We start from the raw sequence: 144,179 nt of genomic DNA, 5'->3' as shown, positions 1-144,179 counted from the left end.
GATTAATTTTATAGTAGACGCTGTCATAATAACAGTTCCTGAGAAGTACGTGAAGCACAGAGTAAATGTTAAGATAGCAACACAGGTGTTTTTAGTGGAATAATATCTTCTTCACTGAATGATAAAAATTGTGTTGAGGCCAGAGAGCCTAGTTCGGATGAACAGGAAAGAGCATGTGCAGTTGATTTTTGTGTCGTGCATTGTGGAATGGCAGATGATATAGTTTTAGGTTGTAGCAGGAATGCACAAGGAGTTGTTGATAGTTGTGTTTCTGATGTTGTGGGAGAAACAGTACCTGGACCTATATTTTCACAGAAGCGGAGTGACCGGAGGAAAAGGAGGAGGGGACGACTTCGTAGAGAGATTGATCAAGTCGAAAGAGCTGAATCTGTTGAAAAGTGTACGCCAGAGACTCAGATTGTAGTGCGAGCACAAATGCTCTGTCACAGCCCGGCAGGGCAACCAGCAGGTGTGCACATTGAGTTGCTGACGGCAAAGCCGGTCTCATATGCGCGAAGAGTAGTGGTCGAAGGAGGCAATGCGAAACTGAAAGTAAACGTTCTGATTGAACATTATGCCAAAGATAACATTAGGTGTCAGAATGTTGTTGCCAGTGTAGAGCTGTCACAAGGAACGGCTGTTGTACAAGAGAAACGTGTTAAGGCGTGGGTAACTACACCAAGGCACAACTCGCACGATATAGAGCCCCCAGATCACTGGAAGTTGTTCGGGTGAGTAGGACCACCAGAAAACAAAGCATTTCGAGAGGAATTCAATCTGCGATGAGTGCTACAGTGGAAGGAATAAGTGGGACTATTTGTCGAAGTACAAATGTTCCAAATGGCCATAAGTACTATGGGACTTAACATTTGAGGTTATCAGTCCCCTAGAACTTAAAACTACTTAAACCTAACCAACCTAAGGTCATTACACATATTCATGCCCGAGGCCGGATTCGAACCTACGACCGTAGCAGCAGCGCGTTTCCGGACCGAAGCGACTGGAACCGCTCGGTCACAGCGGCAGGCTTTGTCGAAGTGTTGTAAATGGCAATGCTGCATGTAGTTTTGTCGTGTGGCTAGTTGTAGGAGTATGTTCATTCGTAAATCATTGGGAAAACTGCTGCTGCAGGATCAAAATTTCGAAAGTTGTTCCTAAGCAAAAGGATACAAAAACCACAGGATCGACGGCCGGGTGTCAATAGCAATAGTTAAATGGAGTCAGACCACGTTTTGTTCAAGCTAATAAGCTGAGGATACTTCATGAGGAAGGAAAGAGTGTTATTTTCAGTTTGTAAGTGTGGTATGGCGAGTCAAAACGTACGTGTGGGTAAGGATAGCAACAGACCCAGCAGAGAAATAGGTTTCGTATTATTTGAGATCATGAGCAGGGCAAGACTTCCTTGGGAAATATTGATAGATTAATCTACACAAGGAGAGGTACAAAGGAGGCGATACCTGCAGTAAGTCTATGAGATATTTTGTAGTATAAATCTCAGAGAAAAATGAATTGGTAGAGCTTAAGGAAGATGGAAAAAGGCCATAAAATTTAACGTACTAAATGTACAGTATGTATGATCATAGCAGTATGTCAGTTATTTTATAAACCAACACCGGATGTAATGACGGTGGGGAAATGGTCCCGAGCAAGAACGGAGGGGGCGGGGGGCGGGGATAGTGTTGTGAAACTACACAGTTTTTGGTGAAATTTGTGAGAAATCCATAGTAAAATGGAGCAGTACCAACCGTGGGTCAGTGAGTACAGTGTGATGATATGTGGGTCAGAAAAATACATATGCCATATTGCGGTACTGTGTAAGCTAAGTGATCAGGGGCTGGATGATACTGCAATAAATGCGCCTCAGAGAAACATAAATAGCTGTGAATTTCGTGGCAGATGCTTTTATGGCTTCCAGCACCATTGCTACGTTGGGTCCACGCTACAAGATGAGACGACAGGGCACCGTCAGCTCCAGCCATGGGTTCGAGACCGGCTCGGATCGGCGCCCTCCGGCACTGATTCTCTTCCTGGGACTTGGTGCCACAGTGCCACTAACCTGTCGTCTGTGTCTGCTATCGTCTGTGTCTGCTGAGGCAGACTCTTTTCAGGGGGCAGCGAGTCATATCCCATGCACGATAGTCTCCAACCATCACCACTGGGGATGCGAGCAGGTCTGTTCGCTAGATGTTGCCATTCCATATGTTAACACTGCTGTAGCAGCAGCAGCAGAACGCTGCTAACGTTGAGGCCGTGTGCCACTGCCAAGGCCGATGACCATTGCTCGCCTTCGAGAAAGCGTCGCAGGGAGCCTTCGCTCGAATCTCTTCGCCAGGACGGAAGCCAACCAGCTGCTAGCCGATGCTCGCCGAGATCAGTGAAGTGGGGTGTGTCTGCTTCACATTTCTAACAACGTGATGTGTGTTTAAAGTTGAATAAAACATATCTCTACCACAAGTGTGTCACTAGGCCTACCAGCCCATCACTTCATCAATCTGCAGTCTACAAAATGTCTCCAATTCCACCACATTAGTACATTTTTCGGCTTCATTAACCGCGATCCTTTCTTTAAAAAAGCAATGCATAGGCTTTTTTAGTTCATTACAATGCGGTTGATATTTAAGAGCACAATAATCATAAATAATTAAGTTATTATAATTTTAAAAGTAAGTTTTGTTTGTCCACCTACAGTTACATTTCTCTCAGGATTATTTAGTTTCGGAAGTATTTCCGTCCAATTTTCCAACAAAATTCTTTTAGCTCTTTGCCTCTAACTTGTAACACACATGAGTTACAAAAGAATCGTTTCTCTGATATTACGCATTCAATATGGTCCTACTTGTTTCGGATTCCACACTTTCATTGTTGATTTATATGCACCAGCCAGTAACAACAAATCAGTAGAGATTTAAAATGCAATTTCATCTAATGCTTCCCAGCTATCACCTTTCTGGCCCTCAATATTAGACACTCAATCACAATACTCTGGAAATGATCATTCACAAGAAATAGAAAATCGGATCTTGTATCTCTCACTTTGTATATGGCATGTCTAGTTGGACCAAGAGTCAACTGTGTAACGTTTGCACTGGACGCTCTTCCAGATTTTGGAAAAGATTCCTAGTTCTCTGGATATTATTGCCTTTTGAGTACACTACTTATACTGATTGTATGTGCCCATCTGAGATGTCACTCTCTGATGTTCGTCTTATTAAGATGTAGAATTTCCACGTTCTCCTCGCTGTCAGACGCATTTACATATTGTTTCGTCTTGATAATCTACCAGAGATTAGTGCACCAAATACATGAAGTAATGAAACCATATTGGCAGCGAAAACAATTTGATAATTTAAATATAATAAGCATCTTCATTGTTGTGAAACTTACCTTTTAACAATAAGGATACAATAACCACCTTTGTTACCAACGTACTTTATCTTTTCCTATCCTGAAGTGAAACATAGTCTTTCAGCCCAGTATTGGACCACGCCCATAGCTCCTTTCTTGTCTAGTTTCGTCTTGATAGCCTACCAGAGATTAGTACGCCAGATATTCACAAATTGGTGAGGTTGCATCTATAGGGGCAGTTTGTAAAGGCCAGAAGGTGTTCCTTTTCACAGCACCATAATCGAACTGCATCTACGTTATCATGACTCCATATAGTCATATTTGGTTTCACCTTAGTCTCAGACCTTCATATGCGTTTCAGGGCCTTCCATGTTTTGTTGTGGAGCCGCCAGACAATACCATTGCTGATGGATAATCAGGTTTCCATTGTTCAGTGGTCGTGTTTAAGAACCTTTTACGTGATCTCAGTCTTCCAGACTAGCCACTCACTGCAAAAGACCGGATGACGACCATTGATGCTGTGGCTGAGCCTCTCTGTGTATTGGTAAGATTTTCTCCAGGAGCTCGAACTAGCAAGATCAGTAGCTCTGTTGAGCTTTGGTAGGCCGTTGGTTTCATAAGCCCCATTGTTCAAATGGTTCAAATGGCTCTGAGCATTATAGGACTTAACTTCTCCGGTCATCAGTCCCCTGGAATTTAGAAATACTTAAACCTAACTAACCTAAGGACATCACACACATCCATGCCCGAGGCAGGATTCAAACCTGCGACGGGTGGTAGGGACAGAACATCGAGGGATATTATACTGAGTGCACTATCCGAAAATTACCTCGAGCAATTAAACAGAGAACCGACTCGTAGAGATAACATCTTGGACCTACTGATAACAAACAGATCCGAACTTTTCGACTCTGTATGTACAGAACAGGGAATCAGTGATTATAAGACCGTTGCAGCATCCCTGAATATGGAAGTTAATAGGAATAAAAAAAAAAGAGGAAAGTTTATCTGTTTAGCAAGAGTAATAGAAGGCAGATTTCAGACTACCTACCTGATCAAAACGAAAATTTCTGTTCCGACACTGACAATGTTGAGTGTTTATGGAAAATTTTAAGGCAATCGTAAAATGCGTTTTAGACAGTTACGTGCCGAGTAAAACTCCGAGGGACGAGAAAACCCCACCGTGGTTCAACAACAAAGTTGGGAAACTACTGCGAAAGCAAAGAGAGCTTCACTCCAAGTTTAAACGCAGCCAAAACCTCTCAGACGAACAGATGCTAAACGATGTCAAGTTAGCGTAAGGAGGGCTATGCGTGAAGCGTTCAGTGATTTCGAAAGTAAAATTCAATGTACCGACTTGACAGAAAATCCTAGGAAGTTCTGGTCTTACGATAAGTCAGTAAGTGGCTCGAAACAGCGTATCCAGACACTCGGGGTTGATGTTGGCATTGAAACAGAGGATGACACGCGTAAAGCTGAAGTACTAAACACCTTTTTCCAAAGCTGTTTCACAGAGGAAGACCGCACTACAGTTCCTTCTCTAAATCCTCGCACAAACGAAAAAATTGCTGACATCGAAATAAGTGTCCAAGGAATAGAAAAGCAACTGGAATCACTCAACAGAGGAATGTCCACTGGACCTGACAGGATACCAGTTCGATTCTGCACAGAGTACGCGAAAGAACTTGCCCCTTCCTAAGAGCCGTGTACCGCAAGTCTCTAGAAGAACGGAAGGTTCCAAATGATTGGAAAAGAGCACAGGTAGTCCCAGTCTTGAAGAAGGGTCGTCGAGCACATGCGCTAAACTATAGACCTATATCTCTAACGTCGATCTGTTGTAGAATTTTAGAACATGTTTTTTGCTCAAGTATCATGTCGTTTTTGGAAATCCAGAATCTACTCTGCAGGAATCAACATGGATTCCGGAAACAGCGATCGTGTGAGACCCAACTCGCTTTATTTGTTCATGAGACCCAGAAAATAATAGATACAGGCTCCCAGATAGATGCTATTTTCCTTGACTTCCGGAAGGCGTTCGATACAGTTCCGCACTGTCGCCTGATAAATAAAGTAAGAGCCTACGGAATATCAGACCAGCTGTGTGGCTGGATTGAAGAGTTTTAACAAACAGATCACAGCATGTTGTTATCAATGGAGAGACCATTGCTTTTCACAAAATATATAAATGACCTAGTAGATAGTGTAGGAAGTTCCATGCGGCTTTTCGCGGATGATGCTGTAGTATACAGAGAAGTTGCAGCATTAGAAAACTGTAGCGAAATGCAGGAATATCTGCAGCGGATAGGCACTTGGTGTAATGTATTGCGAATACATAGAAAGATGGATCCCTTATTCTATGATTATATGATAGCGGACCAACACTGGTCGCAGTTACTTCTGTAAAATATCTGGGAGTATGCTTGCGGAACGATTTTAAGTGGAATGATAATATAAAATTAATTGTTGGTAAGGCGGGTACCAGGTTGAGATTCATTGGGAGAGTCCTTAGAAAATGTAGTCCATCAACAAAGGATGTGGCTTACAAAACACTCGTTCGACCGATACTTGAGTATTGATCATCAGTGTGGGATCCGTACCAGATCGGGTTGACGGAGGAGATAGAGAAGATCCAAAGAAGAGCGGCGCGTTTCGTCACAGGGTTATTTGGCAATCGTGATAGCGTTACGGAAATGTTTAGCAAATTCAAGTGGCAGACTCTGCATGAGAGGCGCTCTGCATCGCAGTATAGCTTACTCGCCAGGTTTCGAGAGGGTGCGTTTCTGGATGAGGTATCGAATATATTGCTTCCCCCAACTTATACCTCCCGAGGAGATCACGATGGTAAAATTAGAGAGATTCGAGCGTGCACGGAGGCTTTCAGACAGTCGTTCTTCCCGCGAACCATATGCGACTGGAACAGAAAAGGGAGGTAATGACAGTGGCACGTAAAGTGCTCTCCGCCACACATCGTTTTATGGGTTGCGGAGTATAAATGTAGATGTAGATGTAGACCTGCGACCGTAGCGGTCACGCGGTTGCAGACTGTAGCGCCTAGAACCGCTCGGCCACCCCGTCCGCAAGCCCTATTGTTATTCGTCGTCTTACATTAAGAACAACGTCGCCTTTCTTCACATGCATTGAACTGGCCCTTGCGAATCTGGCGTATTTAGTAATAGAAAAGACAGTGCTAGTGCCGTGGTTCTCTTGAGAGTAGGTATTGGTCCCCACTTACTGTTTTAAGTTCCCGAAAAGTATTATATGTGAAGGCCACGTTTTGATTTATCTTTTCACAGTTGTGTATGTGTCCGAGATCTATCTGTCACACTCAAATAGTTTGGTTTATGTGTGTGTTCCTATATGGTACCCTTCTTCTATACGTTAGGTATAGAAATGGGATGGTAACTGAAAGAGACTTGTAGATGTAATATTAGATAGACAAAGTCTGCCACGCGGTTCAAAATAAGTCTCTCATACAATTCGCACAACTGACAAAGAAGTGAAACGGATAGGTTGTCCTGTGGCGAGTCTGGTTCCTTCCCAGACATCAGCAGCTCCACTATCTTTGCCCCTCTCCAAGTCTTGGAAATCTTATGATTCAAGCAGAATTTGTTGAAAAGTCGCAGTATCCACATTACAGCGCCCAGGCCACAATGTTTGATCTGATCTGAGCACACAGCATCCACCCAGCCGCATTATCATTTTTCATAAAAAGACTTTGGTTGAGTTCTTTCAGTGTCAAAGGCGCATTTTGTAGTTTTACATTCTACCTTCCACTCAAGAGGAGCTGAATGGCCACGTGGTTGGGTGTTACATCAGCACGCTGTCTGGACCCTGTTGGAACACCATCAAGCTTTTTGATAAGATTCAACACTATTTTCCTTCAGTGTGTCATGTCCCTCCTCTGCAACTTCGGAATTCATTTATTTTGCCTCTCTTCACTTCTATCAGCGTTGTACCGTATGTTAGTCCTTTAAAAATGTCTTCCTGATACAGTTTCTCATATTCGACAAGGAGTTGCTTAGATCTGTGTGAGAGGCCTAAGTTGTATTGCTGTCTGCAGACACGTCGTAGGCAGTGTTTCGAGAGCATTTGTAGTATTTTTACAGACACCTGGAAATTTTCAGATGTAGGGGCTAGGTCCACAATGACTTTGCCAAGTATCTGCTGGAAATATATCCACTTCACCTTACTGAAGTCAAATCTTCTGTGGGTCGACACAGTTTTGGTTTTAACTGCGGCCTACACCTGTGCCCCAGTTCGTGTGTGCTGGGTTCAAGGAATAGCTGATACACCATTTTCATACAGCAGTGGTGTGTGATACAGTAATCGGGGCTGCAGCTGCTTCCATTTTTCACTTGGGATGAAGGAGGATAGTTCTGTGTCGCGATGGATAGGGAGACCACATGTGTCTGCCCACTCCTCCAACAGGTGTCTGTTCACATCCGTTTCGTTGTAGCCTCAGTTGATGCTGTGGCAATGGAAATCTCCTACTATGAATTTGGTATTTTGCTTATCAAAATTTTTAAGAGGTGAAAAAGCGAAATTTTAGGGTTGCATACTTCATTCGGTAAAAGCGAAACCCTTATATGATCACTTTGTTGTCCGTCTGTCTGTCTGTCCCCTTGTTGATAACAATTTTCCTCAGGGACGAGTTGACGTATGAGTTGGATTGTACGAGTCACATATAACAGTGCACGGTCTCTTGACAGAGTAAAAAACTTAAGCTTCCAAGACAATGGTATGAAAAGATGTGGTCATTTATGTCATACATAATATGATAATCACAAAGCCACTATCAAAACCTGTAGTGTACTTCCCGTTGACCTATTTGGCAAGAAGCAAAGGTTCACAGTAAAAGTCAAACAAAAAAATCAGAAAATTATTAATTTGCAAATATATCAGGCGACGAATATACTTTTTTGTAACTAGTTACCCGATTAAAACATTCTAGGAGTCTTGGAATTCCCAGAACCGGTATTATTAATTTGCAAATAGATCAGGCGACGAATATACTTTTTTGTGATTTGTTTCCAGATTGAAACATTCTCGGAGTCTTGGAATTCCCAGAACCGGTATTATTAATTTGCAAATACATCAGGCGACGAATATACTTTTTTGTCATTTGTTACCCGATTAAAACATTCTCGGAGTCTTGGAATTCCCAGAACCGGTATTATTAATTTACAAATACATCAAGCGACGAATACACTTTTTTGTCACTTGTTATCCGATTAAAACATTCTAGGAGTCTTGGAATTCCCAGAACCGGTATTATTAATTTGCAAATAGATCAGGCGACGGATATACTTCTTTGTGATTTGTTACCCGATTGAAACATTCTCGGAGTCTTGGATGTCCATAAAAGAGAAGAATCATCGAGATTCTTGATTTCCAGGCTCCGAAAAGTTTCTGTATACATAGTTAAGTTTGTATATAATTCCTGCTTGCACTTGACCAAATTTTCTGCTAGAAGTTTGTGCACGGATGTGTCTGTGAAGTTTCCCCTTTCGACTGTTAGTATTTCAATGGCATTATTTGTCGTTTTATCGACAGGCATCACGATCATGTCGGGTCTAGTGAATATGGCATTGCCGTGTTTGTGGTGTCGTAGTTTTGAACCTAGTGGCACTCCTTGTAATTAGAGTGTTTTTCCTTATGTGGCTCTGTGAGTGTGTTGAATGCATAATACATCTCATTAATGTGTTTGGCAGAGTGTCGATATGATGTCTTGCTTATTCCTAGTTCCTTTTAATTCCCTCGTCGTTTAAGCTTACAGTCTTAGGATATGGCTCTAAAAATGCATGTTTTGGTCCGAATTTGTGTTGAACATTGGTTTCTGGTAGTGAAAGGATTTGCTGTTATCTGTGTGGAGAACGTTTACAGGTGACGCCGGCTTTCTTTTATCTATTGTCGCCTTTCCCACTTCCAGTATACTACCTTTGAGGCTCCTTCCTTGTTATGAAGAATCATATGTGTACATCGCATACAAATAAAAATGAAATATTATTGCCGATATTTATGCACTTCAGAGTTTTGAGAGAGTCGAGACTCATACACCAGATGGTCACACGTGCTACAAAGTAAGCTATAAAAAGTACTGGAAAACCTATTTTGTTATTTGTTTCTTAGGTACTTAGGATGTACAGAAGAACAATTGCAAGATTTCGAGCGCTATCATAAAATATAATATCTATATGGAGGAACAGCCAAGTATGGAAGTGAAACATGGACGATAAATAGTTTAGACAAGAAGAGAATAGAAGCTTTCGAAATGTGGTGCTACAGATGAATTCTGAAGATTAGATGGGTGGATCGCATAACTAATGAGCAGGTATTGAATAGAATTGGGGAGAAGAGTAGCATGTGGCACAACTTGACTAGAAGAAGGGATCGGTTGGTAGGACATGTTCTGAGGCATCAAGGGATCACCAATTTAGTATTGGAGGGCAGCGTGGAGGGTAAAGATCGTAGAGGGAGGCCAAGAGATGAATACACTAAGCAGATTCAGAAGGATGTAGGCTGCAGTAAGTACTGGGAGATGAAGAAGCTTGCACAGGATTGGGGAGCATGGAGAGCTGCATCAAATCAGTCTTAGGACCGATGACCACAACAACAACACGGAAGAACAAACTCCTTTCCAGGTCAAATTTACCAACAGATAACAAGTAGGTTAAAGTCATATACACAGCACATAAAGTGGAGTTAACTATACAAATCTCGCTACTTTGAAATTCACACTTCTGCTCGCCCTGCGGAGTGCGCGCGTTGAGTGTTCAGCTCGGGTACCCTGTAACCTCCGGTGGTCGTCCGCCGTGATCCTCCTCTTCTATATGTACACACGCGCACACAAACACACACACACACACACACACACACACACACACACACACACACACACACACTGCTCCCCGCCATCCACTTGCTGCCCTCAACCTGCAGAAGCCGGTTGTCGCCTCGCCTCTTCTGGCAGACTAGGGCAGGTCGCTCGCAAACTTGGCTCACCAACCTGCGCTCCAGAGCGAGCGCACGTACACATTGGCAAGAAGAGCAGCCCCACTCCCCTACCTCCCACGAATTCCCCCCCCCCCCATGCCCCGCCCCTTGCCATCCACCATCGTGCTCGGCCCGCCGCCGCAAATCTTCCCTGGGGCCGGGTGGCGCGCCAACTTTCTCTTTGTGGGCACGCGGCGCCGCGCCGCTACTGTCTCTGCGGCCTGACGCAGACGGGAAGCGGCGGGCGCCCTTCAGGGACGCCGGAGGGAGAGAGACGGATACATAGAGGCAGGCGGGCAGGCAGGCAGGCAGCCGGTGGGGAGACAACGAGCGCTGGCAGAGATTCCGCCGCGCAGCCGCCCAGTCGCAGCAGCCGAGCAGATTCGAGCAGCGGCAGCCTGCAATTCGCATGAGCGGACGCGCACCTCGCTTTTTATTCTACTGAGGGCTGCAGTAGCGACGCTTTCCGCTTTTTCAATGAATACATTTTTTACTTCTCCTCGAGTTTCGCTTTTGCACTCCCTTCTAAACCTAACCCTATTCTGCGGCGTTGTTGATGCGTTCAGGGGCGCCGTAAACAATAAACTTTTTTTAAAAAAAAAAAAGCTAAATCTGTTCTCTTTCACAATAAAAAAAGGTATATGGAGACCAAAATAGCATACAAGAACACCTTCAGCCCAAATCAACAGACCTTGAATAGATTAAGGGCGTCGAATTTAATAAATACTTGTGAAGGCATTTCTGTGCTTTTTAAGTGACCAGTGTGGTATGATTGTGAGGTAAAGGGCGAGTTCCGGCACCCTGCAAATATTCTAAGTTCAGTGCGGCCGCACTGGCCGGTCGACGGGCGCTGGCCTCTCGGCAGCGACCACGTAGTCCCGGACGTTAGCTTAGCAATCAAAAATGGTTCAAATGGCTCTGAGCAGTATGGGACTCAACTGCTGAGGTCATTAGTCCCCTAGAACTTAGAACTAGTTAAACCTAACTAACCTAAGGACATCAAAAACATCCATGCCCGAGGCAGGATTCGAACCTGCGACCGTAGCGGTCTTGCGGTTTCAGACTGCAGCGCCTTTAACCGCACGGCCACTTCGGCCGGCGCTTAGCAATCGCTCGATGCCGCATAACGGCCGGTCCAGCCGTGTTGCTGGGAATTCCTTGGTGACGCTCTATGCCGAGAGCGCCAAAGATGGCGGACTTCGTGAAACCATAATGGCAGACATTTCGCAGTTCATAAAGAAATTAATAATAGCCAGAGGAATCATGATACCTCAAAAAGAAGCATGTGCATTACCATTATTTGGACGACGATTCTGATCGTGTAATCAAATGTTCAATTTATTAATTAGTTTAAAGTTTAGTATCTGTTAAATTATGCAAGTAACACCCAGCAACGAATCTCCAAAATCTGAACGTTTCATCGCATTGCGTCGATCGACGTGTCTTTAGAAAGCTATTAGTGTAAACTTAAATTCGTTTAAATTACGGGCATGTAACTTGAATAGTACATGAGTTATTGAAGGTCAAAGTGGCCGATTACTATCGAACGCGTCAGGCCATAAGTACTACACAGTGACAAGAAAAAACGGTAGCAGCAAGCTTATAAGTGTATGTGTTCGTCTACGTCATTGTTTATATCCCATTTATATACTATTCATCAAGAAATTGATTAAATATTTACCGTGTTGACAATATTCATCTCGGGTATGCAGCCGGATCATAACGTCTTCATGACACAATATTTCCGCGGTCCATCTGGCCGCCATCTTCAGGTGAGAGTGCTGGTGCACGAACTCGCCGGAACTGACTTCCTAGCGCAAGCTACGGCCCCTATATAGGCCAGCAGAAGACCCACAACGCGTGCGCGAGAAGGTGCCGTAACTGCCCTGTAGCGCAGTAAACATACTGCGCCGCCAGTGGTGGAAATAGGCGAAATCGAGATATCGCTGTCAAAAATTAAAAAAATTTTTATTCCGACGATCGAAACACACACCGTTGTTTTTTGATGTCAGATAACACCGGGTCCCAAGTCTTACTTAAGAGATAGCCCTTATCTCTATTAAGAAGATTGTCAGATAAACGAATCTCTATGGTTTCTTTTAAAACACCGTCCCAATAGCGAGATGCAGGGGCAACCATTTGTGTCTTGTCATAGAGCATTCTGTGTCCTTCGGTGAGACAGTGCTCCGCCACTGCAGATTTCTCAGGTTGAAGCAGCCGTGTGTGCCGCTGATGCTCAACACATCGGTCCTGAATGGTCCGGATTGTCTGCCCAATATAAGCCTTCCCACAGTGGCAAGGGATCATGTACACACCGGGCTTCCTCGAACCCAAGTCATCCTTTACTGAGCCAAGGAGCGCTCTAATCTTGGCTGGCGGACGAAAGATACTTTTGATATGGTATCTTTTCAGAATTCTTCGTATCTTCGAGGAAATGCTCCCAGCAAAAGGCAGAAAGGCCACCGATTTGCAGGTATCTTCTGGTGGTTCAGGTGAAGGTCCATACTGGAAAGCACGACGGATCTGTTTATCTGTATAGCCATTCTGCTTGAACACAACCTTAAGATGGTCCAATTCTTGTGTCAAGCTTTCTCCATCTGAAATGGCATAAGCTCTTCTCGCCAACGTCCGCAGGACCCCCGTACGCTGGAACGATGGATGACAGCTAGAAGCATGCAGGTAACGGTCCGTGTGCGTAGGCTTTAGATAAACACTGTGTCCCAGTGTCCCATCACCCTTTCTGTACACCAGAACATCCAGAAACGGAAGCTTCCCATCACTTGCCACCTCCATGGTAAACTTGATGCTAGGATGCAGGGAATTAAAACGATCTAGGAGACGGTCAAGAGCTTTTCTCCCATGAGGCCACACCATAAACGTGTCGTCAACGTACCTCCAAAAACAAGTTGGTTTTAAGGACGCCGTCTTCAGCGCCATGTCCTCAAAATCTTCCATAAAAAGATTGGCGACTATTGGGGACAATGGGTTCCCCATAGCCACTCCGTCAGTCTGTTCAAAATATTTGTCATTAAATAAAAAGTACGTCGACGTCAGCACGTGGCGACAAAGCCTGGCTGTTTCCTCATCCAGTTTCTCACCAATTAATTGCAAGGATTCTTCCTGAGGAACCCGGGTAAAAAGCGACACTACATCAAAGCTCGGTTCTTCTGTCACGTGATGACTATCTGGGAAAGATGGATCTCTTACTTAAAGACTCAGCATACAGAACATTCCAGGACGACCCAACTGAACGGATAAAACGGAAGACGCTTTCACTGCTGAAGAAGAGTTCTTTACCTGATGACGTTCTTAAAAAACTTCGTCCTGGTGCTGCCGTGCCACCGAGATTATACGGTCTAACCAAGATTCATAAGAAAGGGGTCCCGCTTCGTCCGATCGTGAGTAATTTGGGTGCTCCTACCTACAATCTAGCCGAGTATTTAGCATCTGTTCTTGGCCCTCACGTCGGTAAACGCGAACATCACATTTCCAATTCTATGGTGTTTATTCAGAGATTGAAGTCCTTGTCTCTTAGTCCCTCGGATTTACTTGTGAGCTTTGATGTCGTGTCGCTTTTTACCCGGGTTCCTCAGGAAGAATCCTTGCAATTAATTGGTGAGAAACTGGATGAGGAAACAACCAGGCTTTGTCGCCACGTGCTGACGTCGACGTCGACGTATATTTTGAACAGACTGACGGAGTGGCTATGGGGAGCCCATTGTCCCCAATAGTCGCCAATATTTTTTGAAGATTTTGAGGACATGGCGCTGAAGACGGCGTCCTTAAAACCAACTTGTATTTGGAGGTACGTTGACGACACGTTTATGGTGTGGCCTCATCGGAGAGAAGCTCTTGACCGCCTCCTAGGTCGTTTTAATTCCCTGCATTCTAGCATCAAGTTTACCATGGAGGTGGAAAGTGATGGGAAGCTTCCGTTTCTGGATGTTCTGGTGTACAGAAAGGATGATGGGACACTGGGACACAGTGTTTATCGAAAGCCTACGCACACGGACCGTTACCTGTATGCTTCTAGCTGTCATCCATCGTTCCAGCGTACGGGAGTCCTGCGGGCGTTGGCGAGAAGAGCTTATGCCATTTCAGATGGAGAAAGCTTGATACAAGAATTGGACCATCTTAAGGTTGTGTTCAAGCCGAATGTCTATACAGATAAACAGATCCGTCGTGCTTTCCAGTATGGACCCTCATCTGAACCACCAGAAGATACCTGCAAATCGGTGGCCTTTCTGCCTTTTGCTGGGAGCATTTCCTCGAAGATACGAAGAATTCTGAAAAGATTCCATATCAAAAGTATCTTTCGTCCGCCAGCCAAGATTAGAGCGCTCCTTGGCTCAGTAAAGGATGACTTGGGTTTGAGGAAGCCCGGTGTGTACAAGGTCCCTTGCCACTGTGGGAAGGCTTATATTGGGCAGACAATCCGGACGATTCAGGACCGATGTGTTGAGCATCAGCGGCACACACGGCTGCTTCAACCTGAGAAATCTGCAGTGGCGGAGCACTGTCTCACCGAAGGACACAGAATGTTCTGTGACAAGACACAAATGGTTGCCCCTGCATCTCGCTATTGGGACGGTGTTTTAAAAGAAACCATAGAGATTCGTTTATCTGACAATCTTCTTAATAGAGATAAGGGTTATCTCTTAAGTAAGACTTGGGACCCGTTGTTATCTGACATAAAAAACCAACGGTCTGTGTTTCGATCGTCGGAATAAAAAATTTTTCAAATTTGGCAGCGATATCTCGATTTCGTCTATTTCCACCACTGGCGGCTCGGTATGTTTACTGCGCTACAGGGCAGTTACGGCACCCTCTCGCGCACGCGTTGTGGGTCTTCTGCTGACCCATGTAGGGGCCGCAGCTTGCGCTAGGAAGTCAGTTCATCTACATCTATACTCCGCGAGCCACCTTACGGTGTGTGGCGGAGGGTAATTATTGTACCACTATCTGATCCCCCCTTCCCTGTTCCATTCACGAATTGTGCGTGGAAAGAACGACTGCTTGTAAGTCTCCGTATTTGCTCTAATTTCTCGGATCTTTTCGTTGTGATCATTACGCGAGATATATGTGGGCGGTAGTTATATGTTGCCCATCTCTTCCCGGAATGTGCTCTCTCGTAATTTCGATAATAAACCTCTCCGTATTGCGTAACGCCTTTCTTGAAGTGTCCGCCACTGGAGCTTGTTCAGCATCTCCGTAACGCTCTCGCGCTGACTAAATGTCCCCATGACGAATCGCGCTGCTTTTCGCTGGATCATGTCTATCTCTTCTATTAATCCAACCTGGTAAGGGTCCCATACTGATGAGCAATACTCAAGAATCGGACGAACAAGCGTTTTGTAAGCTACTTCTTTCGTCGATGAGTCACATTTTCTTAGAATTCTTCCTATGAATCTCAACCTGGCGCCTGCTTTTCCCACTATTTGTTTTATGTGATCATTCCACTTCAGATCGCTCCGGATAGTAACTCCTAAGTATTTTACGGTCGTTACCGCTTCCAATGATTTACCACCTATGGCATAATCGTACTGGAATGGATTTCTGCCCCTATGTATGCGCATTATATTACATTTATCTACGTTTAGGGAAAGCTGCCAGCTGTCGCACCATGCATTAATCCTCTGCAGGTCCTCCTGGAGTACGTACGAGTCTTCTGATGTTGCTACTTTCTTGTAGACAACCGTGTCATCTGCAAATAGCCTCACGGAGCTACCGATGTTGTCAACTAAGTCATTTATGTATATTGTAAACAATAAAGGTCCTATCACGCTTCCCTGCGGTACTCCCGAAATTACCTCTACATCTGCAGATTTTGAACCGTTAAGAATGACATGTTGTGTTCTTTCTTCTAGGAAATCCTGAATCCAATCACAAACCTGGTCCGATATTCCGTAAGCTCGTATTTTTTTCACTAAACGTAAGTGCGGAACCGTATCAAATGCCTTCCTGAAGTCCAGGAATACGGCATCAATCTGCTCGCCAGTGTCTACGGCACTGTGAATTTCTTGGGCAAATAGGGCGAGTTGAGTTTCACATGATCTCTGTTTGCGGAATCCATGTTGGTTATGATGAAGGAGATTTGTATTATCTAAGAACGTCATAATACGAGAACACAAAACATGTTCCATTATTCTACAACAGATTGACGTAAGCGAAATAGGCCTATAATTATTCGCATCTGATTTATGACCCTTCTTGAAAATGGGAACGACCTGCGCTTTCTTCCAGTCGCTAGGTACTTTACGTTCTTCCAGCGATCTACGATAAATTGCTGATAGAAAGGGGGCAAGTTCTTTAGCATAATCACTGTAGAATCTTAAGGGTATCTCGTCTGGTCCGGATGCTTTTCCGCTACTAAGTGATAGCAGTTGTTTTTCAATTCCGATATCGTTTATTTCAATATTTTCCATTTTGGCGTCCGTGCGACGGCTGAAGTCAGGGACCGTGTTACGATTTTCCGCAGTGAAACAGTTTCGGAACACTGAATTCAGTATTTCTGCCTTTCTTCGGTCGTCCTCTGTTTCGGTTCCATCGTGGTCAACGAGTGACTGAATAGGGGATTTAGATCCGCTTACCGATTTTACATATGACCAAAACTTTTTAGGGTTCTTGTTTAGATTGTTTGCCAATGTTTTATGTTCGAATTCGTTGAATGCTTCTCTCATTGCTCTCTTTACGCTCTTTTTCGCTTCGTTCAGCTTTTCCTTATCAGCTATGATTCGACTACTCTTAAACCTATGATGAAGCTTTCTTTGTTTCCGTAGTACCTTTCGTACATGATTGTTATACCACGGTGGATCTTTCCCCTCGCTTTGGACCTTAGTCGGTACGAACTTATCTAAGGCGTACTGGACGATGTTTCTGAATTTTTTCCATTTTTGTTCCACATCCTCTTCCTCAGAAATGAACGTTTGATGGTGGTCACTCAGATATTCTGCGATTTGTGCCCTATCACTCTTGTTAAGCAAATATATTTTCCTTCCTTTCTTGGCATTTCTTATTACACTTGTAGTCATTGATGCAACCACTGACTTATGATCGCTGATACCCTCTTCTACATTCACGGAGTCGAAAAGTTCCGGTCTATTTGTTGCTATGAGGTCTAAAACGTTAGCTTCACGAGTTGGTTCTCTAACTATCTGCTCGAAGTAATTCTCGGACAAGGCAGTCAGGATAATGTCACAAGAGTCTCTGTCCATGGCTCCAGTTCTGATTGTGTGACTATCCCATTCTATACCTGGTAGATTGAAGTCTCCCCCTATTACAATAGTATGATCACGAAACTTCTTCACGACGTTCTGCAGGTTCTCTCTGAGGCGCTCAACTACTACGGTTGCTGATGCAGGTGGTCTATAGAAGCATCCGACTATCATATCTGACCCACCTTTGATACTTAACTTAACCCAGATTATTTCACATTCGCATTCGCTAATAACTTCACTGGATATTATTGAATTCTTTACTGCTATAAATACTCCTCCACCATTGGCGTTTATCCTATCCTTGCGGTATATATTCCATTCTGTGTCTAGGATTTCGTTACTGTTCACTTCCGGTTTTAACCAACTTTCCGTTCCTAATACTATATGCGCACTATTTCCTTCAATAAGAGATACTAATTCAGGAACCTTGCCCTGGATACTCCTGCAGTTTACCAATATTACGTTAACTTTTCCTGTTTTTGGTCTCTGAGGACGGACATTCTTTATCAACGATGATAATGTCCTCTCTGGTAAGCCGTCAGGTATTTTATCGTTACGCCCAAGGGGGGGTCCCTCTAACCTAAAAAACCCCCATGTGCACGCCACACGTACTCTGCTACCCTAGTAGCTGCTTCCGGTGTGTAGTGCACGCCTGACCTGTCTAGGGGGGCCCTACAGTTCTCCACCCAATAACGGAGGTCGATGAATTTGCAACCATTATAGTCGCAGAGTCGTCTGAGCCTCTGGTTTAGACCCTCCACACGGCTCCAAACCAGAGGACCGCGATCGACTCTGGGCACTATGCTGCAGATATTAAGCTCAGCTTGCACTCCGCGTGCGATGCTGGTTGTCTTCACCAAATCAGCCAGCCGCCGGAAGGAACCAAGGATGGCCTCAGAACCCAAGCGGCAGGCGTCATTCGTTCCGACATGTGCTACTATCTGCAGCCGGTCACACCCAGTGCGTTCAATAGCTGCCGGAAGGGCCTCCTCCACATTACGGACGAGACCCCCCGGCAAGCACACCGAGTGCACACTGGCATTCTTCCCCGACCTACCCGCTATTTTCCTGAGGGGCTCCATAACCCGCCTAACGTTGGAGCTCCCTATAACTAATAGGCCCGCCCTCTGTGACTGTCGGGACCTTGCCGGAGAATCGGCCACTGGCCCAACAGGCGAGGCACCCTGTGGTGGCTCGGAAACGATGTCATCACCACTAGGAAGCACCCCGTACCTGTTGGAAAGGGGTAAGGCAGCTGCCACGCGGCCAGATCCCACCTTCGCCTTTCGGCCAGGCACGCGCGAGCCCACCACTGTCCGCCATTCACCCTGGAGTGATGGCTGACCGGTAAGATGCTCACTGCCGGAAGACGCAGCGACATCAGGGGTTCCATGTGATTCCAAGGCCACCGAAGTAGGCATAGGTCTCACCACAGTTGCCCCAACGCCACTACGAGCCGACGCCTGCGCCTCGAGCTCGATGAGCCTAACAGACAAAGCCTCCACCTGCCCCCGAAGAGTGGCCAATTCTCCTTGCGTCCGCTCACAACAACCACAGCCCCTACACATGACTATGTTTACCCTACTCTATACGGTGACAAATTCCCAAGATAATCTTCTGATGAGCTACTCTGATAATCAAGAAACACTCACTGAAATACGAGACGCGAAAACTACGCTAGGTTTTCCCAGAAAAACTATTTAAAAGCTAAGCGCAGCAAATAAGTACAAAAACGCTTTATACAAACAGTACTCGCTGCTGCTGGTGCTGTCGCTCTGGCTGTCACAAGACAACTGCTGATTCAAGTGACTAGTGGCTAACGGCCGCGAAACAAACAAAAGACGGTTTTAGGGCGCTTTCTGTTCTAAACGATCAAGAAAACACTAAGAAATCTAACACGAAAACTACGTCAAGTTTTATCAAGAACTGTTAGTTACTATGCAGAGCAGATAAACACAAATAGAACCCCTTCCTTAGTGGAAGGTCGTAAACAAAATGCAAAATAAACGCTTTATACAAACACTACTCGCTGCTGCTGTCGCTCTGGCTGTCACAAGTTCCGGCGAGTTCGTGCACCAGCACTCACACCTGAAGACGGCGGCCAGATGGACCGCGGATATATTGTGTCATGACGACGTTATGATCCGGCTGCATACCCGAGAAGAATATTATCAATTATTACGCCGGGAAAGCCTTCGTAGCCATATTTACCCTGTGTTAGAATGCACAGAGACATTAGGCTCCTGGCCAACCTTTTGCTTCTTTGCGTTTGATATATGTTTGTTTGTTTATGTATTTAATAATGTGTGTTAGAGAGTGTTTATGGACCAGCAGTATGAATATTTATTTAATTTCAAGTATTTAAATGTAAATCCAGTATTTCGAATATGTTTCATTAGGATTGTGACTGTGCGTTTGCATGAAGACATGGCGCGAGCGCTATAGCCAATCACAGCGCTGGTGAATGAGGAGACTGTATGGAAGCGAGTTCCTGGAGATTACACAGCGGTGGTTCGGAGATGGGGAATTCGGGACAGTACGGCACTGGACACGGGGAGTGCTGGACAGGACGGGACAGGACACGGAATCTCCTGGACGGCGCGGCGGACGCACAGTCGCGGGAAAGACTTGGAGTGGAGCAGTTTGCGCGTGATCGCGAGAGACAGAAATACTTCGGAGTGCCGATTTGTACTCTTGTGTAATTTCCGTGGCTTCTCCAATGAATACGTAGCGTGCGTTTAGAAGTGAATTTCTCGCAAGCTATGTTGTTGTTCGTAACTAATTACTTGCTATAGGAATCTATTGTTTCCCTGTTATTCAACTTACGTTTTATTTAATTGCTTGACCATCGGCACCAATAAGTGTTTTGCTGAAATATACCACATTCTCAAAAATACTTCTCCTATCGTACTCATCATTTAAAGTCGTTAAGATAGTACCTACAGATTTTATTTAATTGCAAACTTTCATTTACAAACTTATATGTTACATTCATAATTCGCAATTGCCGGGTGGTAGAAACCTTCGGCCATTCGATACATGTTTGTATTCTTATCGTATACCGTAGACTCAGCAGTATTTGGCCTGTAATGCGGCAACTACGATACCTGCAAAAACTTTTACTATTGCAACGTTGAGTCGGAGGGTGCGTAGTTTATTCGAAAGCCCGCACACTCATCTACATACATTGGCGCAGTACTTTTTATACAAGTCGATATTCGGTCACTCTACTCGGATCTTCTTCACTATTCTTTAGATGGCTTTAGGTATTGCTGTTATCCTCCAAAATCAACTTTACGTGGAGATAATTCTCCTGAGAGCACCAGAAATCTCTTCAATAACGCGGGAGGGAAGTCGAAATTTGGTCGTTGCTGTCTTTAATCCTATGACTTCATCGCCGAATAAGTACTGCTACCCATAACCAATTGGACATGCTTGCTGTACTCATCTTCAGGTCTGGAATTTTAGCCACCCCGTCCCCCAACATCCACACCAACCTCCGTTAAATATTACTAAATGGTCGATTCCTTCACACTCTTGATGTATCTTGTCAACCGAATCCTTCATAATCAAGTTGTTACACAATTTTTTTTTTCCTACTTCTTTTCACTGCTACCTCATTAGTTAGTGGTTCACTTGATCCACTCATCTATCATTTAGCTTTCTGTGTCACCATGTTTCAGAAGTTTATGTTCTTCCTTCTCTGAACGGCTTATCGCACACGTTTCAATTCCATTCATAACTACACTGTACAAGAATTTTATTACATATTAAAAATTCCTCTTTTCCAGAAATTCTTTTAGTGCAATAGTCTCTATTCTAGATCCTCTCAACTTCAGCCAGTCACTTGGCTGGGCAAATGGAGAAACGCGTCTACTACTACTTTTTTAATCTTATTAATACTTACTACACAATGGGGGTAGGGGAGCCAGCGGTGTAGATACTCACGGAGACATCCAGTTAGGTTACAGCCGTTTCCCTGAATCGCCTAAGCTGAATGTTGTATAATTTTTGGAACTCACAGTTATGGCTACATTATTTTCATTCAAAGCATTTTTCATGTTGAACGCTGGCCACTGTTTTACCTATGAATTCATAAGAAACTGTGACGACGGTTTTCAGTGCTCTGAGACATTCACTGCTGTGTCCATGGACTACGAAGAGAAAGAGTTCCAAGTCACTTGTAAGGATTTTATTAATCATATCAACAAACATAATGTCTCTTTTAACATACAAAGCATCCGATCTACTGGGCGATTCTGAGGATCATAATAAGGAATGAAAAGAAACAAAACTAGCGTTCCCGTTACACAAGTAAATATTATCTCTAGACAAAGACGGAAGTCCGGTGTTGGTGGAAAATTTAAACTACAAAACAGATACTTTGGTACTCCTTGGTGGGCGGCGTTGGAGACCACTAACGCTAATCGATGGTCGAGGACGCGAAGAGGTCCTGGTTCGTCGTCTCGGTGGTAAGCGGACGTTGGTACGGTAGCACCGGACTGAGCACCTGATTGATGAAGAGTGTAAGCTCTCGACATCTGGCCCAGGTAGCTTACTCGGTGTGAACGCATTTAGAACCTCGGCGAGGGGATACGTAGGACGCCCGCTCCGGGAAACAGCGTGGACTATTTCCACTCACGTGTCGCGCGGAAGAATGTAGGACCGTGTTCACCGTGACCTCTTGTGGTGTCCGCGAGTCTGCGTGGTGGCCGCTGAAGAGAGTCTCCACGTACAGGAGACTGATGAAAAGCTGGCTCCTACACTGCTGGGGGATCGAGTTACAATCATTTTTAGCGCTTGGCCGGTATCTCATATGCTCAGCCTACAGACATTATTTTCCTTTATAAGAAATCTGACCCTTGAGTGAAGGAACGCAGTGTGACTAACCTCATTTTAGATTTCTTTGTGTCAAGGAAAACTTTCTGAGCCCAACAGAATTGTTAAATTTGGTTTAGCATAAGCGAAGCTAAGATAGGAATGAAACAATAATCCGTAGAACAGAAAATCTCATATAGTTGTCTGCTGTCCAAGTCTACGAATATCAACTTATAGGTGTAAGTCGCAATAGGCAATACCAGACAAATTGAAAACATTTGAGTTAGTGTGATACCTAAATTTCGAAATCATCGTCGCTGCAACAACGTGCCTTGAAGTTGCACGGCAACGCAAACTTACCTGGCCACAAGAAAATTTAATTTCAAAATAAGAAAATGCTTTCACTGCTGGAAGTTCATTCACTCTTTGCTTGAAATGTAGTAACAAGGAACAGTAGAGCGTACGTCTTAAATAAACACAATTAAAGATGAGAATAAAGATCAGGGAGGGAAATTAGTATGAATTCTAAATTATTTCACTACTGAATATATACTGGTAGGAATATAAAGACTAATAAAGACTAAATCTGATTTTTCACATAAAAGTCCCTTCAACTGACCTTGGGACTTTGCATGAGGTTACAAAAGGACAAGGAATATTACTTATATTCGTATTGATGCCCACGGTATTATTTAATGACTGGAACGGCAATAACGTATCAGCTTGCAGGCCTTGATGGCTCAACAGAAACTGGATATTGATTCCCATGTGTTCCAACGAAACAGTAAACTACAACAAAGAACTAATATTGCTTTTGTCGGATATGGTTGCAAAGTATACCATGTAAATACATGTATGTTTCAAAAAGCACAGTAACCCAAATGCAGCCCAAGCAAGCAATCGTCTCAGCATAATCCAGACCGATGGCATTTCAACGTCCCATTTCTTTAACATAAGACACAGCATCTGTGCTGGACAGATCAGCACGTCTCGACAGCATCAAGCGAACCGATTAGGCTCGCCACGCATTTCTATTGGTAGGCTCACCTCAGAGATTAGGCGACTTGCATAAGAAATACGTTGCTTTTCCCATCCAAAGATAAGCTACTCTAGCAGACGGATAAGTGCGCCAGGCTGTCTGAGGCAGACAAGTGGTAATCGATGAGTGCATGGTATGAAAATCGCTTAACAGCAGACGACTTTCGATATTGTAGCAGGCAGTTAACATCACAAAGAAGTAGCCGTGTCGTCTTCTTGTGTGAGTATTGAACGCTGCCACATGTCAATTTGAACTCCTTCATTTAGCTGAAATGAAACCGGCAGGACAATCCTACGTCCCGAATGGCTACTGCGGTATGGCATGTGTGTCAAAACTTGTACCTTCAATAGTTATTATTAGTTAACAAAGACGTCAATTTACCCATTATGAAAATTATCGGAGTATAACATTTGAGCGCAAGGAAAATAATGTACTACCCGAATCGCTTCCTTCATTGTACACGTATCAAGACAAGTTTCGCATCACCGGGTTTCCGAAAGTTCGGAAAATGTAGGAAAATTGGACTATAGATCAACATAAATATCATTTCCGCCCTTTTCATTGCTCATGAAAACCATACATTGCACGTTGTACCACCATACAGCGAGACCCTCAGAGGTAGTGGTCCAGATTGCTGGACACACAGGTACCTCTAATACATTAATGTCTGGAGAACAAGCTAGCCAGTCTAGTCGAGCGATATCGTTATCCTTAAGGAAGTATTTCACAAATTGTGCACGATGAGGGTGCGAATTGTCGTCCATGAAGATGAATGCCTTGTCAATATGCTGCCGATATGGTTGCTCTATCGGTCGGAGGATGGCATTCACGTATTGAACAGCCGTTACGGCTCTTTCCATGGCCAGCAGCGGCGTACGTCGGCCCCACAAAAAGCCACCCCAAAACAGCAGGGAACCTCCACCTTCCTGCACTCACTGGACAGTGTGTCCAAGGCGTTCAGCCTGACCGGCTTGCCTCCAAACATGTCTCCGACGATTGCGTGGTTGAAGGCATACACGACGTCGTCGGTTAAGAGAACGTGATGCCAATCCTAAGCGTGCTTTCGGCATGTTGTTGGGCCCATCTGTATTGCGCTGCATGGTGTGGTGGTTGCAAAGATGAACCTCGCCATGGACGTCGGGACGGAGGTTTCGCATCATGCAGCGTATTGCGCACAGTTTGAGTCGTAACACAACGTCCCGTGGCTGCTCGAAAAGAATTATTCAACGAGATGGCGTTGCTCACAGGGTTCCTCCAAGCCGCAATACGTAGTAGCTCTTGGGCTGCCTGAGCGAGGCATATGACTGTCCTCGTCTCTTTCTCTCACACTCTCTCTCTCTTCAATGTCCTAACAACATCGCTTTGGTTCACGCCGAGACGCCTGGACACTTTCCTTGTTGGAAGCACTTCCTGTCACAAAATATCAATGCTGACGCGATCGAATTGCGGTATTGGCCGCTCAGGCATGGTTAAACTACAGACAACACGAGATACAAATCCTCCTTCCTGGTGGAAGGACTGGAGAAATGCCCCACGGTAGTCATCCGCGTTGGCGTCAGAAGCGAAACGCAAGCCTTCCTAGCAGCTTGTGAGGTTGTGTTCAAGGTCTGAGCGGTTAAGTGTCCAACACATTCGGGCAGACAGTAAAAACGTATTTTATGCCACAGGTTAGCGAGCAAAGCTGATCATACTAGTTACGTTATTTATTATTCAATTGTGCAATAAAAGTATGCTTGTAGAAAACTGTAACGTTCGCTTACGTTTGGGATATTTAAATCGATACCTATAAAGCACTTAGCGCTATTGCTCAAATAAATTTTCTTTTCCTATAGGCAGCAACAGCTATCAGGTTACGGGACTTCAGTTTAGTTGTATTATATAGTCAGATTCAATATAATGGCCTCTTCATATTCAAACTAAAATGTATTGACCACAAAACGAGTAAAGAGATCTACGTAGACATCATTAGTGGCAAAAGTTTTGGTTCGGCGACGAATATATTAAGGCATGATCCAAGGAGAGACACTAAGATGAGTTACCTCCGAAACACATATTTTGCACTAGTGAAACCCGTTCAGAGAAGTACAGATAGCCGCCCAACCTGAGGGGAGAGAATATAGAGCATTCGACAACGGAATGATAACGAAAGTCCAGAAAGACCTCATGGAGTAAGGGAGTCTAGATATGTAACCGTTAAGAGGGATACCAGAGCCTCCAATAGATGGTCAAGGACGACGATAGGACCGTGTGTACAAACCAGTTCAACGCTGCTGAGAAATGGAAACAATACTTCAGGGAGTTCCTCAACTGTGCTGAACATAAAGATCTGTTCGGATTACATCCTCCTGAAAGTGTAGATTACCGCGACCTACACTGGCGGAAGTGAAGAGATAAAGAAGCTGAAAAACAAATACCCAGGAGAATGTGGAATTCAGGCAGAAGTCGCTTAAGCTGGACAAGTTAGACTCCACAAAGGAATTCACAAACTAATCGAGAGGTCCAGGACCCCAGATGCCATAAGACTGAAAGAGGACAGTCTTCCGCCCTATACGAAACGAAGGTGACAGAATGGATTGCGCTAGCTGCAGAAGAATCGACCTCCTGACCTCCTGTTTTAATACGTTGTCCAAATGTGTACTAGAAAGAATCCAGCCTTTGGCAGAAGACGTTATTGGTGAATATCAGGGCAGTTTCAGAAAAGACCATTCGACTGGACAGCTTCCATGTATTTCATCATACCACCGAGAATACCTGGGAAAATAGCGGAGAGCCTGTGGCGGTAATTTTTAAGGCGATTAAATGACACTCTCTCTGACCGCTAGATATGTATACCATCGGTGACGACAAAGAAGGATAGTAAGGCCAGAGATGATTATTAATGAACTATCCAACACTCACTAATTAGTTATTAGCTGTCTGTCTGTCTCTCTGCCTGAGTTGAGGTTTCAAAGAGACTAGAGGCTTGTGAACGCCCGCTAAGTATGAGTAACATTGTGAATGTGTGACATAAAAGTTGTGAGTGCCAATATATTCAGGACAGTTATAAAAAGATTCACTGTAACAATATTGGACGATCGTGAGTGCGTGCAGGGACACCAGTAGTAATGGAGGGAAACACCAACGTGTCACCACAGCGTTGAGGACGTATAAAAAGAAAATGATATTAACGAAGTATTACTGCTCAGCCTTTTCTTCATTAGTTGTGGCGACTATTTGGATAGCCTAAAACCCTCCTTTGCCCGATTAATGTATTCCAGAATGATGTTAAAAAATCATTTACCACTTTCAAATAATATTTATGTGATTCTTTCCAAATCCTTTTTCTACAAATAATTACCCTACAGTGTTAATCTACTTTTCACAAATTTTGAGGAAGTATACGACCGCATTCGCCGGGATAACGTGATAAAGTCCAAAGTGAAACTGAAGACCTAAGAAACCCGTCAGTGTACTCTCTGTCTAACTGATTCAAAAGGCAAAGATGCGCTCAGGAACAAAGATGCGGAGCGCTTAAACTTAAACACAGGGTGAAGACATGGATATGGTGCGTCACCGAAATTGTTCAATCTTGTATTCAACAAGATAGGAAGGGAAGCTTTCAAGAAACAGAATGAGATTTTCACTCCGCAGTGGAGTATGCGCTGATATTAAACTTCCTAGTAGATTAAAACTGTGTGTCTGACCGAGACTAAAACTCGGGACATTTGCCTTTCGCGGGCAAGTGCTCTACGAATTTATGTGAAGTTTGGAAGAAAGGAGATGAAGTACTAGCGGAATTGAAGCTGTGAGGACGGGTCATGAGTCGTGCTTGAGTAGCTCAGACGGTAGAGCACTTGCCCGCGAAAGGCAAATATCCCGACTTCGAGTCTCGGCCCGGCACACAGTTTCAATCTGGCAGGAAATTACAAAATTTCAATACGAATTTGAGAGGGATCGAGGTAGATGGTGAATGAATCGAAGACCGACTATCTAGTGATGAGAAGAACTCATACTTATTCAACAGACGACTCCCGTTGCTGGTATTCTGAGCCCGATGCAGCAAAAGGGTTAATTATTTTAAATATGTGGTGGTAATCTTTATAGACGACGTATTATAAGAGGCAGAAGGCTCCAATCAGCAAACTGACAGCAGTTCAGTGTGAGTTAGCTTTTAAATCTCGCAGTCTCTCGAGGAATTTTAAACTCATGCTCTACAAAACGTTGACCCAGCCCTTAGGGCTCTAGGCTTGCGAAACTGGGAGTATAAAAAGTAAAAAAAGAGAAAAAAAAAACAAATCACAGTTAAATAATTTTCTCGTTTTCGAGCGGAATGTCTCAATGAAGATCTATAATTTGGTTCAAGATGAGATGCCCAGGGAAGGAAGGATCCGACATAATTCTGATTTGGTTGAGATCTGTAAGAGAGCAAAAATTGTAGATCTGACAAGAACCAAATGGTCTGTATGTGCAAGGACGTCACTCGGACGGATAGACCCGATGGCCTTTGAAATCCACGGTTTTTATTCTCCACAGCTGAACACTACTAGCTGGAGAGAAAGAATGTATGAGAAAATGCTGCAGTCGGCAGACAGGAAGTAGGGAATATAACCCCGTGGTAGAGGAAGCCTATAGCTGTACGTAGCCCTTGGAGCCTGATCGCATGAAGCAAAGTACGTAAGCATGCAGCCACCTGGCACACTCTATTTCCACTGCACTGCGATTGTAAAAGCCATACGAAATATCTCTTCCCCACTTAACACGCCAGACTGCAGCCTCATCATCTCTCCAGTCTTCCCACGTCTTCCTCACAGATGGTCACAATGGACTCGTCGCTACATTCATAGCGCTATTCCACATCAAGTTCAACTCTGAACCAGGACATTGGTCTACAAGGTTGAAAGGCGGCTCTCGACTTCGTGGGAGAGCCCGGGTCAACATATACGGAAAAGAGATGAAAAATGAAACATTCTTATCCAATTTACTATTGAAATACTACTTGTGTTTCAGCACCAAGTGACGATAGTGAAAGAATAAAGTGAAAATGGAGAACGATATCTACGGCAGACGGAAATTTGCTTATAAAATGACGAAGCACTAGAATAAAAATGTAAAAGAAGATGCAAGAATAGAAGTGACAAGAAAGATACAACGGATGAACTACTATAAGAAAATTTGGACAACATGTGAAAATGTAAAGAAATGTTAGTACGAAAATGATAGGCGCGAAGAAGAGAATGAGACTACCGTAGATAAAATGTAAATGAATGCTGTGCGTAAAATGAATAGCAGAAAAACATCGAGCAGTGATAGTATTAATACAGACATGAATTAATAAGCGTCCTCCATACACGGAAATGATAGGCTCGAAGACCGAGTTGAAACGACTGTTGACAGAATATAAATAGAGGAACCAGGAGATGCTATGTATATAGTGAGTAAAAGAAAAACACCAGGCAGTGATAGAATTACCACAGAGGTAATTAAATACACATCCTCCACACTAAATCCACATTTCCAAACGGTGGACAAATAAGGACACACCAGAGGACTGGAAAAAAAAGAAAGATAGACTGGTTTAAACGTCCCGTCGACATTGAGATCATTAGGGGCGGAGCAGAGGCTCGGACTGTGTCACGTATCAGAAAGGAAATCGATTGTGCCCTTTCAAAGGAACCATCTCGGCGTTTGTCGAGAGCGATTTAGGGAAACTGCGGAAAGCCTGAATCTGGACAAATGAGCATGGGTTTGAGCCGTTGTCCTCCCGTATGTGAGTCCAGTGTGCTAACCACTGCCCCAACCCGCTCTGTCTACATTTTTTAGAAGAGAGGAGACAGAAAACTATAGGGTCATCTCTTTTCTAAGGATAAGGTGTAAATTACATTCTAAAATTGTAACACAGGTGCTAGCAGTAATAGTTGAAAATATTCTTTTATAAGCGCAAACGGGCATTAGGAAAAGTAGTTCAGGCGCAGACAATGCGTTCGCTATTAGAGATATCATTGAAAAACACAGAGTTCACACAGAGATACCATTACCATTTCTATACGATATGATAGCAACGAAACAGAGAAAATCTATGGGATGTAATTAACAAAAGAGGAATATCTCTACACCCAATGAAGACAGTATTAAGAATGTACCAAAGATGAGAAATCACCAATGCAGAAAATGGAAAATTTAAAACCAAGACAATTTGGGAGTGAGACATGCAAGTAGTTTGTCTCCGGTTCGTTTTAATGTAGTAGATGTTCATAAAATATTGAGGTACTGGATAAGTAAACTATGATTTCATACGAAATAAATTATGCTATGACATTGCTCTTTACTGTTTATCAAGGTGGATTATTAATTGCAACGGTCATTCAAGCAGCTGCTCATATTTTTTTCCAGGCAAGCTAAAATATACCGCCTGTTAGTATTTTCAAGGAAGCAAAAGTTATGAATTTCAGGAGCCAGTCCGAGCAAAATAAAACTAATTACCATAAAGAAGAAAGAATAAACTCGTTCAACTTCTTATGATATACTATCGCATTAATGACAGGAATGGACATGCAAAAGAAAGTATATTGAATTACTTTAAAGGAATAATCCATAGAGACCTCAGAAGTAAAATAAGACGGAAACTCCACTTTAGTTCCACAGAAGCGATCTCAGTACCAACCATGACATGTGGAAGTCAGTCTTGGACTGGAGCAAAAGTAAATGAGCGAAGTTTACAAGCAATGCAGATGAGCGTAGCTAGGTACACAGTATCCGACAGGAGAAGGAATGCTGACGTCAGAGAAGGACTGGGAGTGAGAAGCTTAAAGAAGCCGACTATGGAACACAGCACTCATTGGTAAGATTATGTGGCAAGAATGGAAGACTGCATAATACCACATTAATGAACAATTGTTGGCCAGTGGGCCCAACTTGTTCAAGAAGACCGAGGAGAAAGTGGGAAGATGAATAACAGGCAAATGCCTTATAGATACAGAAAGTGGAAGAACAAAAGGAATAAGAAGTATAAGTAGAAGAGAAACAGTTAAGTCTACTGTTTTTCAGTTGCGTTGGTCACAGTTATAATTTACAGTTGAGTCGGGTTATCTCGAGTGTTCATTGACCTTGCAGAAAGTTGCTTAACAGGGGGCAGGAACTTAGAAGTATGTGGTCGACCATCGCAGAGTCATACAGGCATTATGAGAATGATAACAAGTGCACGTATCACTAGCGAGCCCTGCAATGCTTCGACATTGCTAAATATGTAAGAGAAATGGATATACGCCCTTATCTCTTTTTGCCCTCCTCTGTCAATTCATGTCCTCCCAGAACTCTCGTTGTCCATCCCTCGTCCTCCTCCGCCCCTCTCTCTCCATCACCTTCTCATCCATACCACTGTCCACTATCTCCTCCTCCCTCTCTCACCATCCCCTACTCCCCCCTCTCAGTTCTTCTCCTCCTCCCCCTTTCCGCTCAACTTCCTCCCCTCTTCTCAGTCCATCTAGTCCTCCCCATCTGTCTGACCTTAAGCCTTGTTTATTGTCATTGCTTATCGAAATTCTGTAGTACTATTCTTATTATAAGAAGATAAGCCACAACTAAAACTTTCCTGTATTCTGTGAAAACCGATTTCGAGGAATAAAACTAAACAACATAGTGTTCTATATAAGATTTTTTTAAAAAAAATACATACAACGAGAAAGAATATGTGTGGGAGAAACAATTTTTCTAATCGTTTAAATGTCCTATCGTCGTAGGAATGGCACATATTCACAGCAGAGAAAATCGCAGCATTTTCTTCCACGCAGTCGGTTTTAAAAGAAAACCTATCCATTGTTGTTCAAAATATATAGTCTACGTCCACATAAATGTTTATTAGAGTCTCTTCTATAAATTTGAAATGACACCGACTCGTGTCCATGTGTATGTGCAGGCTATTCTCAGGAACTGCCGTAGGGATTCGGATCCAGTTTTGACTAACATATGCAATGAATCACAAGGAACGTTTCTGAGAATAATTTAGAAATATTTCGTTGAGATTGTCTGAATTCTGATGAATGAAAATTAGGTTGGGGAAACGACGTTACTGCCACCTAACTAACAGAGATCGTAACTCGAGAGAGCAGCACTGTCTTGAAAGAGCGGAAAGCGTGACTGAATTTGCATGTAGTATGGTGGTCTGAAAATTAAGCATCTGGCTAGGAACCGAAACGTATAAGCATCCATCTCTCAACGATGTGGAGATTCGCTAGAATCGAAACGTGCCTCGGATTTCACGTTACACTGTAGCTCCACTTTTCCCATTTGTATAAGTTGTTAAAGACTTGAAACTCACCTAAGTTACACCCAGTTTATTACAGTCGTTTTAGAACAACTATATTGCGAGAAAACACGCGATTCCAAAACTTGTAGTTTTAAATTTTTCATGTGTAAAGTTAAACACAGCATGGGATGCTGCCTTGTTTCGTTTGTATAAAGAAAGCTTCCTGCTTTCCTTGTGTCAAACATAGACGTGAGCACGATTCTTTGCTTGTTGGAGCAAAAGATAGTATTTGTTTGGACACTTTCAAATTATACAGAAGACCAGTAAACGAATTTTCTTGGGCGAAAAAGTATTTAGGCATTTTTGAAGATCATAAACAGATAGCCACGATGTTCTTGAATGCGATTCAGAAATTTCTTGCGGAAGAATATACAGGCTATCGAAATACTTCTAAAGATGCACAAACACAATTTCAGACAGCCAATTTCTGTTTCTCTCACATTAGCAATCGCAATTCACACTCTTAATTCTGTTGTTAAGCAACAGCTTCCGTGCAACGTTTGAGAACACCTACACAATGAAGAAAGATACCAACAAAAAATATGTGGTGATTTATTTTTTATGGTTCACGTAAAATATTTTCCGAAAAACTGCTTCAGCAACTTTGCTTCGTTTAAATACACGAAGTCCTTTCACCAACGCAGTATATGACTCAGCTTTCAGTTTTTTACTTTTCATGAACCAAACCTAGAGGTGGACGTAATTTTTTGCGTACCAAGGCTTTGTCTGCCATGCAGAGTCCACGACAAAGAACTGCGGTAGTGAGTGTTAACAATGAATTACAGGGCGCACGAAGTTTCGGAAGAGATGTTGAAAGACGTGGACTTCATTCACCATTCAGTGCTCGTAATTCATATTTATAATCCCAGCATTCTGGTATTCGGAAAATAATAATTCAGGCAGTATTAATAATTTCTATGGGTTTCTTGATTTACTTGACGATTTTTACAATTTGTCTCACACTGATCTGTGAGAGGATCTTGGCGCTCGGAATTTATTTATAGGTGGGGGCAGCAGTCTTCCTAGCAGCCATGACGGCTTCCCATTCACTATCCTGTTTCCGATCGCCAGGGTAACACGTGTTGTCGTTTGAACGTTCAGTAGTGGCCATAGTTTCTCCTGTTCTCAGTTCCCCAACCTGCCTTACCAACCTTGTAACTGCTATTTCTGCTGGATTTTAACGTCGCGAGGTCACCTCCCTGTGAAAATCCGGCCCTGTGATTGACCAGTTCAGGTGCGCGCCCGTTTTTCGTGGGTAGGCGCCAACCGCCCTCCGCGGGTGGATAGTGGACAAAGGGGCAGTGAGACAGTCCTAGTGTGACCGTGCCGGAGACTGAACGTGCTGCTTCCAGGAGATGAAGTTCGGTAAGCATGAACGCCGACGTGCACTGTAGATTCGCGCCCAGAGGGAACCTTATAGGTCATTGTGAATAGTTTCGCGTCTTGCGGGTTCTATTCCTTTAGTAGCGATTCACGCACAGTAACATCTTTCTTAATCTTTGGACGATTCATGGTGGTGGTCGTTCCATGCCTGCAACCCCTTCCTTTAGTAAATTGGACCCCATTTGATAATTCGGCGATCGTTCCTAAAATTCCTTTTCTCCTGCTATCGTGGCTTGTTATGAACGTGCATTGGGGCAGGCTGCTGAATACGAATCTATCTTCCCCCACCGCCATTTGGCTGTATTATTGTTCAGTTTTCAGCTGAATGAGTCCTTTAATCTTACATTCTCCCTTTCATTACGTGAAATCACCCCTCTTGGCACAGAATAATGCAGAACTATAACTGTTCCTATAAGGTCGTGCAGGTCTCGCGCCATTAACGATAGGATAGAGATTCAATATCACGCGCCTGGAAAGACCACTGCACGCATGGCACCGATAATAGTAATAATCATTTTCAATTATTCCCCATTGATAAACTGGGAAGTGTTCACAGCTCAGTGTGAGTACGTGAGCACTAAATCCACTTGATGTGGTGGAAGTAGTGGCCTCTGTTTTACGTTGCTGGTTTCGACAAAATATCAAAAATCACAGCCCCTACAGCATGGAATAGTAACCCGAAAATGACATGGAACCGCTTTTAATGTGCTGTAACACGATCTAAACACGTACACACTGATTGATTTTATTTATTTTTTTCTTTTATCAGCTAGTCTCCGGTATAGACTGAATCGCTCTCTCTCACACAAACACACGCACACGCACACACACACACACACACACACACACACACACACACACACACACACACACACACAGTCACATACACTCACCCAACTCGCATACAATATTAACATTTGTTGTAAACATATTAACAGGTTAGTGCAAAAGTTCGTAGTGTTCCTCCATAACTTCAACAAACACAACAGATACACATAACAGATCATTTATAATCTATTTTCCTTCACAGTCTGCCAACGCCGGCGTAACTTTACGTTTCCTTGACTGTATAAATCGCCTAGTTTTGAGGTAAAGAACTCGTCAAGCTACGTTCAGAGCGAATTTTAATCCGGAAAGGAAGTTACTTCATGATTTTTTCGTAGAGAGCGGAAAAGATGAAAATCTGATGGCGCAATATCAGGTGAATAAGTTGTGTGCGGAATGACTCGCCAACCCACTCCTGTCAGTCTAGCAGATGCCGTCGCTGTTCCAGCAGATGCTTAATATTATCTTTTGTGGATGTGTGCAGGTCTCTGTATGAGGATTCGTTGCTTTTTTTGAGCTCATCCACTACTCCTGATATTGGCATAAGATGGCATTTCTCGTCATCAGTAAAGATAAACGATAGGAATGATCAGTGTTCCCGATGAGGAAAAAGAGATGTACATACCACCACCCGCTAATGTCTGTGATTTTGGTTTAGAGCGTGCGGTACCCGTACACGCAACTTTTGAATCTTCACCACCGTATGGGAAAGTTGCTGTGGCGAAATAAATACAAAATTAAATTTATTGATTTTTTGAAAAGAGAAAAAATTATGGATTAGGAAATATAACTTTAGAATTTTTGAAAATCTTTTTTGCGGGGTCTATTGCACGGCTTGAATGCGGACAAATTCAGTGCTGCGTGAAATTTGCCTGTAATATAGTTTACAATTCCAATTAATAACATTTTTTAGTTCTACGTCATTGTTGATTTAATCAGAGTTCTTACCTTAGACGTAGAATTAGTCCTTCTGCCACAACATTAATTCATTAGTCCCCATCCTAGTTTACCGTGTGTATCTTCCTAAGTCGGCATCGCTTTCCTTCACGAAGACGGTGGAAACAAAGGAATACGATGTTACGTCCCTTTAAATAATTCTCGTAAAACTTAAATACTTTTCACTATTTTTTATTCACAAGACAATAAGACATGCTCTGCTCGTCGCACAAACCGTAAATACTAACAATACGGCTACCTTTTCAGCACACATCAAAAATTACGTCCATCCCCTACAAGGTAACAATCGAAAGTGCATCTTAACTCCTTCGTGGAGTATGAAACAAAAGAGAATCCAATATGAACATTACAGAGTCTATATTTTACATTCCTCTCAATTTAATCTTTGGTGCAGACTTTAAAGTATTGTATTTCTCTGCGTCGGAATTTGCCATTACATTGTACGATGGTGGAATGATCACAGTTGTTGATATTTGCGAGTTCTTGAGAGCAATGACGTGGATCATTGTGAATTAAGGCGTTCAAACAATCTTCTTCAAACACCCTAGTGTCTGTCGAGCATGGAGAGTCACTAATGTCAAAACGATCCTCCTTAAAACAAAAACAAGCAAAACAATACAAAAAAACTTTTTCTTATCTTGCCCTGTCCGCTGACATTATCCCCATAAACGGCACAGAAATTTCTGGCTGCCTCCTCTGCTGTCACCTCTCTACTGATCTCAAACAAAGAAAGATATCAGAAATATTACGATTTGTCCACTTAACGCTTCATTTTCTAGCGTCCACGACTCCACTCACTAAAATGTCAAAATTTCAATATGTAAACTCAAACATCAACAGAGAACTACAAATAAAAAGTAACAATCGGTAAATACACCGAATGCAACCGGAATACCATTTTGCAAAACAAAAACTCTACGAACCTATGCACCACCCTAATACCTAAAACAGGATGTGCTCTTTTCATTGGCATGAGAAGTTAGTCCAAACGACCATTCATTATGGAAGACCTAATAACATTCCAGTTCCGAAATTCATCCTTCTTGTGGATGCGTGGCAGCGGCTTTGGCGTTCCATATCCAATACTAATACCACTAATACCCCCACACTACTTTCCCTCCATGCGCTACTAACATCTCGTAAGCTATGTGAAAGTGATGATACCGAGTTACGTAACTTGCTCCAAAAAGCAAGTACGCTACGCACGTCAAGTCGTTTGGCCGTAGACAGCCTGCTTAATCCTACAAGTACGAAGTCGGTCCTGTCATTAGCTAACGTTTGCATACTTTTGGAGATTTAAGATTTTGATCGAGCGAACAGTTGCGTCTGTCAGTAAATCGCGTTTCAGAAGGCATGACCTGCACCTCAATAGGTATAGAAAGAGGAGGCTGGCTAAGCTTATAGGTGACATTGTAGTGGGTGGTGGTGGGATGACTCATAGAAAAATTCCTGTAGTAGTTGTTGTTAGAGCTGCACCTTTTTAGATTGAAGTCCGCTGATAGGCATACCTGCTCAAAGGAACTCCCTCTAACCTTCAGATGATGTCATGTTTCCAAGCAGAGATGGAATTATCATATTTCATCAAAATATGAGACGTATTAAAGATAAAGATAGTGAACTGCTTACAGATGTTGACTCTGAAATTATTGGTATGTCGGAGCACCATTTAAATAATTTGAAAATTCAGAGGCTTCCTTTACCAGGATATAGATTAGCTGGCTGTTTTTCAAGGAGTTCCTTGCGGGGTGGGGGAGTGGCTATGTAGATAAATAACAGTATTCCACTTGAGTCCATAGACGTATAACAGCACTGCTCTGAACAGATATTTGAATGTAATGCTGAGGCAGGTCAATTTAGTGAAACTAAATTTCTAATTGTTGTTGTGTATAGATCCCCTAACTCTGACTTCAGAGCAATTCTGCTCAAGCTAGAGAGGGTTCTTCGTTCACTTTGTAGGAAGTACCAGAAATTAGTTACATGTGGTGGTTTCAACATACGTTTTGTATATCCTGGTGCAAAGAAGAGGATGTTGGTAGATCTCCTAAATTCATATGATCTGATGCTGACTCTATTTTTTCCACCCAGGGTGCAGGGGAACAGCAACACAGCCATAGATAATATTTTTATTCATTACTAGAGTGGCATTCTGCTGGTTAAAGGGTGAATGGCCTCTCAGGCCGCAGTGCAGAAATTTTAACACAGAAAGGCTTTTGTATTCAAACAAATGTCACAGGCGATTACAAACTATGTAGGAAAGTTAATGCAACACCAATACAGAGTTTTTTAAACCTTGTCAAGGAACCAAGGAACAAGAGTGTCAGAATGTTTATAGTGTTGATAACAAAGATGATAAGTACAATGCTTTCCATAATACATTTCTCATCCTCTTTGAGAGTTGCTTTCCATTAGAACGCTCTAAACGGGGTACTATCAGTAATAGGCACCCTGGGTGGCTGACTAGTGGGACAAGAATATCTAGTAGAACAAACCGGGAATTGTATCAAAATGTTAGAAGTAGTCACAATAAGGCTACAGTAGCCCATTAGAAATGTTATTAGGAAGGCAAAGAGTACGTGGTATGCAAATAGAATAGCTAATTCACAGGATGAAATGAAAACCAAATGGACAGTTGTGAAGGAAGTGTCTGGTCAGCAGCACAATGTCGACGATATAAATTTAGTTCATAGTAAAAATATTTCAGTTACTGATAAATCAGTTATATGTTCAGTATTTAACAATCATTTTCTGTGATTCAGACAAGGGGGAGGTTGAGTCAATAATTAAGTCACTGAAGACTAGGGAGTGTCATGGTCATGATGGAGTGTCTAGCAGAATATTAAAATACTGTGATGCACATGTTAGCCGTGTATTTAGCCATATTTGTAATTTTTCCATTAGGAATTATCGGTCTCTTGAACGATTAAAGTACCCAGCAGTAAAGCCGCTTTATAAAAATGGAGCAAGGGATAACGTAGACAATTTTAGACCTATTTCTGTGACATCTGTGTTTGCTAAAGTTATTGAAATGGCTGTGTATGTAAGGATAATTGATCATTTTATACCACACGATTTGCTATCAAATGTACAGTATGGCTTTAGAAGTCGTTTAACAACTGAAAATGCTATATTCTCTTTTCTGTGTGAGGTACTGTGTGGGTTAAAGAAACGGTTTTGATTTAAGTAAGGCATTTGATAGTGTTGATACCAAAATATTGCTCCAGAAGTAGGACCACTGCAGAATACGCGTAGTAGCTTACAATTGGCTTACCTCCAACTTTAGCAACAGACAGCAAAAGGTCATCATTCACAGTGTTGAAACTGGCGGTGTTGTGGGGTATACTCAAGTCGGTGGTGCCCCAGGGACCAGTGAGGGGGCCACTTATGTTCCTTATTTATATAAAAGATATGCCTCTACTATTACGGGTAACTCTAAATTATTTCTGTTTCCTGATCACAATAGCTTGGTAGTAAAGGTTGTTGTGTGCAGCACTTCGTCGGTTTCAAATAGAACAGTTCATGATCTAAGTTCATGGCCTGTAGAAAAAAAACTAACGTTTACTCACGGTAAGACTCAGTTTTTACAGTTTTTAACACACACTTCAGCATATCCTGACGTTTTAATTTCACAGAATGGGCATGTAATTATTGTAATTGAACGGATCAAATTTGTATGTGCCCAGATTGATAGTATACTTTCGTGTAAATTCCACGTTCAGGATCTTGTTCAAAGACCTAATACTGCCATTTTTACTATTCGAATGGTATCTGAAGAGAGTGATCGTTCGACCCGAAAATTAGTCTACTTTGCTTATTTTCATTCGCTTATGTCGTATGGTATTATATTTTGGGGTAACATTTCCCTTTATAAAACGATATTATTGGCTCAGAAACGGGCGGTTCGGGCAATAAGTGATGTAAATTCACGAACCTCTTGTCGACACCTGTCCACGAGTCTGGGTATTTTGATATTGGCCTCTCAATATATATATATATATATATATATATATATATATATATATATATATATATATATATATATATATCTCCCTTACTGTAATTTCTTGCTAACTATATTAGGTTATTCCCAAGAATAAGCAGCTTTCACTCAGTTAATACTCGGCAGAAATGAAACCTGCATTTTGATCGGACTTCTTTAACTCTTGTGCCGAACGGTGTGCAGTATACTGCAGCATCCATTTTCAATAAGCTACCACTCGAATTCAAAAATATTTGCTTTCATATCGAAACTGAAAAGTTTCCTCATGGGTCACTCCTTATATTCTGTCGAGGAGTCCCATGGAAAATTAAGCTGATTCTTATAATATTGATTGCGTTTACTTAAACTTATGGACTGACTTTTTTCGGGTTCATAAACATTTTATTTTTATCTGTGATTACTTTTGCGTTTAGCGCAAATGAGCAATAAGTTAACAGCTTATGTTGGGACCAGGAGCAGGAGGCACTCAAATCCCGTGACGAAACCAAGGAAACCCGATGGACGACATAGGTCACCGTTCCGCTGATACGAGTCTACCACAGGAGAGTGTGTACGTGCAATACACAGCAGTAGGTTAACCCTTGGTAGGCACCCTGAAGTCAGACAGCAGGTGGCCCCCAACTGGATGTCGTCATTTCAGCCCCCGGCCGCATCAGGATTAGCTGCAGCCCACAGACCGAAAACTAGTGGAGGCAGTGCTTAGCACGCCTGGCGTGGAGTACGTCTCAAGAACTGGCTGCGGACGATGACACAGGTTGCGTAAATCGAGCAGGCGGTATATATAGCCAATCTACACACAGTGCTGCGACAAGAAATCAGATTGGACCACGTAGGCCATATAAGCTGTGTAGCGCCAGGCTCGCTCGAAGTGTAGTCGATGGCACCACTGCGACAGTTGGTACTCGTGCTACGTTGCGTCGACAGCGTTACAGTCGACAGCGCTCCAGCTTCGGCAGTAGACAGAGGGGCTAGGCATATGGCAACCAAATTCACCTTAGTTCCAGGTGGAGACTTCCGTCACGTCATCTCGGCTCTTTTCTGCTTCTGGATGAGAAATACACTGACAGCTTTCTGCTCAGTTGGCTCCCGAATACGAATTCCAAATATAAAAACAGTGGTGCAACAAGGCAGACGGGAAGTTTACATATCTGCCATGCCTTCAGAGTACTGATTTCCGCGTGATAGTACCACACAGCTCTTGACCTACTTGTTATCAGTCCCCGCTGAATGTTCTGGAAGAAATTTTCTAATGTGCAGAGTCAGCAATTCACTCTAACTGATAGAGCTGTCACATTATTGGTTTAAATATGATTGTTGTATTCACAGAAGACACGGTAGTTTATTACAAAGCAGTTCTGAACAATCGCTACAGCTTTATGATTAGTCTTTGTTGCTGCAGGGGTAAATTCACAAAATGGGGGAAGTTCCTTTATTTTGCGCGGCAGATGGTAGCGATCTATACTCTTTAACTACTACACATTTAATCCACGCATCCTAGGCGTTTCTAGCTGAACATTGACAAATACTCCTAAGTCGGTGACAGCAAATGCTGTTGAGTGAAAGAGCTGGATCTTGGGAAGCAAACAAACAACTTCTTATCATACTCAGAATGTAATTGGATAGACAATAACAATGTAGCACTTTAACAATACAACAACGAGCAGACTGAAATTTTAGAGATTTAAAATTACATGATCAACCTTTCAACAGTGCAAGTTGTAACCCTCCCACTACATGTGTCTCTATTTGAAATGTAGACCAAATTTACTTCCAACTCTGTAAAAGGTATCACACACAAACTGTTACCCAACTTAAACTCTTATGCTTACCTTTGGCCCTAAACAGAATCGAATTTGAATTGAACTGGTCTGAATACAACTTCTCTTGCATTAAACACGCAACTGAAGTAAAGAAACTATCTGGTCCTAATCCAAATTTCCACTTACCTCGCTTCTTGACAACGTTGTTCCAGATTTCTCGATTGCTTAACAGTAAACAGCAAGCAGGTAGCGGTTAAGACAGATTTCTGTTTCATAAACAAAATTTTCAAACTACATTCAAACTCTAACGTACGACGTGGTGCCATGTGGTGATGAGTAATGATAAACCTTTAAACAGTGGGATGCGGAGAGGAACTATTCCTATGAAATGATGTTCCAAAATAACAATTTCAGAATGAAGTATGTATTCAAAAAGACAGAGTAAAGTTTCTCGTGATCTTCACACATAAAACTGGTATGAAAGATACTATCTTACCAAAGTGAAAAATGATTTACGTAAAAAAGGTACAATGTTAACAGAAAAGTTCTATAAAAATCAAACAGCTTACTCACCTGATATCTTAATGCATGATTCAGTTGACTGAGATGGTCTTTCTCTCAGCTCTGAGCATGTGAAAGAAGTTAACTGACTGCCAATAATCATATCTACAGCTCAGGCGCGCAGTGTTGCTGTCTTACCTCAAACTTCTTCTCTTAAAAAAAATAACGTTATTAAAACTATATATTTGTTTCGTCTTTTAATATATACATCGTATTTATCCGTGCTATCAATTTCAATAAATTTTTCTTGACGTAACAGATACAATCACAGGACAACACAGCACTACTAAATACATTCATCACCTACCACACTCCAACTAAGAATGTGTCAGACTGCACAGATCGAAATACTGTGCCATTACAAGGCCAAAGCTTGTTTAACAGTAACATAAATCGCTCTCTCTCTGATGTGCATGTCGATAACTCAAAAAAATGTAGATATGTCCACCTTAGAAAGTGAACAATTTGTACCCCAAATTTATGACAATTCGAAATCACATACAGCAACAACTGTACCCAAGGTAAAACCGCAGTAAGACAAATTAACGGTATTAAACAATCAAAATACTAATCCACAGAGAAAAGTAGCCATTAAGATTAAAACAAATGAAAGAATCACAACCACATTGCGGTAACGTTATAAGGGTTTTAAAATTAGAAAAACACCTAATTCCTTCTACTGGTCATGACAGCAGTGCAGCCAAAAAATACTAATTTGCATTAAATGATGGCTGATCTTTCTAGTGCATTTTCTGTGCGTGGCCAGACATCGGAGCGCTGGCCGGTAACACTGAACGCCGGTTGTGGTCCCCCCCCCCCCCCAAAAAAAAAAAAAAAAAAATACAGCGAACCTTTCTCGACCTTCCGAACAAAAAATGTGTGTCAGTACCAAACTGGGTAGAACGGGCAGGTTTCAAGAACGTCAATTAAATAATTAATAATCAATGGAAATGAAGCATTTTTAAAATAAACTCTCTACCTTTAATCATTACTGCGAAATTGGTTTATTGACAACCCCTATGACCGAATTAACAGAAATATAGCAATTGGCCTAATTACAGGTTGCACCTAGAATCAGCTATTAATGACAGTTATCAGTGGATAACATACATAACAGTAGCGCCCTTTAAAATTTTTTTGCCATAGCGACGCAATAAACCAGCGAGTGATGTTTCATATAACGTAGTGTGTGTGCTTGGTACTCAAAAGGTAGATACTGAAAACACGACTCCTACCGGCGGTCGAAGGAAAACAAGTGAAACACTTTAAATATTTTATATTAGCACACAGTTTACTCTCAGTACCATAGAAAGAACTCCTTTCTTATCATGATCAAGTTTACACGCCAGAACAAGTAACTTAAATAACACTCACAAGGAAATCAGCTGCAATTTTCTTCCTCTCTTTTAAAAAGTGTGTAAGACAGAATGTATCGACGCTCGAACCTTGCGTCTGAGCTTAAAAGGCACTTTCTGTACCACGCAATGAACAGCGCGAGAAGTAACAGCAATAGCAGTTGCTAAACATGGATAGACAGAACACCCACATACAATCAGTCATCTTCTAAATGCGAAACACTTGACTTTCAAGCTAGACAAGAAGTAAATCAATAACGAAGGCGAAAGCGGAAGCAAAACATATTCCACAACATGGAAATGCTCGAGAAGACGCTGCTGCAGGACCACCACGACCACAGGAGCATCACACTGTGACCGAGAAAATGCAAAATCCACCGACGTGGGCGTACAGGGAAGTATTTTCTGTCTCTTCTCACTTCGCATCCCCTTTCTCACTAGCCTCCTGTGTTCGCCACAAACTTCCTGCCGTCGCCGAGTGCCACCTTGCCATCTAGTGCAGCCGAGAACCAAAGAGCGCGCCCCTATCGAAAGTAGTATCGAAACGAGCACCAACGGATCACCTGTGATTCCGGAGTGAATCTCCAAAAGGACAGCTGAAGTGTCGCCTACGATGGCAACGGCAGGTACAGCCGGATGGAGCATCTTCTATGGCGGACAGCGCCGAAGGCCCCTGCCGGCTCGCACTGGCGTTCCGCTCTACACGCACACACAACCTACTGACTGCTTCTGTTTCACAAAGGAGGCACACTCGCTTCTCTTCCACTACTAGATGCCCCCGTCAAAAGATCCTGTCATTAGTTCTCTTTCAACATACCCACTTACGTTAAAGGTTTAGATTAACATTTAACCACTGGCTGTGTCCGAGCGTATGGACTGTATCGTGGTGGCGACAACACATGATAAATGCCACTTGAGGAGACCACAACCAACAGGTGCAATCAGTAACAATTAGCGGGTTTCCCTTTACGAGTGGGACACTTAGACATAGCGATAATACGCAACAAACTCCAACTGGTCCTCTCTGATAACCTGTCATGGGCACATACGTCCCGCTGGAAGTCAAAGAGCTAGAACACAAAAAGAAACACTGTGATGAAGAGGGAAGTCAATTCGTGTGTGTACCGTTCGGGTGAGCTACAAGAATGCAATATTTTAGCAAAGTCCTTGCGGCCTCTCACGCATTGTGATTTCGTAATTTGCATGTGAACATTTTTCTCCATTTCAGGTGAAATATTTACGCCTGGTGCCGTATGAAGCATGGCAATCACGTGTCCTACATAGGTTATGACAGAAGGCGTTCACAGCAAGCTTGCAAAATCTTTGTATGGACTTCGTGTACATTCTTTATCACTCTCTGAAAGCGTAGGTTTGACAGGTCCACAGCTGGATATGACATTCTTAGCAGTGCTGAAGAGAGACTGGAAAATGTAGCTTTGTTATGGAATTTATGAGTTTATGTGTCTACAGATGGAGGGCTGGGCATGTTGGGAATTAAATCAGAATTAACTGCGCAACATAATTGCAAAACTAAAAAGCTGCCATTGACCCGTTCGTATTGATTTACAGTTTCAAGTACTTGTTCTACAGTGCGACGGGGAGTATCAGGACGGTCTAAGTTTCTCCAAGCACTCAGGATCGAATCCCTCGTTTACAGAATTCTCTATACAGCTCGACGCCCTGTATTCACTGTGAAGACTTACAGGTACAGTACTCGACGCTCGCAAGCCTGCGTTTATCTCACGTTTCCCGTGATGCCTTGCTCTGGATATTGCAGGCTTCAGGAATATACATAAAAGTAGTATATACTTTCTTCGTCTAAAATAAAACGTTACACTCTTATTGAGAAACGAATACACTGTTTATGCAATAACGTCAAACGATTCTCTTTGAATTTACTTCGAATTTCTGCTAGTGACGGGCTTCTTGTCTGATCTTCGTGATGTTCGGAACTCTACGTTGGGCTCTCGGTTCAAAAGAGAACTAACAAATGACGACAAGCAAAACTTAGTAGAGGTATGTTCGTCTGTAAAAAGACCAGTTCGCGCAGCGTACAACTGCAACCGTCATGCCTCAACAAAACATCTAGCCGAGAACCCGAGCAAATTCTGGTACTACGAAAGTCATTAATCGGTTATAAGGCTTCCATTCAGTCATTCTTTGACTAGTCTGGTGTGGCAGCTGAAGACAGGAAAACGAGAGTCCAAGTTTTAAATTTCACGTTTAAGAAATCGTTCAAGCAGGAGAACCGTTTGACCATCGAACAGACTCTCACGTGGATGACATTGTAATAAGTATCCATAGTGTACAGAAACAGCTGAAAGAGTTGAAAACAAGTAAGTCGTCAGATCCGGATGGAATCCAAATACGCCAGCCGTTGTGGCCCTGCTATTCTAGGCGCTTCAGTCTGGAACCGCGTGACCGCTACGGTCGCAGGTTAGACTCCTGCCTCGGGCATGGATGTGTGTGTGATGTCCTTAGGTTGGTTAGGTTTAAGTAGTTCTAAGTTCTAGGGGACTGATGACCTCAGATGTTAAGTCCCACAGTGATCAGAGCCCATTTGAAACATTCGGAATCCCAATTCAGCCTGTGTACTCTGTGAGATTGGCCCATACGTAGCTTTCATTTATCGCGAATCTCTCAATCAACGCCAAACGCCAAGCGACTGGAAAAGTGCAGGTGACTCCTGTATAGAAGAAGGGTAAAAGAACCGACCCGCAAATTACAGGCCAATATCCATAACATTTTGCTGCAGAATTCTACAGCTTATTCTGAGTTCAGACGGAGAAGCTAATTGCGAACTATGGATGAAGGGCAACAGGCAGACTCCATATTTCCGGGTTTTTGAAAAGTTTTTGACACTGTGCCCCACTGCAGACTATTAACGAAGGTATGAGGAATAGGTTCTCAGATACGTGACTCACTTGAAGATTTCTGGAGTAATAGAACCCAGTATGTTGTCCTCGACCCCAAGTGTTCATCAGAAACAAGGTTATCATCGGGAGTGCCCCAAGGAAGTGTGATGGGACCGCTATTCTTTTCTATATGCATAGATGATCTGGCAGATTGGTGGGCAGCAATCTGTGGTTATTTGATGTTGATACCGCGGCGTAGGGGAAGGTGTCAGATATGAGTAACGGTAGGGTGATACAAGAGAACTTAAATAAAATTTCTGGTTCGTGTGATAAATGCCAGCTGCATCTGGAAGTAGAAGAAAGTAAGTTAATGTACGTAAGTAATGTTAGTTAAGTAATGGAGAAACGAATCCGTAATGTTCCGATACAGCATGAATAGTGTCCTACTTGATACAGTCAAGTCGTTTAAATATGTAGGTGTAAAAATATACAGCGATATGAAATGGAAGGAGCGTGTGAGGATAGTCGTAGGGAAGGCGAACGGTCGACTTCGGTAAATTGGAATAATTTTAGTGAAGCATTTTTCATTTGTAAATGAGACAGCGTATAGGCGACTAGTGCGACTTACTGTCAAGTACTGCATGAGTGGTTGGGATACGCACCACATCGGATTAAAGGATCACTTCGTAGGAATAAAGAGGTGGGATGCAAGAATTGTTACCGGTAGGTTCGAACAACATGCAAGTGTTACGGACATGCTTCGGGTACCCAAATGGAAATCCCTGGAGGGAAGGTGACGTTATTTTCGCGGCATAATACTGAGAAAAGTCACAGAACCGGTTTTTGGAGGTGACCGCAGAACGATCCTACTGCCGCCAGCATACATTTCGCGTTAGGACCACGAAGCCACAAGAAATATAGGGCTGATACGGAAACAAATAAATAGTGGTTTTCCCTCGTTCTGTTTGCAAGTATTTTAGGAGAGGAAATGACTAGACGAAATACACGGTAGCCTCGCCACGCATAGTGGCTTGAGGTTTACATATGTAGTTGTAGTTGGAGAAGTAGATGTCTTTCGTTGCTGCACAATGGACTGGAAGGTGTCCGTCTGCGTACCCGTCAACAGTACTTCGCCATATATCACAACTTTGAGGGAAAATAGTATGTCTCAATGCAGATTACTTTTGGGCATGGCTGGCAAACCGAATAGCGATGTACAGGACTTTTTGATGACCGTCGTTTTATTATTTTTACCAATAATAACCCTGTGAATAAAATAACTGGGTTTTGTTGTGAAATTTCGACTTCGTCACTTAATTGTCTGTATGTCCGAAATTGTTAGAGCCCAATCTCGGATTAGGAAAGTATGGAGGAGGGCAGGGGAGGGGCGGGGTCTTCTCCTGGGGTTATGGAGTACTTTTACTTTAGAAGACGAATCGCGATTTGTAAGTAATCATAAAGAAGTTGCACGTCAGATCCTGTTAAAAACCTGCGTGGTAGTGAATTGTAAATAATTTTTTCTGAAAGAAAAACACATGGCAATACGGTATTTTTTTCTTTCCTTGATAACTAGGGTGAGGGGGGGGGGGGGGGAGCGGATTGTGCGTGATACTCCCTCGCCATCCGTTATGGGCACCCTTGAGTTCAAAATGGTTCAAAATGGCTTTGGGCACTATGGGCCTTAACATCTGAGGTCATCAGTGCCCTAAAACTCAGAACTACTTAAACCTAACTAACCTTAGGACATCACACACATCCATGCCCGAGGCAGGATTCGAACCTGCGACCGTAGCGGTCGCGTGGTTTCAGACTGAAGCTCCTAGAACCGCTCGGCCACACGGACCGGCCAGCACCATGTCGTGAATTGTACGGTCGCTATCTGTCGAGATTACATACGGAGGTTGGACAACAATATGGAAGTACCGCGAGAAATGCCGGCTTGAACATAAATTCAGATATTAGCCAAGGCTGCAGGTTGCGCTGTTGTTTCTGACCACGAGCTGCACCTGTCCCAAGTCCTCAACACGTTGCTAGAGTCAGTCGTGGTCAGAAGTGTGTTCTGTGTAGTTGTGGGTGCTTATGACGCAGCCACGTGAATGCGACAGAAGGCAATATGTTGGTGTTCGGATGATGGTTGCTTGAGTAACCAAGGTAACCTATGTGTCTGGTGTTTCAAAGACACCGTGGGTGTACAGCGATTGCTGATAAAGATCATCCGCTAAGCCACAACGAGAACGAAAGTGTCTGTTGTGTGATGGTGACGGACCGTTATTGAGGAGGACTGTGACGAAAAATAAGGGGATAACAGCTGCGAAAGTCACTGCAGAACTGAACGTCGCACTCGCGAAACCAGTCAGCAGCAAAACAACGTCAAGGGAGCTTCATCAGCAGGATTTTCATAGTGTTCTGGAATTTTTTAACCACTATTCAGTTCTGACAACGGCCGTAACAGAGAAACACGGTTCTGTAGCCATGAAACCTGGACTATGGAGCAATAGAAGAAAGTGATTTGGTTGGTTGAGTTTTCCTACACATTGTTTCTCACACATGGCCAAGTGGAAGAGTATATGGCGGGTTTTCGAAAACATTTTGGCAGCTATATCGTGGTATTTTATAGGCCCCATGGTTACCCAGTAAAATCACATTATTGCCTAGGATTATGCGACCATTCTACCTTATCATGGCCGTTCCAAAGTACAATTTATGTTCACCAATGGTGATAAAGAGTTGCAGGACGATAGGGTCCCTGATGACACTGCTCGCATCGCCCAGGACAGGTTTTGTGAGAACTTGGTTAAATTGTTGCATGACCAGTATCAGCAGGTCCCAGTACTTTTGAGACTTTGTGGCCTTCTTTGATGACACGGGTCGCGCGATCGATATCCTGCTACCTGAACTTGTCACTGTTTTCCAGGAATAATGATACACTTTTTCGTTGAAACCCATACAGGTCTGTTTATATCCATACAGTGACGACTGGACCCTAGACAGCTGGGATCTGGTTTGTACGCCAACGCGTTTCCAGCTATGTATTAGGCATGGTAACTGTAGCACCAGAGCTCCATAGCTGTACTGACATAATTATTTTCTTTTTTGTCTGTTCCATCTTCTGTCATTACAAATGTTGTTGGTTTGAATCAATAACACTAAATTGTATACTTCTTTCTTTGTTAAAAACTTTGATGTCTCAATAAAATACTGCGCAATGTATTGTCTTTATTAGTTAAATTCTTTGCCTCATTTGGAGGGTACCAAGCTTCATGTATATAATTGTAATTTTGTTTACATATTTTTTGTAGAAATATCAATATGTGCAAATGTTCTTTTTTATTTAATATGTTTGGTTGGTGTTATGTAAGCCGCTGACCTTCACTTAGGGTTCTTAGTTATTTTCTATGAAAAAGGTGTTGTAGTTCCCCTCGGGAACGGAAGCATGCAGCGCGCGCAAAATATGGTTGGCATGGATAAAAAGGTGGAAGGGAGAGTCAGTTGGGGACAAGCTACCAAACTGTCAACTGCTCATGTAAAAGTGGTGTATTGTGCTGGTGCCGAGAGAGGCTTTTCGTGCCGCTTTCCAATGCCTCGGATGGATGGATAAAGAGCTGGAACTATCCTGGAATTGGTACCTATCATCGCCACCAAGAAATGACGGAGTCGAGCATTTCCGCTTGCAAATCCACCCACTGACATGCACTCGCCACCACGTTGCGCAATCACTCAAAAGAAACCAAGGAATTGTAGTAATGTACAGTGAAGGATCACCTCACTGGATGTTATAGTGTACTCAAATATAACTCTTATACTTACCTCGATTTTTTATCCCCAGTCACACAACCACTTAGGGTCCTTCCCATGTCAAAAATGCTTACCGAGTGTCCTTTATTGAAATCATATTGAAATTAATATGGCAATAGAATGCGCTAAAATTAATATTGTTTGTTGAAAGGACCTTAGAAATATTTCAAATTTGTGATTCACTGCAGTAAAAGTTCCGAACTGCAACTGTTGAGTCACCGAAAATGCAAATAAAGACTTTGGCAAATCAACATATATTTCACCCTCACCCTTTTCCTTGTATACACGTAGTAGACGTAAGATATCAGTTAATGAAACTGTTTTTATATGGATTCATAAATGTAATGAAAGTACGTTTAACTTGCTCTACTACAGTGATCACGATTAAACCCCTCCCCCCCCCCCCCCATGGAGAGTAGTCCAAATGCTCAAAGTTACTTAATTATAGAAAGTTTCAATTACTCTTGCTATTCCTGTCAAGTTCAGTACAATATTGGATTGCTCTTGTGTATTAAAAGTGCACATTAACAGTGTAATAGGATCCATAGTTTGTCTATTGTGCTCATGCTAGGTAACAAGTAACAGAAAGACCACTATCTATGAGAACAGTAACTTCTATTATTCAGGGGACAGTGAGAAATATTTTGCTAATGAACTTTTTCTCATGTCAGAAAGGTGATTGGTAAAAGAAAGATTAAACCTATGCCAAATTTATAATTTTGCAGTGAACTTTATTTACATCTCATGTCGGATAGGAAAATGTTTTAAAAGTGACACTAAATCCATGCTTAATTGTATATTCCTAAAGTGCACTTTAATAGTAATATTATTGAAACTATGAAGTGTTACCTAGCCTTGAAGGTACAAGTAAGTGTATATCATTTTCATGTTGTCCTTATGCAAATAGTCTTGTTCTCCTACAACTGTTAGCTCTTTCTTTAACGTCAATCTCTGCTAATGACAGAGTTCATTGGAATGTCGTGAGATAAAGTATAGACTGTGTCTGTCCATTAAAGTTACTCACACCCATTTTCTTGAACAAGAATGTTAATCATCCTCGTGCCTAATTAGGCTGGCGACCGTTTTCTTTACCCTTTGAACAGTGTGGATAAGTAAAATATTGTTTGTTACTCTTTAAATATTTACGTAATTCTGACTTTCACTTCCGATAAGCAACCTCCGTTAGGTACATCGCGGTCAACACAACAAAATTCCTTTCAGGGGGTAACACTGCACTGTTGCTTTATACCGTAATTGCTTTAACAAGAATATTTCATTATTCGATCTGCCTCCAACTTTAAGGTTATGGTATCGCTGTAGCGGACGGTAGTGTTAAACGTGTCTTTTCCTTGACAGGACTATTAGTTCTGTTGGGGCATAGTACGTAATAAACCAAATTTGGTATTTGATTGCAGGAGCTACGTAAATGCAGTTACAGTCTTATACAAGGTGATCTGTTTCTGGTGTTTCCATATTTTTGTCCAACTCCTGTATCTCTCCAATGAGTGTAAGATATTAAGAACACTCTCTTGATCTCAGTCCACGACGCGATTTTTATTGTTGTGTACGAGTTGGTCGAGAGGCAACCGTTGGGAGTTCGTGGAGCCGCAACTGTCGTATTAGGTAAGCTGGACAGGAGCAGAAATGATAAGCTGACAAGTTAATCACAGAAAACTGAAGATTTAGTTAACTGTCAAATTGAAAATCTTTCAGCCAACAAATTTAGAAACTTGTTTTATTTGGCTACCAGTTTCAGCATTTTACTACGCCATCTTCAGGTCTCTGACTGACGTTTAGGACCAATATACCTCGGCTGTGATCAAAACAGGGGCCGGCAATTCTGGTATTAGTAGATATTGGGTACTGTGATCACTTCAAGCCGGCCAGAGTGGCCGAGATGTTCTAGGCGCTACAGTCTGGAACACGCGACCACTACGGTCGCAGGTTCGATTCCTGCCTCGGGCATGGATGTGTGTGATGTCCTTAGGTTGGTTAGGTGTAAGTAGTTATAAGTTCTAAGGGAGTGATGACCTCAGAAGTTAAGTCCCATAGTGATCAGAACCATTTGAACCATTTTGATCACTTCGAGCATCACTTGTCGGTCAGTCGGTCGGCAGGTGATGGTTGAAGTGATCACTGTACCAAATATCAAGTAATACCAGTATTGCTGGCCCCTGTTTTGATCACATCCGAGGTATATTGGTCCTACACATCTGTCAGGGACCTGAAGATGCCGTAGTAAAATGCTGAAACTGGTTGTCAAATAAAATAAGTCTGGAAATTTGACGGCTGAAAGGTATTTAATCTGACATCCTCTAGCGAACAGCTGAAAATGTGTTCCACCAAGCGTACGAAGACTCATTACAGATAATGTAGCAAGAAACACAGTGTCACCTTGGATGGAACTCTCTCTATTAAGCACTAACGAGGGTCTCTTGCAATGAGACTCCAGGTTCATGTGGGTGCAGTGGCTGCCGCCTCCCGTCGTATATTGCTGCTGTAGAGGGCGCTCGCAGTATGAAGCTGCTGCGCTGGATGTGTGTCTTAGCAGGCGCACACCGTTGGGTCCGCCCATCCCGTGCGACTGCTATCGGTTTCTAAGGGAAACTTACAATTCCGTTAGCGTCTGTGGAATGCAAACGGAGCAGTATCCATACATCAAATCACAATTATTAGATAAGTCGATAGTGTGAGTCGGAACAACATATTGATCACAGCACGTTTAACGACGGATGCGTTCGTAAGAGTTGGTGGCAGCTCATAGCTGAATGTACTACATGGGAATTAAAAATTCCTTTTTTACTTTGTAAGCGCGCTATTTTGAGCGAGTACAGTAACGTACTGGCGACCCTCACGGGACCGGGCGAGCACAATGAAGGGAGTACTGTATAACTGATACGGTCTCTTGCAAGGGAAAAGGGAAAAAGCGCGTAATGGGATATTCATCGCAGTAAACGCGCGCGAGGATTATGGCGGCGTTTCCGCCGGCGGGGCCGAGTGCCGGCCATCGGTAGCTATCGCGGCGGCGTGCGCCTGGCGGTTATAGGCGGCGCGGTCCGGTTAATCTCGCAGCAGCGGCCGTAACGCAGTTAATGGATGACGCCGCCGGACACGTAAAATTAGCGCGCGCTGCGCCCCGTCGGGCTGTAGAGAGCAGAGCGGGTAGCTCACAATTATCAGATTACTTTGCGCGCCCCGCCGCCACGCCGGCGCGATTGCTGCTGCCGAAGCCAGATTTTGCCAGCCGTCACACGTGTCATGGCACTACCTGTCGTTGTTCTGCAGTTTTATTTTTTCGGTGTGACACTCACATTGTAAAATCTGATATTTTTTTATGAAATTGTAGCCGTTCAACGAAATGAAGCATATCACAGCAATCAGAAACCCGGAAAAGCGCGAACAGGACCCGTGCTGTGAGGATTCCGTACAATCTTAATTACGTATATAGACAGTCAATCTATGGGTTTTTATGACTCAGTTTGCGACTATATAATACGTGGCGTACACGGTCGTATCTTTCGATTGCATTGTCTTGGAAGCTCAATTTTTTTATCCTTCCAGGGGACCGTAAGCTTCAGTATTTCACTGACGGAATGAGGTACGGTACCCTAAAAAGGAGCACCTTGACGAAATTTTGAGTGGAGTACTGCTAAAGAAAAACACTTCTTGTCCTATTAACACTGACTTTCTCTCTCTCTCTCTCTCTCTCTCTCTCTCTTTCTCTACATACGAATATATGAAGTGCTTATTTAAACAGTGGTACAAGTCCATTTTTGTTCATTCTGAGATACAGAGTCCTAAAGTGAAATGAGCGCTGAAAAATCAGCAGCTGAGATACCAGAAATATTCAATTATATATACTTGAATGGCAAACCTACGTTTCTTGCATTTGTAAACTTAGAGAAAGCTTTTGAAAATGTTGACTGGAATACTATCTTTCAAATTCTGAACGTGGCAGGGGTAAAATACAGGGAGCAGAAGGCTATTTACAATTTATAAAAGGGGCCTGAAAGGGAAGCAGTGGTTGGGAAGGGAGTGAGACAGGGTTGTAGCCTATCCCCGATGTTATTCAGTCTGTATATTGAGCAAGCAGTAAAGGAAACAAAAAAAAAAAAAAAAAAAAAAAAAACAAAAAAAAAAAAAAAATTCGGAGTAGGAATTAAAATCCATGGAGTAGAAATAAAACTTTGAGGTTCGCCGATGACATTGTAATTCTTTCAGACACAGCAAAGGACCTGGAAGAGCGGCTAAACGGAATGGACAGCGTCTTGAAAGGAGGATATAAGATGAATATCAACTAAAGAAAAACAAGGATAATGGAATGTAGTCGAATGAAGTCGGGTGATGCTGAGGGAATTAGATTAGGAAACGAGACACTTAAAGTAGTAAAGGAATTTTGCTATTTGGGGAGCAAAATAACTGATGGTGGTCAAAGTAGAGAGAATATAAAATGTAGACTGGCAATGGCAAGGAAAGCGTATCTGAAGAAGAGGAACTTGACAACATCGAGTAGAGGTTTAAGTGTCAGGAAGTCGCTTCTGGAAGTATTTGTATGGAGTGTAGACATGTATGGAAGTGAAACATGGACGATAAATAGTTTAGACAAGAAGAGAATAGAGCCTTACGAAATGTTGTGCAATAGAAGAATGCTGAAGATTGAATGGGTAGTTCACATAAGTAATGGGGAGGTATTGAGTAGAATAGGAGAGAGGAGAACTTTGTGGCACGACTTGACTAGAAGAAGGGATCGGTTGGTAGGGCATATTCTGAGGCATCAAGGGGTCACCAATTTAGTATTGGAGGGTGGCGTGGAGAGTAAAAATCGAAGAGGGAGACCAAGAGATGGATACACTAAACAGATTCAGAAGGATGTAGGTTGCAGTAGGTACTGGGAGATGATGAAGCTTGCACAGGATAGAGTAGCGTGGAGAGCTGCATCAAACCAGTCTCTGGACTGAATACCATATCAACAGCATATACCGGTGATCAAAAAGTCAGTATAAATTTAAAAACTTAATAAATCACGGAATAATGCAGATAGAGAGGTAAAAATTGACACACATGCATGGAATGGGGAGGGGGGGGGGGCCTTATTTCAATAGAGGTACAAATGCATTATTGTTCATTATGAGATACAGAGTCCTAAAGTCAAATGAGCGCTGAAAAATCTGCAGTTAAGATACCAGAAATATTCAAGTACCAGGTGATCAAAAAGTCAGTATAAATTAGAAAACTGAATAAATCACGGAGTAATGTAGATAGAGAGGTACAAATTGACACACATGCTTGGAATGACATGGGGTTTTATTAGCACCAAAAAAAAAGTTCAAAAATGTCTGACAGATGGCGCTTTATCTGATCAGAATAGCAATAATTAACATAACAAAGTAAAGACAAAGCAAAGATGATGCTCTTTATAGGAAATGCTCAACATCTCCACCATCATTCAACAACAATAGCTGTATTCGAGGAATAATGTTGTGAACAGCACTGTAAAGCATGTCCGGAGCTATGGTGAGGCATTGGCGTTGGTCGACCACGATACACTTGCGACTTTAGATAACCCCAAAGCGAATATTCGTACGGACTGAGGTCTGGGGAACTGGGAGGCCAAGCATGACGAAAGTGGCGGCTGAGCACACGATCTTCACCAAACGATGCGCGCAAGAGATCTTTCACGCGTCTAGCAATACTTTGTATGTTTTTTTTTGTTCTAATATAAACCCATGTCATTCCATGCATGTGTGTCAATTTTTACCTCTCTATCTGCATTATTCCGTGATTTATTAAGTTTTCAAATTTATACTGACTTTTTGATCACCAGTAATCTAGATATAGTAGGGATCAGTGAAGTGAAGTGGAATGAAGACAAGGACTTCTGGTCAGATGAGTATCGGGTAATATCAACAGCAGCAGAAAATGGTATAACAGGTGTAGGATTCGTTATGAATAGGAAGGTAGGGCAAAGGGTGTGTTACTGTGAACAGTTCAGTGACCGGGTTGTTCTAATCAGAATCGACAGCAGACCAACACCGACAACGATAGTTCAGGTATACATGCCGACGTCGCAAGCTGAAGATGAACAGATAGAGAAAGTGTATGAGGATATTGAAAGGGTAATGCAGTATGTAAAGGGGGACGAAAATCTAATAGTCATGGGCGACTGGAATGCAGTTGTAGGGGAAGGGGTAGAAGAAAGGGTTACAGGAGAATATGGGCTTGGGACGAGGAATGAAAAAGGAGAAAGACTAATTGAGTTCTGTAACAAGTTCCAGCTATTAATAGCGAGTACCCTGTTCAAGAAACACAAGAGAAGGAGGTATACTTGGAAAAGGCCCGGAGATACGGGAAGATTACATCATGGTCAGACAGAGATTCCGAAATCAGATACTGGATTGTAAGGCGTACCCAGGAGCAGATATAGACTCAGATCACAATATAGTAGTGATGAAGAGTAGGCTGAAGTTCAAGACATTAGTCAGGAAGATTCAATACGCAAAGAAGTGGGATACGAAAGTACTAAGGAATGACGAGATACGTTTGAAGTTCTCTAACGCTATAGATACAGCAATAAGGAATAGCGCAGTAGGCAGTACAGTTGAAGAGGAATGGACATCTCTAAAAAGGGCCATCACAGAAGTTGGGAAGGACAACATAGGTACATAGAAGGTAGCTGCGAAGAAACCATGGGTAACAGAAGAAAGTACAAACATGTTCCGGGAAAATCAGGAATACAGAAATACATGTCGCTGAGGAATGAAATAAATAGGAAGTGCAGGGAAGCTAAGACGAAATGGCTGCAGGAAAAATGTGAAGACATCGAAAGAGATACGATTGTCGGAAGGACAGACTCAGCATACAGGACAGCCAAAACAACCTTTGGTGACATTAAAAGCAACGGTGGTAACATTAAGAGTGCAACGGGAATTCCACTGTTAAATGCAGAGGAGAGAGCAGATAGGTGGAAAGAATACATTGAAAGCCTCCATGAGGGTGAAGATTTGTCTGGTGTGATAGAAGAAAAAACAGGAGTCGACTTAGAAGAGATAGGGGATCCAGTATTAGAATCGGAATTTAAAGGAGCTTTGGAGGACTTACGGTCAAATAAGGCAGAAGGGATAGATAACATTCCATCAGAATTTCTAAAATCATTGGGGGAAGTGTCAAAAAAACGGCTATTCACGTTGGTGTGTAGAATATATGAGTCTGGCGACATACCATCTGACTTTCGGAAAAGCATCATTCACACAATTCCGAAGACGGCAAGAGCTGATAAGTGCGAGAATTATCGCACAATCAGCTTCACAGCTCATGCATCGAAGCTGCTTACAAGAATAATATACAGAAGAATGGAAAAGAAAATTGAGAATGCGCTAGGTGACGATCAGTTTTGCTTTAGGAAAAGTAAAGGGACGAGAGAGGCAATTCTGACGTTACTGCTAATAATGGAAGCAAGGCTAAAGAAAAATCAAGACACTTTCATAGGATTTGTCGACCTGGAAAAAGCGTTCGCCAATATAAAATTGTACAAGCTGTCCGAGACTCTGAAAAAAGTAGGAGTAAGCTGTAGGGAGAGACGGGTCATATACAGTATGTACAACAACCAAGAGGGATTAATAAGAGTGGACGATCAAGAAAGAAGTGCTCGTATTAAGAAGGGTGTAAGACAAGGCTGTAGCCTTTCGCCCCTACTCTTCAATCTGTACATCAAGGAAGCAATGATGGAAATAAAAGAAAGGTTCAGGAGTAGAATTAAAATACAAGCTGAAAGGAAATTAATGATACGATTCGCTGATGACATTGCTATCCTGAGTGAAAGTGAAGAAGAATTAAATGATCTGCTGAACGGAATGAACAGTCTACTGAGTACACAGTATAGTTTGAGAGTAAATCGGAGAAAGACGAAGGTAATAAGATGTAGTAGAAATGACAACAGCGAGATACTTAACATCAGGATTGATGGTCACGAAGTCAATGTAGTTAAAGGATTCTGCTACCTAGGCAGTAAAATAACCAATGACGGACGCAGCAAGGAGGACATCAACACCAGACTGGCTATGGCAAAAAAGGCATTTCTGGCCAAGAGAAGTCTACTAATATCAAATACCGGCCTTAATTTGAGGAAGAAATTTCTGAAGATGTACGTCTGGAGTACGGCATTGTATGGTACTGAAACATGGACTGTGGGAAAACCGGAACAGAAGAGAATCGAAGCATTTGAGATGTGGTGCTATAGACGAATGTTGAAAATTAGGTGGACTGATAAGGTAAGGAATGAGGAGGTTCTACGCAGAATCGGAGAGGAAAGGAATATGTGGAAAACACTGATAAGGAGAAGGGACAGGATGACAGGACATCTGCTAATACATGAGGGAATGACTTCCATGGTGCTAGAGGGAGCTGTAGAGGGCAAAAACTGTAGAGGAAGACAGAGATTGGAATACGTCAAGCAAATAATTGAAGACGTAGGTTGCAAGTGCTACTCTGAGATGAAGAGGTTAGTACAGGAAAGGAATTCGTGGCGGTCCGCATCAAACCAGTCAGTAGACTGATAACCAAAAAAAAAAAATATATTCTGTTGTTGTGGCCTTCAGTCCAGAGACTGGTTTGATGCAGTTCTCCATGCTTCTCTATACTGTGCAAGCTTCTTCATCTCCCAGTACCTACTGCAAACTACATCCTTCTGAGTCTGTTTAGTGGATTCATCTCTTGGTCTCCCTCTTCGATTTTTACTCTCCACGCCACCCTCCAATACTAACAGGTAGAACAACGCACGTTCCATAAAATGACATCGGTAGGGGCAGCTGTATCAGCCTGTAGCACATGTGAGGACACATGGAATTTTAATGATTTGTTGTCCTCCTCTCTTTCCATTTGTTCGATACCTCTACGTGGGACACACAAGATCTAAACTACTGGCCATTAAAATTGCTACACCACGAAGATGACGTGCTACAGACAAGAAATTTAGCCGACAGGAAGAAGATGCTGTGATATGCAAATAATTACCTGTCCAGAGCATTCACACAAGGTTGGCGCCGGTGGCGACACCTACAACGTGCTGACATGAGGAAAGTTTTCAACCGATTTCTCATACACAAACAGCACTTGACCGGCGTTGCCTGGTGAAACGTTGTTGTGATGCCTCGTGTAAGGAGGAGAAATGCGTACCATCACGTTTCCGACTTTGATAATGTTCAGATTGTAGCCCATCGCGATTGCTGCTCGCGATGATCAAGATCCAATCACTATTAGCAGAATATGGAATCGGTGGGTTCAGAAGGGTAAAACGGAACTCCGTGCTGGATCCCAGCGACCTCGTATCACTAGCAGTCGAGATGACAGTCATCTCATCCGCATGGCTGTAAAGGATCGTGCTGCCATTTCTCGATCCCTGAGTCAACAGATGGGGACGTTTGCAAGACAACAACCATCTGCACGAACAGTTCGACGACGTCTGGAGCAGCATGGACTATCAGCTCGAAGACCATGGCTGCGTTTACCCTTGACATTGCATCACAGACAGGAGTGCCTGCGATGGTGTACTACACGACGAACCTGGGTGCACGAATGGCAAAACGTAACTTTTTCTGATGAATCCAGGTTCAGTTTACAGCATCATGATGGTCACAACCGTGTTTGGCGACATCACGGTGAACGCACATTGGAAGCGTGTATTTGTCACTGCCATACTGGCGTATCACCCGGCATTATGGTATGGGGTGTCATTGGTTACACGTCTCGGTCACCTCTTTCTCGCATTGAAAGCAATTTGAACAGTGGACGTTACTTTTCAGATGTGTTACGACCCGTGGCTCTACGCTTCATTCGATCCCTGCGAAACCCTACATTTCAGCAGGATAATTAAGGCACGACCGCATGTTGCATGTCCTGTACGGGCCTTTCTGGATACAGAAAATGTTCGACAGCTGCCCTAGCCAGTACATTCTCCAGATCTCTCACCAATTGGAAACGTCTGGTCTATGGTGGCCGAGCAACTGGATCGTCACAATGCGCCAGTCACTACTCTTGATGAACTGTGGTATCGTGTTGAAGCTGCATGGGCCGCTGTACCTGTACACGTCATCCAAGCTCTGTTTGACTCAATGCCCAGGGCTATCAAGGCCGTTTTACGGCCAGAGGTGGTTGTTCTGGGTACTGATTTCTCAGGAGCTATGCACTCAAATTGCGTGAAAATGTAATCACATGACAGTTCCAGTATAATATATTTGTCCAATGAAACCCTTTTATCATCTGCATTTCTTCTTGGTGTAGCAATTTTAATGGCCAGTAGTGTAATTTTTCGAAACGCATACTATTTGGTATGAAGTGTATTTAATGCTAGGATGAAGTTGCCTGCATTAAGCAGTTTACAAAGTCTAAGAGAGTGCTTTTGCTAAATGAAGAGACCTGTGCACGAGCAGGTGGTTACCTGTTGGATGATAATGTGTGTGTCGTGTTGTAGGACAACAAATAGTCTGCCTTAAGTAAACTCCACACTTCAGGATTCATTACGTAAGAGTGCAGGATTCTTGAACTCTGTGGTGTCCCTCGCGGATGTTGCTACTTATCACTACATGTGCGCTTCGAGAGTCGTCGGTGAGGATCTACATCCGTAGTCCAGCAGTCTCTTACAGCAAGTGGCGGAGGGTACATTATGCACCTGTCATCCATTCCCATTATGTTCTGTAAGTAAATCTGTAGGTACTCTGCTATATGATACAGAGTGTCTTTCATTTTAGAGAGGTAGTCTTAACTGGTAAAAACGTACGTTTCTTGAGTAGTTTTAAACGGCAGTCTCTCACAGTTTTATTAGTAAGACTTATTGCAATAAGCCTAGTTTTTCCCTACATCTCTCAGTAATTTATTGAAAAAGTTTCTGCATCTGACGCTGACTAGACAAACATGTTATTTAACTGTAACACTGTTTATTTGTAACAGTTTCTTCCGTTTGTGGTAACCTAGCTTTGTAAGGATCAACAATTGGAACAATGATGGATTTGTAAGGGTTCTCCTTCGCGTCTGAACAACAGTGTGTGAAGATTCGTCCATTAAATCAGAGTCTCGAACCTGACTTCTCCACTGCTGTATTGATGTAGACGTGCTTCTTTAAATCGCGTCGAACAGAAACTCCAAGATACATGACGGATCCTACTGAATGCAGCTACTGATCGCTGGTGGCATATTGGAACTATTTCTGCTCTCCTATTTTCGTACATTACATTGCATTTATTTACGATTTTGTGGACCAGACGTTGAGCGTCTTCAAGTTACTCTGGATATCCTAGCAGTTTTCTAATTCGTCATTTCGATGTAGACAGCTCTGTCGTCTGCAAGGAGCCTAATAGGACTACAGACAACGTCCGCCAGTTCATTGATGTAGGGGCTGTTTGACGTAGGTGGATGCGAAGGAAGCGAGTAGGTGACAACGAAACATTAAACAATCTCAGAAAACATAGATCCAGGAACGAATAGTTTCCTCCATACGACGCATGCACAGTTGCAGTCATGCCAATATTACAACACTTTTAGGTCTACGTTCCAGGTACCAGTTGCAAATGCGAACAGCTAACGTAGTGTCCACGTGTGGCATTTGAAGTGATTGCCATGACTACACACACGCCTTTTCAAATGAATAAATGGCAAATATCCATTTCGTGCGCTTTTGGCAATGTGCACGGGAGGCAGCACTATTGTACCAAAACGCGAATCCGCCGAAAAGACAGCCGAACACAAGAGTGGAAACTAAGAAGGTCTCACTAGCGCCTGTACGAAGCCATTGCATTTGAATCCTACATCCCATGTGCAGGCAGATCACGAACAGTGTCTACGCAGCGAATGGAGGAGCGTGTATAACATCAAATGGACATAAATCTGGGCTGAAGTACCAGACGAATTACTGGAGCAGAACGCCAGTTACGCTTCGTCGTGTGGCGGATGGCAGACGAAAGACAACTGTGCCCACGTCGTGCATAAAGTGTGCGAGCGATGGCAACAACAAAAAAATGGCTCTCAGCTTTGTGGGACTTAACATTTGAGGTCATCAGTCCCCTAGACTTAAAACTACTTAAACCTGACTAACCTAAGGACTTCACACACATCCTTGCCCGAGGCAGGATTCGAACCTGCGGCCGTAGCAGCAGCGCTGTTCCGGACTGAAGCGCCTATAACCACTCGGCCACAACGGCCGGCCCATGGCAACACTTGACTTCTCAGCGCGGGTTGTTTTGTGTGAGTGGATCCACACACAGTGTAGGGACGATCCATAGTTCCCCGTGCCCGTCTAATTTACCAGCTTTGTACCTTTATTTCAGACTCAAGTTAATAGACTATGTGGATGACTTTTTATGTTGGATGTATGCGTATGTGGTAGGGGAGAGTGTTGTACCTCGAAACACATTACATAGTTTGCTCTCCAGGAATGTCTGAAATACCACTTTTTGTACTCCATTTTTCATATGGTAGGACTCAGTCTTGATTTTCTGCAATATTTTCGTGGAGTAACAAAAATTAAATTTACAAAAATTACTCTACGAAATAAGGTTTCTCCATATGCGAAAAATTCTTAAATGGTACAATATAGTCAGGTACCTAGGAACAAAAATGCGGTTGAAATTTAAAAGTGTTGCAATCGACAAATAATTCTCAGTTCTCCATTTAATAGTCTATCTCTTATATTATTATTCTATGACTTCCCAAAAATTTGTATGTGAAATTAAATTAAGTGAACATATTACCTAAAACGAATTATGTGTATTTCAAAATAGACGCTATTGAAAACTGACGTAAAATCGCATATTCAAGCAAGGCATCTTGTACAAAGGTCTCCTATTCTTAATTTACGTAAATGCTTTCAGCTGAAAGGAGGTGCCGTATCTATTTGACATTATGTAACTGTATTCCAGTTAATTACTACTAAAATAATTAAAAACCTAAACGTCTATACTAATGAAGTTACATGAAACTGTATTTTACACTGCAGTGAAGAGTGCTGCAATGTGTTACGTCATAGTACATATCTTGGAATCCTAACATACAAACTAAGAGAGGAAAAATCCTACATAAAATTTACTTACCTCACTCAGTAAAATTCAGAAAACTCAAAGACATACACACGAACATGTAACGCGGTACTGTAAGAGTTAGCATGTCTGACATAAGAAACGAAATTTGCACCAAAATTTAAATCAATTGATCATGATGATAATTTGTAATGCAATTCTTGACTGAAAATAATCTTACTGTGACATAACAGTGATTTTAAACTGGCCATAACAAACTTTCGTTACTTGCCTTGTGGTGACGGAATCTCGGTGTTTTTCGAAAGTGGCTAACGTCAGAATGCGACCCAGCATCAAACCGGCTAAAGAAAACCTTGCAGAAGTGCAATGCAAGGAGAAGCCACTATGCTAAACACATCATACTTTGAGCTTTAAGTAACTGTGTTCCGCTAGGTCTATTGCGGCGACACTCTGTTACAAATTAAAACTAAAGTAAGGGAACGGTGAAAGAAACTGAACCTAATGATTGATAAAGAATAGACTAGCATTTAAAAATCTAACTGACTTCTAACGATTACAAAAATCCTTACAAAATTCACTTATTATAAATATCTATATAACTCTGTCGTGTTACTCGTTAATGAAATGGTGAAGGAGGCGAAGCTGTGTGAACAGATGGCACAAGCCCTAAATCTTATCTCGACAGTCAAATAAACGGACCCGAATTAACAAAGAAAAATAATACTGAAAATTTGTCTTTCTCAAACTTCGTAAATTATTCTCGAACAAGCTGTGCAACAGCAATATTACCTGAATATATTCACACTTCTAACCTCTACTATTACAAAACTATATTTCCAAAAACCAACGTCCTCTGCCTCTGAGTCTGTCTTTTGCTAGTAATTTTCACTAACCGTTCAACAGCGTGACCGACACCAGAATCTGTCACTTAATACATGCGAATGTTACTCTGCCCAACAGATGGCTGCAGTGGCCTAGCGGTTCTAGGCGCTTCAGTCTGGAACCGCGCGACCGCTACGGTCGCAGGTTCGAATCCTGTCTCGGGCATGGATGTGTATGATGTCCTTAGGTTAGTTAGGTTTAAGTAGTTCTAAGTTCTAGGGGAGTGATGACATCAGATGTTAAGACCCATAGTGCTCAGAGCCATTTAAACCAACTAACCAACACAACTACTGACAACCGAAAATCACATTACTTATACTCACAAGAGAAGTACTCGGATCGAAAGGGAATCTGTGTTAGAATTGTGTTTAGAAGCTTTAAATGCCGTAGTAATTAGGGTGGTGAAAGCATTCGACTGTGTTAATCGTGGTTTGCACCCTATTGGACTTTAAAAATGTAAGTGAGGTTTCTCAATCAAATACATGAGACAATATGCAGAATCACAATTGGCACGTTTGGCGAAGGTAATATCAGGGCAATACTCGGAATCACATTCTTCAGCTGCAAAATCAGATATCATGTGAATCACATTCTTGAATTCAGGAACATGTGTGAGACTATTGTACCCAGCAGCTTGCCATGAATGTTTAAGTATAGGCTGATACTCTGGAGACGACAACTGCTTGCGAGTGAGAGAATACATTTTCATTACGAAAATTTTGTTTCGTAATTTAATGTAGAAGTCACAGCAGTGAGTCCTTACATGGCTTGTTATCCTTCTTGCATATATTTTATAATTCCGATGGAAATATGCATCCAGTGGCTACAGGTATTTTGCTGTTTTCAGCGGAATAAAAACGCATTCAGTTCATTTACTACTGTGGTGTCCTTGTGAACACCCCAGGAATCACAGAAGTAGTATACACTTCTGGTTATTTGCAACAAAGTAATTAACAGCATTCACAAAAATGTTTTTAAACGGTCGTTTGACATTTTCCCAATTGTACGTTTGCTGTAAGTTTGTTTTCAAACTGCCTTTTTAACTTTTGAGCCGATTTTCTTTTTCCTAAAGTCAAATATACAGTTTTCTCCTGTGAGCTGTGCACTCAAGGAAAATCTAACACCTATTGTATAATTATTGTATATTATTCTGTGAAGAACAGTCTGGACCATTGTAACTGTTGATTTTTCCACTTTTTCAGATAGTGCCACACCAGAGGTCAGTTCATAACGAGGTCGACTTTAATCAGTGTTCCGGATGCCCGTGGCTGTATCTGCAAACATGCAGTGTTTTGTTTCACTCCTTCGACAAAAAATGTCCCAGAATGGCCAATATCGTGGTTCATCGGTGCATCTGTGGCTGTCACGAAAGCATTTTGAAAAGGGCTTTGAAAGCCGCAGAATATTTAGTCTTTTGTGTGCCCAATTTATCTTGTGTTTTGCCTAGTCCAGAATTTCCGGTGCAGCAATGGACATACTTGTTATGTCAGATTGAGATAGGATGTACAAATAATCCTGTTGGAGGAACATTCCTAACTCAGTTTTGTACAGAGGTTGAAAATACCGCTACAGTTGTAAAGTCCGTTTATTATCACACGACCTGTTTCGGGCTCTTATACGCCAATCTTCAGGTGTCGTAACTTGGTGCCGTGCCTCCGAGCGCTGCGGTGGATTTTCACAAGGTGCGTTGCGCTACATAAGAGGGCATACTCTGCTCTCGCAGTATGCTCTGCACTCTTAGTTAACGCACTGCGCCTTGTGGACGTCCACCGCAGTGCCCAGGGGCACGGCACCAAGTTACGACACCTGAAGATGGTCGTACAAGAGCCCGAAACCGGTCGTGTGATAATAAACGGACATTACAACTGTAGTGTTATTTTCAACCTCTGGGATAGTATGTGTTGTTCTTTGAATGCCTTGTTTCCTTGAGACAGCAGTTCACTACATCTTTTTTCTCCACGTAATAAAATATTACTTTGACGTTGTGTGTGCTTTTTGTACATGGATATGTGTCCAGCAACGAGCTGCACGTCTTACCTTTAGATTGAGGTGTATGATAACTGTCATAAATACGTCCAAGATATTCATCCGAAAATATTATTAAAATACTGACAGTATCGAATTATTTCGTTTCTGGTGAATGATGATGATAATGTTTGGTTTGTGGGGCGCTCAACTGCTAGATTATCAGCGCCCGAACAAACTCCCAACCTATGCTCAGTCCAAACTCGCCACTTTCATGAATGATGATTAAATGATGAGGACAACACATACAGCCAGTCATCTCGAAGCAGGTGAAAATTCCTGACTCCGGCGGGAATCGAACCCGGGATCCCATGCTCGGGAAGCGAGAACGCGAATGCGAGACTACGAGCTGTGGACGTCTCTGGTGAAGACTGATAGTCACCAGAATTGTTAGCCTCTCTTTGACGAGTACTGTTTCCTTGACTGCCACTAGCACTACAATCTTGAACGCTGTTAATCGCATTATCGTCTAAAAATCATTATCTTAATCCAATATCATGTCCAATGTAACTTCAATTGAACAGTTTAAATGAATATTGAAAGGTGGCTACACTGAGCCACAGCGCCAGAGATTGCGCCAAAGAGTTTTATTCCGTCGCCTCCACTGGCAGTGCTTGTCGAGAACTCGTAGTGTCAGTGTTTGCTGAGATGTCGTAGTGAAAAGTTCTTGTCGAGAAGTCGTGGTGGAGAGTGCTTATCGAGATGTGGTAGTAGTGAGTCGGTGTTGAGATGTTGTAGAAGGGAGTGCTTGTTCCATGTTTTATGCAGTTGTTTGATGGGCTAGACAGCAGATGTTGTTAGAATGGAGATATTGTAATGATCAGAGTGCTTTTCGTCAATATATATGAAGGTAAAAAAATTACCTTTTTTTATTATTTCAATGTCTTAAATAATGCGTCATTACAGGTTCAGTCAACAAAGCATCTGGCTTGTGTTCTTGTATTAGAGTGTAATTCTGGTTTTCTTGTGCAATTATAATATTTCTATTTTTTTAATTACTTCAGTATAAATGGTATTTGAAATTTCTTGTCTTATTGAAGAAGAACCGTGCCAGATGTGTACGTTGAATCACACTTCCACACACAGAACAATTACGCTTGTGGTTTGGTTTCGTAGGTTTTATAGTTGCTGGGGACTTAATTAATGAATTGTGTTAACGGAAAGTTTCTTTCATTCTTTGTTGTTATTCTATGCAGTCAGATTGCGTACTAAAACTAGTCAGTGCCAACCGTTTACGAGACTGCGTAACCGGACAGTTAGCTACTAAAAGTAAAAAGTATTTTCATTAATATATAATTAAGCCCCAATGCACGTGGCGACCGCTGCTTCGGATCGTCCCTTGGAATTCTTCTGATTGTATAAATAGTAGACAGTAGTATTGTTGTAGTAATTTGTAGTTTAGTAATTGTAGTCTATATTGCATGTGTAGATTTGGTAATTGTTATTCTTCTAATGGTATTTTTTTTTTGTAGAATTTAATTTTTGTTGTCTTGTATACGGGTTTGGCAATTTTGTGCAGTTAGGAAGATTTCAATTTTTCGTTAATCGTGTTTGAGGGAAGCATTTCGTGTGAATGATATTGTTGATGATAAAGTGTCATTGTGTGTAATTTTCATATAGTGACGAGTTTTGTATATTTTGTAAATGATTACGCGATCGATGAAAAGGGGAAAAATGATGAATAGTCAGAATAACGAAATTGTTAACATGGCGAACTCGCCAACACAGGAGTACAGGATGATGAATAATGAAGTGTAAAATAATTTAATAAGTCGGGAAAATAGTTCGGAAACAGATCAAAATTTTTCACAATCAAAAAATTTTCAGAATACGAGATTCACGACAAAAGATATGGAGCAGTTAATGAGTGCAATATTAAGTTTGGGATCACAGTTGGAACCTGAATTAAAAACAGAGATAGGAAGAATTAATACGAAGATAGAAACTTTGACAATACAGTTAGGCTCACAAATAGGAACAATTAAAACCGAGATGGAAACAATGGAAACACAGTTAGGCTCACGAACAGGGACATGTTTCAAAAACATGAAAGACGAATCAAAGAAAGAAATTAGAGACGAAGTACAACCGATTTTGAATGCTCACAATAATACTTTAATTTCAACAGAAATTAGACAAGAGGAACAGGACAGTGAACAGGAAGAAAGATATCGCGTGATAGTACAAAAATTTTCAGAGTTAAATTTACAACGTGCACACGATAAGGAAGAAATATTTGAAAGAATCGAGGAATCAGTACCAAATGACAGGACAAATAACTTAACGCAACAGTATGAACAGTTAACTACTAAATGTGACAATACCGAAACCCGAGTCGCGACACTTACGGAAGACGTAAATAAACAGAAAGAAAAAATAGGTTTCTCATCGGAAAGAGTTGAGGAGATTTCAGATAAACTGACAAGTCTTAGTTTAAATGGGGACAGAGATTCAGTTGATACAGCTCCATTGCCATGTGCAGAAACCGAAGAGTACCAGAACATAAATAAGCATGTTGAAAAACAGGGAAAATTTAATGAACGCGTTAAAAGAGAATTTGAGGTATTACAAAAGCAAGTCAAACAAATTGAAGGCGAAATTGTAGGAAAAGACAGCAAAAGAAATTTAGAATCACAAATAGCAGAGGGGTTTGAAGAAAATAATTTGTTTCATTTACGGGATGCAACAAGAGAGCGCCAGGCGCGCGAAATTGACAGTAATCGACACTCCGACTCGGACAGACGCGGTAGGTCTTTGTCGCCATGAGGAGAAAACTTTGACTATAAACACTTTTTGACTGTTCGGAAATTTAAGATCTTTCGTAATTCAAAGAATGACATACATCCATGTGCATGGTTAGATCTATTTACGTACGCACCTCCGCCAAATTTGCCACTAAGTCACAAACTGAAATTTATGTGCAGCTATTAACGTCCTCAGGGGATTCACTACACTAAGTGAATATGTGCCGTAGCGTGCATAGGGCCCCGAGCTGTAGTGGTGCTATTTCCCTTTTAGTTTTCAGCACCGCTGCCTACTCTTTTACTATTCTCTGCATCTATCAAAACAACTCTTCGACTATCAATCTATCTAGACAGTAGGTAAAGAATAACCGGATACGACTATTTTTCCCATAAGTGATTTCGGAAATTACCATTTGGACTTACTGTATCTTCAGCAGCATTCATTCGTAGTTTAAACGAAATCTTACCTGTTTATCTTCGTGACAATATTACTTCTTATGTTGACGATATTCTTATTGCTAAACGTTCTTGGAGTGAGCACAACAAAATTTTGGATTCATTATTACGTATTTTTGCAAGAGTTGGCATTACAGTGAACTTAGAAAAATCTGAATTTGGTCGTTCTCAGGTGAAATTTCTTGGTCATATTATTTCTATAGAAGGTATTCTTCCTGATCCAGAGAAATTAGACGCTATTCGTAATTATTCTGTTCCTACCACAAAACGTGATGTTCGTAGTTTCCTTGGTGTCTGTAATTTTCTTAGACGCTATGTTAGATTGGACAATTTGGCCACACCTCGTTTATGTGAACTATCTGGAAAGAATTCTAATTGGTGTTGGGATGAGGAAGCTCAGTCACAATTTGAACAACTTTGTGATGCTTTAGTTGCTGCTCCACTTCTTTCACATCCGGATTTATCTAAAGATTTTTGATTAGACAGCATTATTTAGTTCGCAATGATATTCTTTTTAAACGAAAATCGGTCGACAACTCATTTTGGTTAGTTTGTATTCCTGATGAGTGGGTCAATAAATTGATTTGGTACACACATTTCAGTTATGCACACTTTGGTCCCAGAAAATGCTTTCATAAATTACGAGAAAATTGCTACTTCAGTAATATGGAAAAACGTATTCGATTTGTTCTTGCCAAATGCAAATTATGTCAAAAGGCTGAGCCGTCAACTATTTCTCACAGAGCACCGTTGTTTCCTATCATTCCAGCGAAATTAAAGGACATGGCTGTAGTCGATTTGTTCGGTCCAGTGGTTCGTTCTGCTAATGGTTTTGCGTACATTTTGGTAGCAGTGGAATTGACATCAAAATATGTGTGTTTTACACCTTTACGCAAAGCAACAGCTCGTTCAGTATCTAATGCTTTCATCAAACATTTTCTTAAGGAAATGGGTCATGTTGATAAGGTTATATCAGATAATGGATCACAGTTTCGCTCTAAAATTTGGCTTCGTACTCTAAGGCGTCGTAAGATTAAACCAAGTTTCATTTCACTTTTTCACCCTCAATCTAACGCTTCAAAGAGATGGATGAAGGAAATCAATAAATTGTGTCGACTTTATTGTCATCAGAATCACAGAACGTGGGAACAGTATCTTCATATTTTTCAAAACATTCTGAATGAACTCCCTAATGATTCAACTTCTTTACCGCCTATATTAATATTAAAAAATAAAGCACCGACAAATCGCATTTCTGAAATCGTTCCTTTTCCGCCTACACGGAAACTGCGGCATTCTGAAGTTGTCAACCTGGCTCTACAAAATATTGCAACTGCGGCTTCTAGAAGAAAGAAATCAGCTAAATGTCCTGGTCGTTTAAAGACCTTGTCAGTTGGTCAAAAGGTGTTAATTCTCATCGTTTGTCTCACAAAGGAAAGGGCTTGTGTCGCAATTTTTTTCTGCTTTACAACGGTCCATATAGAATTCGCAAAATTATTCATGATAACACTGTTGAAGTAGAAACTCTTAAATCTCGGCGCTCTAAGGGAATACATCACATATCGAACGTTAAAATTTTTGTGGAATGACATACTTTCGAGAAACCAACAGTTATACGTAAACATGCAGAGAATGCAAGGATACCGCGCTGTGTTTTGGCGGCGATACATACTCAAAGCAACAGTCAAGTCTGCGCGGCGCACAAGGCAGTCGTTGACCGCAAACTATTACTTCCTACGTCACGCGCCTACAGCTGATCGAGCTCTCAGTGCGAATGCACTGACAGCCGTAAACAAATTCACAGTCTAATTTCTCCGATTAAATTCAGTATAAAGCTATAGTGACTTGATGAATTATGTTATTAACGTACAGTATTTTTCAGGATACGGTTGTGTAAAATATTTAAGAACTTCAGGTAAATTCTGTGCGTGTCCGACGTCAAGACGACTTGCTATGGAGAAAATTTCAGGAAGAATGTCATTTCGAAGAAGAAAGTAATAAACTAAAAAGGGTAACTATTAACTGAGTTTATTTTTCAGGTAACATAATTCCACTTAGGTACGTACTTTAGACGTAATTTGCTGCTCGCGATTACGTGATTCATACTTTGTGCTAATTTCATGTTCAATGAATTTACTTGTGAAGCGACGTGCTTGCGTACGTTAACTGATTTTGACAATGATTGATTAATGAACAGGGTTGTTACTTATGTATATTATGCATCGCTTGGCTGCACTGCTTTTCCGCTGATGTCATATTTTTTTATTATGTGCCTGTTGTGCTTATTTATTTAAATTATAATTGTCACCTGATTAATTGTGCTGACTGTGGTTATGTATGTAAGTTATACTTTGTGATTTATCTGCTTGCGCCTTCATGTTTACTTATTAAGATTACATACGAACATTTATTTGCTTATGATCTGTTTATTATGTGAGATATATATTTGCTGCTTTGCGTATGGATTGCATTTTTACACATTTCTGTTTTGTTATCATAACTACTCTTCAATTTAGAATATAGAAATGCTGATATACGGTGTACGAACATAGAGTCTAGGTCACACTATGGTATTAATTATAGATTGTTCGCTTGGCAGAGCCTCGTTATAGGGTTTGTGCTGCATCCACTTGTTGACATTCTGTTCTCTACTGGCATATTTACTCGCTGTTGCATGTTTTGCTTATGCTCAGTGCCTTATATTTTTAAGATAAGAAAATGAACTGCTATAATTCGACGAACGACATTAGTACAAGAAACTTCATAGAAGTCACATGAGCTGGAGGTTTTATGGAAGCTGTATAAATTTATGCTTATAGGAAGGAAGCTAACGACATGACATACCAACACAATGGTTAGACCATTGAAAGTTATTACACTGCATTCTTCGTGAGCAATTGAAATAGCAAGTGACACTTGACACAAAAAATACTCCACATGTTTGCTTCTGCCATGATTCTTGAAGTGATGTACACACTGTGAAATATTATGATCATTCACACTCCGTAATCGTATTTAATTACTGAGAGTTATTCGAACTAAAGTATGTTAGAGGTCATGTATGCATTTCTTTTGTTTAATGATGGACAAGGTAACCAAAACGTATCTTATAATTCATAATGAGTAGAAGATTTGGGTCAGATGGATTACACAGAGGTTGTGTGTGGACACTGTGTCTTCGGATTGCATGGGATGATGAATTGAAGTTTGCACTAGGATTTTATCTGTACTTGTTCGAGGAGACTGAGTAGAGGGAAGAGTTGTTATGGAAGTGAAATGATATTGGTAATAAGGTTTATATGTATCGACGTATTGAAGAGGTGTTATTGAGGTATTGAGATTGTGTGAAATTGATGATTATTGGTGGACAAGTGGTAAGGTAAATGATATTGATGATAAGTTTTATATGTATCGACGTAAGAGGTATTATTGAAGAATTAAGATCATGTGATGCTGATGATTATTGGAGTTTTGGTAGATAAGAGGCAATGTAAGTGAGGAGCATATTTTTTTTTTGTTTTTTTGTTTATATGGAACAAGGAAGATGAAGATGGCAGACTAGAACACTCAAGTAGAAGGAAGATTGTCTACACACACGCTTTGTTACATCACTAAGCAATATATACTTTTTTTTGAGAGATGAAGTTATTGCATATCTTGGCACACTGACAGTTGTTCAGCAACCGTAGATTTTCATTTGGCTTGGCAAACATTGGTCTTGACATGATGACTATGACGTTGACTAACTATTATTGACTGTTATACATTGCTGCCACAACTACTTGATACACATGATGAACATCAAATTGTGACAGAATTGCATTCACTCAGTTATCATTATTCAATTACACAGTAGCACTAATGTGGACGAAAGATGAGTGAGTGTGTTTTGTGTGTTTTCCTTTCCTAATCCCAAATAATTGGTACCAACCTATCTCCTAAATATTATTTTATTTGTTTGTAGTGGATTGCACTGACACCCATAAATATTATAGGTTTACTGATATTTGTGTATTTGTAATAGTTAATATGACAATTATCTGATATCATTTGTGTGTTTCTTATAATCTGTATGTTTAGTGTAAGAGCATTGTTAATAATTTTGTAAAAGCAATAGTGTGTGCATTCAAACTGTTGTTCACACCTGCACCTGTTCAACATTGCTGGGTGCCACTGATGGACTGCTTCTACTGAAATGCACCTACTCAACATTGCTGGGTGCCACTGATGGACTGCTTCTACTGAAATGATGTCACTTGTTGGTGTCTGCACCTGTTCAACATTACTGGTTGCCACTGATGGACTGCATCTATTGAAATAATGTCACTTGTTGGTGTCTGCACCTGTTCAACATTGCTGGGTGCCACTGATGAAACTGCTTCTACTGAAATGATGTCACTTGTTGGTATTTGCACCTGTTGACCATTGCTGGGTGCTACTGCTGGAACTATCAACTACTTGTTTTTCTTTTTTTTAAATAATTGAAAGCATTTTAAGTGAACATTTGTATAAACTGATTTTTTGTGTATTGTGTAAACTATTATGTAAAGTCACATGTATGAAAGAATTTGTATTGCTTACTGTTTTCTATATATTAGGTTTTTGAAAGGTCAGTGAAAAGCCAAAAGTTTATCTAATTATGTGATATTTACGTATTAATATTATCTTTTATTTTTGTCTATATTTTTGTGGACGAATTTGGTGGTATTTTCACCACAAATGCTGGCAAAAATACCATCAAATTCTGGCCCGTGGAGGAAGGGCATATGAAAGGTGGCTACACTGAGCCACAGGGCCACAGATTGCGCCAAAGAGTTTTATTCCGCCGCCTCCACTGGCAGCGCTTGTCGAGAACTCGTAGTGTCAGTGCTTGCTGAGATGTCGTAGCGAAATGTTCTTGTCGAGAAGTCGTGGTGGAGAGTGGTTATCGAGACGTGGTAGTAGTAAGTCGGTGTTGAGATGTTGTAGTAGGGAGTGCTTGTTCCTTGTTTTATGCAGTTGTTTGATGGGCTAGACAGCAGATGTTGTTCGAATACAGATATTGTAATGATCAGAGTGCTTTTCGTCAATATACACTCCTGGAAATGGAAAAAAGAACACATTGATACCGGTGTGTCAGACCCACCATACTTGCTCCGGACACTGCGAGAGGGCTGTACAAGCAATGATCACACGCACGGCACAGCGGACACACCAGGAACCGCGGTGTTGGCCGTCGAATGGCGCTAGCTGCGCAGCATTTTTGCACCGCCGCGGTCAGTGTCAGCCAGTTTGCCGTGGCATACGGAGCTCCATCGCAGTCTTTAACACTGGTAGCATGCCGCGACAGCGTGGACGTGAACCGTATGTGCAGTTGACGGACTTTGAGCGAGGGCGTATAGTGGGCATGCGGGAGGCCGGGTGGACGTACCGCCGAATTGCTCAACACGTGGGGCGTGAGGTCTCCACAGTACATCGATGTTGTCGCCAGTGGTCGGCGGAAGGTGCACGTGCCCGTCGACCTGGGACCGGACCGCAGCGACGCACGGATGCACGCCAAGACCGTAGGATCCTACGCAGTGCCGTAGGGGACCGCACCGCCACTTCCCAGCAAATTAGGGACACTGTTGCTCCTGGGGTATCGGCGAGGACCATTCGCAACCGTCTCCATGAAGCTGGGCTACGGTCCCGCACACCGTTAGGCCGTCTTCCGCTCACGCCCCAACATCGTGCAGCCCGCCTCCAGTGGTGTCGCGACAGGCGTGAATGGAGGGACGAATGGATACGTGTCGTCTTCAGCGATGAGAGTCGCTTCTGCGTTGGTGCCAATGATGGTCGTATGCGTGTTTGGCGCCGTGCAGGTGAGCGCCACAATCAGGACTGCATACGACCGAGGCACACAGGGCCAACACCCGGCATCATGGTGTGGGGAGCGATCTCCTACACTGGCCGTACACCACTGGTGATCGTCGAGGGGACACTGAATAGTGCACGGTACATCCAAACCGTCATCGAACCCATCGTTCTACCATTCCTAGACCGGCAAGGGAACTTGCTGTTCCAACAGGACAATGCACGTCCGCATGTATCCCGTGCCACCCAACGTGCTCTAGAAGGTGTAAGTCAACTACCCAGGCCAGCAAGATCTCCGGATCTGTCCCCCATTGAGCATGTTTGGGACTGGATGAAGCGTCGTCTCACGCGGTCTGCACGTCCAGCACGAATGCTAGTCCAACTGAGGCGCCAGGTGGAAATGGCATGGCAAGCCGTTCCACAGGACTACATCCAGCATCTCTACGATCGTCTCCATGGGAGAATAGCAGCCTGCATTGCTGCGAAAGGTGGATATACACTGTACTAGTGCCGACGTTGTGCGTGCTCTGTTGCCTGTGTCTATGTGCCTGTGGTTCTGTCAGTGTGATCATGTGATGTATCTGACCCCAGGAATGTGTCAATAAAGTTTCCCCTTCCTGGGACAATGAATTCACGGTGTTCTTATTTCAATTTTCAGGAGTGTATATGAAGGTAAAAAAATTCCCTTTTTTTTCATTATTTCAATGTCTTAAATAATGCGTCGTTACAGGTTCAGTCAACAAAGCATCTGGCTTGTGTTCTTGTATTAGAGTGTAATTCTGGTTTTCTTGCGCAATTATAGTATTTCTATTTTTTTGAATTACTTCAGTATAAATGATATTTATAATTTCTTGTCTTATTGAAGAAGAACCGTGCCAGATGTGTACGTTGAATCACACATCCACACACAGAACAGTTACACTTGTGTTTTGGTTTCGTAGGTTTTATAGTTGCTGGGGACTTCAATAATTAATTGTGTTACCGGAAATTTTCTTTCATTCTTTGTTGTTATTCTGTGCAGTCAGATTGCGTACTAAAACTAGTCAGGACCAACCGTTTACGAGACTTCATAATCGGACAGACAGCTACTAAATCAAAAAATTAAAATTATTTGCATTCTATGTAATTAAGCCCCCATGCAATATTCAGATCCCTCAAAAATCGAGAAAGTGTCATCAACACATTCTACACCACCTTTCGTTGGATAACGATTCCTTATGTCGGATAGCAGAACATATAAAACATTCCAAACATTAACAGTGTCGTTCATTTTTACTGTATATGTAAGACAATACTGATAAACGTGTACTAAAGACGTCAGCTAGTTGCTGAGGTAACTGACTAACTGGCATGTTAATCCCCATTACAAGCGTTGTTGCCTACAATCCAAGAGCAACACAATCATATGCCACCGCATGCATGTTAGAAATGTGAGATGGGTCTGTGTAGAAATGTTTAAACACAAATTCCTGATCGAGCACAGAGACAGCATTGTAAGAACGTCTGTGGAGTAACATATCGACTATTAAAGACGTTGTTCAGAAAAATATCCAGTGTACGAGTATGAACTATTACCCATCGAATGATCGGGCTCACACCACTCTCATCGAATACCAAAAATAGACACATTATTTACAACACGACATGAAAGAAACTCAGATCGTTGAAGTGTCATCTATTCCATGGTAGAAGAACATCATCCATTTCGAGGTACAGGATGGTGCACGACTAACAAAGGATCGCCTAAGGCCGTCGGCACATGGGCCGTGCATCAGAATGTTGTGTGTTGAGCGTGCCGAGTTTCTGAGTCAGAGCGTGGAATAGCACGTTGGGGAGTCTTTTCGAACGTGCACAGCAATATCTAGCATGGCAGATATTCTGAACGTGCGTGTAAACGTTGTCCAATGAGATGGTAGAACGCCATCTACGTCACATTGTAACTTACGAGTTATGAGAGTATGCCATTTGAAGACGACGGGACATTGAGGATCCATTAAAAATGCATTGATCTTGGTACAAATTTTATAATTTAATTTCAGTTAGTAACATAATTACGATCAAAGCTATCGGGAGGAGGAAAGACCTAGATATAGAGGCAACTGTCTGCTGGTCAGTTTAGCCCAATGAATAGCGTCGAAGATCCCAGAAGTAAAGTGAATTACGATGGTGGTTCGCGTCACTGTACATTTTCATTTCAAACATCTGCGTGTTTAATTGGTTTTGATACTTTCTTATTAGTTTAACATACGTACAGTCTATAATATTAGATGTTATTTATGTAACAAAAAAATGGCTCTGAGCACTATGGGACTTAACATCTGAGGTCATCAGTCCCCTAGAACTTAGAACTACTTAAACCTAACTATCCTAAGGACATCACACACATCCATGGCCGAGGCAGCATTCGAACCTGCGACAATAGCGATCGCGTGGTTCCAGACTGAAGTTCCTATAACCGCTCGGCCACACCGGCCGGCATTTATGTAAAATTCTTTGTACCGACTTGACAGAAAATCCTAGGAAATTCTGGTCTTACGTTAAATCAGTAAGTGGCTCGAAACAGCATATCCAGACACTCCGGGATGATGATGGCATTGAAACAGAGGAAGACACGCGTAAAGCTGAAGTACTAAACACCTTTTTCCAAAGCTGTTTCACAGAGGAATACCGCACTGCAGTTCCTTCTCTAAATCCTCGCACAAACGAAAAAATGGCTGACATCGGAATAAGTGTCCAAGGAATAGAAAAGCAACTGGAATCACTGAACAAAGAACGTCCACTGGACCTGACGGGGTACCAATTCGATTCTACACACAGTACGTGAAAGAACTTGCCCCCTTCTAACAGCCGTGTACTGCAAGTCTCTAGAGGAACGGAAGGTTCCAAATGATTGGAAAAGAACACAGGTAGTCCCAGTCTCCAAGAAGGGTCGTCGAGCAGATGCGTAAAACTATAGACCTATATCTCTGACGTCGATCTGTCGTAGAATTTAGAACATGTTTTTTGCTCGCGTATCATGTCGTTTCTGGAAACCCAGAATCTACTCTGTAGAAATCAACATGGACTCCGTAAACAGCGATCGTGTGAGACCCAACTCACTTCATTTGTTCATGAGACCCAGAAAATATTAGATACAGGCTCCCAGGTAGATCCCATTTTCCTTGACTTCCGTAAGGCGTTCGATAAAGTTCCGCACAGTCGCCTCATAAACAAAGTAAGATCCTACGGAATATCAAACAAGCAATGTGGATGGACTGAAGAGTTTTTAGCTAAATGAAAACAGCATGTTGTTCTGAATGGAGAGAAGTCTACATACGTTAAAGTAACCTCTGGCGTGCCACAGGGGAGTGTTATGGGATCATTGCTTTTCACAATATATATAAATGACCTAGGAGATTGTGTCGGAAGTTCCATGCGGATGTAGCGCAAACGCAAGTGGCTGTCCGTCAACGGCACACTTTAGGCCAGTGAATTCTTTAATTAGAGGTAATCATTATGTAGGGGAAGTAAACGCTCAATTCGTTACACGAAATGGAGTGATCAGTTACTGGAATGTCGCAAACTTCAAGTGGCTGTCCCCGTGTTCGTCAACCTCAGACAGTGAGACTGATATTATGGTGTAGTGTACCTACGAGATCAGGAAGACGTTCGATATGTGTGTATCACCGTGGGTTAGAGTGAATGGCCGCCAGAGTAAACTGCGAGAACAACAAGGCATTAATTCTAAACTTAGAAAAATTCTTCGTTAAGGTCTTGAAAACTCTAAAATGTTTGTCATTTACAGTTACGTGTTACTTTAAATAAAATTGCAAATAAAATCAGACGACATTAATAAGTCCTTAGCGGTATATGACGAACAGTACGTCCACGATATGTTGTGCTAATACGGGACAGACAGATGAAAACGAGAAACAAGGAAATCAATCCGAATAAACGGGAATAGCACTTGCGGACCGAGGATTTCGTGCAAACTTATTTCTCTATACACAGAATGCATCCAACCCGGAATCGGAGATCTCGACTGAATGTTTGAAATTTTAGATTTAGAGTTTCTGTCTAATATCACTTTTGCTATTGTAGCTTTTCATTTATTTACAAGATATATTAATACAGTATGCTAATTGGCCATTGCAGAAGCATTGACTACGTCTGCCCTCATTCCTCATATGTTTAAGTTTGTATAAATGTTACATCCTTGCACTTCCTATGGCTAAGTTCTTTGACCTAACCTACATGTTTGTATGCAAACACAGTGTATTCACGAGAGCACGTCGCAATAGGGAAATATGCATCTAAATTTTACAAAACTGAGACTTGGAAGTGAAAATGATAACAAATGTGCAACTAGGCAGAAAAACTGTCACCACAGCGTGATTACAATTATGATGCTTCATCTTTATGTAAGTACAGATATATTTTCCACAAATGCTACCTTGCCACTTACAGTTGTTCCACCTGTATTTGTTTAGTCGCCAGCAAATAATATTTATTGTATTTATGCAGTGATCTCCAGAAACATAAAAATGTGCATGAATGTTTAAACACCTGAGGATGGGCACAGGCCCGAAACCGGTCATGTGACGAATAAATAGTCTTTTATTCTGACTGGTAGTGGATATTTTTCTACGCCCTAAGACTATCAATACCTACGGAGCCAAGAGCGTGCACCTTTTTGTCCGAAACTAATCTACGGCCACTAATGTCCTTCTCTAGGACTCAAAAAATATGAAGAACGCAATACAAGGGAGCGGGTCCATGTGGAGGATGTGTAAAGGTTTCCCAGTGAAACGTATGATGCATATTCGAAACGACATTGACAACGTGTTGGTGGTAATTTTTTTGGCTGATTGCCTCAGCTACGCTGCAAAGATTTCGCAGGGAAGCCCTTACACATATTCCGTGCAATTACCATCTCGTTTTCTCTGCCTCGTGATGACTGGGTGTTGTATGATGTCCTTAGGTTAGTTAGGTTTAAATAGTTCTAAGTTCTAGGGGACTGATGACCATAGATGTTAAGTCCCATAGTGCTCAGAACCATTGACCGTCTTGTTCCTCATTGGGACAAAGGTTTTAACAGTGATGCAATTAATTTTTAAATAAGAAACAATTTACTTGCTTTTCTCCTATCAGCCTCGTTTTAATTCTACTATTCCTTATGCTATAGGCTTTTGGGTGAGAGTCACATGAAACTTAATTTTTACTTTACGAGACTAGCAATTAGAAAGGGCCAAAGATGCAGAGATTTTTAATTTTTCAGAACGATTTTTCTCGTTTTAAAGCTAGCTTGTCTTATTTTCCAGTGTAATAAACACAGATCATGTCGAAACCAAGGAGAAAGCAGCTCAACATTAAACACATATTCTTGTCTTACGTCTGAAAGAAATTAAACGAAGTAATAACACGTCCGGTACTTTTATGTCCAGAATGAGATTTTCACTCTGAAGCGGAGTGTGCGCTTATATGAAGCTTCCTGGTAGATTAAAACTGTGTGCCGCACCGATACTCGAACTCGGGAACTTTGCCGTTCGCGGGCAAGTGCTCTACCATCTGAGCTACCCACTCACGACTCACGACCCGTCCTCACAGCTTCAGTTCTGCCCGTACCTCGTCTCCTACCTTCCAAACTTCACAGAAGCTCTTCTGCGAACCTTGCAGAACTACTGGAAGAAAGGATATTGCGGAGATATGGCTTAGCCACAGCCTGGTCCCGTGTTCGAGTCTCGGTCCGGCACAGAGTTGTAATCTGCCAGGAAATTTCACTTTTATGCCCAGTTAGTATTATTAAAATGAAAAGGGTCTTTAACTATAGATAGGTACTCTGCAGAGGTCCCAGAATCGTAATTCATTAATGGAAATTTCTTGCTTTGGATTAATTATGTTGCCCTAAAAGGAGTTTGCTCCGAGAAACAGGAGTACCATTTTCATTTAAAATACTCAGCTTTTCACTGCCAAGTTGAAAATGCTTCATAAAATAGCTCTTATTACCACGTGATCAGTCAAAATTACATGAACAGCCTATATAAGTAAACTGTTTTCGAGAATAAGCATTACTCTAAGTACAAGAGTTCAACACCAGCCAAACTAAGTTACTGCAAATCACGAAATCCTACTAACCGGTCGACGGAAACGTGAATCATACAATTTCAAATCATTGGACTCTCTCGTTCTAGCCCATTGGTAGGAGACGCTAATGTGAGGTTGGCTGGTTGATTTGTGGGGGGGGGGGGGGGGGGGGGAGAGAAACAAACAGCGAGGTCATAGATCCAATCCAGCTAGCGAAGGATGGGAAAGGAGGTCGGCAGTGCTCTTTCAAAGTTGGCATCCCGGCCTGTGCCTGAAAAAATTTAAGGATGGTCACGGGAAAGCTAAACCAGGATGGCCGGACGCGGATTTGAACCGTCATCCTTCCGTATTTGAGTCCAGCGTACTAATCACTCCACCTTCTCGTTCGTCCTAATGTGTGGAGAAGTGTGGAAGTAGCAACAGTTGATGACAAAAGGCTGTTAATAATGAGGTCTGAAGCAACACGTAGCAGTTTTGCGCCTATTACTCTGCCGCTAGTTTGGTACTGAAATGCAGTATTATCTCAGCGTTTGCTCACGTCTGCACGGTATTTCCGGAGTTCAACATTTACGTGATATCTCAACTATACTAGAGTACATATTCGAACGTTAGTGGCGTCAGCAACCGGTGGACTGCATTTTCCAGTACATCTGTGCGTGCCATACAAGACTCACAACGTTATCCCACTGCGGCTCAAAACCCGAGATAAATAATTCTCAATATTCATGTCCGTAATTTTAACTCGCCTACCGCAAAGTCGGAACAAACTCGCGGGGCGTCTGAATGTAAAATAAATATACTGCGGCACAGCACGCGATGCCCAGGCGGTGGTATCCCGCGGTTACGGCGTAAAAGTTGCAGTGCATCGAGTACGGGTGAAAAATGCATGAGACGGCGCAGAACCGGTTTGCTGGTAATTCTTCCTCACACAGAGAGTCTGAATGTCAAAGTGCACGGTACGCGTTTGAAGTTTCCGTCGCGCTGACAATTTATCCTGTAATTGCCGTTAGGTGTAATTTGTAATGCAAATGATAGAAGAACGGCCAGCCACCGGCTGTGTTAACATTACACCGTACTGAAATTATGCTTATGAGGCCGCAGAAGGAAGAAAAATGTTGCGTCATCACACCATGAATTTACCTTCCGTATCAAGCCCGTAGGACAGTTATCATTTCAGTTTACTTCTCCGCATCTGCCTGTTTCCGAACTGCCGTACTTTTTTTGCGGACACGTTTCCCACAGAAACTTGTTTCAGGATAGAAAGAAAAGGAAGTGCTACATCATCCAAGAATCGTGCGCTCTTGTTTAGCCACCTTTTATTCCATGCGGTTTATTTTTGACATAGAAGTAGGCACGTGGCGAACTGAAAAGTAAGAACATGGAGCAGCGCGGGAACGCGCGGAATTTAAGACATAAAGTCATCACTCCAGCCTTTCGTAAATCAGTTACACCGACGCGATTATTGCTTTCAGATGGAAAGAGATACATCGATGCTGAAGCGTTTAACAGCTTGTTGAATAAACAACCTACTCGTTCAGCTTAATTCGAAGCGCGATAGCTTGCCAAACAGGGAGCTGCCCCAGACCCATTCTCAATCCACACGAGGGCGTGACAGCCTTCGGTCTTGCACACCGAACAACGTAAATGCGGATTTTAGGTGGTTTTCCATTCAAGTTTGGGCAGTTGCTGATCCAGGCACTAGTCCTACACAAACAACTAAAATACGTACGCTGAATAAAAACCACTGCAGCTGTTGTGAATCATTGATTGAAGGCAAGTCCGTTTCAGTAAATAAAATTACATCATGTGAAAATCTGGGTAAATAGGTGAAGGAGATCGTAAATGACATGTTACACTGATGAAACGTGTCCACAAGACTGAATTCGTTTATTACAATGGCCAAGCGATTTTTACAGTCCGATGCCAATGAAATTGGAACCTGTGACAAGCCGGACGAGAGAAAATATTACGAAATTCACCAGATGAAAGAGGTGGGGGGAGGGGGAAAAAGATTAAGTATAAAAAGTACCTGAAATGAAGCACCGAACGGAACGCTACGGCAGCCATACTGGGATTGATAGGTTATCAAAACATAGGCCCTTTGCGAAGCAGTGCACACGCGGAAGAGTAAATAATATTCGGTAAACTGTAAGGAAGCGGTTGAGATCTGTGCCTGCAAAAATAAACATATTAAAAAAGTGAGCAAATGACAAGTGAATAATTCATAGACTTAGCGCTAAAACCCAAAACCGTAGTGGGCCATTTACGAACATAATATTTCTGTGATTCTTGAGTTTCTCCCGGCGTATTTGATAATCAAAATATCCACGGGTGTACTGCCGGTCCACAGTGTCCAACGGGCACAATATTTCGGCCATCATACATGTCGCCATCATACTCCATAGCACGAGGATTCTGGTACAGACGTCGAGATACTGGGACAGCGTTGTTAGAGAGGCCATCGAAATTCGCACCAGTGACGACCTCATAAACCGTGACTGTGGCTATAATCTTATCAAGGCTGGGGAACCAGCGATTGGGTTAATCAAGAGTAAATCGACCAAACGTATAGTTGTGACGACCACGGCGGACAGAGCCATCATACCGACGTCATATCAGACGCCGTCGCAATCTGTTCCACCGCGCGACCGTGGCGTAGGGCGCGGACGGCGGAGGGAGTGCGTCGCGGGCGGAGGGTATTTAAATCGGCCGCCGCCGCGAGTGAACCCAGTTCCCCCTGAGCAGCCCTAGCGTACGGATCTCCGTACCAGCACGTTCACAGGAGCTCAGTCCGTCAGTTCACCTGATGATGGCGACATGTATGATCACCGAAATATTGTGCCCGTTGGACACTGTGTACCGGCAGTACATCCGTGGATAATATGATAATATTTATAATTAGAAAGAAATAAAATTCTTGCCATTAAAGTTTTCTTTCAAAGATTTCAAGCAGTTCAGTAACCCTAGTAAATATACTGAGGAAGAAGTGTTAAGGGGGATATGGCAAAATAACAAGACTGTTCATTGAAGTAATCAAAGTTAGTGAAATGGCTTTAAGCATTAATTCAGTTTGAGGAATAAGTGTTTGGTTGAAGATTTTATTGAAGCATGAGAGATCTCCAGCCCCTCTAAGATATTACGAGTGTTACCCTTGCTGATTGGTTGGTTGAATTGAGGAAGAGGACAAAACACCGAGGTCATCGGTCCCATCTGATTAGGGAAGGAAGCCGGCCATCCCTAGGAACCATCCCGGCATTTCCCTCAAGGGACTTAGGGAAGTGACGGAAAACCTAATTCAAGATGGTCAGTCTCGGGTTTGAACCGTCGTCCTCCCGAACGCGAGTCCAGTACGCTAATCGCTGCGCCACCTCGCCGGTTTTATGTTTGCGTTCCGCCTGTACAAAAATGTAAGACCAGATGTAATATTAAAACTGAGTGACCCATTTCGGATGAGTGTGTACTCAAAGTGTAAATGGAACCTGAACCAGAAATATGTTCCTTAAACCTAATGTACGGCCTATACACTTAGATTTGCAATCATGTTGTAAGCGCCTGACGACTACCGGGGCCCCCGTTTCATCCTCTCCGTTGATTTAAACCTCAGGAATGAAGTTTACAGGGACAATTTCTTTTGTAGCCACTGTATACCCACTCTATTTGAAACCGTTCCATAATCCGGAATCCTTTGATAAGAAACGATCCTAGTGCCATTGCCATGGGGAGTAATACACGATAATACGGTAACACACAGACAAACAGTTTACTCGACTCAGACAGAGACCGCGAAAACGACTCCCACCCAGGTAGTGCATACGTCTACTCTCCCCAGGCGCCTTCCCATAGGCTGAATGTGGTAATAATAAGAACATCCAGCTACATATTTAAAATAAAACACATGTGTAAAACCAAGTCATCTGTTTTAATTCAGTACACAGGGACCAAGCGAAACGAAACAGTCGCTTAGGGGATAAGGAGGATAAAATATCATAAGGGAAAAAGACCGTATACGGATATCAAAGGAATCACATCCACCTGAAGGTGGAGGTAGAATTCTCTGCCAGTGTAGGTTTCTGTGATTTAATGCACACACGATAGTACTAGGGTTTTAGCTCTGCACTCATGAGGAGAGCAAGATGGTGTACCACTGTATAGCACTAAATGCTGAGAATTAGGTGGACTGATAAGGTAATAAATGAGAGGGTTATGTGCAGAATCGGAGAGAAATGGAAAATGTGAAGAAAACACCGATCTGGAGAAGCGACAGAATGACGTGACATCTGTTAAGGCATCGGAGAATGACGTTCATGGTACTAGAGGGAGCTGTAGAGGACAAAAACTGTAGGGGAAGACAGAAATTGGAATACATCTAGCAAATAATTGAGGACGCTCGTTGCAAGTGCTACACTGCAAAGAATACGTTGTACAGTAGAGGAATTCGTGGCGTGCCACACCAAACCAGTCAGAAGACTGATGACTCAGAACAAAACAAAAGCACGAAATGGAAGCAGGGTCAAGGGGAGGAAGTCAGACGTGCCTCGCTTATGAGGCCTTACACAAATATGATTGGTTTCGCAAGGGGGTCGCCTACCAGACTTGGAGGCTGATCCAGTGCTGCCGATTCGCTGCACCATGACATGGGGACTCTCCGTAGCTCACAAGTGGGTGTTGTAAAGGTTGGCGATGTCACTCCTCATCAATGAAGAGGATATATGATAGAAATTCCAGCACGTCCGTAAGTAATAAGGCCTGCACCAGTTGTAGGCGATGCCAAAAGTGACAGTAGTGGATAGTGTTCCACGCCGTGGTCCGACTTCCATCCGTGGTGCCGATACTGGGAACGCTGTGAACAACCCTTTTATTTCCTACTTCAGATGGATGCACCTTCCTTCAAACGCATTTGTAGCTGTATGTCCATTCACTATTTTCTCCTTATTCTCTCAATCGTTTCCTGTTGTCTCCATTTTCTAACGTCACCAATTATTCATCAATTTTTCAACAGAAGCAAGAGGCGCGTTCAGTAAAGTAAAGCAACACACGCTTCTCCCGGCCAGTTGAGGTTGAAAAAATTCTGAATTTGTTGTGCAACATCTTAAAATATTTCTGCTTTATCACCCTGCGGCGGCGCGGTTGTTTCCGTCCCTTTGCGACGGACCTGCACCTACCTGTGAACATTGTTTCAGCAGATCAGTAGGAAAGCCGAGCGAAGCCTATTGTACTTCGACGTGTACCAGGCTGCAATGTAAGTCACTAATCTACGTTTCGGGAGAAAGTTTTCGCACAAATGAAAGGTTGGCAGTTTTGTCCTGAATTAATATATTCTGAAACTTAGGTGAACGAGTATCACTGCCAAACTCGTGCTAATCTTAACACAGTCACTCACAATCCCTTTCACTCACGTTAGCAAGTTTATGGTGTTGCATTTCCCGAAAACGTAATAGCTACAAAAATACTGATTGTTTTTTACTGATAATGCTCGCCAAATATTAAGTCTGTCGGAACCAAATGCAGTCACAGTTTTTAGCCACCGACCTGCTCAATACGCCACGCGGAATATATGTCTTTTCTCGTCACGAAATTCACTTCAAAATTCCGAAATTTCTACACGCTCATTGGAGTAATTATGCCGTTACTTTACCACACTTTTGATGTATGAAACACATTTTACATACACAAAAAGACATAATAACACTTTATTAAAATACTAGAACAGTTTATGAAAAACATTCTTTTACTTTAGTGCACTCTAGTGGGCACAATCGAAACTAAATCAGTCCGCTACCCAATATTGTCCTCTATCGGCTGATACATTAACTATGTGTGCGTCCAGTCACCATCTGTCACTATCCAGCTCTGAGACACATCTCCCACTTTACCGCCTCTAAGGCAGGATCGTTATACGGCGCTACGACTCAACCAATGGCTTCAAAATGGTGCCTGGAGAGTAGGCGTGTTGCAAGCAGAGAGCTCTTATTGAGTTTCGTTTGACGGAAAACCGGACCATTGCAGATATTCATAGCCGCATTCAGAATGTCTACGTAGAACTGGCAGTGAACAAAAGTGCGGGGAGTCCTTGAGCAATGTATTTGTCATCATCTAAACAAGTTCACAACAATCTGTCCGATATTCAGCTTGCCTGCTGGCTACACACAGCTGTGAATCCCGCAGCGTCGCGAAGTGCGGACACACTCATTCAGGATGTTGGACAGGCCACAGTCAAACACTTCCCTGCACAGTTGCACATATCTCCTGGTAATGCTGTCACGCGCTTCCACCAGTTGGGGTGCTGAAGGACGTGTGTCCAGTTCTCGGACTTCCCGACTTCCGTTTGTCCCCATGAAGGACGCACTCTACGTGAAGTGGTAGGTGGATGATGGGGAGGTTATTGGTGAAGCAAGACGTTGGATCCGACTTCGACCAGTGCAGTGCCACCATGCTACGCCTCGTAAGGTGGCGTAGGGCCACCACATTCAATGGAGATTATGTTTCGTAGCCAAAAGAGTGTAATGGAATCCTGAATAAAATCAATCTGCTCTAAAAAGACTTCTTGCATTACTTATTAGGCACCCTTGTACCCTATCATAAATACTGACGATTACCATAATGGCTAACGTGTTCCCAGTTTGTAAGGAAACTTTGCACAGTCGTAGTAAGCATCATACCACATATATGAGGTAATATGGTGTGTTCACATGAAGTACACATCTACTTAGTACCTGTTCATTTCCCACTTGGCAAAATTTCTTTCCTTAATAACAGACCTACCTACACTGGAGCTGTTTTCTACTCTCCAGTTCTAAAAGACCACTTGCGAAGTGGATTTTCCTATTTGATGCAAAACTTATTTCAAATAAGGTGGATTGCAGTGCCTTCTAAATGCCTCAGTCTATCGCTCTAAAGTCTTATAAATAATCTACGCCAATCCACTGCAGTGTCTCAATACTCATGAGAGCCTGAATTGTGAGACTGAAGGACAATTTCGTTTTAATGAGTGAAGTGGCTCAGAGTTGTGAGAATCGTAATGTCTGCCCGCAGCTCGTGGTCGTGCGGTAGCGTTGTCGCTTCCCACGCCCGGGTTCCCGGGTTCGATTCCCGGTGGGGTCAGGGATTTTCTCTGCTTCGTGGTGGCTGGGTGTTGTGTGATGTCCTTAGGTTAGTTAGGTTTAAGTAGTTCTAAGTTCTAGGGGACTGCTGACCGTAGATGTTAAGTCCCATAGTGCTCAGAGCCATTTGAACCAATCGTAATGTCTATTCGGAGACAGTGGGCTACAGGCAGCTAGAAAAGTTGATAACCAACACATTGGGCTCTCCACCACAGAAGTCATGAGAGTACTTCGACTTAAAGTTAACACTGTGATATGAAAATGAGCACCAGAATGAAACGCGAGGATAACAGAGTCTTGATATCAGGAAAAGCCGTGATGAACTAATGATGGATAGGCGACCAGGTTAAACCCATCGGGGTAAACCACTAATTATCCGTATCATACAGTACCATCTCCTTACTCTGTTAAACAAAATTGAATAACCTGCAAACGAAAGACATAACTTACAAATAGGACGCACTTCCACCCTTTAATCACACAGTATTCGTGCAGCACTTCTATTACGTTCGGTGAACCGATACATGAGGTGCTTATCGGGCAAATGTTCGTCAGTATACCTGCCCCATACTGTATATCAGTGTTAGCGCACGTGAAACAAAGCCGGAAAAGCAAATCCCAGCAGAAATGAATGAATATTTGAACTCCAAGTGTAAAGTGGACGTTGTGATTTTCAATTGCAAGTGCCTTGAGCGAATGGAGCGAGCTTATTTACCAAATAGACACACAGATTATACAGTCGGCATTTGCACTGCTGCGCAGGTAGTTTCAGTGCAGTACACAAACAAACTTGATTTGACATTCTCTCTACTAAACTTCATCTGGGTTACCCGTTAACGCCTGCGTCGGTTTAGCATTCTAAAACTACTTTAAAAATAAATTAATTAAACCAAAAGAACTCTTATTTGTTATAACTCGGAATATACATTGACACACACACACAGGTGAAAACTTAGTCCGTGACAGGTTATCATTTCCATTGACAAATTACCTCAAAAATCTGAATTCATCTTTACGATCGAGCAAAATCGAACTTGCCGGTCTGTTTAATAATACGACATCTTCTAGAATGGTGTCTTTCAATACTCCACAGCACCTGGAAGTAACTTCGAAACAGTGAATGCTACTCGATCTGGAATAGACCTGCTGCTCTGAAACCCTAGTTCTGCAGATTGTAACAACGCGCAGTTCGGTGCATTGGACGCGAGCGATTGGCGGACGCTGTCGGAGATAAAAGAGTTCCTCGCCCTCGGGCGACATCATCTTCGGATGATGTCATCGCATATCTGTTTGGCATATGTGATGATGTGTGTCAGAGTAGTGCAGGCGAGCTCGGGGAACAGTCGCCGAGGCATGCGCCGTTCACGGCGCCGCTCCTCAGCCAAGCAAACACGGTGCAGGAAGGGATGCATATACGACAGGGGTTGCTGGCAAATAAAGCAAAGCGTAAATAAGAGCTAACTCATCAAACTAAATGTGGTTACTTTCTAATGAAAACTGGAGTTCACGAATTCCAAATACCAAAATATTCAGAAATTATCGCTAAGCAATATGCAAAATTTTGTCGATGAAGCTCAATCTCATTTTGTATAATCGGAAAGAGATACTATCAGGAAGTAGATCGGTATAAAGAATCATTTCCAGTGCTTGGTTTATGCACCCAATTACACTAGGTGACTTTCAGACGGAGTTTATTTAAAACAGTTATGATGCTCAATAGGCGAAACAAAAATCATCCAAATTAATAATTCACCTTTCCTGTTCTATAAAGATTTCATTGCCATAATGTTTGTCTTCATATCTGTAGTTGTCACAAAATGATCATTTACTGTTTATTCATTATTCTGTTGCCGCCACAAATTCCCCTTGTGTCAGTCTCTTCATCTCAGAGAACCACTTGCGACCTACGTCCTCAATTATTTGCTGAATGTATTCCAAACTCTACATCTACAGCTCCTTCTGGTACCATGGAAGTCATTCCCTGTTGTGTCGACAGATGTCCTATTATCCTATGCCTTCTGCTTGTGTGTTTTCCACATTTTCCTTTCTTCTCTGATTCTGCACATTCCCTACCTTATCAGTCCACCTAATATACAACATTCGTCTGAAGCACCACATTTCAAACGCTTTGACCCTCTTCAGTTCCGGTTTTCCCACAGCCCATGTTTCGCTACCATACAATCCATTGTTCCAAACGCATGTTAGCAGGACTTTCTTCCTGAAAGTGAGGCCTATGTCGGATACTAGTTGACTTCCCTTGGCCCTGATCTGCTGTTGATGTCCTCCTTCCTCCGTTCGTCATTGGCTATTTTGTTGCCTAGGTAGAACAATTCCAGAACTTCATCTACTTCCTGACTATCAATCCCGATGTTAAGTTTCTCATTGTTCTCATTTCTGGTACTTTTCCTTACTTTCTTCTTTCTTTGATTGAGTGTCAGTCGGTATTGTGTTGTCATTAGACGGTTCATTCCATTCAGCAGATCATGTAATTCCTCTTCACTTTCACTCAGGAGGGCAAAGTATTCAGCGAATCGTATAATTGATATATTTCAATTTGAAGTTTAATCCCACTTCCTTTATTATCGGCTCTTCGATGTATATACTGAACAGTGGAGGCGAATGGCTACAACGCTGTCTAACACTATTTTTAATCAGATCTCTTCGTTCTTGTTCGTCCACTCTTATAATTCGCTCTTGGCTCTTGTAATTCCTAACAAGTCATTCAATTTTCTTAATCAAAGTGGACTGAGCAAACGACCACAAGTTCTGTCGAAAAACGCACCAGCTATCTGCTAGATCTAAATTAATTATTAATTTCACTACAAGGGTAAGACTGGACACTGTTTTATGAAAAAAGACACAAACGTATCAGCCTAAATGTAATCGGTCTCGCCTCTGTTGGGTCCCAAAGCCATCCCTACCATACTCTGACGTGACAAGGGAGGTAGCGACATAAAGGAACCTCATTCATGCTCTGTACTCGAACGGCCAAAGCGAGTGTACTCCGTGTAACTGAGCGTAGACTGGTATCCGCAGTATACTTTCGTCCGTAACTGCCCGTCCCGCAATGTGTGCAAGAGGACGTCTGTGATGTTTGGAAGGTAAACGATAGTAAGTAGCTGCTAGAAGCGATGCTGTAAAGGCTGGTCGTTAATCATGGTCTTGTAGCTCAGTCGATAGAAAACATGCGGAAGACAGAGATCGCAAGTTTCAGTCCCACTCCAGCATACGTTTTTATCTGCCACTACGTTTCAGATCTGCGCACGTTCATTATGTACAAGAACAAGTGAACGTTCACTTACTGTCAAAATATCCCAAAAGAACAGCATCAGAAATAAACGCTTGCTTTAATTCATTGATGGTAAAATATGTGGCAGGATCGTTACACAGTAAAATTCATTATTAGCTGAAATTCATACAGTTGTTGCAGCAATAGTGATTATATTAATCCATAGTATAATAATTTAGACTAATTTAGCTTGGTGTGTATTGAAGTGTCGTCCTGTATTCTTGCAGTGATGCAACTCGACTGTTGAGGGAATTGTGTAAACCGAAAAACCTAGTTTGCAGTTCTTACTGTTTCCTTGATCAGCATTACTATCTCCTTCATATTATTTAACGTTACTTCCCGACGAAGTATGATGACGATCCCTTAGAGCTGCGAAGAGTCACGCTATTTTGTTTTCCAGATCTTATTTAGTTTGATGCTGCCCGCCACAAATACATCTCTAGTGCCAACCGTATCATATCAGAGTAGAATTCCTACAGAAGAACCTCAGATATTTCATAGATATATTTTAGATATAATTGTATCTCCAATGCTGTTCTCCAAACGTACATTATAGCAACGTTTTCCTCTAATTAACGCCGCTGTTTGATACTAAAACCTTCATTTGGCAGCGAATGACCACTTTTCCTGTGACACTCTGGCCTTCATGTGAATCTCCAACTTCTGTCGTGTGTCATTTTGCTTCCAGGGTAGTGAAATTCATCTGTGTACTTCGTGCTCCCCAGTTTTGATGTAAATTTTATCACTAACCTAAAATCTGCTTCCTGGCAAAAGCTTCATCTTTTTTCGGCTTCCTCTGAAGAAATATTGTTTTTCCTAGACTGTTTATTCCCCTAAGTGTTGGTGCAAATATTCTACACGTTCGCTGTTAGTCCAGTAGAATTACCACTCAAATCGGAAATAATTGCTTTCCACCCGACCAGTACACAAGGAACTCCAATGCCAAAGAAGTATGTAAGGTGGAGTAGGTGAAACCACGACCTGCACTCAACTAATACGGTTCCATAACAGCGCACTAGGAAAAGAAGGTGTGTCTTTTGTCCTAGATCTTTTGCATTTTTTTCACCAACTAAACGGCAAGTTTGAGGTTCTCGCGTTCATACGCTGACGCGGCGCTCACCGTTGCTGATAAGTGCACTTCTCCGGCTGTGCGTGTTTAAGCTCGCACTTCGGGGAAGCAGCCTGCGTTTAAAGCTCGTCCAACTGCAGGCTGCTAGCTGCTTGGGTATGCAAATCACGTTAGCCAGCTTCAACTCGGCGAGAATACTGTGCTCACCGGAGGGTACGTAAGTGAGGCCACTTGCCTGCGACCGGCGATGGGCGGCTGCAGCGGTGCGCTCCGGGAGACGCCGAGTGGACAGCCTCGTCCGAGATAAAACACGGGGCGCTCCAGGTGGAATGGACTGCAGCGTGGGCACGTTCCGCACATAAACCCAGGAGGCAGGGGGCACTGGGGACCGGGCGACGTTTCGCGGAAGACTCCCTGGGGTCACAAAATACAGGACGGGAGGAAAGAGCGGCTACAGGGATAAGGGAAGGTAGTCTAAAGCGACAAGTTAAGATTTCATTTGTGTTTCACAGGGTTCACATCGCGGATGGAATGTAAGTTGCCTATAGCAGTAACCCTGTAATCTAGTAAGGCATTCTCAAGTTGTGTTCCGCTAAGGTTATTTAGATTAATTGCTGAAGCAGATAATCTCTATAATTACATAGACCAAAAAACGTTTTGCATCACCTCGGTTCCGAAAGTTCCGGAACCTGTACATAAAATTGGAATAGAGACCAACATAAACACAATTTCCGCCCATTTATTGCTCATGAAAACCACACATTGCATGTTGTACCACCATACAGCAAGACCTTCGGTGGTGGTGTTCCAGACATGTACACACCGGTAATTTAATACCAAACAGCTCGTCCTCTTGCATTGATGCCTGCCTGTATTCGTCGTGGCATACTATCCACAAGTCCATCAAGGAACGTTTGATCCACATTGCCCGCTCCTCAACGGCGATTCGGCGTAGAGCGCTCAGAGTCGTTGGTAGTTCACGTCGTCCATAAACAGCCCTTTTCAATCTATCCCAGGCGTGGAGAAAATGCTGGCGACTCTAGTCGAGCGATATCGTTATCCTGAAGGAAGTCATCCACAAGATGTGCACTATGAGGGGGAGGGGGGGGTGCGAATTGAAGTCCACGAAGACGAATTCCTTGCCAGTATGCTGCCAATATGGTGGGAGGACGGTCGGAGGAATGCATTCACGTATCGTACAGCCGTTACCGCGCATTCCATGACCACCAGCCGAGTACGTCAGCCCCACTCACATAATGCCACCCCAAGACAGCAAGGAACCTCCACCTCGCTGCACTCTCTGGGCAGTGTGTCTAAGGCGTTCAGCCTGACAGGGTTGCCTTCAATCACGTCTCTGACGATTGTCTGGTTGGGACACTCATCGATGAAGATAACGTGATGCCAGTCCTGAGCGGTCCATTCGCTATGTTGTTGGGCCCATCTGTACCGCGCTGCATCGTGTCATGGTTGCAAAGATGGACCTCGCCATGGACGTCGGGAGTGAAGTTGCGCATCATGCAGCGTGTTGCGCACAGTTTGAGTCGTAAAACGAAGTCCTGTGACTGCACGATAAGCATTATTCACTATGGTGGAGCACCTGTCAGGGTTCCTCCGAGCCATAACCCTTGGCAGCGCTCATCCACTGCAATAGTAGCCCTAGCGCGGCATGAGCGAGGTGTGTCATCGACAGTTTCTGTCTGTGTCTCCTCAATGTCCGAACAACATCGCTTTTTGGTTCACTTCAAGACGCCGGCACACTTCCCTTGAGGAGAGGCCTTCCTGGCACAAGGTAATAATGCGGATGCAATCGAATCGCAGTATTGACCGTCAAGGCATGGTTGAAGTACAGACACTATAAGCCGTGTACCTCTTCCCTGGTGGAATGACTGGAACTGATCGGCTGTCAGACCCCCTCCGTCGAAAAGGCGCTGCTTATGTATGGTTGTTTACGTCTTTGGTCGGGTTTAGTGACATCTCTGAACTGTCAAAGGGACTGTGTCTGTGATAGTATACCCACAGTCAACGGCTATATTCAGGAGTTCCTGGAAATGGGGTATTGCAGAACTATTTTTGATGTGTTTGTATGAAAGGTAGGAATGTCAGGCGTTTCCAGTGTTCTCGTGTTCTCAGAACTCTGTTGCATGTCCATAGAATTGTTCCAAGTGTCAAATCATGGATAAAATCCAGAATAAATTTTTCACTCCGCAGCGGAGTTTGGTGTGGTATGAAACTTTCCTGCAGCACTTAAACTACGTGCTGCACCGAAATTCGAGCTCCGGACCTTCGGCTTTTGTGGGAATGTGCTCGAACAACTTTCTTGTGTTGTCGGGTCAAATTCGAATTTATGTGAACATTCAGATGACCTCCGTCAAACTCATCACGCGCCAAATTGAGAAAACAAACGAAGCATTAAAAACGATTTTGAATAACTGAGAAACTAACGCACAACCTGTTGCCTACTTTTTATTTGTTATTTTTATTTGTGTATAAGTATCGAAAGCGTACAAAACAAGGCTTCAAGTGACTGGGCACCAGAAACAGAGAGGTGTCAAAGACCACAGCGGAAATTAGGCAACACATACTCGGTTAAAGACAAGGAAAAGCATATTTGCAAAAAGCGCTCGATAATGTGGCCACCGCAGCCACAAACAATACGTGGTTTCCAGATACTGGTGAAAGACACAAGGATCTGCGTCGTTCTCTCCTTCAACAACATAGTGAGCATAGTGACCCAGGAGCTAGACGATTGTATTCGTTTCCGTCTGATGAAAAAATGGTAGGTCCACATAAATAAGAAATTCATACGAAACAGCGGATTCAGGCCCTCGGGAAAGAAAAGCCTACTATCTACGGATCCAGAGCCAATAATCCCGACCACAAGAGACGAGTCTGCGAAGCTGGGTATCAGTAAAGACATTCGTCCACTGATCTGTCAGGTGAAGGCCTGTGCGAGAAAGACACATGCCAGTCGCTATCAAACGATGAATGACCCTAGACCACAACGAAGTGATCTCCATCGGTAATACAGCAGGAAGAATGAGGCCAGGCAGTTGACAGGAAAGCTGTTTCCACAGGAGAGCCAAAACGATTGACAGTAATAAGGTAATAAGATTCCGGTACAGAGGTGCTTTTTGGAAAGATATCACCTAAGAAACTTTTATAAAATATTCACGAATATTTCCCAATTTCGACTTAATCCGTTCAACTACTACTGGAGGAATCAAACTGATCGGCTGGAGACAGAAACACAAACGGAATGTAATCGAATACGATGCCTGTGTACATCTTAAGACACCTACAAACAAGACAACGACTTCATTTTAATCTGAGCTTGCGGAGCCTGATCACTTCTTCATGCCGTGGTCGAAAGATGTGACATCGTCACATGTATGGACAGAATAGTTGTTCGAGTCTACGGACCATCATAACGGGAAGCGGGAATATCGCCCAATGAAGTACACTTAAACGAAAAATTACAGTGTCTGTGTGGTTTGGAAGAGCGGTGTTGCGTTCCGTCGCTCTGAGGTGACTACAGCCGTTATGAAATATATGAAATGTATTCGCAGTTGCGAATACGAACAACCATCTGCTGATATCAGGCAGCGACTTTCAAATAAAATGTCCTCCCCTTGTCGAGAGTTATACAATACGTGTAAGAGTTCAGATCCTGACGCCGGAACGCCGACATGTGGAGGTTGAGGACTTGTCGTGAGTTGTGCACGGTTAGCCAGTTGAGGAGACCGCTCATGTAAAGCCGGAGACCTGGGTTCGAGTGCTTGTCCAGCACAAATTGTCATTCTCATTATTCGATGTAAAGCTGATGGTAGTTCGTATTCACAATTGAGAATACATTTCACGTACATGACTGATAACTGAGCTATTAGGTATGAAAGGACACACAACAGAAAAAACAAATCGTGTGCTTGAAACTTTGAACTAGATGAGCGGTGTACAAGTCCCCTTCATCGTCATGTAACCTTTTTTTTTTTTTTTTAAAAAAAAAAATTCTTTATTCTTCAATATATATGATACATATCAACCCACCACCTTATATAATTAGTGGGTCCTAGTTTATACAATTCTAATGTTACTACTACAGCTTACTCTATGTTAGTTTTCCTTATTCTCACTATGGGCACTTCAATTATCAATTGTACTATTTCTATGCTATTTCATTCTTCTTATGCTAATGTACATCTACCTGCAGCGTTACAGGTGTGCCAGCGTTGTATAAACCTACTCGGTGGCCCTGTTCACCGAGCTAATCCCGGTGAACGTGCCCCTGGCACCAGGCTGGCCGGTGTTGTTGTTCGCTGCAGTACTATACTATTTTTGTTATCCTAGCTTATCCTACATTTAACCTAACTTAGCCTAGAGTCAAAATTGGTGAGTGTCTAGATCGGTGGTTGGGCGCACCCTCCCCCTAATCCTAGACGTGGCGGATTCCAGCCGTGAGGCGGCTGGCCAATCCACGCCTCGGCGGAAACAGGACAGGTGCGCAGGGTCAAGTTCGGTATATGATATCTAATCGTTGTTCCTTAGATATTCCTTAATTACTTTAAGTGATATCTCATTCGCCAGTTTATTTAGAGTTGGGAAATGGTCCTCGTGCCTGAGCAGGTGATACGTGTCAAAATTGGATAGCTGTTGACGTAATTGCGCTGCTACGTCGTCGAAGAGGTGGCACTCATACACCACGTGTTCTGGGGTGCCTGGTGTGGCCCCACAGTCACACGCTGGTGTAGCCCGTTTCCCGAACCGGCATAAATATGCCGGGTAGGGTCCATGACCTGTGAGGAAGTGCAGCAGTCCTCGTGATGGTGTGAAATGTTTTAATTGTAATCTTTCCCTAATGTTGGGCAGCAGTTCATATGTTCTGCGACCGGTTTCTTCATTGTCCCATTGTTGTTGCCAAAGCTCTTCCCCCCTGCGTTTAATTTCCAGTTTATTGCCCACATGTATCCCCATTAGATCGACTATTTTCTCCCTGTTTCCCTTCTTCACCCAGTACCATGTCGCTTGTTCTCTAATTTTAATGTCGAGCGGACAAAGCCCCATTAACACCGTTAGTGCTGCGCCCGGTGTTGTTCTATATGCCCCTACTGATCTAAGAAGCATGTTTCGCTGCACTCTTCTCACAGCCATGGCAGGCATAACCCTCGTGAGCCTGTGGGCCCAGACTCCTGACCCATATCCTACAATAGATGTCAATATACTATTGTGATACAGTTTGATCAATTCTGGTGGCAGATGGAATCGCTTGTGGCCAATTGATATTAGGTTGTTTAGTGTTTCTAATGATTTATGTGCGACAGTGTCAATATGTGATGCATAAGTCCACCTCTCATCGACGATTACTCCCAAGTATCGCGCTTCATGGCGTCGGAGAACTGGCAAGCCATCTATTCTCACTGTTGGGTTCCTGACTAGTTGTCCCTTCAAGAGTAGGTAAGTGGACTTTGTTGGTGAGATCTTCATTTTGGTCGTATGGCACCATGTACTCAAGATGGAGATAGCCCTTTCAATTTTCGGCTCTAGGTCTTCGCGGCTACGGCCGCCAACCAGCAGGAGGAGGTCGTCCGCGTAGGCTATGCCCTCTAGCACATCGTCACTGTTCTGTAGATTGTCCAAGAGGGGTTCCATGTTAATATCCAAAAGGAGTGGCCCCAGGACAGATCCCTGTGGACACCCCTTGGTAATCTTCTTACTTATTCTTCCGCTAGGGGACGATAGCCAGACCTCCCTATTCTCACAATAGCTCCTCAGACAACCATATAGCGACCTCGGGCACTCCTTCTCACGCAGGCGAGAGAAGAGGGAGGGCCACCACAGGTTGTCAAAGGCGCCACTGATGTCTACCGTGATGCCGACCACGTATTTGTGCGGGGTAGCGGCACAGACCTCCGCTGCCAGGGCGATGGCGTCAGACGCCGATCTCCCAGCTCTGAAGCCGAACTGTCTGTCGCTCATCCCGCACAAAACTCTGTGTCCTGCCAGTCTGTCTGCCAGCAGCCTCTCAAAAAGTTTCCCCAGTGTGTCTAATAAGCAAATAGGTCTATAAGACTTTGCTTCTTGTGGATCTTTATCCGGGCTTTTCTTAATTATCACCACTGTTGCTCTTTTCCAGATTTGGGGGTATTTCCCGAGCCTCAAGCACTCGTTATATAACTTTGTGAGAGGAGCTACCAGCTGGGGGGCCAGGAATTGCACCACCTCCGCGGTGATGCCGTCCGGGCCAGGAGCCTTGCCTCTTTTGAGGGCATTTATCTGAGCGGCTACTTCTTCTACAGAGATGGGATATACTACATTGTTGTTCTGATATTCTTCTAGGTCTTGTCTCCGAATTTGTTGCTGTGCCTCGGAGTCATCGTTTTCGTCATCGTCAGGCAGCAGGACGCGGAGCAGGACCTCAGCAGTTTCCTGCCAGGTCTCTGTCATCCTGCCCTGATCCCTGACGGTGGACAGCACCATGGGTGATCTGATCTTTTCCCGTACTAACTTGTACGGTACACCCCATGGGTCCGTGGCTAGCTGTGTTCTTACATATTTCTCCCAGCTCTGTAGCCTAACTGCCTTAAGCTCCTGTTGGAAGTGTTCCTTCTCTTCTCTGTATCTTTGCAACCAGCGTTGCTTCTCCTCCCAGACGACACTCCGCTGGTAGTACCTCCTAGCCCTCCGTACAGACTGGCGCATCTGTCCGAGTTCGGTAGACCATGGCGACAGGGGGCCGCTACGGCTCTCCTCCTGGTTGGTACGGCAGCTTTTACCGCTCTGACAACCGCTTGCACCAATTCTTCAGCATATCCTTCGACATTTTCGTCACCATCCGGCAATATCGGTATTTCACACTCCCGTGACAGGCGGTCCCAGTCAGCCCTGTTGTAATTCAGCTGTGTCTCCCACCCCATGTCCCAGCGGCACTCTTCGTTCCCTAATGAAAACGTAATGAGGTTGTGGTCACTGGTTGTCACCTGATCCCAGACCATCCAATTGGTTAATGTGGTGGCGAGATTGGGCGTGACCAATGTGACGTCAATGTTTGTGCCCTCGCCCCCACCTCCTACATAGGTGGGTGGATTACCTCGCTTGTTGGCGACAAGCAATTGTAACGCCATGATGGTCTCCTCAGCCTTTTCTCCTCTATCATCTCGCGTGCCGCTGAACCACAGGGGGGATTTGGCATTTATATCTGCAGTGATGACACATCGACGTCCCCGCAACGCCGTGGCTATTTGCATAAGTTTGTCTAGGAATTCGTCTATTCCTCGTCCGTACTGGAAGTACATGTTAATGATGCACAGTATTCCAGCTGGTGTTTGTAGTTCCACGACGTTGCAGTGATCGTCACAGAACTGTGTTAGGACTGTGGCTTTTATTGCTCTATTTATTATCATTATAGCTGCTTTGGGTTCCGCTTCACTGTGAACGACTTGCCAGTTAGCTGCTGCAAAAGGGATTCGCCCAGCCAGGGAGTATGGTTCCTGTAGACAGAGCACATCCAGACTCCTCTCCTCCACGACCTTACGGAGTTCCTGCATGACTAATCTGCTATTATGAGAGTTAATCTGTCCTACGTTTAAATGGGTCACGTGCGTAATATGTTCTGATGTGTGAATCCGGCCAGTTCTTGCTCCAATCGTGAGCTAGTCTTCCATTTGTGATGACAGATTGACTATAAATTTCATTAAGATCAAACTTCTCGTTTCTTCTTTCGAAAACCTTTTTGACCAGGTCACGCAGGGCTCCGAAGTCCGTGGGAAGGTTCATTGTCTTCAGCTGTATTCTATCGACAGCCTCCATTACCGGGAAGGTGACGTCTCTGCCATATTCATGCCCGACACGTACCACATACCTCAGTGCTGTGGTGAGGACCGCCGGCTCCTCCAGTCGCGCAAGTTGTAATGCATGTTCTAGGTTGGGGTATACCCTATGGGGATCTACGCCCGAACCTTTTTGTGTGAGAGGGTTTGTATCAGATGTTGTACTGTTTATTGTATTATCTTGTACTTTTTGTTTATCCAAAGTTACTATTTGTTTTGCCACAGGTCGCCCTTGCGGTCGTTCTAGTTCTTCAAGCGACCTTAGTCCCCGGTTTCGGGGGAAGGGAGCACTGGTCTGCCCACATGGGTCCGTTTGTACACCAGCATCTTTTGCCTCTACCTGTCTGGTCTGGGTTTTTGTCGCTCCTTGTAGGAACTCCCTAAATCTGCTGGCCCTAAGTGCATCCCTAACCCTTTTACTCGGGGACTTTCTTTTAGGCTTCCTGTTGACTGATATGGACTCAGCCATAATCAGTCCTCGAGATAAGCCGTTGCTCTAAAGCCCTGTATGTGGGGCAATTTCTTCCTGTGGCATTACAATTTCTTTTCCCTCTTCTTGCACAGGGGATACATATCCCTGTTTTGCCACAAGTTTTCCTGGTGTGATCTTCAGCGCCGCACCTGGAGCAAGCCGGCTTTCGCTCACAGTGTTTGTGTATATGGTCGAGGTCCCCGCAATTGCGACAGCGGGGAACTACGAGGTAGTCCCTTACGTTTATGGAGTGGAACCCCATATATATTCTGCCCATAGTGGTGAGCTTACGCCACATACTTCCGGAAACTTCTGCTACATGATGTACTGTATCGCGCTCTCTGGGTCCAGTTTTGAACCGCAATTTGAATTCTTTTTTAAAGTTGTCTGTACTCATTTCCTCATAAATCTCATTTTCATTCATGGTGGTGGGCACGTCATACAAGATCACCAAGGGATTCCGCTTTTTGGGCGGTTCACACTTAACGACCTTTTTAAGTTTGTCATGGTTAAGTATCTTATCCCGGTCTTCTTCGGTGGCAACATCTACAATTACGACATTTTTGGTTGCCTTCACCTTATTTATTTTAATTTTGTCTGCTGCCGGGTTTACAGTAGTTGTAAATAGTTGTTGCACTTTTTTAATGTCCTGGCCTGGAAGGGGTCTTAAGAAGACCGCCGTGTCGGGCCTTTTGGACACCTTTTCGATGGTCTCTTTTGTTGTCTGTATTTTAGTGGCCGCTTGTGCGACCACTCCTGCCCACGTTTTGGTGGGCTGTTTGCGCAGTCGTTCATTTTCTTTCTCTAACTCCTCTAGCCGCCCCTCGAGCTTCGCACTGGCGATAGCCCAGGCGGCGAGTTCCTTCTTGATAGAGAGAACTGCTGTATTGCTTATCTTGCCGTTCTTTATACTAGAATCTAGCAGTTGGTTGATTCTACACTCCTGGAAATGGAAAAAAGAACACATTGACACCGGTGTGTCAGACCCACCATACTTGCTTCGGACACTGCGAGAGGGCTGTACAAGCAATGATCACACGCACGGCACAGCGGACACACCAGGAACCGCGGTGTTGGCCGTCGAATGGCGCTAGCTGCGCAGCATTTGTGCACCGCCGCCGTCAGTGTCAGCCAGTTTGCCGTGGCATACGGAGCTCCATCGCAGTCTTTAACACTGGTAGCATGCCGCGACAGCGTGGACGTGAACCGTATGTGCAGTTGACGGACTTTGAGCGAGGGCGTATAGTGGGCATGCGGGAGGCCGGGTGGACGTACCGCCGAATTGCTCAACACGTGGGGCGTGAGGTCTCCACAGTACATCGATGTTGTCGCCAGTGGTCGGCGGAAGGTGCACGTGCCCGTCGACCTGGGACCGGACCGCAGCGACGCACGGATGCACGCCAAGACCGTAGGATCCTACGCAGTGCCGTAGGGGACCGCACCGCCACTTCCCAGCAAATTAGGGACACTGTTGCTCCTGGGGTATCGGCGAGGGCCATTCGCAACCGTCTCCATGAAGCTGGGCTACGGTCCCGCACACCGTTAGGCCGTCTTCCGCTCACGCCCCAACATCGTGCAGCCCGCCTCCAGTGGTGTCGCGACAGGCGTGAATGGAGGGACGAATGGAGACGTGTCGTCTTCAGCGATGAGAGTCGCTTCTGCGTTGGTGCCAATGATGGTCGGATGCGTGTTTGGCGGCGTGCAGGTGAGCGCCACAATCAGGACTGCATACGACCGAGGCACACAGGGCCAACACCCGGCATCATGGTGTGGGGAGCGATCTCCTACACTGGCCGTACACCACTGGTGATCGTCGAGGGGACACTGAATAGTGCACGGTACATCCAAACCGTCATCGAACCCATCGTTCTACCATTCCTAGACCGGCAAGGGAACTTGCTGTTCCAACAGGACAATGCACGTCCGCATGTATCCCGTGCCACCCAACGTGCTCTAGAAGGTGTAAGTCAACTACCCTGGCCAGCAAGATCTCCGGATCTGTCCCCCATTGAGCATGTTTGGGACTGGATGAAGCGTCGTCTCACGCGGTCTGCACGTCCAGCACGAACGCTGGTCCAACTGAGGCGCCAGGTGGAAATGGCATGGCAAGCCGTTCCACAGGACTACATCCAGCATCTCTACGATCGTCTCCATGGGAGAATAGCAGCCTGCATTGCTGCGAAAGGTGGATATACACTGTACTAGTGCCGACATTGTGCATGCTCTGTTGCCTGTGTCTATGTGCCTGTGGTTCTGTCAGTGTGATCATGTGATGTATCTGACCCCAGGAATGTGTCAATAAAGTTTCCCCTTCCTGGGACAATGAATTCACGGTGTTTTTATTTCAATTTCCAGGAGTGTAGTATGCCATTCAGTGACGTTTTCTGCGTTCTGCCCCAGGCCCTCTTCAGGGGTGGGAACAGTATGTGTCGAACACCTCGAGAGAACACTCGAATCACTCGTCTCTTGGTCAGCCATGATTCATTTGACGAGTGAAAAGGTTGGGAGCCCGTCTCTTGCCCCGGACCGGCTCCTCTGGCATGGGGGGGGACTGATGCAGCTCGCCCACCGGCCTCGCCCCAAGGCCAAGGGCATCCTCGAACTGCTGGGTTCAGCGCGCCGTTGCCAGCGCACTGGTCCCCGTCGGTGGCTCCGTCATCGACGATTTCACGCGACGCTCTCCGGCAAGAGCACCCCGCACTCCGGAGAGGCGGATGCACCTCTCGTCCTTCGCCGCCTACTAGCCCGAGCTTCCACCTCTCGGCCAAGGACCCACTCCTACTCAGGTGGCGGGTCGGTCACTCAGTCGTTCGGCGGTCTGGACCCATCTAACCTGGCCCAGGCGATGTCACCACCTCCTGGGTTTGGCAGAACACGCCCCGGTTACCCAGGGGCGCGGCGAAGCACCCTTGCCGACTCGCACCGTGATCCCACGCCGACAAACGAGGTCGCCGGCATGCAGAGCACCGCTGGTCTGTACCCTGCGAACAAAGAGGGACAGATGACCGGTCCCTTGACACAGCTCCCCCTGTGCCACGCACCCTTCGCTTTCGCATCGGGTTGGGTCGCAGCTCTCCCTTTTGACGCAAGGCAGAATGCCGAGCTTGACGTCTGGCACCACGGGAAGGCGGAAAGAGCCACTTGGGAAGGAGAGGCTGTAAGAGACGCTTCACTTCCCCGAGTGAGGACTGCCGCGGCACGCCCGACTGAAAAGCGATACGCCCCAGTGCGAGCCTCCGTGCCTTACGACGCGCCGGCAACGGGCGGGCCCGCGCCGAAACGCGACTGACCTCACGCCAGACTATGTAACCTTATTGCAGTTAACTGTCAAATATGTTCAACTATTCGGTGAGACTGATGACAGAGCGCGTTACAGCAGCCGATGTCAGCTGCGACCGCGCGGTCGCGGAATTCCCGTCTGCGCTCGAATAGATGCTGCCATTGGTGCTTCGGCATTGCAAGACAGTGACCGTAGTGCCACAGAGTGGCAGGTCGTTGAACAAGCCGAGACATGCGACCTGCCACTACCCTAATCCGTAATTTACACTGCAAATAACAAACGGTTCGAGACACAAACGCCGTAGACAAATAAACTGGACACTCGTGCAATCACGGAAAGTGCACACGTCCATTCACTTTAGTCACCACCATTCAGTTCTTCCACACAGTAGCGTCTCAACTGCACTCGCCCTACCTATACGCACTGTTCTTTGTAAATAACAGTAGAACTGCTGTTAAATCTTTATTGTTACACGGTAATGGGTTTGCCTTTAATTTCACCTTAGTGTACTTTAACTTTTCCCCACTGCTTTGTTTACAATTTCCTCTCATAATGATTCGACTTCTCCGTAACGTGGCTCAGTCCTGAAGACCACTTCTGTTTTAATTTGCTGTCCTGCAGTTAGTATTGATTTCATTCCTGGCATATATTGCCGCATCTCTGTCTTTTACTGATAGAAATAGTAGTCAGAGATAGAGGTTCAGGGCACTCTCTTGTCCTAGGGGTGGGAAATTGCCCCTAAAGGCGGAAGAATTATCAATGACCAACGAGATGAGTATGCAGAAGGCAATGGAAACCACTGCATTAAAGACACGTAACGTGTATCCACAGGCCATGTGGCCTGTATTTGAAGAAGTGTCATGATGATCTCTCCATTGGCAAAAGATTCCGGAATAGTCCCCCATTCGGATATCCGGGAGGGGACTGCCAAGAGGGAGGTTACCATGAGAAATAGATTGAATAATCAACGAAAGGATAACGGTCTACGAGTCGGACCGTACAATGTCAGAAGCTTGAACGTGGTAGGAAAACTAGAAGATCTGAAAAGGGAAATGCAAAGGCTCAATCTAGATATAGTAAGGGTCAGTGAAGTGAAGTGGAAGGAAGACAAGGATTTCTGGTCAGATGAGTATCGGGTAATATCAACAGCAGCAGAAAATGGTATAACAGGGGTAGGATTCGTTATGAATAGGAAGGTAGGGCAGAGGGTGTGTTACTGTGAACAGTTCAGTGACCGGGTTGTTCTAATCAGAATCGACAGCAGACCAACACCGACAACGATAGTTCAGGTATACATGCCGACGTCGCAAGCTGAAGATGAACAGATAGAGAAAGTGTATGAGGATATTGAAAGGGTAATGCAGTATGTAAAGGGGGACGAAAATCTAATAGTCATGGGCGACTGGAATGCAGTTGTAGGGGAAGGAGTAGAAGAAAAGGTTACAGGAGAATATGGGCTTGGGACAAGGAATGAAAGAGGAGAAAGACTAATTGAGTTCTGTAACAAGTTTCAGCTAGTATTAGCGAATAATATCCTGTTCAAGAATCACAAGAGGAGGAGGTATACTTGGAAAAGGGCGGGAGATACGGGAAGATTTCAATTAGATTACATCATGGTCAGACAGAGATTCCGAAATCAGATACTGGATTGTAAGGCGTACCCAGGAACAGATATAGACTCAGATCACAATATAGTAGTGATGAAGAGTAGGCTGAAGTTCTAGACATTAGTCAGGAAGAATCAACACGCAAAGAACTGGGATACGGAAGTACTAAGGAATGGCGAGATACGTTTTGAAGTTCTCTAACGCTACAGATACAGCAATAAGGATTAGCGCAGTAGGCAGTACAGTTGAAGAGGAATGGACATCTCTAAAAAGGGCCATTACAGTAGTTGGGAAGGAAAACATAGGTACAAAGAAGGTAGCTGCGAAGAAACCATGCGTAACAGAAGAAATACTTCAGTTGATTGATGAAAGGAAGAAGTGCAAACATGTTCCGGGAAAATCAGGAATACAGAAATACAAGTCGCTGAGGAATGAAATAAATAGGAAGTACAGGGAAGCTAAGACGAAATGGCTGCAGGAAAAATGTGAAGACATCGAAAGAGATATGATTGTCGGAAGGATAGACTCAGCATACAGGAAAGTCAAACCAACCTTTAGTGACATTAAAAGCAACGGTGGTAACATTAAGAGTGCAACGGGAATTCCACTGTTAAATGCAGAGGAGAGAGCATGTAGGTGGAAAGAATACATTGAAAGCCTCTATGAGGGTGAAGATTTGTCTGATGTGATAGAAGAAGAAACAGGAGTCGATTTAGAAGAGATAGGGGTTCCAGTATTATAATTGGAATTTAAAAGAGCTTTGGGGGACTTACGGTCAAATAAGGCAGAAGGGATAGATAACATTCCATCAGAATTTCTAAAATCATTGGGGAAAGTGGCAACAAAACGACTATTCACGTTGGTGTGTAGAATATATGAGTCTGGTGATACACCATCTGACTTTCGGAAAAGCATCATCCACACAATTCCGAAGACGGCAAGAGCTGACATGTGCGAGGATTTTCGCACAATCAGCTTAACAGCTCATGCATCGAAGCTGCTTACAAGAATAATATACAGAAGAATGGAAAAGAAAATTGAGAATGTGCTAGGTGACGATCAGTTTGGCTTTAGGAAAAGTAAAGGGACGAGACAGGCAGCTCTGACATTACGGCTAATAATGGAAGCAAGGCTAAAGAAAAATCAAAACACTTTCATAGGATTTGTCGGCCTGGAAAAAGCGTTCGACAGTATAAAATGGTGCAAGCTGTTCGAGATTCTGAAAAAAGTAGGAGTAAGCTATAGGGAGAGACGGGTCATAAACAATATGTACAACAAACAAGAGGGAATAATATGAGTGGACGATCAAGAACGACGTGCTCGTATTAAGAAGAGTGTAAGACAAGGCTGTGGCCTTTCGCCCCTACTCTTCAATCTGTACATCGAGGAAGCAATGATATATATAAAAGAAAGGTTCAGGAGTGGAATTAAAATACAAGGTGAAAGGATATCAATGATACGATTCGCTGATGACATTGCTATCCTGAGTGAAAGTGAAGAATAATTAAATGATCTGCCGAATGGAATGAACAGTCTAATGAGTACACAGTATGGTTTGAGAGTAAATCGGAGAAAGACGAAGGTAATGAGAAGTAGTAGAAATGAGAACAGCGAGAAACTTAACATCAGGATTGATGGTCACGAGGTCAATGAAGTTAAGGAAGATGAACAACGAAGTGCTCGTATTAAGAAGGGTGTAAGACAGGGCTGTAGCCTTTCGCCCCTACTCTTCAATCTGTACATCGAGGAAGCAATGATGGAAATAAAAGAAAGGTTCAGGAGTGGAATTAAAATACAAGCTGAAAGGATATCAATGATACGATTCGCTGATGACATTGCTATCCTGAGTGAAAGTGAAGAAGAATTAAATGATCTGCCGAACGGAATGAACAGTCTAATGAGTACACAGTATGGTTTGAGAGTAAATCGGAGAAAGACGAAGGTAATGAGAAGTAGTAGAAATGAGAACAGCGAGAAACTTAACATCAGGATTGATGGTCACGAAGTCAATGAAGTTAAGGAATTCTGCTAACTACGCAGTAAAATAACCAATGACGGACGGAGCAAGGAGGACATCAAAAGCAGGCTCGCTATGGCAAAAAAAGCATTTCTGGCCTAGAGAAGTCTACTAATATCAAATACCGGCCTTAATTTGAGGAAGAAATTTCTGTGGATGTACGTCTGGAGTACAGCATTGTATGGTAGTGAAGCATGGACTGTGGGAAAACCGGAATAGAAGGGAATCGAAGCATTTGAGATGTGGTGCTGTAGACGAATGTTGAAAATTAGGTGGACTGATAGGGTAAGGAATGAGGAGGTTCTACGCAGAATCGGAGAGGAAGGGAATATGTGGAAAACACTGATAAGGAGAAGGGACAGGATGATAGGACATCTGCTAAGACATGAGGGAATGACTTCCATGGTGCTAGAGGGAGCTGTAGAGGGCAAAAACTGTAGAGGAAGACAGAGATTGGAATACGTCAAGGAAATAATTGAAGACGTAGGTTGCAAGTGCTACTCTGAGATGAAGAGGTTAGTTGTTGTTGTTGTTGTGGTCTTCAGTCCTGAGACTGGTTTGATGCAGCTCTCCATGCTACTCTATCCTGTGCAAGCTGTATTTTTCCGTTACCTAAAGTTTATTGGCAGTTTTCTTGCTTGTACGTATCTACACCGTCCATTCATATTATTATGACCTCTTTCATAAGCGTGAATAACCACTTTTGCAAAGTGGACCGCTGAGAGACGGACGTGCAGCAGGAGTGCGCGGTCCTGGAATGTACTGGCAGGGATGTGGAGCCGTCAAGAGCTGAACTAGTTTTTACGAATGAGGATCAATGGCACTAACACCCCGGTCAATGTGATCCCACAGATTTTAGACTAGTTTTAAATCCGGGTAATACGGTACCCGCTACGGTCACAGGTTCGAATCCTGCCTCGGGCATAGATGCGTGTGATGTCCTTAGGTTAGTTAGGTTTAAGCAGTTCTAAGTTCTAGGGGACTGATTACCTCAGATGTTAAGTCCCATAGTGCTCCGAGCCATTTGAACCATTTTTAATACCGTACCCAGGGGAGTACGGTAAAGTCGTCATGATGTTCTGCAGACCACTCACGTACACTGCGAGCTGTGTGACGCGTTCTGTTTTCCTTTTGGTAGGTTCCATCGTACCGAGGAAAAACAAACTACTTATGGGAGTGGGCATGGCCCCCTAGGATACGTGTATACTTTTGTTGACCCACTGTGTGTTCCAGAATGACCAGAGCATCCAGGAAACATCTGGGCACTTCCGACGATTGTTTCAGTGTCTTTGCGTACAAACGTTTCACGCCGTGGACCTACACGGCAACGGACATCAATCGAATGGAGCATAAAACATGGTTTCATCTCAGAAGGCTACTTGTCGCCAGGCTCAGTGGACGTCCAGCTGCTGTACTGGTGTTTTAATTCCTGCCTTCGTGGCCGATGAACATCACTCATCGTGGATGCATGAAACAGGCGTTTGCTACAAAGGCACATACGCAGCAACGGTGGCTGAAAAGTCCGTGAGTAGAAACTTGTGGTAGCCCCTTGATTCAGCTGGGCTGTCAGTTGATCAACAGTTGGTCTACTCGCCCGCACACATCTCCGTAGCTGTCCTCCACTCCTTTCATCTATGTCCTGTGGTGTAGCACAGTTGCTTTGGATAGCGGTGTTTTTTCCATGCACGGTATGCTTGTATTTCGCAACGCGAATACACTACTGGTCATTAAAATTGCTACACCAAGAAGAAATACAGATGATAAACGGTTATTCATTGGACACATATATTATACTAGAACTGACATGTGATCACATTTTCACGCAATTTGGGTCCATAGATCCTGAGAATTCAGTACCCAGAACAACCACCTGTGGCCGTAATAATGGCCTTGATACGCCTGGGCACTAAGTCAAACGGAGCTTGAAGAGCATGTACAGGTACAGCTGCCCATGCAGCTTCAACACGATACCACAGTTCATCAAGAGTAGTGACTGGCATATTGTGACGAGCCAGTTTCTCGATCACCATTGACCAGACGTTTTCAGTTAATGAGAGATCTGGAGAACGTGCTGGCCAGGGCAGCAGTCGAACATTTTCTGTATCCAGAAAAGCCCGTACAGGGCCTGCAACTAGCGGTCGTGCATTATCCTGCTGAAATGTAGAGTTTCGCAGGGATCGAATGAAGCGTAGAGCCACGGGTCGTAACGTATCTGAAAGGTAACATCCACTGTTCAAAGTGCCGTCAATGCGAACAAGAGGTGACCGAGACGTGTGACCAATGGCACCCCATACCATCACGCAGGGTGATACGCCAGTATGGCGGTGACGAATACACGCTTCCAATGCGCGTTCACCGCGATGTCGCCAAACACGGATGCGACCATCATGATTCTATAAACAAAACCTGGATTCATCCGAAAAATGACGTTTTGCCATTCGTGCACCCAGGTTCGTCGTTTAGTACACCATCGCAGGCGCTCCTGTCTGTGATGCAGCGTCAAGGGTACCAGCAACCGTGGTCCCCGAGCTGCAAGTCTATGCTGATGCGTACGTCGTCGAACTGTTCGTGCAGATGGTTGTTGTCTTGCAAACGTCCCCATCTGTTGACTCAACGATCGAGACGTGGCTGCACGATCCGTTACAGCCATGCGGATAAGATGCCTGTCATCTCGACTGCTAGTGATACGCGGTCGCTGGGATCCAGCACGGCGTTCCGTATTACCCTCCTGAACCCACCGATTCCATGATCTGCTAACAGTGATTGGATCTCGACGATCGCGAGCAGCAATGTCACGATACGATAAACCGCAATCGCTATGGGCTACAATCTGAACATTATCAAAGTCGGAAACGTGATGGTACGCATTGCTCCTCCTTACACGAGGCATCACAACAGCGTTTCACCAGCCAAGGCCAGTCAACTGCTGTTTGTGTATGAGAAATCAGTTGGCAACTTGAGGAAAGTTGTAGGTGTCCCCACTGGCGCAAACCTTGTGTGAATGCTCTGAAAAGCTAATCATTTGCATATCACAGCATCTTCTTCCTGTCGGTTAAATTTCGCATCTGTAGCTCGTCATCTTCGTGGCGCAACAATTTTAATGGCCAATAGTGTAGTTGAAAACTTAACCTTTTCGTAAATGCTTCCTCTTTTGGCGCTAAACCCAAGGATCATGCCCTTTTGGACTTCAAATGAATAGCCCCATTTCTGCACTGCATTCCGCATACCAATACACATTTTTATACCTTCCACTGCTAGTGCTGCCACCTTCTGTATATCAGTAATTATTGCACGTTGACGCTGGACGTAGGCGGTGGTAACTATAATGCGACTGCACTGTGTACAACTGTCAAACTTCTAAGATTACTCTTTTTATTGATGACCAATCCTCTTCAAGTGAACAGTCCTTTGTGGTTTTCACTAGCACAGTATCTACAGCTTCAGGGAATTTGAAACGCACCTTATTTATTAATTATGCAGCATTCCACCTCTTTACACACCGATTCTCCCTGATGATGTTCTTAAACTTCACCCTACTCTTAATCCTTATCAAATTGTGTTCTGCTCCTGGGTACACTTTGTAATCTAGTATCCGATCTGTCTAATCATGATGTAATCCAGCTGGAATCATCCCTCGTCTTCAGGGCTTTCTCTTTATCCAAGGTGCTCTAATAGGCTCTAACAAAGGGGTGAAAGAGTCAAAAGTTGCCACTTTCGGTATCATTTATTGGAGGAATTTGAAAACATTTCGCGCTCCAACAACTAAAATTGGTATGGAGTACACAAAAGTTGTTGTATCTCAAAAGATTCCTACTTAGTATTTTTAATGTAGATTAATGTGGTATATAAAAAGTAAAATATTTAATAGCATTTTTAAATAGTATATGCAAATTACATCTTGTTATATTATTACTGTATGTACACGGGCGCAACCGGTTTCATTCGATATTCTGGAAGTACATCGTGATATGATTCAATTCAGGGTGTCCTAAGAGTTATGAAATACACATCGAAAATATTCGCAAATAGGTTTGTTAATACTTTATAATCTTAGGTTGAAAATGGAAATTAAATGTTGAATTAGGAAGGGAAGTCAGAATTGGGCAGTTGATAAAGCCGTCAAGTGTCTGCGCCTGACGGCAACACACCGTCGTAAGGTTGGTTGCCAGCTCAGCCCCTGCGCTTACACGACGTTCGATTTCGTCACTCGCAACGCGACCGGCAGAGGGCCTTTGCGTACACTGGACAACAGTACAGAGTGCGTGTAAATCAGAAAGAGAGGTCACTCATACCACGAACCTTTTTTTGCATCCACCAATGCCAAGGGCAGCCAATCAGGAAGAAATGTACCCCCGCCGTGCAGGTGTTTAGGACCGCGTCTGCAACATCACGGCAGTTACGACGCAGCCAGCCGGGGGAGGAAATCTGCTGAGGACCCACTACCGCAGACCGCACCCCGCCGTCGCCGTCAACGGACCTTCGAGCCGTCTCGCGGGCCCGTTGGTATTCTGTCAGACTCACTTGGCAGGAATGTAGAAACTGTCAACTCGTACAGACTGTAACTTGAGTGTTAATCTGTTAACATATACTCCGCTCAAGGAGAGAGAGTACTTAAATATTTGATAACCAGTGGGGAAATAATTCTGACTGTGAAATCCTTCCTTTCGTTGTGTCTAGTACTTGCGTGTAGTTGTGAACTTATTACACTGTTAGGGAAGAGTTACAATATTGCGTACTTGTTTCTCTTGACGGTCAACGAAGATCATTTGTGCCAAATTCATGGTGTTGTTAAATATAAATGACGAAGTACATGTTCTTATGTTTCTTGTAGAAGTGTTCAGACTTTAGGACATTTCAAGAATGACTGAGGAATTTCTGTTGGATGTCAACAAAAATGTGATGTAAATAGCCTGAAAAGTGGATTAATGAGTAATATGCTTAATAAGTGACCTGCTAATCTACGAATCCATCGATAACACTATTTTTTATTACGAAGCTTCACATCTGTTTAATTCAAAGAACTTATCGCATGAATTTCATGACTTCTAATTCCCAATGTTTAATGGCAGATCTGAAGTTGAAGACATAAGTTTTTAATCATTTTTTATTGCTTAGCTAAAGTATAACCCAGAGCATATACGACTAGATGAGAGTGAGAACATTCCCAAAACCGTCGTGAAATTGACCGAAGTGCTGCACAAGGTACTGCTGGTTTCTACAGTTTGACACATTGATGTCGAGCTTGTGAAATTTAGTACAGAAATCGAATGTCTGTGACTGCATGCGACGCTATGTTGTATTCTAGAAGCTCCAGTCATAGAGAGTACAATTCCTAAACCTTTATATTTCACACTTTTTTTCTGATGGTTTGACATTTAGTGTACTATAATGTACAATGTCCAGTCAAATTAAGGTGATCACCACCTAAGTTTGACGTCAACATGCACTCACAGACGGCAGTTGCCAGCACTGGCAGTGTAGGGTATATGAGATGGGATATATAAGGCGTGTACGGAGGGGTCGCGGAAAACAATGCAGCCGTTATCTTAATGAGGAAATGAGCTGGTTATCTGACTTCCGAAAGGTCACGAACATTGGCTTTCGGACAAAGGGTGGAAGCATTTCGAGGCAAAATCTGTCAACTGTTGGCGTGCCGCCGTGGTTAAAATATACGGTCCATGCCAAAATGATGGAACTCAAAAACAGGCGCCGAGCCACCTGTGAGGCCTAAGATGACAGGGGTGAATGAAGGATGCGGACACGTGAACGGGAGAATAGACTTGCAACTGTTCAGCGATTAATCGCCCACAAAAACCATTGAGGCTACTGCGTATGACCCTCCGCAGCAGGCGCCTCTTTAATTCACCTATACTGACTGCCGTTTCTTCGGCGACGAAAGCAGGAATTTGCCCGCCGGTACCGTAACCGAACGTCCATTGACTGGCAACAGGTGGTCTCTACAGATGAATAACGTTTTACGCTCCATCGGACTGTTGGCCAATGTCGACGTATGAAGCGTTATGCCCTGGGAATGTTTATGTGGCATTCCCTGAGTGATCTTGTTACTCTGCACGCTGTAATAACGCAGGTGTGCATCTGCTCCTGGGGACTATGTCTCTCGTCGTCATCACGACATCTATGAGGAGAAGAATGTAACGTGTTACACAGCTGGCACTCTATGTAAAAGGTTCGATGACCCCAGCATAAGGTTACCGTACTCCTTTTTTCTTTTGGTCATCAGTCTACTGACTGGTTTGACGCGTCCCGCCACGAATTCCTTTCCTGTGCTAACCTCTTCATCTAAGAGTAGCACTTGCAACCTACGTCCTCAATTATTTGCTTGACGTATTCCAATCTCTGTCTTCCTCTACAGTTTTTGCCCTCTACGGCTCCCTCTAGAACCATGAAAGTCATTCCCACATGTCTTAGCAGATGTCCTATCATCCTGTCCCTTCTCCTTATCGGTGTTTTCTACATAGTCCTTTCCTCTCCGATTCTGCGTAGAACCTCCTCATTCCTTACCCTATCAGTCCACCAAATTTTCAACATTCGTCTATAGCACCACATCTCAAATGCTTCAATTCTCTTCTGTTCCGTTTTTCCCACAGTCCATGTTTCACTACCATACAATGCTGTACTCCAGACGTACATCCTCAGAAATTTCTTCCTCAAATTAAGGCCGGTATTTGATATTAGTAGACTTCTCTTGGCCAGAAATGCGTCTTTGCCATAGCGAGCCTGCTTTTGATGTCCTCCTTGCTCCGTCCGTCATTGGTTATTTTACTGCGTAGGTAGCAGAATTCCTTAACTTCAATTGACTTCGTGACCATCAATCCTGATGTTAAGCTTCTCGCTGTTCTCATTTCTACTACTTCTCATTACTTTCGTCTTTCTCCTATTTACTCTCAAACCATACTGTGTTCATTCCGTTCAGCAGATCATTTAATTCTTCTTCACTTTCACTCAGGATAGCAATGTCATCAGCGAATCGTATCATTGATATCCTTTCACCTTGTATTTTAATTCCACTCCTGAACCTTTCTTTTATTTCCATCATTGCTTCCTCATTGTACAGATTGAAGAGTTGGGGCGAAAGGCTGCAGCCTTGCCTTCTTAATACGAGCACTTCGTTCTTGATCGTCCACTCTTATTATTCCCTCTTGGTTGTTGTACATATTGTATATGACCCGTCTCTCCCTATAGCTTACCCCTACTGTTTTCAGTATCTCGAACAGCTTGCACCGTTTTATATTGTCGAAAGCTTTTTCCAGGTCGACAAATCCTATGAAAGTGTTTTGATTTTACTTTAGCCTTGCTTCCATTATTAGCCGTAACGTCAGAATTGCCTCTCTCGTCCCTTTACTTTTCCTGAATCCAAACTGATCGTCACCTAGCGCATTCTCAATTTTCTTTTCCATTCTTCTGTATATTATTCTTGTAAGCAGCTTCGATGCATGAGCTGTTATGCTGATTGTGCGATAATTCTCGCACTTGTCAGCTCTTGCCGTCTTCGGAATTGTATGGATGATGCTTTTCCGAAAGTCAGATGGTATATCGCCAGACTGATATATTCTACACACCAACGTGAATAGTCGTTTTCTTGCCACTTCCCCCAATGATTTTAGAAATTCTGCTGGAATGTTATCTATCCCTTCCGCCTTATTTGACCGTAAGACCTCCAAAGCTCTTTTAAATTCCGATTCTAATACTGGATCCCCTATCTCTTCTAAATCGACTCCTGTTGCTTCTTCTATCACATCAGACAAATCTTCACCCTCATAGAGGCTTTCAATGTATTCTTTCCACCTATCTGCTCTCTCCTCTGCATTTAACAGTGGAATTCCCGTTGCACTCTTAATGTTACCAGCGTTGTTTTTAATGTCACCAAAGCTTGTTTTGACTTTCCTGTATGATGAGTCTGTCCTTCCGACAATCATATCTTTTTCGATGTCTTCACATTTTTCCTGCTTCCCTGCACTTCCTATTTATTTCATTCCTCAGCGACTTGTATTTATGTGTTCCTGATTTTCCCGGAACATGTTTGTACTGCCCCCTTTCATCGATCAACTGAAGTATTTCCTCTGTTACCCATGGTTTCTTCGCAGCTACCATGGGTCCCCAATCGAAAAAACCTAGCGCAGCTGGCAGCAGAATTGGAATCGGCACGGCTCCACACCCCTGACGGTACCTTGCAGAACCTCATTGATTATCTTCCTGCACATCTCGCAGCGATCCATTTGTTATTCAGGGTTTCGGCAGGTGGCAACATTAATGTAAATGAACAGTGTAGAATACTTTGCCATTCAGCGATCCTGAACGAAAAGTCAGTAATCCATAATGGGTTTGCCTTCTCCACAGACAAATGATAGTGATTCCATTACGCATCAAGGCTGGTGGGACGTCCTTCTGGGATTTGACGACAGATGACTGGTATGCACATTATTGGTTCCTTGTTATGCATTACGAATCGGCCACGGAATCCGTACGCCATGACGTAGGACAAGCACAGCCTCCTTTCTGAACCACAGTGAGGGTTGAAAGAAAAAGAGACAGGAAGAGTTGAACACATAACTCCGGCACGTTTCCGTGATCGTTCGTATTCTTCCTGAGTGCGGATCAGCGCTGAAACGCCAGCCGCTCCAAGTAATCGGCATACTTTCCCGTGATCAGCGTAACAAATAAGAAAACCCTAACTATTATAAATATAGTGACTGCTAAAGCTGCAGTATTTCTCGTGACCAGCAGTAATATTAAGTCTGCAGTTGACTGAAGTCGCAGACAATGAGTAATTCCAGGAAGGTGAATGTGACCCACTTCTCCGCCCTCCTTCTCCGACCGCCACCCCCCCCCCCCCCCCTCCCATCACCCAACAAATGCTTGCTTGCAGACGGCTATGTGGTTCCTGAAATAGATATTCCAGAACTCAAGGATTCCTTAACTTCACCCTTTCTTCTCCTTCTACAGCGTCCTAGCACTCCATGGAAAACCACTACGTAAATATCAATAGGCTGTGATAAGGTCTCGTTGTGACTCATTTCCACCAGGTCGGTTTACGACGAGACATCGAAGCTATTGTGAGGTGTGCGACAAGTTTAGTTGCCAGTAGATTTAACCGGTACTGTGGAAAAGCTCGTTCACCTTATATAGGAATCTACTCAAATGCAATGGAAGTTCATGAACTCACGAGACTCAGCAGAATGACTCTGTTTCCTCCAATGGGAACGTAATGCTCATAGAGGCTTTCTTCCTTCGCTTGTTCCACGCACAAGTGGCACAGGAAATTGCTCAGAGTACCTTTCCTCTTTCGATATTTTTTTGGCATGATTCCCTGATAACGCATCGTGGGTCGAAAATTTTATTCGACAGTGGTAGTGAATTCGCAATTGAGATGGGAGTATCATTGAAAAGTTTCCAAAGAAGAAACATTAGCAAATCTTAACCAATGTTAACCGGGGATGTTGTTGCATTAATGGATAGACGTGTAATGAGCCTGTTCTTGTGTAAGAAACCCATGGAATAAAAAAGATATTTGCTTGCAATGTGATATGAATCTTAGCATGTAGGACAAGAGTTATTTTTAATCGTGACAAATAACGACGAATTTTAGAGAGGCTGATCGGATGTCATCGCTGTTCCGAAGATGTACATCAGGAGAAGGAAATTGCAAAACGTCGACTTACCTGAAAAGTTCTAAATGTTATGAAAGAGGGCAGAAGAGTGTGTGGGGGAGTAAGGCAAGTGCAGACACATAGACGCATTAAATGAGAACAATTACCATGAGGAGGTAACGGTGCACACACAATATATATATATATATATATATATATATATATATATATATATATATATATATATATATATATATGCGTGTATGTCCACAAAAGAAAGGAGACATTTTTACGCAATGAAAAACCAAATTCAGATTATAGTAAAAGGATATCCTAATGGTTGAAAATATTAATTACAAGATTGTCAACCACGTATGGGCTTTTACAACGCGTCTCAAGTCCTGTACAAAATCATCAGTTGTAAAACTATGTAACCAAATCAAAAAGTAATCAAACGAATGCGTTTCTCCGGCTCTGGCTGAGAGCGATAGTTTGAATACCACCGCCTCCCACAGACGTATTAATCACAACTGGATATCTCCAGCCACTTGAGCTCATGGTTACGAACTGATCATAAACGAATGTCGAATTTCAAACAAATGTGTAACACGAGAATTCTGTGCTTAAACTTTACGGACCACAACGACCTACATGAACTGAAAGTAATACTCGCGTGGCATTCACAGATTAAGTCAAGGGAATGCAACAACCTCATCCAAATATATGATGCAGCTTGCTGAAACCGCAAATCTGCATCCTTGTCCGTACAATACGGAAACTAGCACCAGATTTGATTCTTATTGGGACAGCATTGTCTCAGACTGAAATTTGCGCTACAAATACCCTGATTGATTCCAGCCCTCCGGAGTGCCTGAGCTACAAGAGGCATACACACTAGGCGGCAGCATGCCAATGGAGTTACGATAAGAGGAATTCTGATGACTTCATAAACTTGAAGCCGACGTCCGCCATGCTGACTGTACAAACATTAACGTCTGGTGGAAGCTATTGTGATCACAGTCTAAACTGTAAAGGAGTCACATTTTATTCGTAAGTGGATTCGTTCATGGGACATATTATTTTGTTTACATGAATTTTTGTTTACTTCAGTGGCTTTATTAATGTCACTTGACATCATATTTCCTGTCAGTCCAACTCGGAAGCCTCTGTGGCGCAGCTTTCAAGAAGGAAATATTGGAAAACGGCCGTAGATAGCAAAATATGTTCCCAGCATTTTAGAGAAGATAACATAGATCAAATCTGTTTCGTCACCTCGTATTAAGGAAAATACAAAAGCAGCTATTTTATATGAAATACTTCTCTTCTTGGTTATTCGAAACGTATAAATAAAGTTACATTAACGAGGTAAAATGCATCGTGTTACTAGACCAGAAACGCATTTAAGACCAGTCGAAGTCTGAAAATGCCTCTCTGAAGCTGCGTTATTCACGAAGGTACTGTACCATTTCCATTTCAAAACAACTGTTGTGCACACATGACAAAAACTGACAACACGAAGTAATGGTAAACATTAGCCTGCTTATGTTTTCGGTCATCGAACATAGCGGCGCCAGCTTCAAAGCAACGTACGGTGTATTTCTGCAGATCCATCTTCCCTTGTTGTCCCTTCATCATCAAGTCAGCCTACAACACTTACGAAGGACAACCCGACACTTATGATACAGTTCGATGCGACAAGAGCGTATGTCCTTCAGCATCAGCCTCGGCAAGTGATTCAAAAACCAGTGTACAAAGTTGTTGTACTCCTCTCCATTGTTAAAAATCCTTAGGAATTCATCTTATCGTCCCACATTACGTTGCTTTTCATAGGAATTTTTTTTAAAAAGATCAGGTTTATATAAATTCTATTGAAGTCTTGTTTCTACGTGTGCCACACATAAATTTCCAGAGCGAAGCACAGACGGAGCTGCGCTAACATCTGACAATGGAACGTCAAGCTGTACGGTGGTGGGGGCTTGCCGCAACTGCTGGCTAATCCCGCACCAGCAACGGCCGGCACCGCAATTATTCAGCACCAGCCGTGTCTCTGTCAGCATGTGTGTGTGCGTGTGTGTGTGTGTGTGTGTGTGTGTGTGAGAGAGAGAGAGAGAGAGAGAGAGAGAGAGAGAGAGAGAGAGAGAGAAGCAGGGTCAGAGGGAGAGAGAGAGAGACAGAGAGAGATAGACGAGCAACCACAGCTCCCAAAAGACCGCGTGAAGGGGCCGTGACTGCGTGGCCAGGACCCCGCAGGGTATAAATTAGCAAGTTAAGCAGGGTCCGGTTCCAGGATCTAATTTTAGTTTGATCTCTCCGTGTTGGGCTAAGTTCTCAATTATTCTGCACGGTGCGGATCGAATTTCCTCACCCACGGGGTGCGCCGTGGCATTAATGCGCTGTTAATTTTGTGAGTAACGGAAAATTTGTATAAGCACTCGTTTCTTTTACGACGACGTTACTGACTTTTATGTGCGGTATCAATAAAAGCGGTTGTATAATTACATCCATTAGCAGTGCTGAGGCGTGCACTCGAAGTGGTAATGAACACGTGAAAGAGGCATGTTTTCACTATCGGTGTTAGAATTCACTGGCAGACTGAAATGTTTGCCGAACAGGGTTTTGGGAAATCGTTATGAAAACTAGGCTTATGCCATAGCTGCCATCCTTCACTTATTATTTCTTTATTTCATTTATATACTTTTGATGTCGTCTGATAAGAGTGCCACTATACTGACAACACAGCGCTTAGTTTCAGAAATTAAACTCCGATTTCAATCTTGAGTTACTAATTTGTAAGGAATTTGTAAAGCTTTTGAATCTTTGCCAGTGGTAAACCTTAACAGCTCTATTCATAACAATATATTTTATGCAGGTAGTACGCCAAAGCACGTAAGTAGGCTTCATAAATTTATATTTGACAAATTTATATTTGAATTTTATTTAAACATATATTTAAATGTCATTTAAATATTTAAATTTAGAGTTATATTTAACGAAAAAAGAGCTGCTGATGAAGTAAAAAAACTTCAGTCTCTGTGTCAGGCAACCGGTCATCACGTAATTATTTACATCATTCTTATGGGTCCACTAGGTTTATTTCATCATAAACTTTGAAAAATGACTTTTTCCTCTTATTTCAGTCGCCAGGTGAAAGATCAGTTTTAATAGCTATTGCACGACAACATTGATAGAATCTCATTGACTTACGCAACAAAAGGAGATATCGCAGATTTTGTCCTCCTTACAGCGTGAAGACAATAGAGACTATGTATGATAAACATAACACTGATATTCCTTGACGGATTTATGATGAAAGTGGAGATGTCTGATCACAGGTCTGAAGCTCCTGGAATAAAGACAGTTTTAGCTCCTTAGGTTGAGTAGTAGCGTAGATTACATCTATGACTAAGCTTTCCTTCTACTTCTAGAGGACTCCCGCCATCATTTGTTTCTAAATTTCCATGACTCATCATTGGGAATCAGTAGATGGCACATGTCCATCGCCGGCCGGAGTGGCCGTGCGGTTCTAGGCGCTACAGTCTGGAACCGGGTGACCGCTACGGTAGCCGGTTCGAATCCTGCTTCGGGCATGGATGTGTGTGTGATGTCCTTAGGCTAGTTAGGTTTAATTAGTTCTAAGTTCCAGGCGACTGACGACCTCAGAAGTTAAGTCGCATAGTGCTCAAAGCCATTTGAACCATTTGAACCACACGTCCATCGCGCGACAAATTTACGACTTCATTTCCATTTACACAATGTAGCTTCATCTAACTGAGGCTTACCTCTAGTTGACGATTGTAAAGTTGGAATTTCTTTTATATCATACCCGACGGCGTGATCTTTGTTTCACTGTATAAATGATTTGGAAGAGTTACCTTTTCTCTACAGTCTGATTGGAGGCTCGGGCGGATTGTTTTAATCTCTATTGTCCGTTCAGGCAAACTTTTCCATGCTTCAGGAAATAGCGGCTACATTCTCTTTCGTTTAGCAGTGCGACGATATGTACGGCTCTGGTGCATTTCCACATAGAGATACATTGATATGATATCTAAAGCCAATTTTTCCACATAAGATATGCCTGCAGGAACTTATGATGAGAAGGTAATGCTCGGAAAGGTATAATTAAAGCAGCAATGCATCTGCGCAGATCTTCGTCCTCCAGTGAAAAGTCTTGTCGTTGTCGTCGAAAGAGGGTACTTGATCACAATTCGTGCCCAACAGCTTCTCGTAATGATGTTTTTTAGTGTTACCTAGCACTAAGTAACATTATGTTTTACTAATTATCTTCCTATATGTCTCTAGTGACAGTTCTTTAGAGACATATAGAGAATATAGGTTTCTAAATGCTACCAATTTTCACAAAAGCTATCCTAGATACCTTGCTGGACTAGCACTCATGGAAGGAGAGATATTTTGTTTTTCTTCTTCCTCTTCTTCTTCTGCTCTTCAGAGATTAAGCTTATTGACCTATTCTGAACACCAGTTGATGGACAGTCCTATGTCCCTCTGTTCTTTTGATCTGTATTGCCAGTCACGTTCAGAACCCTTCCTTCATCGTTTCGTATGTTTCTTCCGTTATTGTCTGTTTTGAGGTTTACTACAAAAATACTCAGTTATTGTCTAATGTTTTCATTACGAATCCTGTCCAGTCTAGTGCAATCTTTGACGGATCACAGGAATGTCATTTCAGTCACCTAAGATGGCCAGAATCTTTTCGCTTCATAAGCCAGGTATAGTTGAAGACGTACATCCATTACCCGATGGAATTTCATTTCTGTGTCTCTTCATTTGCTTTTCAAGGCTATCCTTAGAGTGCTGCGCACACTTTGAAATTTCTGTAGTATAATACCTACATTATTACCTCCCTTAAAATTTACATAGCTTCGTAGGTTATTCAAGTTCTGAATTTTTTCCAAAATCTGTTCAGTTACAATTTTTTCGGCATCTGTAAAGCATAGGAAGTTGCTAGGAGGTACCGACGGATGTAAATCTTTGAGAACAGGTCGTGAGTCGTGCTTGGACAGCTCAGTCACTAGTCAGCGTATTGCAGCCGTGCTGTTAAGACATGGCGTGTTGTTGCAGCCAGAGCACAACACGACCCTCGCCGCAGTAGTCTTTGCTCAATCGGGCCTTTGGTACTGTCTAGTGCCGTTGCTGGTGGGTCAGTTGTCGATTATCATATGAAGTCTGCAAGAAGATTAAATATCGTCCGTTTCTGATATTCATACAGTTTCGAGAGACAGAAAATTAGTGATGTTAGTGATTTATTTCTGGTGTAAATAGGCTTACGTATGATTTTTCTTGCTATTTTATCCGCCTGATGGTCGTCTCCTAGGCACACCAGGCGGGCCGTGCGGGCAACCTCCTCGCCAGGAGAACTTGAGTAAACGGCTTTCTTCTACATAGATGTATTTCCCCTTTATTCGTCGACCACAAACTCGTTTCCGGAGATTAATAAAAATACATCATTCTTGGAATGATTCATTATAGATATTGCTGTAATTAAACATTACGTCTTCACGTAGAAGTGCCCTCACTGGAGTGAGTTTTCATCGTCACTAATTCACAAATTAAGATTGAAAAAAGCTTGTATTATAACTTGCAGTATGCCGTTTTAAGGTAACGGAACACTGAAAATTAAAAAAAAAAACACGTCACAATTATCATTAAATGTCAGTTAAAAACGTATCAACGATGTAAACCTTCAAGAGAGGCTCCAAGAACCAAAACAGGAGACAAATATAATATGACTAAATACTAGCGCAATGAGAAACGACCAAGAGATGAATACACTAAGCAGATTCAGAGTCAGAGGGATGTAGGTTGCAGTAGGTACTGGGAGATGAAGAAACTTGCACAGGATAGGGTAGCATGGAGAGCTGCATCAAACCAGTCTCAGGACTGAAGATCACAACAACAGCAACAACGTGGTTGCTGTAATCACGAGATGTGGGTTCGCATCTCACCCCACGCAAATACTTCTTTTTCATGTTAGCGTTTGTTAATATATTCTGGGACTTTCTTATGAACGTAATACAAAAGTGTTCTGCAACAGTCGTGGTTATTTAAATTCCGTTCGCTTGGAGAACGAAGGTTGAGGTAAATATTTATCGGTTTCCAAATGTGTAGTTAGTCAAAAAAGTAGGATGAGAGCTTAAACTGCTGGGAGTCAAACGAGAAGCAGCAACATTCATATTCTTTCCTTTTCACTGACATTTCGCTGTTTACTTACGATTATGTGGCAATGTCCGAGTGTGTAGTTAGCCAGAAACGTAAAAATATTGCTTATAATCCGTCTTGATTGCAAAAATGTTTATTCACATGATCGGTTTCGGTTCTCTTATAACCTAATTCAGGTCTGAAATGACAAAGATACTAATTTACTTCAAAAATGCCAACCAATTTAATGTGACGCAGCATGTGAAGGTTGCTGTGTGTGAACGGGTTACTCCTGTAACTGAAATTGCTGGTACGTTCTGGTACATTTGATGTTGATCGGATAGGAGAAAATAGGTTTGCATTTGTGAAATAGTAAATTAGTATCTTTGTCATTGCAGATCTGAAGATGGTTCTAGAGGTACCGGAACCGGTCATGTCAATAAACATTTTGCAATCAAGACGGATTATAAGTACCATTGTGTAACCAGTGATTGCGGTATCCCTTCAGAAATTATGTCTGTTTTTGCAAAGAAACCTGTGAGTAGAGTTTTAAATGGTACGAGTTAAACGAGCAGCAACAAAATTCGTAATCTTTGTTGCCACAAATATTTGGCTCTTTATTTCCAAATATGTGGCGACTTCCGCCTGTGTGGTTAGACAGGAACCTCATATGACAGCTTAAATTGCTGCAAATGAATCGAGGAGCAATGCCATTCATTTTCTTGAAGCCGGCCGCGGTGGTCTAGCGGTTCTAGGCGCGCAGTCCGGAACCGCGCGACTGCTACGGACGCAGGTTCGAATCCTGCCTCGGGCATGGATGTGTGTGATGTCCTTGGGTTAGTTAGGTTTAAGTAGTTCTAAGTTCTAGGAAACTGATGACCTCAGATGTTAAGTCCCATAGTGCTCAGAGCCATTTTCTTGACTGTCAAAAAGTCGATAGTAGATCATGCGGTCGTCGACACAGCGTGTGACGTCAAAACGAGGTCACGTTTGAGAGAAGTGAAACAAGTGTTACCCCCATCGCACCTGTGAGTGAGGACGCTTCGATCGGCTTATCCCGAACCTTTATCGGGTATTTCACGAGGACGTGCTGAACCACGTGACAGAATATGCATAACTGTCTTTAAATCGTTCACAGTACCAAAAGTTTACCCCAGACTCCAATGTATACGTTTACTGTTCACCGCGTGTTTAGGATAACTGTTACGGGAGGACAAGTGCAATAATATCTTGGCCGGATAGTATTGTCTGGGCTGTTTACCACCGAGTTACAAGTCGCCTCCACTGTGTATGTGTGTGTGTATGTGTGTGTGTGGTACGGAGGGGTGGGGGGTGGGAGGGGCAACCTCGTCGACAGGCAGCCTGTCTGCAGGAGCAAAGAGCCCAGTCGGCAGGGCACTTCTTTGCTCCGCCCGGTCACGTGTCCTCACTGCGCCAAACACATATCTATTCGCCTCCGCCTATTTAGGCCACCGTCAGACTCTGCTAAGACAGTTATCACCTACATCTCTAGTCAGAAGACACAACAGTTCCGCCCCACCCCATCGACAGTTCAGTTCCAGCGCTACCAGGAGGCAGCACTAGCGGTTTCATATCTGCGTCCCGCGCCGGTATACACAGCCCAGTTCGTCCTGGTCTGCACCAGCGACACGTCAGCCGTCACACACCAGCAGAACCGGGTCGGTAAGATCCAAGGTCTTCAAGCTGCCCCCTATCAGGACTCTTGGGTTCGTCGTGTAGGCACACAGACAACGTCACACATTTTATGTACAGTATGTGATCAAAAGAATCCGGACACCTGGTCGAAAATGACTTACAAGTTCGCGGGGCCCTCAATCGCTAATGCTGGAATTAAGTGTGGGTGTTGGCCTTGACTACAGCTTCCACTCTCGCAGGCATACGTTCAATCAGGTGCTGGAAGGTTTCTTGGGGAATGGCAGCCAATTCTTCATGATGTGCTGGACTGAGGAGAGGTATCGATGTCGGTCAGTCAGGCCTGGCCCGAAGTCGGTGTTCCAAAACATCCCAAAGATATTATGTAGAATTCAGGTCAGGACTCTGCGCAGGCCAGTCATTACAGGGAAGTTATTGTCGTGAAACCACTCCGCCATACGCAGTGCTTTTCAGCAGTGGGAATCAAGAAGGTGCTTAAAACATCAATGCCTGTGCTGTCATAGGGCCACGCAAAACAACAAGGGGAGCAAGCCCCCTCCATGAAAACACGACCACACCATAACACTACCTCCTCCGAATTTTAGTGTTGGCACTACACACGCTGGCAGATGAAGTTCACAGGGCATTCGCTATACCAACACCCCGCCCTCGGATCACCACATTGTGTAACGTGATTTCTTATTCCACACAACGTTTTTGCACTATTCAATCATCCAATGTTTAAGCTTTTAATACCAAGCGAGGAGTCGTTTGGTACTTGCCGGTGTGATGTGTGACTTATGAGCAACCGCTGGACAATGAAATCCAAGTTTCCTCAACTCCCATTTAACTGTCGTAGTACTTGAAGTGGATCCTTATGCAGTTTATAATTCCTGTGTGATGGTGTAGATAGATGTCTGCCTATTACACATTACGAACATATTCAACTGTCGGCGGTCTGTGTTAGTCAACAGACGAGGACTGCCTGTACGCTTTTGTGCTGTACATGTTCCATCACGTTACCACTTCACCATCCAATCGGAAACAGTGCATCTAGGAATGTTTAGGAGTGTGGGAATATCGCGTACAGACGTATGACACAAGTGACACCCAATCACCTGCCCACGTTAGAAGTCCGTGAGTTCCGCGGAGCGCCACATTGTGCTCTCTCACGATGTCTAATGACTACCGAGGGCGCTGATATGGAGTACCTGACAGTAGTTGGCAGCACAATGAACCTTATATGAAAATGAAAAAGGTATGATTTTGAGGGTATCCGCATACCTTTGATCACATAGTGTAGTTGTGTAGATGTTCGCCTAAGGACATTATAACTGAATTTCTCCTTCAATCACTCCTCAGTACGAAGATATAGTTTTTGCCAACATGATTTACCTAACAATGAGAAACGATTACTTTTGTGTATTACGTCCCAGATTAATAGTGACTATAAATTGGCAGTTGCGCGTGCTGATTTAGGACTACGTACTGTAAAAATGTATAATACTCCTGTTACGCAAGCGAAAGAATATGGGAAAATATTATGGGAAGATATATCTGATACAGCAGGACAAACGGTATATTCCTAATTGTGAACGAAATCCGAGAATAAATTTTTCGAATCATATTCCCTCGTATACAGACTGGCAAACACTTGGTGGCTAATGATATGTGACGGTCTCCACCATACGTGTGTGGTTTTGCGGAGTGGCAGATCATTTCAAAGCACCGATTACAAGTGTGGGCTCTAGATGGTTAATTTTCGCAGTTGTGATCAGCGGCTACTGAAATAATGTTGCAGGTACTGTGGCGACTGACATTAAATCAACACAGAGAGGAGGGGCATCATTCAGATCTCTAATACCACAGGATTCACAGCCTAGGAAAGCAGGACAGAAGTCAGTGCCTGATGAAGAAACTGAGCAGCCAAAGAGGTACCATTGCTCGAAGACCAAGATACGAAGTGATGAAAATTCTTTCTCGCCGAGTCTTTACGATTGCCCAGTGAGCTATGAGCTACGTGCCGTTTGCAGAGCATACTGTGCAGACATCCAAGACTGCAGGCATAAATAATAAAAGGATAACAAAAACAGACGTTGAGAGGTTGTTTTGGAGCTAGTGGAGGATATGGGCTCTAGTAACTCAGCATTCCCAAATTTCCTACGGACTACATTGTCTTATTTGCATAGACTTTCTTGGTCAGAGTTCCTCTTTATAATTATTTTCTGCATTTATGGCTTCGCCTTGCAGGATTACTCAATACGTCGACGATTGTATCGAGTTGCTTTTAGGTGCATTACAGCAGGAGTACAATAAAAAAAGATAACAGGAGTTTAATAAGTGTCATTGGATAGACATTGGAGAGAAACAGTACGTGCGAAACGTTAGTTGCCTCTTAACTGCCCTCTGTCATTTATCATACCGCTCTAAGAGCTTATCAAATATCACGACGATACTTACAAATATAAAGTTGTCGGAATGTAGCTCAGAACGAGACCTGTTAGTAAAGAGGCACTGTTTCGCTTTAAGCGCTACAAACAAAACAGGAATTCGAAAGAAGTCCGTGTATGGCAAACAGGAACATCGTATCTGTTAACGACAAGCAGTGGCTCCTCCCCCCACATCCCCCCACAGCCGAGTTTAAACTACGTGCAGCATTACGAGCTTCCAGCTCTTTGTTCCCGCCTCGCTTTGTTCCTGCTCGGATACACCGTTTCTGCCTTCCTATCGCAGAGAGCAGCTGGGGGTGACGCTTAAAGCCAAAGTTTCTCCACACAGCGCACAGAACGACAGGAAATATCTGCACTGGTGACAGCACACGCGCTAGAGCTGCGAACGCAGTGCGGGTAAACCGCACCGCATCGCTAGCGCAGAGCTGGAAGGCTCGCAAATTTAATGAATACGGACAACGCTGCGTCGAATAGCGACCTTCCTGGAGGCGCTGATCCAACACAGAATCACAACTGCTGTTGTGGTTTCTGATTATGAAGGGAGACTTCTGCGGTACTTCCAAATAAAAGTACACACATGCAGCATTCTTCTGGAAATAAGTCTTTGGAATGCAGAGGTTTGTATGTAATAAAATCGAATTTTTTCAAGTAGTTTGAAGTCCGACAAATTGTAATTTCGTTGACGTATTGAGAAAGTTACCTTTTTTTATTTATGTTAGGTATTGAGAGGCACCCACATGCCTTGCTTATACGGTGGCATCAAGCAGTCAGGCTTGCAAGATGAGTGGTCTGCCAAGCGAGTGGATTTATTCTTATTTATCGAGTAACAGCAGTGACTGATTATGAGCTCCATTACTCACAATTAAGCTACCAATTATTCTCTTGTTTGAATATTACGCAACAACTCTGATTGTTCACTACGCACTGGCAATACCACATTTTCTTTCTTACCCAACGGCTTTGATCAACACGTGGCCATCGCACTGAATATGACTGGCACACACATTATAAATTGTGGATATTATGACTACACACTATTCGAAGAACAAGGCCACCAATCATTTTCTTTTCACTATCTTTTTTATTCCGATAAATTCTATTACGATTCAAAGATAACCTAAACACACCACTACATTTTATACGACAATTACACATGAGAAACTCCGCCCAGTGCGCATGGCTTTACATTGGTGTTTCTCTATCTTATGGTCTCGTAATTATCTAACTTTACAGTGCACTTTCTGAATAGTATTGTGGATCTTTCACTATATCTCACACTTTGACTCTCATACCCATCATCACGAAAAATTTACTCCAGACCGAGCGGTAGGAAAAGGAACATGCATAACACACTGCCTCTGAACCTATCTTGCTACCCTCCCATGCAAACCACACATACTTAAATTACATGAAATACATCACACTGTCAACATACAATACATCACAAAGAACAGTCACAACGTTAGAATCACTTCACTTTCAGCTTTCTCACTTCAATTAGTATTCATCTCAGTTTCACACGACTCTGCTCCACTTCATAATTTTTCTTTCTTACTACGAACTCTGGAGGACATACGCACGTTTTCCTGTGCAATGCAAGCCAAGTGGCGTTGCTGGATATACGGCTGACTCACCTTGCTTCTCTCTCAGAGTATTAGAGCTTGAATCTAGCGTCACACGGAAACATAACACGCAAAGTAATATTAAGATGAAATTCGTCACACACGCGAGTCCTCAACTATAAATTCAAGTCCTGCACACGCTATTTCTTAAATATTTCTAACTTATAGTACACACGCCAGTAATTCACCTTCACTTTAGCACTCGGAAGTATTTCAACTTATTGCTACACGTGGTTTCATTGTGACCGTTGGTCACTTCCGAAGATTACTTACATCCCCTTAATATTACCTGCCTGTCATTTAATTCTTCCCCCAAAAGTTCCTGAAATATAGAAATAATTTTTCCAAACTACTCTTAAGTATTTCACATGCATTCCATTCTCTCCACTCTTTTGTCTTTACGGAGCACACCTAAGACAGGTATTACCAACGGAAGATCCAGCGCTGGCCGGAGTGGCCTTGCGGTTCTAGGCGCTACAGTCTGGAGTCGAGCGACCACTATGGTCGCAGGTTCGAATCCTGCCTCGGGCATGGATGTGTGTGATGTCCTTAGTTTAGCTAGGTTTGATTAGTTCTAAGTTCTAGGCGACTGATGACCTCAGAAGTTAAGTCGCATAGGGCTCAGAGCCATTTGAACCATTTGAAGATCCAGCGCCAGAGTGCTGAAACATGGCCGTTCTTCAGGTCATCTTGCACCTCCGCCGAGGTAGGGGAGCACCATGCTACCGTATTGGTCAGCCACATTTCAGGCGCTCAAAGCTCAGGTAAATTTCATATCTTTGGTTCCACCAAAGGTGACCAAACGACCGTCTCAAAGATGATCATATATTGCACATTTACTATCTACTGTTAGCACACAACCATGCATTCATTCACTTCATAGATCTCACCAAAGTGGATGTAGGGATTTATTTTGCGAGAGTGCACATGTGATCAATTAAATAAATGAATTGTCTTTCTTTCCTACACTGGTATCCGGCTTCAGTGTATTAAGTCAAACTGAGATATTATTACAAAAAATGACGAAGAATGTTGTACCTATTTTCAATGTCGGGCAGTACTGTACCCTATCAGTATGTATCCCAAACTACGAATTTCTCTGTACAAATACAGATAAAGTCTGTCATGCCATGCCGCTATCAACAGATAATGTAGACTGTTATGTTCACTAAGAGCAGTACTTTCTCTAGACGAAGCACTCCACAAAAATTGAAATCAACTTTTGAAACAATGTGCCCATTGTTGTTGTGATTTTGAGTCCGAAGACCAGTTTATTGCAGTTCTCCAGCGAAGCTTCTTCTTGTCAGAATTGCTGTAACCTATTTTCAATTGAATCTAAATACTGTATTCATACTTGAGTTTCCCCACATTTGCCTCCATTACCAAACTATTCCTTGATGTATCGGAATGTGCTCTATCACTCGACTCTTTCTTACAGACAAGTTACATTATAAATTAGTTTTTGCCATAATTAGATTCATTACATCTTTTATTTAGTGTGTATTATTTCTGTGAAAATTTTTTTTGCCCTCTTTGGAATCATTACATATTCATTATTTACCCGATCTTACAAGTTAACTGCAGCATTCTTCTGTAACACGATAGCCCAAAACGCCATATCCTTATTGTCTGAACTTCTTATTGTCCACTTTTCAGTTCCGTACAGAGCTACACAACGAATAAATACATTCAGAAAAGGTTTCGTAACATTTAAAATGATATTATTGTTAACAAATTCATGTTTTTCAAAATTTAAATTGTCATTCCTCATTTTACATCCTTTCTTCTCCGGCTATCATAGTTTACTTTGCTGCCCAAATAACAGAAATCATCTACTACATTTAGCGTCTCATTTCCTAATCTAATTCCCTCAGTATTGTGTCATTTAATTCCGTCACATCCCATTACCCTTGAATTACTTTTGTTGATGATGAAAAAATAGAAAGTCAGGGTTGAAACTAAAATTGGTGTTTATTAAGTCGGTGACCGGTTTCAGGCTACACACATTCTCAAACTAATCAATATTTGACAAGGAAAATGTCCTTTAAAATATTAGTAAACAATGGGGTAAATATGCCTATGGTGCCTGCTACAGTTCTTTAACGAAAGTTCGTTGGGCCCATACGCATATCTACGCACTTCATTTACTGTTGTTTTGACGGACTTTTTTTTACATGGTAAACATTGTTTGATTTCAGAATGGGTGTAGCCCGAAGCCACTCACCGGCTAAAAAAACGTCCATTTTAGATGCAACTGTGGCTGTGTCCCTTTACATCACAATCTGAAAATGAGTTGCACTGTACCCAGCACGCTGGAGTTATACTTTTGGTGACGTTTAGCTTATAATCCTTATCTAAGACACCGTCTACTGTTGCATGTCCTTTGCTGTCTGTGACAGATTTAGAGGACCATTCATAACAATATATTTTTATTCCTTCTATCTGAAATTTAAGTGCCTTTCTAAATTTACTGTTTGCAGAGGCTGCAGGTTGGATAACATTGCACAAGGCTACAACCTTGTCTTACACGCTTTTCATCAACTGTTGCTCCTTCGTACCTGTCGACTGTTATAACGGCGTTGTGGCTTTTCTACAACTTTTAAGGAATTCTTCAAATCCTGTATTTTTTCTCTGCCATCTTCGGAATTTGAAGACGACAAGATCAGTCAACATTACCAACAGATTTATCTGAATATACAAACATTATAATTGTTTAATCTTTCTTGTAAGACAAATCTTTGGGACTCTATTATCTCACGTGTTACTTCTGGTCTGGTACTCCATTCAACAACTGCTTTTTTTTGGAGTTAGTATTATTACTTTCTTCTTTAACTGTGAGGGTACAATGCGTGTATTGTATACCCTGCACACCACTCGTAGAACTATCACGGCTGGCACTCCCAAGGATGTCAGTGATTGTGAATAAAAGTTGTCCCCACCAGGTACTTCTTTTCGACTTCGGACCTTTAGTGACTTTTCAGATTGTTCTCGACTTATCGTGCCTGTCATCATCTCTTTCTATAGTATTGCCCTCAATTTTTCTTGTTGCACCTACCTTTCAACGTTCCATGCTTAGTGTAGTATTGGGTTGCTATCTGAGACATTGATGTTCGTAGAGGTGCCCCTCTTTTGTATAAACGCCTATTTAAGGCAGCACTCAGTTTATCCAGCTCTCATTCGTATACACCCTATACCCTGTACTCCGATACAAAAGCAGAATTATCAAACCGTGTAGCAGTCACATTATAGGCCTCTCCATCGATGTGACGACAGTTGTAGTACTTACAGAATTCGATTCATAAGGCACGCCTAACAGTTACCCGAAGGCGATGCTGTAGTAATCTTTTGTACATAAATGACAGAAAAATCAAAACAAAATAAAAAAATACCTGTCAAGAAACTGATTTTTATTGAAATGAATAAATTATAGCTGAAACTTCCATGTATATTCACTACATTGCTCACTCGGCGAAAATGCTCAAGTATTGCCCAGGAGATGGTAACACTTGGGTCAAAATAGGTATTGAATATTCGTTATATGGTGCAATATATTACAAGATCTACAATCGTGACAGAAGATCGACGTGGCTGTTTCAGAATGGCGTTTTCCTGACGTTTCAGGGCGTCACTCGCCTGTTAACAGCGACCTCTCTTGATAATGACTAATCAAAGCTCCAACATAAATGTTAGCGCGAAATTTACTTTGCTGTCGTTAGTTAAAAGAGCCATAGCCTCTCTTGCTGATAACGTCAATTCTTTAGCAGCGGCCATAATGGGTGGAGGCCGTCACACTGTAAATAGTTATGGCTACGGCAGTTACGTATTAAGTCTTCATTAAAAAGAATATCGGGACGATGGAGAAGTAAATGGTCGAGATTGTGACCAAGGGTACCCCTAGACTTGGAATGACGACTTAAAGGCAGCCATAAAAATGTTTCAGTTTTGACCCTGTTAAAAAGCTGCGTAATAGAGACTATTAAGGGATTTCATTGAAAGAAAAACACCTGAATACACTATTTTTTTGTCTTTCCCTGAGAGCTAGGGCGGGTAGGGGGGCGGAGGAGAGGAATGCCCCCCACCCAACTCCGACTTCACACCCGGATATGGCCACCAATGATTGTGATGAAAGTAACTAACAGGGGTTAGGCTTGATTGGATCAATGTACGATCAAGAGAAAAATGTGATAGTAAGCAAATAGTGTGTAAATAACTTTGCATGAAATCAGTTTGTGACATCTCTTAATGGCACGTCACCACCTCACTTTTCTACAGTTTCCATTTAGCAACACTAAAATGTCGAAGCTACCAACTGAAGCTATCATCTGTTGTGAGAAGAGACATCCTTAGTTGATATCAGGTAGGAATCCTGCAGCTCGACGATAATCAGCCTGGGTATAAATTCCCACAATGGTACGTGAAGATTTCTTAGTGTTACGTAAAATTTTAAATACCCATACAGTCAGTAAAATATGTTTTCTGAGTGATCAAATGTAAGTCAGAGTGTTTTTGATTTCCCTCCATCCAAAACTCTACTTTGCTTGCTACACCTATCTTCGCGACATTGGTATCTTACAGGTATGTTCACAGATCATTCGCAATGTATGTATCAAACGCCAACAACAACAACAGAGTCTGCCAATGCATGTTACTGAATGATTCATAACCCACCAGTACTTAGTATATATTTGTTTTCTTTCCTTTTTCCTACATCTCAGTATTTGTGAACTGACTTTCAGATTATCACCGATAGCTGAATGGTCAGCGTGACAGACTGCCGTCCTATGGGCACAGGTTTGATTCCTGGCTGCGTTTGGGTTTTCTCCGCTAGGCGACAGGGTGTTGTGTTGTCTTCATCATTATTTCATCCCCATCCGGCGCGCAGGTCGCCCAATGTGTCGGCGAATGTAACAACACCTGCACCAAGGCGGCCGGACCTGCCCTGTAAGGGGCCTCCCGGCCCATGACGCCAACCGCTCATTTCCATTTACCGTTGAATTTCTTTTATTATTGTGGTCGTGGATGCAAATAATGCGGAGAAGAAGAGGTGGCTCACACATATCTGTTAGAAATCCATGTTTAATGTAAGAATCAATGTAGTATCTGTATTCGATATATGTCTAGTGTAGCGAATTGCTCGTAGAATGTTCAACTTCAACACCAATTCCATCCATGTCCATGGTGGTACACGTGTTCATGCACTTTTCTCTGGCAGTGGTTCAACATTTTCGGCACTGTCACTTTTATGTTTTCCTCTTATAACTAATTTATCCATCTTACAACAAAAGTTGAAATGTGCAGCCCACAATCACAATAATAAAAAGAAATTCAACGGTGATATTCTAAAAATCAGTTCACTAGTAGTGCACACAACTCCGCAGTTTAACCTTGGGATTTATGAAATACAATATACACTGCAATTATGGGTTCTCCTTCTCTTTTAATCACCTCCACATGCCATTAACATTGTCTCACAGACATTCTAAGGTTGCTTTGAGTGAGCTACACTTACGACCATAAACTGCAAAAAGATAGACTGTATGTATGTCTGCCATCTTACAGCTACGCTCACTAATCATATGTACTGTACGTCTCAAACGCTGACAACAACAACAGTGTCTACGTGTGTGTATTACTGACTGATTTATGATATACCAGTACTCAGAATATTTTCCTTTTGGTTACTTAGACTCTAACATTTCATTCTTTATAGCTACACGTCGATGGTAGAGCGCGACTGTTAGTATAATATTCTGTGACGTAAAATTTTCGGACGTGAGTGCCAAAGAAATATTCCCAGAGCAGAAATGTTTATTTTGGAAGGACTCAAAAATTAAATGAATCATTTGTTAATATAGTGCGATATTGAATCCCAACACAACAATGTGCGAATACGGCGAATTGCAAACAACCCGGCATCTCTTCATGTAACTCATGCCCAACCAGTTGTAGCAAGAAGGACTTAACGTCTGCAGCATCCAATGCTATCAAAATTGGACAATAGTGGGTGAATACTGTATAGTTTTCTTTGTATGCATTATTTATGTGTTCATTTTAGTGTACCTCTGACACGAATAAAGGAAAGACCGTAAATATAGGTGTGCCTGACGATACAGTAACGTTTAATGAAGGACAAGAAGAAAAAGGCTCTGACCCTCCGGAAAGATTATTTCCAACATTAAAGTAGAACAGAGATGACTACCGAACATAGAGAAAATTTGCGTGCGGGAAACAGAGTTTGCTGCTTTTAAAATGAGCAAAGAAACAAGGTAAAAGATGTAGGCAGGCGCTAGAAAATTGTCATATGGTTCCCAACTATGAGCCGTGTTTCTGGATCCCTTAAGAATCGAAATTATATGTCTATACTTCGATTGCCGTCAAAAAACTCAATACGTAACAAACGGAACTAAATTTTTCCGTACAAAGGCATCTATAAAACAGTTCTCATTTTTTTGCAGTCTCAGTTGCAGGTGTTTTAAATATCAATATAATTTCTGATTCTCGAAGGACAAATATGGCGGCTATAGTTCTTCCTCTGAAATAAACTTTATACAATATGCCAAAGTTGTATTTTATAGTATTTCGGTATATATCGTGGAGTTTGGTTCCAATCATGATGTTTATCCGGAAAAATGCCTTAACAAACTATTCGCACATCTCAAGTATGTTTCTGGAAGTTTTAATGCCAAATCATGGTAAAGTACAAGTTAACAGCTTGAAAAACTCCTCTAAAGAGATCTGCTTAAGCGTGATATGTCTAAAACAGTGTTAAAATAGTGTTCATTTCATACAGGCAGCAGTAAACAAAATATTTCAAAAGCATTTTATTTACTTCACTTTTCCAGAGGTGGCGTATGCTTCCGGAGGAACTGAAAACAATATCTAAACACGGAACTGATAATGATCCAACGAACGACTTACTGAAATAAAACTCTGCTATCTTGCTCCATCACATCTCCGCCTCATATGTCATTACACAGTTCTTTTCTCGTGGTAGTATAACGCTATCTACAATTGTATTCAGTTATAGACCAGGACTATATTAGAATACATGAGATATTCCAACCAATCTGTCAGTACATGTCTTCAGCCTGTGCGGAAATCCCCGTTAAAAATGTCTAAGACTTGTAGAGGGGAGTGTATACAATATATTTTGAATAGGAATCCAATTCGAGTAACGCGTCCTTTCCGTTGTAAGACGATTTCAATTCGGACGTTTAATTAACCCATTTCTGTTTGAGGAACTGATCTGAAGATGACGCATGCAGATATTAAGTAACAATTCAAAAGAAAACGAGACATCCATTTATCATGTAAGGAGATTTTTTTGTGTTAACACTTAAACATTACGTGTTTACATTGTTCTAAAACAAAAAAGAGAAATCTGCATAGTGTACGTACACAACAGTAGTGAAATTTAAATGATAGTATGGCACTGTTGAACGGGAGGCCTCGTCCGGGGAAGTTCTGATGCATTACAACAGCGGCTCAATATGACTAACACCAAAGTTGTTACAGACATTGTTGATGAGAAGATTGTTCTGGTACACAGTCTCCGTGCCACCTGCTATCACTGCCGTTTCTAGTGCAGCGGCCAGAACTCGTGCCACCAGATCTTCCTCTGTCTCTACAGGAATCTCCTGTATTAAACTTTGAATACAGCCCCACAAAAAGTAGTCCACGTCATTGTGTCTGCCCTGTTGCATACCAGAAGAAGCAACTCTGAGCCTTTACTATCCCTCAGCAGACTTGAGCGAGTTACACATCTGATCTGAAACCGTCATAGAATGGGAAAGGTATGTTTCCGGACGTAGATTCCTGTTCAAAATATTATGTACTCACTCCCATCTGTAAGTCCTAGTATTTTCTAGCGAGCATTTCCTAATACCTATTACGCACCCTAATAATCAAAACAAAAACGTAGTCCGTCATCAAATAGAAATTAATCGTGGAATTTCTGTCAGTGTTGATTGTCTCTCATTTTTGTAAATATTTCGTGCCACATGGTTCCTGATAGAACACAAGCGCATAAATAAATTATCATATATCTGGATGGCAGAAACTTTAGGTTGCCCCGAGATCTTGTCTCGTGCCTCAGTGATCATGTAACTAGACAAGTTTCTGAAGTCTTCTACCTGCACCGTTTCACTCTTGAAATTCGCAAAGATGGTAACCGACGAAGATAAATGAGGTACGCGGATTTACAACATGCAAGTGCCTAACCCGAATGTCGCAGTATGAAAAATAGCAAATTAGTGGCAGAAAAAGATTTTACACCAACAACTATCGACAGACTAAAGGGAAAGGGTATTCATAGCATCGTTTAGAGTGAGAAAGTGATTCATAAGTGGTTCCGTGGTGGTTATACTGCCTCCATAATTTTGGCCGATCCTGGCAGTCACTCTCCCCCATACGACGCGAGGGATCGCAGGTGGCGTCTGGGCCAGCGCAGGGCTGCGGCGCCACGGCAGAGGAAAGGGGCGGCTCTGGTGCTAACGACGCAACTGATATTCAGCCGCAGGCCGCGGAAATTCGATTACGGCGCGGGCTGACGGGAGCAGGCAAATTGGGGCACGACCCCGCAGCATGTTGGGGCGCCAGGGAGCCTGCCACGTCCGGCCTGTGACACCGCGTCACTGCCGGCTGCGTGGCGTGAACTCGATAAGAAGCGGCGATCACGGCGGTTTCACGCTCTATCAGCCTCGGGGATTAATTGAGTAATTGAGGTCTATTAGCCGAGATAATGCTGCCTACTTGCAAAGGGCGCATTATGATTTCTGTGGCTGAAATACTGTGCACCAATTCTAGGGCTTTTTATGTAAAGTTTTAAACATGGCTGCGTGGTCAGCGACAGTTTACAAGTTAAAATTAAATCAACTATAGCCCTCGGTCGCAAAAGGTTAAGTCTTTTGACCTGGTTTCGGCACTTCTTTGAGTGCCTTCATCAGAAATACAACATTCAAACTGACCTATAAAGAAGTACAAAAATTAAGGGATTTTTTTTTCTTTTTTTTTAAAAGTGTAACTACTGACGAACAGTACAAGAAAGAAACTGTACTTACATGTCATGTATAAATTAAATATCAAGCGATAAGGTTTTAGTTAAAAAATTTTAAAAAAGGAATACATGGAAGGCAAGCCGCAAATATAAGTAGGCTACTAGATGACACTCTTGGTGTAATGTTCACCTGCCCGTACTGCTAAGCCGGGTGCCTCAGTCTGTTGCTACCTGTGGCTTGACATGTGTGAGCAGTCCATAGTGGCTTGCCTTCCGTGTATTCCTTTTTAAATTTTTTTAATCTAAAACCTAATTGCTTGACATTTAATTTATACGTTACATGCAAGTACCGTCGCTTTCTTGTACGGTTAGTCAGTACTTACACTTATATACAAAAAATTTCCCATAATTTTTGTGCATCTTTATAGGCCAGTTTGAGTGCTTTATTTCTGATGAAGGCACTCATAGAAGTGCCGAAACCAGGTCAATACACTCAATTTTGCAACCGAGGGCTATAATTGCTTTAATTTTTGCTTCTTATGTAGTTATCTTAACACATCATTGCACCGTAACACCACCAGAAGCCAACCAGAAGGCATATGATTGTAGCAAGGTAATATTAATGGCTGTGGTGGTCAACTATTTACCTTACGCAGCAGTCGAGAAGCGCCATACACGGAGATTTTCTGACGAACTCAGAAACACTTTCTGATATGAACGATATCATTTTCTTTGTAGTCCAATTTAAGTCAGGTTACATTGTCAGACTACTGGTAAGTATATATGAAATCTTCACTGGTTGTCAGCCGAGTAACGTCGTCGTCTCGTAGCAACGTTTCGATGGAATGCGTCTCCATCATCTTCAGGCGAATATGATGGAGACGCATTCCATCGGAACGTTGCTACGAGACGACGACTCTACTCTGCTGACAACCCGTGAAGACTTCATATATGAAATTCGCCGAGAAAGCCTGCACTCACATACTGGTAAATATTCACCGTCTCTAGAGCGTAATTCTGGTAGTTTAAATAACCGTGTACAGCTGTAATACACTGAGGTGACAAAATCCATGAGCCAGCGGCGTGGGCGGTAGTATCACGTACGCAAGGTATAAATGGTCGGAGCTGTCATATGTTGTCTTGTGATTCGCGTGAAAAAGTGTCCGACGTGATTATGACCGCAGCAAGGGAATTAACAGACTTTGAACACGGAGTGGTTCTTAGAGGTAGACGAGTGACACATTCCATTTCGGAATTCGTTAGGGATTTTAATTCACAGTGTCAAGAATGTGCTGTGAATAACAAATCTCAGACATTAACGCTTACCATGGACGACGTGGTGTCCGACGACTTATGCTTAAAGACAGAGAGCAGCGACGTTTTAGTGGAGTTATCAGTACCACTAACGTATCCGTCAGCACAGTGCGGCGAAATGGGACTATGGCTGCAAACGATCGAGGAGAGTGCCATTGTTAACAGGACGATATAGCCTGCAGCGCCTCCCTTGAGTTTTCGATCATATCAGTTGCATCCTAGACGACTGGAAAACCGTGGGGTGGTCGGATGAGTCCCGATTTCAGTTGATGAGAGCTGATGGTAGGGTTCGAGTCGGCCAGATCCCATGAAGCCATGGACCCAAGTTATCAACAAGGCACTGTGGCTCTATAACCCTGAGGGCTGAGTTTGGGTGGAATGGACCAGATCCTCTGATCCAGCTGAACCGACCATTGACTGGAAGTGATTATGTATGTATGTTAGGCTCCTTGGAGACCGTTTTCATTCACGGATTTCACGTTCTCAAAACCATCACCGGGCCACGATTGGTTTCAAGATCATTCTGGACAGTTCGAGCTAATGATTTGACAACACATATTGCCCGACATGAACCTCATCGAAAGTTTGTGGGAGATAATGGAAAGGTCACTTCGTGCACCATTTCCTGCACCGGCTACACTTACGCAATTAAGGATGCCTACGAAGGCAGTATGGCTCAGTATTTCTGCAGCGGACTTTATACTACCTGTTGAGTCCATGCTACGTGGAGGTTCTGCACTAAGCTGGGATAAAGGTGGTCCGGCTCAATATTATGAGGCATCCTATGACTTTTGTACCTCATTGTAAATCTTAACACTGCACTCACATTCCCAAGCCACTAATATCTGTACATTTGGAAATTTGTGAGGTCAGATAATACTATGGGAAAATGCGTGATTGTTTCAGTAATTTGTGTTTTAATTTGTGTTTCGGACTCCTAACGTAAGCCCCGATTTCCTTTCCCTATTGCATCATTGCAGGAAGATGCGTTTTTGTTATGGAAGATCTTTATTTTCAATACATCTCGTTTCTCATGTAATGTTTCACACTTCGTTTCCGGGAGACCTGTGCACTGTTCAGCGGAGACTTTTTGACCCCTTTCGTTACGTGATCAACGAGAAGATTCTGTTCCTTGTCCCAGAAAACCACTCTCGGGTATTAAGTTGACTTTTTTTGCTACAGGGTTACGCGTACCCGGTGTTTCGACAGTTGTGTTGTTACTCGCTTCAGATAGAGAAACTATGTCTCATTCGCTGTATAAATTCGATGCACAATATCAACAAATCGCTTTTCAAAACGCTTAAAGCATATCTCAGTTGCTTATAACCAACGTTAAACAAATGCGGCAAAATCTCGCGAGAAGGAATCACAAGGTTAATTTCTTACATAAAATTTTCCGTATCATTTATTATGATGTAAATGGTTTATGTCATTCCACACTCATATTGCTTAATGTGAAGATGGTCGCAAACAGAGCAATTATATACAGACCGGGTATCGGTATAATCTTACGACGATACGAAGAGCAGTAATCAGAACAGCAGTGCCTGGTGCTAAGTTTGCCAAACTGACACGGAACAAAAGTACACGTGAAGTAATGCACCTTCTTGTTGTTGTTGTTGTTGTGGTCTTCAGTCCTGAGACTGGTTTCGTGCAGCTCTCCATGCTGCTCTATCCTGTGCAAGCTGCTTCATCTCCCAGTACCTACTGCAGCCTACATCCTACTGAATCTGCTTAGTGTATTCATCTCTTGGACCCCCTCTACGATTTTTACCCTCCCTGCTCCCCTCCAATACTAAATTGGTAATCCCATGATGCCTCAGAACATGTCCTACTAACCGATCCCTTCTTCTAGTCAAGTTGTGCCACAAACTCCTCTTATTCCCAATTCTATTCAATACCTCCTCATTAGTTATGTTATGTACCCATCTAATCTTCAGCATTCTTATGTAGCACCACATTTCGAAAGCTTCTATTCTCTTTTTGTCCAAACAGTTTATCGTCCATGTTTCACTTCCATAGATGGCTACACTTCATACAAATATTCTCAGAAACGACTTCCTGACACTTAAATCTATACTCGATGTTAAAAAATTTCTCTTCTTCAGAAACGCTTTCCTTGCCATTGCCAGTCTACATATTATATCCTCTCTTCTTAGACAATCATCAGTTATTTTGCTCCCCAAATAACAAAACTCATTTACTACTTTAAGTGTCTCATTCTCTAATCTATTTCCTTCAGCATCAAACGCGTGAACTCGAATCCATTCCATTATCCTCGTTTTTCTTCTGTTAATGTTCATCTTATATCCTCATTTCAAGACACTGTCCATTACGTTCAAGTGCTCTTCCAAATCCTTTGCTGTCTCTGACAGAATTACAACTTCATCGGCGAACCTTAAGGTTTTTATTTGTTCTCCATGGATTTAAATACCTACTCCGAATTTTTCTTTCGTTTCCTTTATTGCTTGCTCAATATACAGATTGAATAACATCGGGGATAGGCTACAGCCCTGTCTCACTCCCTTCCCAACAACTGCTTCCCTTTCATAACCCTCGACTCTTACAACTGCCATCTGCTTTCTGTACAAATTGTAAATAGCTTTTCCGATTCCTGTATTTTACCCCTGCCACCTTCAGAATTTGAAAGAGAGTATTCCAATAAACATTGTCAAAACTTTCTCCAAGTCTACAAATGCTAGAAACGTAGGTTTGCCTTTCCTTAATCTAGCTTCTAAGATAAGCCGTAGGGTCAGTATTGCCTCTCGTGTTCCAATATTTCTACGGAATCCAAACCGATCTTTCCCGAGGTCGGCTTGTACCAATTTTTCCATTAGTATATAAAGAATTCGCGTTAGTATTTTGTAGCCGTGACTTATTAAACTGATAGTTCGGTAATTTTCACATCTGTCAACACCTGCTTTCTTTGGAATTTGAATTATTAAATTCTTGTTGATGTCTGAGGGTATTTCGCCTGTCTCATACATTTTACTTACCATATGGTAGAGTTTTGTCAGGACTGACTCTCCCAAGGCTGTCAATAGTTCTAATGGAATGTTGTCTACTCCCGGGGCCTTATTTCGACTTAGGTCTTTCAGTGCTCTGTCAAACTCTTCACGCAGTATCATATCTCCCATTTCATCTTCATCTACATCCCCTTCCATTTCCATAATATTGCCCTCAAGTACCTCGCTCTTGTATAGACCTCTATATACTCCTTCCACCTTTCTGCTTTCCCTTCTTAGCTTAGAACTGGGTTTCCAGCTGAGCTCTTGATATTCATACAAGTGGTTCAATTTTCTCCAAAGGTCTCTTTAATTTTCCTGTAGGCAGTATCTACCTTACCCCTAGTGAGATAAGCCTCTACATCCTTACATTTGTCATCTAGCCATGCCTGCTTAGCCATGTAATGCACGTAAACAGAGGAAAAGACCCATCGCCGTTTCCTTGCACGATCGGCGATCAGTAACTTGAATCTGTTACAAGGGCTGTGTAGCCAGAAATTGCTATTCAGATCAATTTAATATATAACGATGAATCATAAGAAAGCGAAAGTCACGTACAAAATAGCTTCTTTACAGTATCACCTTACAACACACCCCTTGTGATTAAAATGTTGCGTGCCCCAGCATCTGTTGTAACAGGTAAACTGTATTCGCCAGGGTTCCGGTTGGAGATGCACATACCCGTCGCACAATTTCTCCGTAGGAGTGGAATTCACATTTTTTTTTCTCTGAGTACATCCAAAGACAATTTGCCGCCCCTGTCTCCATCCATAGGCCTAGCCCCAAGGCCTAGCCTTGGAGTTACCCCTGATTCAAATTGTACGTAACCACTTCTGAAGCAGAATAAAAAACTTTAATTTGTGAAATACTGCAAAAAGGAGGATTACGTTACATATGTATAAAATAAATGCAGGAATTACGGTATAGGTAGTTTCTGACCTGTCAGTGGGATGGATGACCTTGCTCCACTCCTCGTGGCTGGATCTTCGTTAGTGAGTTCTGGACTCAGGCGATTTCTTTGTTTCGTTTAGATTGCTGACAGTGCAGAGGAACTCTGCTCACATACATACAAGGCAGTGCTGTAAAGTAATGATCCGAAATCTTAATGTGAAAACGCCACAAGCATTTTAATTAAAACAATTTTTATTAACATTCTACACGTCCAAATATTTATTTCTCGACATAGTGAAACTGACGGCGTAAGCATTTCTTCCAGCGAGATACCAGTTGGTTAACAAGGTCACCTGTGTTTACAATGCTTCATCACTCTCAAAGTGAAGTATTCGAATATGTCCCGTAAGTTCGAAAACAAATGAAAATCGGGTGCGGTCACTGAACCAAGCTAACGCTACCGAAGAGTAACATCCGAGCACAGGCGGAGTCCACCGCCCGTAATCCAATGGGTTAGCCCTGCGCTTCGAGTTCCCGCTGACTCAGCTTACTGAAACAGAGACCACACCCGACAACAGAAGCCAGAAAAACCTTTCTTCAACTTGACATTTAAGTATGATCAGTAAATTAACTCTATAAAATCAAGGGTAAGCAACAACTAATTTGATCAGCAAGTGCTTCCTTTAAGTAAAACAGTACTTGATAAACAAGCACTAAGAGTGGAAAATTAACTGGATCATGAGGACCGGCACTCACTAGAACTTAATCACACACATCTGCAAATATATCAATATTATGCGAAAGCAGAGCACACGCTTAGTAGGAGGCTTCAAACGAGACCGAACAAACATCACATCACACGTCGTGCAAGGTCTTACTGTACCAAGAGCGATCACAGTCACAGTTAACTAAGCGCTCTTAGTAATTAGCTTCCTTAACTGGGTGTCTTGATGCTGAGGCGATTTTGCGAAGATGCCAGACCACCATTTCGCAAGACCATAACAGCGTGTCCCTCCAAGGAAGCAGGCACACCACAACTCATGAAGTTGCCGAAGAACGCACAGCGCCGGCCAACTGCCGCCGTCTGCAGTACAACCATGTGACAACCGCCGGGCGGCCTAGGCACTCCGTCTTCGCTTCTGTCCGCCAGCCAATCGCCGACTCTCGCACCACGCGTACCGCTCTCAAGCGTTGTGTCCTCCCTACCTACTAATCGGAACCTTCTAGTGGCAGAGGGCTTCAAATACGTAGACGTGAAGAATAAAGCTGTCAAATTTATTAAAGTTTGTTTTATTTAAAAAGCTATAAGAGTTTTACAATAAAAAAATTCGGAGTCATTACTTTTCAGCACGTCCCAGTAAGAAGAGGAGAATGGACGAATCTGGGTAATGGCAGTACCACTAATTTCAGTGTACTCTTCGCGTTTATAGCACCAAAAATCACAAACTGACGTTTTTCTGATTTTTATTTTCAATCACTCTCAAAGGACATTTTCAAAAGCCTCTTTTTTTTAATTTTACGGGAAGAGCAGAGTAACTGATGGCACTGATGTAAAACGGATTTGCAATCAAATCTTGTGCATTTTTGTCTTTCACAATTTCTGGAACGTATCTCTAAAATTGTAAC

This window comes from Schistocerca serialis, chromosome 6 (assembly GCF_023864345.2).
Source record: "Schistocerca serialis cubense isolate TAMUIC-IGC-003099 chromosome 6, iqSchSeri2.2, whole genome shotgun sequence".
Taxonomy (NCBI): Eukaryota; Metazoa; Arthropoda; class Insecta; order Orthoptera; family Acrididae; genus Schistocerca; species Schistocerca serialis.
Note: the sequence above shows the minus strand (reverse complement) of the source record.